The sequence below is a fragment of the Martes martes genome (assembly GCF_963455335.1).
Source record: "Martes martes genome assembly, chromosome: 7".
NCBI classification, from domain to species: domain Eukaryota; kingdom Metazoa; phylum Chordata; class Mammalia; order Carnivora; family Mustelidae; genus Martes; species Martes martes.
Window position 1 is genome coordinate 113,441,104 of NC_137894.1, and position 115,033 is coordinate 113,556,136.

Genomic DNA, 115,033 nt, shown 5'->3' on the forward strand with positions numbered 1-115,033 from the left:
TTGAAGTATTCCCTAATCAATTTTTAAAAATTCTTATTTCTTTAGCAGGGGCTTCTGCAACATACCTATCTGATTTAAGTTTTTTGTTTGTTTTAAAGTAATGCTGGAATCCCAATCTGCAAGTGAACTATAGCCAGATCTCTAGATAGTCTTGCCTTCATCCCACAGCCACCCAAATCAGACATTCAGAACTCCAACGTTACAGAAATGAACCAGCATGATTTTTCACCTTCACGGGCCATTCTTTTCTTTACACATAGGATTGACCTTAAATTTTTTTTTAAAGCTTTTATTTATTTATATGACAGAGATCACAAGTAGGCAGAGAGGCAGGCAGAGAGAGAGGGAAGCAGGCTCCCTGCTGAGCAGAGAGCCTGATGCAGGGCTCGATCCCAGGACCCTGGAACCATGACCCGAGTGGAAGGCAGAGGCTTAACCCACTGAGCCACCCAGGCGCCCCGGATTGACCTTAAATTTACTTTGAAAAGCCAACTTCTCTGGCAGGCAAAATTTGATTTGATTTATACACTAAGTTTTTCAAGAATATAAATGTCATACAGAGCGGAGGACTTATATTCAGCCAGGAACACAATTTATAAGCTCCAGAGCCAGGGAAGGAAGACCTCTCATTCCCAGCCCTCTCAGACAGAAACCAAGCGTGATGGATGGATGGCTCTTCTACGCCACTTTGAGCTCCCAGCCTTATTTCGTACTCCTTTGTGGCAGGCGGGTAAAGAGTCAGGTGTTCCCCAGATTAGAGTTTCCCAAAGATATACAGTCCAGGGAAAGGAGTGAGGCTGTTTGTGTTTTCCAGTTCAAGTCCCATCTGGTTTCCCTGGGGCCATTTTATCTGCGATGTTCTCTGGTGCTCTCTTCTTTGTCTTGCTGTTATCCGATCACCCAAGGCTTCTCCAGGCATCATCGCGAATATTCCCACTGGTCAGGGAGCTCCCTGTGAGCATCCCTTTAGTGCAGCTGTCACATTTGAACAGCATCTGCTTTCTGACAAGCTTGAAGACAGAATGAAGGAAGTCGTGGAGGCCTTCCCCGTGGAAGTGGATAACACTAGTGGCCTTTGGGGCTTGGATCAATACCTATGAGTTTAGTGGCCTGGAGGCTCATTCCCAGAGGGGGCAAGGATCTCTTGGTCTCTGCTCTGTCGTCCATGTGGGGTCCTAATGCTGGAATGGTTCCCTAAGCCTTTGGCTCTAGCCTTTTCTAGACAGAGAAACAGACCGAGGTAAAATGCTTGCTGTGTTTTAAGTAGATTCTGCTCGCTGCAGCCAGTAAGCCCCACAGCTCCGGAGGTGAATGATCCTTTCCGAGAGGGTTCCATTGCGCCATGCCTCCTGCCTCCCGCCCCTCCCATGCTGCTCGCCCCAGCCCTCCTGCTCCTTCCCTCTGACCTGACTCCACTGGTGTCAGGCGTCCGCTTGCTGCTCCCCAGATGGTTTCTCTTCAGGCCTTTCTGGTTTTAGTACTCATTACGCTTTTATTGGTTTTCGCTGTCTGCTTTTTCTTTCCCCGAAGCTGTTTTTCCTCATACTCTGTATCTTTCCATCTCTTGTGTCCACTCTATCAAGTGTGTGTCTCCATCTGCTGCTCCTTATCTGACTCTGCCATGGCTTCTCAGGTTGTTTTCTTGCCCGCACCTTCCTGTAGCCTGCTGGGGGACAAAGTTGACCCCGGAAAGAAGTCGGGTACAGGGACTTCGAACGGATGATGGAGGATCCTATCCCAGTTGTGGGGCAGGTGGCAGCACCAGTCTGGGTGGTGCTGGGCAGTGTGGCAGGGAAGTGGGTGAGTCAGAGGAGGGTGGAAGAAAGTAGGGGACACAAGTGATGGCCAGCACCCTTCGAAGGTGATAATCAGAAAAGGAGGTAGAAGAAGGCTGAGTGGCAGCTGGATGTCACAAGGAAAAGCTGAGCAGGAGCTACACTAGGGGAGAAAACCAGGCGAACGGGACCTGCTAGAGATGCTGCAGCCCAGCTCTGCCAAGCAGAGGCCAGCAGCGGGGGTGGGGGGTGGGGGGGTAGCAGGCGGGGAGAGAAAGGGGAGCCTTAAAGACCCTTTCTCTCCATGCATCTCTGGTCCTTTTCTTCTGTTTCCTTTCATGTTCCTGCCCTCCTGTTATATTAGCAACAGAAAACAAAACAAAAAGCAATCTGTCATTGAAAGGGAATGGTAAGATCTGGAGAATTTAAAGCTAGATGCATGTACTTCCCCGTTTGCTGGACTCTTGGGCCCCTTTGCCCACAGGCTGCTGGAGCTGGGAGAGTTAGCATCTTCCTGGAGTGCCTCGAATGGAGTCCCTATAGCATTTTGACTGCTCAGCCGGAGTGCCCGCGGCAAGGGCAGCCCGCAGTGGTGCCCACCCACGGAACCCCTCCACGCACATGGGGCAGCTATTGGCCATGCCAGCTGGCGGGATGGGACTGGTCTTGAGCAGGGCCCGGGCTGAGGAATGGCTTCTGGCCCATGACGCCAGCCCTGTCCTGGTCTCCTCTGCCCCCCAGCAAGTGAGCTGCAGAGAGGCTTGTGGTTGGAGAAGGAGAAAGGAAAACTCTTCCCTTGCTTAAAAAATGTTTAAAGAGGTAATAAACACATGTGGCAAAGAAATCAAAGGATACAAAAGAATGTATGATGAAGTCTCCCACTTCTCAAGTTCCCCTCCTCAGGCATCCTAGATGTACCAATTTCTTGTACATTCTTCTTACTTCTCCTTTTTAGGTCTGCTGTAATCCAGAAGTTTTTAGGTTCTTGACCCAATGGACTATTTTAAATTGTTTGGATGTATATGTATGTATGTAATGTGTGTGGAGGGACTAAATGATAATAAAGAAAACTGTGTCTCCGTTTATTGCCAATAATTCTTGCTGGGGCAGGAACGGTTTAAAATATTAAAATAACTAAATAAACTCTTAAAATGCTGGCACTAGAAAGGACCTTCTGAGTCCCTTGTACCAAAGCCTTCATTTCAAACACAAGAAAGAAGCCCAGAAAGTGACTTTTCCAGGGTCACCAAGTGAGGCAATGGCACTTTTAGAGTGGCCTTTAGAAAAATAGGGATCCCAAAATGAAAGACAAATGATTGGGCATGGGTTTAGAAATTTCCTCCATTGGATACAAAATAGGGAAAGAAATCAGTAATTTCCAGGAAAGCCTGAAGTCACATTCTAATTGAAAAACTGCACACATGCGTGCATGATGCTCGCACATACACACAGGCAGTGGCAGCGGACAGAAGATGAAAGTCGGCAAGGTCTCCTGTCTCTCCTGCTGAGCTGGGCAGAGGCTGTAAGAGGCAGCATGATGTCACTCCCCTCCTGAGGAACGTGCACCCCTTGGACCTGGGGTCACTGGGCCAGAGGCAGAGGCAGGCATTTTTTGTTGAGCAGGAGGGAGAAGTGCCCACCCAGACTCAAGTAAGAGGACAATCTGTGCATGGAGCCCAGATCAGAGATGCTGAGGGTGTGAGGAGGGTGTGCCTGGCCATGCCACCAGGGAGCTCTGCCACCACTGGATCCAGGAGCACTGGCAACCCCAACTGTTTACGCCGCCTCCCAGGAGACAACTCCCCCACCCCCATGATTTATATGCTGACAAAATGGCAGGATAATTTTTAAAAATTCTGCCTGCTTTGACATTCGCTCCAGACACTGAATGATTTCAGTGTCCAAACCCAGATTGATGGGCCTTTTGATGGCTTCAGTGAGAGGGGACATGTATGACTATAAACACTGGCAGTAAAAACCCTCAATTGCTTTGAAATGGTAAATTTCCAGGCAATGTGGATCTGATGTTACACGCCTCCTGCATTAACAGCTTTTTCTTCCTGTTCAATTATTTTGGCTGGTAAGGGAGTGGAAATTACACTTCAAAATATATCGATGGATATTTTCAGCCTTGCTGAGAGCTTCAAAAGATGTACCAATCCCAGGAACATTCCCTTAGTTTCCACCTCCAAGTTTCTCAGGGAAGATGGAGGTACCAGCTACAGGCCCAGTTAGACTAAAGGAGGCATAGGAGCATGGCTGGGGGTCTCTGCATTTCAGATTCTCTCTGGTCTTACCACATAATCTCTTTCTCAGCCAAATTTCACTCCAGCCCTAAGTCTAGGGGTCAGTTCTAATATGTACCAGGTAATGAGGTCCTTGATAAAGAAATGAGTATTCCCAAGAGCTTGGGTCCAGGGCCTTGAGACATGGCATCCGATGGAGGCGGAAAAAACCACCAATTCTCTATGGCTTCGTTTTCACTGGAGGGATCCAGAAGTCCTAATCTCTGATGCACATGGTTCTCTCCTATGCCTAGGTGCTGGGCGCATGGGCAGCCACCCAGCACATTTGCCCCAGTTTGTGCTTCTGGTTTTCTCATCTCTGCCTGACCTGGCTCCTTCCACTCCTCTTCCTCATCACCAGACCTGGATTTACAGCTGCTTTTGTGGACAGACCGCAGAGAGCTCCGGTTCGGTTGAACATGCCTCCCAAATCTGTTCCTCCACCTGCATTTCCTGTTTCAGTTAATAGTGGGTTACCTTAACACCAAAGCACTTGTCTGCTACATAAGAAATTGTGCATGCTATTCTTCATCCCTTTCTCTAACCTCACTTCCAACTGATCACCAAGTCCTTTGAGCCTGCCCTCTCTCTCTCCTCCAGAGTTTCTGCCCTAACCCAGGCCCACGGCACTGCTTGCTTGGACCATCACAGTATCATTGTGACCCCCTGCCACCACCTGTCTCCAGCCTCCTCACTAAAATTTGTAACTGGTCATGTCACTCCCTGGTTTAAAATCTTAGATGGTTCTCCATGGCTTACCAGAGTAAGTCCAAATGTCCTACAAAGTCAAAGAAGACATCTGTTAACTGGTCAATGCCTACACCTCTGCCCTTGTTACCATCACCACCCCCTACCCCATACCCCCAAACCCCTCGGCATTTCCTGCGATCCCATGCACTTCCACATCCTCATGTCCTGTTTGCCTCTTCCTCTTCCCAGAACACCCTTTCACTCTTGCCTACCTGCCTGCCCTTTAAGATTCAGCTCTCAGATGACTTCTTACTTGGAGAAGCCCCCTTTGTGCTTCTAGAGAGTTCCATTATATCTTCTTATGGATGTGTTTTTCCCCATGATCAGTTACTGGGCTTCTGGAAGTTGCGGTCAGGTTTTGTTCATTTTCATATCCCTAGAACGTAGAATTGCCTGGCATGGTAGGCACTCAAGAAGGAAAGGAAAGAAAGGGACTGGGCATACCACCCTATGTAAGCAGGCTCTGCCATCTGAGCAGGCTTGTGGGATTTTCATGGGACAGAATGGGGAGTAGCAGCAGCCCTTGGGTGGACCCTAGGTATTTACTCATTCACTCGTTGCACAAATATTCAGGGAGTGCAACCACGAAGCCCTAACACTGTGCTAGAAACTGGTGACAAAAGAAGGCTGCCAGGCCCTGCTCAGAGGAACTCCCATTCAAGGGTGAGAGATGGGCATGTGACAAACACTGCCCTGGCATTTTGGGCCATCTGTTTGGCTCTGAGGACCTTTGCCACTCATCTCCTTAGAGGCTGTGGAGAGGGGGAAGGGATGAAGGAGAGCACCCGAGAGATGGGGAGGTCAGGAAGGCCTTGGAAAGAGCTCTGCCTCCAGGACCAATTCTGCTGACCAGCTGGCTTTATACATTTCTCCTTTGTAGAAATTCCTTACTGTTAAGAAAAAGCATTTGACACATTTCTAATTAACCCTCAGCCTCTGCAATCTTATTATTCCCAAATGCAACAGCTGGCTCCTTTCATGATTAGTAATAATATTCCTGGAGTTATCCATCAGAACCAGGGTCACTCCTCCCAAATTCTGATTGACCTTTCTGCTTCCCATGTCCCACCCTGCCATCCTGCAGCCACAGCATTTGGCCCCTGGTCCTGGGGTTACAGGGACGGGGGCAGTGCTCCCCTCCCTGTAAGCACTGTTGGGGAACCTGAGTGAGTCCCCGCACTGGCCCACACTGACCCCAGAGGAGTCACTCCCTTTCTCAGCTCTACTCCTGCACACAGCTACCCGCTCCTCTTCCCTCCCTCCCTTCCAGCAACAACTACTTAATGAGCACGTACTATGTGTGGCTATATGCCGAGCTGTTCTAAGTGCTGGGGAGACCATGAGGAACAAACCACAAGTACTTCTGGCCTCATGGAGCTTACACCCCAACGGCAGACACTGATCTGAAAAGCCAAATAGGAGAACGATGACTGATAAGACTCTTGGAGTTCCTTTTTTTTTTTTTTTAAGTTTTTTTTTTCTTTTAATATACTTGACAGAGGACAAGCAGGCAGAGTGGCAGGCAGAGGCAGAGGGAGAAGCAGGCTCTCCGTCGAGCAGGGAGCCCGATGCGGGGCTTGATCCCAGGACCCTGGGACATGACCTGAGCCGAAGGCAGACGCTCAATGACCGAGCCACCCATGTGCCCCTTGGAGTTCCTTTCAAAGAGCCAGGTCCTCTCCTTGATGGTTTATAAGGAACTTAGCTTAGAAATAATGATCCCTTAGGTGGTGCCTTCAGTGCGGCCTGCTGGCTGTGGGGATTGTTTGTGCCAATGATCCCCCAGTGGGGCTGAGGGACTCCTGCAGGCACCAGCCCCTTTGTCTGTGCAAGAGAGGGGGTCTGGTTCCCCCTTCCTCACAGGGTCATTGTGAGTATTCTGAGATCTTGCTTTGGCACAGTGCCTGTTGCCTGGTAACATACGCTCTGTTCACCATGTCTGCCTTCTTTGCTGCTTAGAGCAGACACGGTGGTCTAACAAGTCCCCCTCACCCACTGTCCGGGTCCCTGCTGCAGCTGCAGACAGGGCAAGAGGCTTCCAAGCTGACCGAGTTGCAAGGGTAATGGGTATGCTGGCAAGAATGGACACCCAGCAGCAGCTGGGGGCCCGCATGCTGCCTCTCCCCAGCCCCCTCCAGGCTGCTCAACACAGGCTGTGGAGACACAAGTGGCCATGCCCTGATGTGGCAGGACAGTTATCCTTGTTGGGCCTGTCCAGGGTCTGTTCTCCTTTGCAGCCCTGGTGAGCAGTCCCCGCATGTGCCCTGGGCAGGCCTTTCGAGAGCCCCATCGCCAGGAGCCCGCAGCAGTGCCTGTGAGAGGCGCGGGGTGGGGTGGGGGTCTGGGATGGGGATGGTTACCAGAACTGGAATTTCCGTGCCTTATTTCCTACCTTTCCCAACAGTGCTGTCGGTTAAGGGCTGTCAATGCCCCTTACAGGTGAAGAAACTGAGGGTAAGAATTCACCCAAGCCACTCTCCTAATACGGGACAGAACCAGCATTTGAATGCTGGTTGTCCAAGTCCAGAGCCAGGGTCTCGCCTGAACTCCACAGCCTTTCTCCCCTCTGTGATCCACCCACACATCAAATGCACGGGGACAGAGAGCTCCCTGGGGCCTCTGGGAGCATGGGGAGCACTTAGCTTTGCCCAGCTGAGGCTCCTGAGTGCTGGCTTTGACAGTTTTGAAAGAGAAGAACCATGTGGGGAGCAGTGCCACATTTCGGAAGACAATACCCAAGGAACCAGCGGTCCTAAAGGGCACAGTCGGAGGGACCTTGGAGGTCGTCTCCCCGCATCCCTCATTTTCCAGAGAAGAAAATGGAGGCCCCTGTGGGGAGGGGAGGTCCCTGCGTGCAGAACTTCTGACCACCCTGCAGACTGCCCAGTGTGCTTGGAAGCCCTGTACTGGTGCCCAGACACCGGCAGGGGGAACAGACTCGAATCCAGCCCCGCCTCCTCCCTGCTGGGTGGCTCTCTGCCACCGCCACCGAGAGTATCCTCAAGTCCAGGTCTGCAGGTTGCAGGGCTTCGGAGATGGGTGTAGGGAGCCCGCTCAGCACCTGGCCCCTGCTGGGTACCCAGTGAACCTCAGCTACTATTACCACCCTGGTTCAGTGAGTGCTGGGCAGCACCAAGTCTCTTAGGTGTCGCTTTGCTTCTCTGGTTCCGCGGGACTCCATTCCTAGGATCAGAGAGGAAACAACGCCCCTTGTCATCTCTGAACACTGCGATCCATCTCGGGGAGGGCTGAGCTTCAGCCCTGTACCTATTTAGGATTCAAATCCCTTGGGCTGTAGCTGAGGTGGCAGCCCCAAGTTCCCAATGTGCCTGTGGCTCCAGGCCCATTGCTTAACCTCTGCCTAGGTCAGATTTCTGTCAGCCAAATGAGCATGGTAGTGACCTGCCTCCTTACCCCCTACCCCGCCACGGGAAGTTTACTGCGTCCATCTGAGGGAGGGATGGCTGTGAAGTCTAACGTCATTCAGAGAGGCTATGTCCCTGTGGGTTTTTCCTCGTGGTGGTGACATGGGGGGGTGTGGGGGTGGGGCAGACAGCCTTCTCTTCCAGACAGAGCTACCAGGGAGTGACAATTCATACAGAAGTATAGCACCCTCACCACCGAACCCTGGGGAGTAAGAGGTGAGACCTGTGGAAATCCTGCCAAATTCCACCTCTTCCTCCCCCTCCCTCACCTCATACAGCCCTCCTTCTAGAGCCACCAGAAACCCCATCAGCCCGGTTGCAGTTTCTAGCTTCATCCCCCATGCCTAGGTGTGAGTTTGGAGCTTCTCACTAAGGGTTGATGTATTGTCTTTGGATCCCACAGCCTCTCCCCTGGTTTTCTCAAGACCGAAGGCAATTAGGCACAGGACAGGCTGGGCTGAGGGAAGCAGCCAGTGGCAACAGAGGGCCATCCTTCAAGTCTTTCCACTCTGCTGACCCGAGAGCCCGTGTGGAAGCGGGGGCACGAGGAAGGCAGTTCCCTTACATTTTCTTATGGTTTGGAAAGGCCCGTGGGGCCTGACTCTTAGGCAGCAAGCTTTTCCTGGCTTCCCACAGAGGGCATGACTCCTGGATCAGCCTCATGATTCCTGGGGAAACCAAGAATGGCTTGGCTTGACAGTGTTTTTCTCTATGGAGATGAATCCTGGCCCCTCTGGTGGTCTAATTAAACTGCCCAGGCAAGAGACACCCAGGAGAGCAAGGCTGGCCCACGGCTCCAGGGCCAGTGGCGTCTCCACAGCATCTCCTGTTACTCCTGACTGCCACCTGCCTCAGGCCTCGGAGTCCCTGCTAGTCTTTGTGAGACCCTCTTTGTACACTCTTTCCAGGGTCCTATTCTCGGTGATGCTGTTTCTGGACTTGTTGACGTGTCCTCGCAGTCTTGTTTGGAGTGAGGAAGAGGGTACTGTAGTAGCGACCATGATCTTTCTGCAGCAAGAACTCATTGGGCTTTTCTTTCTTCATTTTCCTTCATTCCAACAGAAACGGAATGGGCCTCTCTTACACGCACGGTTCGGTCCTGCATGCTGGAGAAATGGGGAAAAATGAGTGCTGCTGATGGCGGTGGTTGGGGAAGACATGGGCTGTGATCTCACCTTTGCCTGAGTCCTGAGGCTGCTTCATTTAGAGTCCGGGACCTAATGTGGGCCAGGACCCTCTGTGAGAGCCAGTGTCCAGTAGCACCAGCAAGAAGCAAACTCTGTGCTAACTCTGCCCGCGTCCAGGGACCAGCCTGCCCAAAGTCAACTCCCAAGTCCCTTCCAGCATCCTGGGCCCCAGCAATACCAGGCAGCTCTTTTTTCTGGAGCACATCAAGCACTGCCATCCTCTGGACCTTTGCTCTCACTACTCAGGCATCCAATACCTTGCCCTGCCCTGCCTCTTAAGAATTTATTCAGGGCGCCTGGGTGGCTCAGTGGGTTAAATCCTCTCTGCCTTTGGCTCAGGTCATGATCCCAGGGTCCTGGGATTGAGCCCTGCATCGGGCTCTCTGCTCAGAGAGCAGAGAGCCCCGCTTCTCTCTGCCTGCCTCTCTGCCTACTTGTGATCTCTGTCAAATAAATAAATAAATAATCTTTAAGAATTTATTCAAAGGTTTATCCACCTTCTGTGAGAAGCCTCCTCTAAGACTACCTTGTAATTCATTATTCCTTCCTTTGTGATCCCTGCTCAGTTTATGGGACATTTACCCACTTCGAGTCTGCTCTGTGCCGGACACTGTGTGGAGCCCACCTTGCCTTTTGCTCTGAACACGAGCGGTTCACATCGGATTCTCAATGCCTCCGGGGCTGGGGCCAAATCTCTGTGATTTCTGTGCCTGTGTCTCACCACCGTGTTTTGCACTCTGTGGAAAGTGCAAACGGAGAGATGGCTTCTAGACTGGGCTCTGCCCACTAATTAGTCGTGTGGCCTCGGGCCAATCTTCCAGCCTCTCTGGTCTCCTTTCTCCTTGACAAATAGCGGTGATGATACCCACGGTTGTTCAGGGGACAGTGAAAGGTCTGGAGAGAAGACTCCTGAAAGCTGGGAGCCCCAGGCCAGCGAAAGATGTGGGGGTAGTTGTACCCCCATCCTTTCACCGGCGGCGAAGTCGAGTCTCATTCCCTCCGCTCTCTTCGAATGTCAAGTGCACCAGCTTCCAATCCCTCCTCGGGGCGGGCCTTTGGGCGGCTGGGAATCCTAGGCTGCGGAGGATTCCGGGGCAAACTCCAGACTCTCCTCCCGCCCAGCCGTCCCTTCCCAAGGCCTCGCAGAACACACCTTAAACCCGGCGCCAGAGCGCTGTTCCGAGCGCAGCCCAGAACCGCAGCTTCGCGGCGCGGGCCCGGGCCGGGGTCGCGCATCTCCAGCCGGTGACTCAGGGCCGCTCGGGCCGGGGGTGCGCGGAGGTAGGCGGGACCGACCAGGGCCGCGCGGGGGCAGGCGCCGGGCGCTCGGTCGCTGAGCTGTGGGAGCAGAGGCTGGCTCTGGCCCGTCGCCATTCCACCGCGGGCGTCTGGCTCGCGGGGCCTTGCTCCAGCGCCGCTTCGCACCCGCCGTGCTCCTCTCCCGTGCGCAGCGGCCGGGGCAGCCGACGGGGGCTGGAGCGCTGGGCGGGCTCTGCGCGCGAATGAATGGGCGCCCGGGGGACGCGCGCGCTCGGGGCTGAAGGGCATTAGGACCGTGAGGATCGCTCCGCGCTCCTGTCTCTCCCTATCACCCCCCACCCCCCACCTCTCTCCCTTTTCTGCTCTGCAGGACTGAGCAGCCAGGCGCGAGCGAAAACAAACAGCTGGGGCTGCGAGCGCCCCCACCCCGGCCCCGAGAGCAACCGGCCCGGGCCCCCTTTCGGGGCGCCCGCCCGCCCACCATGAGGAAGATCCGCGCCAATGCCATCGCCATCCTGACCGTAGCCTGGATCCTGGGCACTTTCTACTACTTATGGCAGGACAACCGAGCCCACGCAGCATCCTCCGGCGGCCGGGGCGCGCAGAGGGCCGGCGGGAGGCCAGAGCAGCTCCGCGAGGACCGCACCATCCCGCTCATTGTGAGTACGCCCTGCGCGCCGGGCGGCCGGCCGGGGAGCCGCGGCGCGCGTCCTTAGCCCCGCGCGGCTGCAGAGGGCGCGGGGCAGGGGGCTGCGTGCCCGCCGCGCCCTGCCGGCTTTGTATATGTTGGAGCATTCTTGTCCGTTGTTATGGCAACCTCTGTCGGGCCAGCCGGGCCAGGGCGCACGGATGGAGGGAGGGTGACAGCGGATGGGGGCTGGGAGAAAGTGCTGCAAGTTTGGTGGGCCCGGCGTACGCGCGCGACTGGGAACGTGGCTCTCTCAGCACTGCGCGGGCGGAGCCGGGGGCTGGGGGTCGGGGGCCGGGGACAGTCCGCACCTCGCCCGCCCCAGGAAGGCAGCTGGACCTTGCGCGTAGCGAGCCGGCATTGGTAACCTCGCGCGGCTGAGCGCGTAGGAGGCGGTGCGCACCCCCTCTCTAGTCTCCGGGGGGCAAAGGACGTGGGGTGGGGGCGCTGGGTAAGGCAGGGTCGCTAGGGGCTGCGCCGGGCTTTGCGCCCCCTTTTCGGCTCGGATCAACTTGAACTTGCTTCTCTCGCACGGAGGACTCGAGTCCCCACTGCACCCGCGGCGTTCTCTGGGTCCGGGAAAGGTCTCTTCCTGTATGCGCCCTTCACCCCAACACGAGGGTCCATCACGACTGGCGAGCTGGCAGTGTGTGCGCTAGGGCTGGGAGATTCCCTCTCTCGCCGTCAACTCCGCGATGCGCCAGTGGGGAAACAAAGGTGGCGGAGCACGGCGGGGGCCTCCGCGGCGTTGCTGGGGCCCTAGGCGCTCCGGGGACTTGGGCTGGGGCGTGCGGAGCCCCCGCCGCCCTGCAGGGGGCGTTGCTGTCGCCGCCTCCGCCGGGGCCCCGGGTGACAGCCATGTGTGGCAGGGGCACCTGTTGAGGCGGGAGGCTCCGGGACCCGCGGAGATGCGCGGTCGGGGGACCGCGTTCTTCCGACAGGGGCCGATGGCCGGCGAGAGCCTGGGGCGACCCTCGGAACAAGCTGCTGTGCTGGGGCAGCTCTGCCAGAAGAGGACCAAGAGGAGGGAGAGCAAAGTGTGGGGCCAAGGGGGGAGAGTAGAGCTGGGTGGCCATTCTGATGGAAAAGATCTGGGCCTGGGGAGGGAGGAGTGCGAAGGTCCTCTGGGAGGGGAGATGCAGGTTCAGGAGGTCGAAGGCTTGTGTGAAGTAGAATCTGGGATATTTCTGCAAAGGCAGCTGCGCCCCAGGAATATGGTGGAGGCGGGTGTCGGTGTGGAAATGTTCACATAATCCCAACCTGCCCCAGATGCCATGTCTTGTCAACCCCCCCCCCACCCTCCCCACCTCTGGAAGAGGTAAAAAAAAAAACCCTGCAGGGGAACCGTATTTCCTAGCTTTGCCTCCGGAGACCTTGGGGTTTGTGGGTTTTCCCCAGTCCCCCTCCCCCAACTCCCAGATCCCTCTCCAACTGAATTCTGTGGGTGAGCCTGATTAGGTGGCGTGTTCCCTTCTGAGCCCAGGGTCCCTGTCACTAGGAACTGTTTCCAGAGCACTTGAGGATGTTTGGACGGAAAAGCTGATGAGCATAAATCCTCCAGTGTAGACTCCAGGGTATTGGGATCTGGGCAGACTGACCGAGTGGAGTGGGAACTGGCCAAACCAGTAGTGGCCCCAGACCTGCAGGGAGCTTGTGCAGGACCCATCCGAGCAACCCTGTTCTTACACCCTGAGAGGGCCAGCCCGGGTTTCAGGGTAGGTGGGCTTGGATTGGCTGGGGAGAGGCGGGCTGGCCAGATGTTCTGTCCTTCGCTCTGGTGACGCTCTGGTGACATGTGGGGAAGAGGGTCTGAGCTGGAGCAGGAGGGGGAGGGGAGAATGGAGGGGAGAGAGGAAGGGGAAGGGAAGGAAGAGAGCCCAGGGAAACTGCCGGTGGGAGCGGAGCTGGAGTAGGGGTCTCCTCACAATCGTCTTCTCCTTCAGAATCCTGACCTTGCTCTTGGACGTCTCCTCACTCCTCCTTGCCCTTCGAGATCTGCTGGGAGATCTGCCAGGAGGGCCGCTCAAACCAAGAGCCCTGGAATGGTGGGGGGGCCGGGGAGTTGGGGGGGAGCGGGCTCTGCTGGAGGCCCGGGCCGAGTTTTGAGGGGAGGAAATTGGAGGTCGTGAGGGGGCGCCCATGAACAACCTCTGGCCCTCTCCTTGTTCCCATGGGGTTCGACTTGCTGCAGATTGGAGCAGGGCTGTGAACTGGAAGCTGAGTTTAAAGTGTGAAGGATTATCAAGAAGATCCCGGGAGCCAGGGAGTGGAGGTGCAGGAAGAGAGGGAGAGTGGGAGTTCCGAGGAGTGAGCCACAGCCTCTTCTCCGGCCACCGTGGGCCATGGCCACCTTCCTCTCTGTTCTTCAGTTTTAGCTCTGTTCTGCTGCGTAGACATTGGTCCCCCGTCACACACCTCCCTGGACACAGCCTTGCATTGTCTTCCTATCTTCTGAGGTATTTCACTTCAGGAGGGTTCTTAGTCATATAGGCTGTCACGCAGGGACTATGCTGGAAGCTTCTTACATCTCCATATTGATGCACACAGCCAGACTTAATAAGTACTTGTTAGGCGAATGAAGTAGGATTTCTGCCCATCTCTGGGAGCAGCCAAGTTTCACCCTCCACCCAGGTCCCCCACCCTAGTGTTTTGTTCCTGGCTCCAACCGGAGCATAACTAAGGAGGTAGGGGAATGCATGTTCATCTTCCCCGGGGCTTGAACCCTATGTCCTGCCTAAAAGAGGCAGGTGCCTCTGAGGGTTGCTTTCTCCCGGAACGCTGTGGTGAACCTCTCCCTGGTCTCCCTGCCCTTCTAAAACATGTCTCTGTCTAGTTGGGCCAGGACGCTGCATGTGGGTTTTCAAATTCTTAGGGAATGATGTGGCCAGCGCTGCTGACAGAGGCTGAGAAAATTCAGACAAGCGTCATCATCACTCCCCTGGGGAATTGGAGAGCAGAGCTGGGAAAGGGAGGGTCTGCCTAACAGCCTGGGCCAGGGGGGGCAGCTCTGCCTTCACAATGTCTGGGCTATTCGAAGCCAGCCAAGTTGCTTCTAGACCTTGGAGGCGCTGTTTGGCATTGTGGGGTGTCGGCATAGCAACCGTATGGCCCGGATTTCTCAGGGAGGTCCTGATTTTTAATATTCTGTCCTGCTGTCAGCCCATGTGTCACAAATTTTGATGTGAAAAATTGGTTACGGAATGTGTAAAACTACAGGGAGATACTGACTCCGTCCCTAAGTGGCTGCTGACGATGTGGCAGGACTCGTGATTTTTCCATGCCGTTTTTTCTGGGCAAGGCAGTGGATTTGGGGAAATCCACTTGAATCTACATTGATGCATGCTGGCCCTGGACAGCCGCTAAAACAGGCAGCTGAGCAGACACGGCCGGCCTTCGGTCCTCAGACCTCGCAGTCGGGAAGAACATTTGTGATTGGTTTGGCACCCAGGTTTTCCATATGCTAGTTCTCTAAGAGGCATGGGTGGGATGCTAAGGTGCTACACGGAATTTCACTTTGCAGGCATATTTTTAAAAGACTGTCCATTACGAATATTTTCAGGAAAGGGGTACTCATTTGCAACATTGCCTCTTTGGAACCGTGAAAGTCTTAGGCACGAGGTTTTTGTTTGTTTGTTTGTTTTGGGTTTTTTTGTTTTAAGATTTTATTTATTTATTTGACAGAGATAAAGAGCACAAGTAAGCAGAGCAGCAGGCAGAGGGAGAGGGAGAACAGACTTCTCTCGACAAGCAGGGAACCCGATGTGGGACTCGATCCCAGGACCCTGGGATCATGACCTGAGCTGAAGGCAGACACTTAGCCAGCTGAGCCACCCAGGTGCCCCAGGCACAAGTTTTCTTATTCTCAATTCAAATCCTGCTGATGATCATGGACAAAATATTTATATCCCTGGACCTTGGTTATCTTATGTCAAATGGGGGTTAAATGATTTCTAAGGTTTGTTGATCCTTAGACAAGCTCATGAGAGCTTCATTTCTAGAAGCAAATAAATTGGCTTCAAGGGAATTTTCCAGAAGGGCGTTGTGAGGTTTATTGCTTGTGGAGGGACAGGTCCCTGTCAGGAGGAGGTCCTGCAGTGACCCCCCAGGCCTCGAAGGGATCCCTGCTCACCGAGCAGGAGGCGACACGGGTGATGGATGGCTTTTCTGGTGCTGTGCCCTGAGAGTGGAAGCTTCAACAAGATCTTGATGGGTTCATATTTTATGTATCATGTGTGCATTTTGGAACTGTGAAATAGGGTTTGCCTAAATGACAGAAAATGATTTTATATTTCATTTGTCTAGGTGCCACACACAAGACAGAGGATGGGGAGGGAGATGCGAGATCACCCGTAGCTCCCCTTGCCAAAGTACTCAGATTGGGAAGCACCTGGTCTCCCGTCACTTGGGTCCCAGCCTGGGTCATGCTGAGACCTTCCTGTAGGACTTGGGGACAGCACAGAGGCACCAAGACTGGTAAGGGCCTGAAAGCCCAAGAGTCACCTCCCTGGGAGGCCTGAGGCCCGAGGTCCCAGGATTCTAAGGTGCTGCTCACTCTTCAGATGGGCGCCATATTTCTGTGCAGTAGCAGTAGTTCCCGCACTGGCCGCTCCAGGCCTTGGGCCTGGCTTTCTTCTCTGGTAGTCGAGTTTACCAGCTCTGGGAGCAGAGGAAGCCCTTGGGTCTGGAAGTGCCATTTCAGGAGATGTGGAGGGGCGCAGGCCAATCAGATAATTTCCTGGGTGCACTCGCAGACGGTGTGCAACGGCTCTGGAAATGGTCTGCCGGGCCTTGGTGTCTCTCCTCTAAACGACACTTGTGCTCTTTGATCTGTACCTGTCTGGCCTCTGTCAAGGCCATTACCTCTGTGTGATGTTTATGGAGGCTGTGTTCATTGGCTACTTCTGTGGTAGATGTCTCACAAACTTCAACCTCTCGGATTCCCCTCAACGACCTGACGAGGTAGGTGCCATTATAGGTCTGGCTGACCTATGGGTAAACCGAGGCTTACTTATCCACAATCAGGCGAGTAGGAAGTGCCTTTAGAACGAGGTGTTTCTGCCTCTGGGGCCCAAGCTACGTCTTCTTTCCCCTGAAGCATCTTTAGGGCAAGACCAAGGCTGATGCCCCAGCGCCTCTTTCCTGGAGTACTTAGATCAGCTTTTGTTTACTCCATAAACATTTGGTGGGGGAAGAAACACAAAAACCACTGAGAACAAGGTGTGAGCAATGGAAAAGTAGAATTATGGGTAATCCCCCCATCCGTCTTTTGGCTTTTTCAACATTTTTTTTTAAGTAGGCTCCGTGCCCAGGGTGGGACTTGAACTCATGACCAAGAGAGCTGAGCCGAGATCAAGAGTCAGATGCTTAACTGACTGAGCCATCCAGGAGCCCCTCAACATTTTTTTAAAAGATTTATTTATTTATTTGAGAGAGAGAGAGAGACAAAGAGAGAGAGCGTGGTAGGGGGCAAAGGAAGAGGAAGGGAGAAACCCAAGCAGACTGTGTGCTGAACGCAGACCCCGATGCAGGGCTTGATACTACGACCCTGAGATCAGACCTGAGCTGAAACCAAGAGTCGGGTGCTTTAACTGACTGCACTCCCCCCCAGGTGCTCCTTGACATTTTTTGTTGTTTTTTTTTTAAAGATTTTATTTGTTTATTTGACAGACAGAGATCACAAGTAGGCAGAGAAGCAGGCAGAGAGAGGAGGAAGCAGGCTCCCCGCTGAGCAGAGAGCCCCAAAGCGGGGCTCGATCCCAGGACCCTGGGGTCATGACCTGAGCCAAAGGGAGAGGCTTTAACCCACTGAGCCACCCAGGTGCCCCACCTTGATGTTTTTTATAATAAACATCTTTTAACATTATAATGACAAAGCCCTTTGGGATAATTATTATAAAAAGTATTCAGTGCTGAATAAAATCACTCTTGACTCCTCGATGGAAATAAACTTCTTAACCACATCTCACACTTCTAACTCTCCCATCAGTGCTCAGTATTGAGCCAACGGAAAAAGCAAGAGGTTTATGTGACTTACTCCGTAGGGCGTGAAGGAATAGAACTGGGGCGAGTGGGTAGAAGTTGCAGGGAGAGAGGACAACTGTCACTGAACCGTCCATCTCTGGGACAGTCCAAAGGATGACCAGGGTTTCTCTTCACACCCCCTGTCAACAGGTCAGCACTTTATTCCAGCAGCAGTTGCCAGGGGAATAGAAAAGGCTTGCTGTCGCCCATCTCCTAAGACGTCAGGCAACTCTGTGATGGGGTTTGAAACAGGGTCCAATTCTTATACCACAAGGGACCTGGCGCTGTGGGGAGCAGGGCTGGCTGAGAACACAGAGGCCAGGCCAGGGAGGAGGATGACTGAAAGACCCATAACGGTCGGCCACTGTGTTGTCCCCTCCCTGTTCCTTTGGAGCCACCAAGCAGGCAAGCAGTGGGGGGCAAGACTGGTTGGAGGCAAAGCCACGAAACAGCAAGCGTATTTAGTGTCTATCCTGCTCCTCAGAATGAGGCCCACAAAGCTTTCCTGCCCGACTGAAGCCAGGCCTGCCCACCTCCCCCACACCCTGAATTTCAGCTACACCTTAGAACAGTATCTGGCTGGAGACAGTGTGACCACCTGAAGGATTTTTGTGAACATGTCAGAATAGGTAGGAGTGGCAGCCTGGAATATTTTGGAACTCAGGGGGCAAATGGGAGAACGCTTTTCGAATATACTCCCTAGGCAAGATAAGGCTCAGGCCACACGTGGGGAGACATGGAAGCAAGTCTGTCCCAGGGAGAGCCTTTCGACTCTTCTGGACCCATGAGGAAGAGCTTCAGGTGTGGCTTAAGGGCCCCAGTGTCTCTTTCCTGCCATTCCATGAGGTGAGGTGTGGCTCGGTGTACATTAGGAACAGCATGTCCCAGGGCTCAGAGGTGGGTGACATCTCTTGACACGCTCAGAGTGTGACACCTGCCATTAGAGGCCCTTGCAGGGCCAAGACCTTGCAGAACAGAGTGGCCCGAGATGGAAACAGGTGTTGGCCACTGGGGTTGGAGGTGTGAGGGGATGGAGAGATGATGTGGAATGAAAACCAAGTGACCCACTTCTAGGGTCAGCCTTGCCCCCAGGGGGTGATGTTTTCTTAGGTGAGTCACCTCCCCTCTCTGAGCCTTAGTTCCCTCATCTGTCAGATGAGGGTTGAACTATGGGATCTCCGAGGCGCCTTCCAACTCAAACCATCTTTAGCTTTGTTGACCTGCTTCTGAAGAAGTGAGGTGTCCCCAAACCAGGGCTCAAGGTCTGCTAGCGCCTAGACGAAGGAGAAGGCCAGAGGGTGAGGTGTACAAAGAGCCAGACCGTTCATGTGCAGAAGAGCATGAAACCTTCAAGTTCTCATAAGGAATAAGCTGGACCTACTCCGCCCCTGTTCTCTTCCCTTCAAACGCTGTCTGATGGAGCTGTGCAGCTCCCTTTCTGCTACACTAGAAGCCTGCGGTATTTGTGTGTCTGGGGTTGCTCACAGACACACGCGTAGGGGTGTCTGTGGGTGGACTTCAGACATCTGGGCCATCTGGGGAGACCGAAAAGAAACCACAAAGACCCCCGAGCAGAGAATGGATAGTCCTGCGTCCTTGCACTTGACTCAGAAGACCGGTGTGGAATTGCCCTTAGGCCACAACCTGGAAATGAACATCGTAAAAATCAGTTGAAGGAGATCAGGAGGTTGACCATCTCCTGGCAGCCTTTAGCTTTTCCAGGGTTACAAATCCAGCAGATTAGAAGAAGTGAGATGAGAGAATTGCTAGGAGCTGCGGCTACACCGAGAAGGGACGACAGTTGACAACAAAAGACCAACCAGGAAGGGCCATAGGAGTTTGGAGGAGTCCCCCTCTTCCTGAACTAACACACACTGGTCAGAAGTGCTGATGGCGTCATTATTCCTTCTCTTGACAATTATTTGCTGAACACTTACTATGTGTCGGGACTGTTCCAGGCTCTTGGAGATAACAAACTGGGTAAAAGGCCCTGCTCTTGACAAGCTCGCCTCCTAGTCTGGGAGAGACAGACCATAAACAGATAAATATACAACGCATTAGGTGTGTGTGTGGGGGGGCAATACCATGAAATAAATACCATGAAAATAAAATAAAGTCACAAAAGGAGACAGAGAGACGAGAGAAGGATGGCCAGGAGAGGCCTCTCAGATAAGATGGTGTTTGAGCTGTGGCATGAATGGAAAGAGAGCCATACAGGCATCTAGTGGGAGAATGTTCCAGAGGGCCAAGGCCCAGGGCACAATCTCTGCAGGGTGTGCGCCCAGGGCACTTGGCTGGGGCAGGCTCAGCAAGGGTATAAGTGCCCCAAGGTGGAAGTCTGGGTCATTAGGCCTGTAGGCTGTGGGGAGGAGGCTCAGGAATATGTCCCTGAGTCATCAGGAAGTGATAAATTACACCCAGTGTAGAGGCTGGGTACGTCAGCGGACTGTCATTCCGTTCAGAAAATCTTCCAGAAATGTGATCAAATATAATGGGAAGTGTTGATTCTTAAAGAGGTAACTAAGTTCTTCGAAAAACAGTCTATGGCTGGAACACTTCATTTCCTTATAATGTGAGATCAGTGAGGTACTTGGTACTTGTGTGTGTTCTCTCTCTCTCTCTCTCTCTCTCTCTCTCTTGGTTGGTGAGGGGTGGGGGGGGGGAATGGAGGGAGCTGGTGCCTGAAGAGATTTAAAAGACAAAAGATAATGGGGCCCTTGTTGAAATACTGGAGTGACGCAAGGTGGGGGAGGGCTCTGTCTCAGGAGAGGGAGGGAGGGTTCTGTGTGGGAAGAATTCCTCCATATGATGGTACCTGGTTGAGTCCCTCTTTGTTTCCTCGTCTGCTTCACTGCGTTCTCCTCAGGTGCATTTGGGACCCCGGAAGGGATGTTTTCTGGCAATGCAGGAACTTGGAAGTCTTGTCTTTGTGTACAAACAGGTTCCCCCTCTGTACCGGCAGAACCCTGAGGGCAGAAGCATCCAGGGCCTTCCCTCAGACATGGTGTGGCCTCCGAGGCCTGGCAGGATCGAAGACCCCACACAGCTTTTTATCAGGCAGGCAGTGGAAGAAAGGGGCTGCTTTCAGGGACAAGACCGCTCTGCCTAGGCCTGTCTGAGACTGTGTCCACTGATGTCCAGGTGGCTTCCCCAGTGCCCTGGTGGCTGGTATGATAAGGCTTCATGTGTCCCCGGAAAGCCGCCAGCGCTCTCTGTGTGGTTCAGGTCACACACCCTCAATTCCAGACCGCTGTCAGTCATGCCCTTTCAGAGGCTGCTTTTCAGAGTTCATATTTTCATCCCTTTATCTTCTCCCAGCAGCGCTGGCTTTTAGCTTCTTTCAACCAACTGTTGGGGAGTACTTCTGACATTCCAAGGTCTTTCATCTCAAAGGGGTCTGGCCCAGGGAGGCCACAGCCAGAAGGGACCCATGTTGCCAAGTTGCCAAGTCTTCAGTCAGTTTTGAGGGGTGGGGGATAACTTCTGGAGCCTGGCACGTCTCTGACCAGATTCTTTACTTAGAAACGAGCTTTTCCCCTCCATGTGAAGTTCCTCCTTGCGGGGTTGTGAGGGGAAGAGGCTGAGGGGAGTAGGAGAGGTTGGGAGGGTTATCCAAGGGTTTGGGGTAGAGCCCTGCCTGAGGCTCAGGGAGAAAGAAGATGCAATCCATTAGTGATGTCTCGGCTGGTGTTGATGGCTTAAAGGAGTCAAGTGGTAGGATTGAGTCAGAGCCCCCAAATAGTTCACCAGACCTGAGGCCAGAGGGAGAAGGGGAACCCAGGGAGAGAGCACACACACTGCAGGGACCAGGGAAGATGATGGAGGACTTTTGGGAGCCATAAGCCAAAAGGGATGTGCCAAGTAGAGCCTGGTCACAGGGGATCTGGTAGAGGGTGGCCCCTGTCCCTGGGTAGCCAGAGCCCTGCATGGTCCAGATGTGCGCTGACCACTACGTGACCACAGCCACATGTGGCTACTGAGCGCTTGACGTGTGGCTGGTGCGACAGGGGGAACTGAGCTTTTAATTTCATTTAATTTTAATTGATTTAAATTGGAAAAGCAAACACTCATTTCAATTATTGGGCAACTTTTAGGAGTGTTTGGAAGAACTGAAGTTTGTGGAATCTACATTTTGAACTGTAAAGTTTATGAACTGTCAATATGGAGCAAGTATTTCTGGGGAAATTTAGTGTCTCAGTTGAAATGTGCTGTAAATGTGACATACGCTGAATTTCAAAGACTTAGTACAAGAAAAGGATTTTAAAATATTGACTACATTTTGAAATGATAATATTTGGATGTATTGGGCTAAATGATATATACTATTAAAATCATTTTTGTCTGTTTCTTTTTACCTTTTTAATGTGGTTACTAGAAATATGTAAATTCCATTCTGTTTCTTTGGACTGCGCTGGTCCTTACACGTGTTCACGAGCCCTCTCTAAAGTGCTAGGAGGTTGTCGGCAGAAGGTTTTATGTAAAGTGAAGAATGTAACTACATTCCCAGTTTACCTTGACTTCGGGGTAAGTCCTTTCTGGTCCTGCTGCTGCAGAGTCTGGTTCCTAACGCACCGTCATCTGTGGGCACAGGACACCTCCCAGCATGGACCTTCATCCTCATACCATCATTAAAACCAAGGCCAGTGTTTTCTTGCAGCCTCTTCTCTTTTCAAAATCCCTTCTAAGCTCTCGCTGTGATGAAAATGGGTTTTGGGTAGGAGGGGTCGGAGCAAGGGAAGCAGGGAGCCTTTCACTCCCTTGGAAAGTAGAGGGATTAGTTCCAGTCTGTTGCTTTCGGTGTTTCGTCTTTATCCTGTTAGAGCCAGAATGATAAATAGGTCTCGGCTCCACGGCCAGCCCAGAACCTGTGGAAGAGGCCGCCCGCAGCCCCGCGGGGAGAAGGCTGCTGAAGCCAAGTCGGGACTGAGTGGGAAAGAGGTGGCTGATTAGCCATGTCTGTAAATGGCACGGACTGGGACTGTAGGACACGTGCTTTGTGTATCTTGATCTTGTCCTGAAGAGGTTGTCTTCTTAGAATTTTCCTCCACTTTAAAGACCTGTGACATGTTTTAAGAAGTTGGCCACTTAGAAGAAGCAGGAATGAGGCTCGCGCTGAGTTAGATATGCAGAAGGGAAGTTGTCATCTCAGCTGATCGGAACCCTAACCGGGGAGATGTGACAAAAGCTTTAGAACACTGTGTGGACTTTTGGGGCGCCTGGGTGGCTCAGTGGGTTAAAGCCTCTGCCTTCGGCTCAGGTCACAATCCCAGGGTCCTGGGATCGAGCCCCGCATCGGGCTCTCTGCTCAGCAGGGAGCCTGCTTCCTCCCTTCTCTCTCTGCCTGCCTTTCTGCCTACTTGTGATCTGTCTATCAAATAAATAAATAAAATCTTTAAAAAAAAAAAAAAAGAACACTGTGTGGACTTTTAAAACACTTGTTCACTGACTCAGGAGAGGTGCGTTGGCTCTTGTCTGGGACCAGCCTACTGGCAGGATAAAGACAGATCTGTAAACCCAAGGAGAAGGGTAGACACCTGCAGGGGCCGGGAGAAGAGAAGAGGTTTGCTTCTTTTCCCTTTTTTCCATATCTTCCCTCCCTTAAAAGTGGGCTCTGAACTGGAGAGCATCTGCTTCTTGGTGCCACATTTCTGGTTATGGCTTTGAGATGCAGAATGAGAGTGGCCAGGAGCACAGCCCCTGGAGCCATGTTCCAGCTCTGCCACTTACTGCAACTTATTTAAACATGCCGTGCCTCAGTTTCCCTATACGTAAAGTGGAGATACCAGAAGTCCCCATTGCAGATGGTTCGCATGAAGATTAAACGAGTTAATCCCCATAAGGTGTTTGGAATCATGCCTCGAGTGTAATAAGTGCTACACTTGCATTGGCATACAAGTTAGTAATGATGATATAAATTATCATCATTTGTTAACTTGCGTATTACTTATTTAAAGCTGTGTAACAAATCACCCTAAAACTGAATGGCGGAAAGCTGCACGAATCACTTAGTCTCTGTCTTCTGTGGGGTCAGGTATCTGGAAGTGGCTTGGCTCCGGGTTTCTCAGTGAGGTTGTAGCCAGACGGGAGCTGGGGCTGCAGTCACCCAAGGGAGCGAGAGCGACTCTCTCACGTGGCTGGCCGGCTGGTGCTGGCTGTTGGCCGGGGGCCTCCGTCCTTCTCCACGTGTGTCTCTCCGCATGTCTGCTTGAGTGTTTTCATGGTGCGGGGCTGGCTCCTCCTGTAGCAAGCAATCCAGGAGACCAAGGCGGGTATTGCAAAGACTTCTTGACCTAACCTGGGAAGTCACATAAGCAAAGGAGTGATGTGATCAGAGTTACATTTGGAGAGACCTCTGTGGCTGTTGCTTGGAGAAGAGACGGGAAGGACAAGGGCAGAAGCACTTTCTGACTGCCTGGTAAGTGGCGGAAGCCTGCCAGCTGGGTTTCGTACACTTTCCCCTTTATCCATCATAGCAGGCCTATGGCCTAAGTATTACTATCCCCATTTTACAGACAGGGAGCCTGACTCAGATTGAGCAGGTTACCTGCCAACAGAGCCAAGAGTTACCCGGGGTTGCCTGGCACCAAAGCCTAGGGAGACACACGACCTCTCAGGATGACCCTTCACTTTGTGAAGGATCTTAATTCCTCTATTTCTCCAAGTCAGGATAAGGAAACTGAGAAAGCCAGACAGGGGAGGAACAGGGCCCTGGTGATCTCGGCACCTGCCAGAGCTGGGGGCGGATTTGGGGGGGGGTAGATCAAGGGGCTGGGGCAAGGTTTGGAGGATTGTATGGACCAAAAGGGGTGGGCTGGGGTGAGACCCCCACACTTGGCTAAGTCTCTCCAAATTAGCAGAACTTTTGAGGTCAGGGAAGCCTTAGTGTTACCTGAGCCCTAGAGATTTCCACGAAGAGGGATCAGGCCTACCCACCTGCCAGCCGGCAGCAGTAAAATAAATGAACTAGACCAATATATATCTGTGCAAATGGAGCTTAAAAACATGATGTTAGAGGCGCCTGGGTGCCTTAGTGGGTTAAGCGTCTGCCTTCGGCTCAGGTCATGGTCTCAGGGTCCTGGGATCGAGCCCCGAATCCGGCTCCTTGCTCAGCGGGGAGCCTGCTTCCCCCTCTCCCTCCGTCTGCCTCTCTGCCTACTTGTAATCTCTCTCTCTCTGTCAAACAAATAAATAAAATCTCTTAAAACAAAACAAAACAAAAAACAAACAAGAAAAACCCATGATGTTAAGGATGCCTGGGTGGCTCAGTTTGTTAAGTGTCCAACTCTTGATTTCGGCTCAGGTCATGATCTTGGGGTGGTGGGATCGAGCCCCATATCGGGCTCCACACTGGTCATGAAACCTGCTTATGATTCTCTCTCTCCCTTTCCCTCTGCCCTTCCCCTCCCAGGCATGCACTCTCTCTCCCTTTAAAAACAAAACAAAAAAACCCCACTTGATGGTAGAGGGGGGATTGCAGATGATTTTGTATACTTTTATGCAAATTAGAGTAATATAGTTGTGCTCTTGTTCCCGGATGTAGGGGTGTGTGTGTGCATATGTCTCTCAAAGTGTAACAATGGACTGAAGAGAAGTAGCACACTGAGAGCAGTGAGTGTTCCTGGAGAGAGACGGAGGAGGGGACCAACAGGGAGTTTGATTTTATTTGCAATGTTTTATTTCACTTGTTTTTGAAAAGAGAGGCTTGAAGCCAATCTGACAAAATGTTAATAAGTTGTTAATTCTGGTAGCTGTGCAGGTGATTCCTAGTCTTTGTACTTTTTAGAATTAAAAAACAAAAACAAAACCCCAAAACCTTAAGTCTAAAAACATTTTAGAAGGAAGAGAAAGGAAGAGCGGGTGCCCCAAGGTTGCTGGGTCTCAGCTGCATGAAGATGGAGAAGAAGGGTAGTGGAGGGAGGGTTGAAGGCAAGATTCCTGCCCCCTAGCCCCCCAGAAAGCCTGTCACCCACGCAACACTGTTTTCACTTGCCTGGCGAACTGCAAAACGATTCTAAATTCTCAGTTCTCAGGGCTTAGGCGTGTCTTCTGCACCTGAAGATCAGCCGAGGAGGGGCTGGCATTGGAGGTGGTGGAAGTGGAAGTGGTGCCACATTTCTGGTTATGGCTTTGTTTGAGATGCAGAATGAGAGTGGCCAGGAGCACAGCCCCTGGCCCCACATCGGGCTCTCTGCTCAGCAGGGAGCCTGCTTCCCCTTCTCTCGCTGCTGCCCGCCTCTCTGCCTACTTGTGATCTCTCTCTCTGTCAAATAAATAAATAAAGTGCTGGAGAGAGCACTCCCTCCAACAAAGTCCCAAGAGTTGGGGGTGCAGGGGTCGGGGGGAAGGAAGGGTCAGGGAGGAGCCCAGGCAAGCAAAACTGAGAGCCAGAGCCTCTGAGTTCCATCTGTGAAAGGACGTGAATAGTAAAAATGGGTTCTTCACTTCTTTTGGGGTTAGGGGATGACAAAGTCTTACGAGATAGATCAAAGGTATGAGGTTTCTGTCTATTGTTCTCTTTTCTCCCTTTAGACACTTACATGTTTAATATACAAAAGACGGGAATTCGAGAAGGAGACGAAAATCACTCCAAATCCCACGACTGGGCTTACTATTACTAACATTTTGGTGAATAATCAATTCAGATCCTTTTTGGTGGATTTTTTTTTTAAGATTTTATTTATTTATTTGACAGAGAGAGACACAGCAAGAGAGGCAAAACAAGCAGGGGGAGTGGGAGAAGAAGCAGCAGGCTTCCCGCCCCTGAACAGAGAGCCCGATGCGGGGCTCGATCCCAGGACACTGGGATCATGACCTGAACTGAAGGCAGACACTTAACAACTGAGCCACCCAGGCGCCCCGTTGGTGGATTTTTTTAAAAAGGAAATCGTACAGGGCACCTGGGTGGCTCAGTCAGTTAAGTGTCTGCCTTCCGCTCAGGTCATGGTGTCGGGGTCCTGGGACCGAGCCCCGTGTCTTGAGCCTGCTTCTCCCTCTTCACCTCTGCTTATGCTCTCTGTCGCTCTCTCTGCCTCTCTCTCTCTCTCTCAAATAAATAAATAAAATCTTAAAAAAAAAAGAGATCATATATTTTATGCTGTTTTGTAACTAGTTTTTTTCATTTAGCACTGTATCATGAACACTTTCTCTGTCATAGTCTTCTTCCAAATGTTTTTTTTATGGCTGTCTAGATTTTCGTTGGGTGAATATTTATAGATTATATAATCACAATTCATGGACACTGGAGATTAGGGTAGATTGGATAATATGAAATTGTTGATTTTAGGTAAAAAATGGCCAACTATTGGCAGTTTCAAATGATTCAACCAAATACGTTTTCCGGTTTTTCATTTTTATGAACAACACAGCAATGAACATCTTTATAGGTGTACCTTTACGCATTGTCTCAAATCCTTAGATAGAATCCCGGCAATGGAATTGTTGAACAAAATATCAAACATTCTACTAAAGACAGATCAGATAGGACTGGGATTAGGGAGAGGTGAGTGGGGTGAGTGATTTAAGTCAGGGCCAAATCTGTCCATATCTCAAATGTTAGTTTTTCCTTATTCTGGATATTTTGCAGTAATTTTGATTTTTAAAAATATTTCTTTAAAATATCTATCTTGGGGGGTGCCTGGGTGGCTCAGTGGGTTAAAGCCTCTGCCTTCAGCTCAGGTCATGATCTCAGGGTTCTGGGATTGAGCCTCACATCAGGCTCTCTGCTCAACAGGGAGCCTGCTTCCTCCTCTCTCTGCCTGCCTTTCTGCCTACTTGTGATCTCTGTCTGTCAAATAAATAAATAAAATCTTTAAAGAAAAAAAAAATAAAATATCTATCTTGGGGCACTTGGCTGGCTCAGTTGGTACCCCTACAATTTTTTTTTTTTAATGATAGGCTCCATGCCCAGTGTGGAGCCCAATCTGGGACTTGAACTCACAACCCTGAGATCAGGACCTGAGATCAAGAGTAGTATGTTTAACCAACTGAGCCACCCAAAATAAAATCTTAAAAAAAAAAAAGAAAGATAAAATATCTATCTTGAGGGGCCCCTGGGTGGCTCAGTGGGTTAAGCCTCTGCCTTCGGCTCAGGTCATGATCTCAGGGTCCTGGGATCCAGCCCCGCATCGGGCTCTCTGCTCAGCAGGGAGCCTGCTTCCCCGTCTCTCGCTGCCTGCCTCTCTGCTACTTGTGATCTCTCTCTGTCAAATAAATAAATAAGATCTTTTAAAAAAAATCTATCTTGATTCCTGAGTTTGTTTAGCATCCCCTTACATTTCACACCCCTCGTGAGTACCTCGCTGCCTCCCCTGCTCTGGCCCCGGATAGCAATAGTGTTTCCCCTGTGGCATCGTCATCATGAGTGAGGTTTGTAAACTTCTCAAAACAGTGTCGGTGTGCTCAATCAGCATGTTTATCTCCTTTCAGAAAACACGTGTCGTCGAGCATATGACAAGCGCTAAGCGAGAAGTTGGGTTGCCAGGGTGCGTTAGGTTCCTGCCCTCAAGCTGCTTGGGAGTGTAAGGAAGCCCACCGGGGTGGGGAGCGGGGTGGGTGCCATTGCAGGGCGTGAGCTGGATACAGCGAAATCTTTGCCTCGTACAGCGAGGGGTGATGATGTGGGCTGAGTCTTTCATCTGGGCACATTCTGGTTGCCCACGGAGTGCGAAAGGGACATGAGGCAGGAGGCGGGTCCTGAGCCACCATGCAGCGTGGGAAGCCTAGTTCCAAGTCATTCTGTTAGTAAGGTCGTAGTCTGCAACGGGAGGAAGACCAGGCGGAGAATGAGTCTCGGTGGCGGTGGAAAGACACTGGGTTACTGGGGTTCTGCCCTGAGCCCCGTATCCGTCTGTTCCGAAGTCACACTGACCATGGGAAGGCCAGACTCCTGCAGTCCGCTCACCCTCCGGGGGGGTACCTCCTTCCTTGGGTCATAGATAATGGTGACATGGATGCCAAAGGTTGATTTCTTCTTTTTCTTCTGATTTTCTTATTTTTAATCATGGCGTAATATACATAACATGAACTTTACATATTAACCATTTTTAAGGGTCCACAGTGGCATTAAGTAGCATGAACACTCACAGGTTGTGCATCTCCAGAACTTTTTCATCATCCCAAACTCAAACTCTGTCCCCATGAAACACAAACTCCCTGACCTCTCCTTCCCCACCATTCTACCGTCTTCTCTGTGAATGTGCCGATTTTAGGTGCCTCCTGTAAATGGAATCATGCGGTCCTTGTCTTTTTGTGACTGGCTTGTTTCACTGAGCATCATGACCTTGAGGTTCATCCGTGTTGTAGCCCGTGTCAGAATTTCCTGCCCTTTGGAGGCTGAATAATATTTCATCATACACATATACCACATTTCACTTCTCCATTCATTCATGAATAGATACTTGGGTTGTTTCTGCCTTTTGGCTGCTGTGAATAATGCAGTTGGGAACATGTGTATGTAAATATCTGTTTGAGACCCTGCTTTCAATTCCCGGGGGTATATTCCGTAAAATGGCATTACTGGATCATATGATAATTCCATTTTTAATATTTTGGGGAACTACCATCCTGTTTTCCTACTCTGATTATTTTTGCCAGATCGGTCAGCTGAGGCACCCAGCACAGTGCCTGACACACTTATAGTGCCTCGTGAGTGTGCAGTGGACACTGGTTGCCAGGATGAAGCTCCTAGAGATGGAGTAACTCACCAAGGCCCCACAGCTGGAGGTGGGGAAGAGGGGCCAGAACACACTGGAACACTGGGGCCAACCCCAGAGGCCAAAGGCTATCTCCAGGCTGCACCTGCTGTGTGAGAGGGCCTGGCTCTCCTTGGTTCTGGGAGAAGCCTCATCCTCCCTACTCCCCCCCTTCCCTCCCCTGGGGACAGAAGCTGAAGACACAGCCCTTAGGGAGCCCCCAAGCTTCAGAGCAATCAGTTGCAAAAGTTGCCAGTGACAGTCGTGACTCTCAGGAAAGAAAGGGGCAGACGGGTCCAGTTTCGGTCACCAGAGTTCAGGAGGAAATCTCAGCTTGGGCAGCTCAGGGCAAATGAAAACAGGGAGCATTCGCCACATGCCCACAGCATGCCCCAGGCACCAGGACTGCTGCTGCTGTGTCTCAGCCCAGTCATGCTGTAGACTGCTTTTCTTCAGCTGTCCCTCACACACCAGTGGACAGGGTCAGCAGTTGTACGTGACCTCTGCGGCGCCTGGTACACAGTGAGCACTCCCAGAGTCTGCCGGTGGTTGAGCCTGCAGGGCGCCTACGGTGCTCCAGGCCTGGAAGACCTTGACGCATGTTCTCAGATATAACTCTGCGAGCTAGGGACTGTCCCCATGTCCACCCTGTCCCCATCTCCACCAGCCGGAGGGAGAATCAGAGGGTCCGAGAGGGAGTGACTTGCTGTTCTTGCTGACTTGTTTGCCGCGTTCAGCTGATCAGTCACAGTGCTGGGCTCAGAAGCAGGCGTCTGCGCTCCTCACCACATGCTTGTCTAAGGAGAAGGGAACCTGTCTCAGCTCCAGACCTGGGCGGGTGGGATGCTGCAAGGGAAGCGCCTGCTTGGATCCCTGGCATGGGAGGGGTGGGGAAAGGGACTCGAGGAAAGGCAGTTCCCAAGCCGGTGGACCCCAGCACCCTGCTTGTCTGCCCTCCCGGCTCTTCAGTGTTCTGTGAGCTCGGGCGGTGGAAATCCCTTTCCTCTGACTGTGTGGTCATGACACCAGCCCAGCCCTCCAGCCTCCCAGGCTCCTTAAGCTCACGTGACCCGGGGGAGCCGGTGCTTGCTTAAAAATGATGACATCACTCTCTTTTCTCCAGGGACACTGGCTTGTGGTGTTTCTGAGACCTGATATTTCTCAGGCCTGGGGACCCCAATATAGTCCCCCTTCACTCCAGCCACAGCCCTCTCCCCAGGCATAGGGGTGCTGGGTAGGAGCCGGACCTGTCTACACCCCAAGCCACTATGGTCGTCATTAGAAAAAACAATATTCAGGGGCGCCTGGGTGGCTCAGTGGGTTAAGCCTCTGCCTTTGGCTTGGGTCATGATCTCAGGGTGTTGGGATTGAGCCCCGCATCCAGCTCTCTGCTCAGCAGGGAGCCTGCTTCCTCCTCTCTCTCTGCCTGCCTCTCTGCCTACTTGTGATCTCTGTCTGTCAAATAAATAAATAAAATCTTAAAAAAAAAAAAGAAAAACAATATTCATTCTGAAATGACTTTCTGCTGGTGAGAGCTTGTATACACAGAGCTCTTCAAGGACCAAGTGCTAGGACTCTTACTTTGCAAAAGTTACGTGTTGGGGTTTGCCCCAGAGGACCTTTGAGAGATGTTGGAATTGACATAGATTATGTCTACACGAACTGATTTTTTTTTCTTTACATGTAGATGGTTTAAGCTGCACAGTGAGGCTTTATATCCTTCAGAGGGGCTTGGAACCCAAGACCACCCTGGTCTTCCAGACATGAACTCTGTGTAGTTTCCTGCACAGTCGGCTGGACATAGCACTGTGCGCGGGAGCCAGGCCTGATTCGAGACCCCCACCTTACTGATCTCTCTCGTTCCCTCCGTCCACTGTGCCCCAGCCACACTGCCCTCCTGTCTTTCCATGAGCGCCTCAAGGTGTCCTGCCCCAGGCCTGCGAGTCGTCCCCTCGCCCAGCCCCCACTCCCAAGCTGACCATGGCTGCCTCCTCTCTCCAGCCCTCTGCAGCCCTTTACCTGTTTTACTGCCTTCCACACACTTATCTCTCCCTGATCATGCTCACGGGCTCTTTACTGCTCTCCATCTCACAGCTGCCCTGGAATGTGCTGCACGCGAGAGGGAAGATGGTGTGGCACGCATGTCTGTACCACTGAGCAGGGCCTGCCCTGTAGCTACCTATAAATATGTGTCCTTAACCACGGATGAGTGACTGACCTCTCAAACCTGTTGCATCATCTGCACGGTGCACAGGAGTCACGAGGATTACATGAAAAGAGCTCTACCACCCCCATGGGCTGCAGCCCCCAGTAGACACGTGAGCCGGGGACCGTCCGTCTGGTTCGCCCAGGCAGTGCCTGGCACCTAACGGGCTTGCCGGACGTGTGGCTAGAACTGGAGGGAGGCTGACGGTTCGGGGCATGGCTGCTGTTTCTTTGCTCACAACACAGCCCCTTGCAGGCTGTATCACCAGGTCTGGGTTGTCAGGACGTCGGCGTGTTGCCTCTTATAGGTCCCGATTCTTGGGCTCGTGCAGGTGAGGAGCTTGGTGTAATCTGCCAGGACAGTTTTCCAGGGTCGGGAAGATAGGGTGATGGGACTCACAGAAGCTAAGACCGTGGACTCTGCCAGGGTTCAAGTCGAGCTCCATGACTGACTAGCTGTGTGATGGCGGACAAGTTACTTAACCTGTCTGTGCCTCAGTACCTGAATCCCAGGGTTGTTATGAGGATTGGATTACGTACTCTAAGTAGTTTCTTCGAATGGTGCCTGGCACTTAGCAACGCCACCTTACCTGTGTTGTTGATATCCCTCTGCTTTCTAGGCTTCCCTGTGTCATGTCTTCATGTATTAAAGCTGTAGTCATTAAGCACCTACTATGTGTCACGGGCTGTGCCAGTTGCTCGGGGGTCAGAGATGAATGAGATGACCCAGCCCCTGTCCTGGAGGTGTGGGAAGAGATGGTGACGGGGTCATGGACAGATGCCGAGGGAGGACATACCTAAATAAGAGTGATTTGGCTCAGCCGGGCCCCTCCTGCTTTGCAAAAATGGATTCTAGGTGCTCACACCTGTCCTGCTGAACCATCTCTCTGGCCCTCTCCTGGGTCTAGCATTGTCTTAACAGGGCCATGGAGACCCTGCATCTCGTTCATATCTTCCAGCCAATCCCCCTGCTGCAGTTCCTCCAGGAAGGGCTGCCTGCTCTTCAGCCCCAGGAGCAGGGAGTAGTAGCTGACGTGCCACTATCCAGACTCAAGGGGCCCGGGGACATCAGCGAGGAGAGATACGCAGAGCTGTCCCGGGGATGGGGATGCGGGTGGAGCAGCAGTGTTGGCCGCCAACAGATGGGTATCAATGAGGGAAGCGCAGCCCGGGGTCCACCCTGGGCCACCACTTGAGGTTGTCGCCCTGCCCGGTGTGTTCCAAGAAAGGGGAGAGTCAGGAGCCAGAGCCAGGAGGCCCTATCCATGTGGCCTGCTTACTCGGGAACAATGTTCCGGAGCAGAAAAGTTGCCCCCCACCCTGCACCCAGCACCGGAGCCTCGACTGAGCACCCGCGCATATGCACGAGCTGCTCTTCCAGCAAAGCGTGGGCGCTGGCAATTCCTGGACGCAGTGAGCTCACTTCCACGGCTTACGGCGAGCTGGGGCAAATTATGTCTCCGTCCTGTGTCTGTTTCTTCACCTGCAAAACAGGGGCAATGAGAGAAAAGTGCCTCTGTCTGGATCAGCCGAGATTGTGCATTAAAACGTGTAGTATTGAACTTGGCTTTATTACCCTTTATTAGGCTGATGTCATTTATTTTGGCCGTCATTTTCCAGGGACATTCAGGTCATACCCAGAACTCATCCCACACGGAAACAGGATGGCTGTCATGTTAGAAAGATCCCTCTTTTCCAAAACAAACTGTCCTAGGTATCACATGTGTGTTTCTCTTTTAGGGGTGCTGTTGTCATTGCACAGAAATACCCAGCCAGGTTCCCTCAGACTCTGGACACCTGAAGGAAACTGAGGTTCTCTCTCCTGTCCCTCCCTTGGGGACCATGTCGTCCCTCACGCAGAGGCTCTGTCTCTCCTGGGTGCACACCCAACGTTCCTCACTAACTCTGACTTCTCTGTACTTCTGCTCGGTCCTGGCATGTGGCTCGGGACCACTGCGACTCTGTCCCCATATCTGCCTTTAGCTCAGTGTTTTGGCCCAACCAGGGCAGCCTCACTTTCCGGCTTCCTGAGAGAGACTCTCATTGGCACAGCTCATCCTGCTAAGCCAGGCTACAGAGGTTAAAGTTCACTAGTGAACACCTAGATGGGCTGCCTTTGGGTCAGGTGCCCACCTGGGCAAATGGCTGGATTAAAGTGTTCAGAGTCATAGACTAGGGCAGCAGGGGGTCTGGGGATGCTGGGTTGAAAGAAGGGCAGAGGCCTTTGGAAAGGGGTGGAAAAGGGAATTCTCTGGAGTGATACTGATGTTCGATTTCTTGTTGGAGATTTGGATCACACAGGTGTGTGCATTTAACAAAATTCCTCTGAAGATACTCTTAAGATCTGTGCATTATACATGTGCATTTTACACACACAACCTTAAACAGATGTTGATCTCTAGTTAATGACGTGCATGCTGGCAGGATTCAGGGGTGAAATACACTGAGGTCTACGGCTTCCTTTGAATACACCAGACCGTGCAGATGGACCAATTGGTAGATGAAAGACAGGATGGACGGAAGGACGGATCTATGAGGAAGTAAATACAGCGAAATGCTAATGGTAGAACCCAGGCGGTGGGTACAGGAGTGTTCACTCTATCATTCTTTCAACTTTCAATACATTCAAAAATGTTTATGAGACAATGTGAAAGCTTTAATAGGAAAAGAAAAAGTATGTGAGCGGGCAGGCTCTGTCATCCCAACGCTGTGCTCCTTCTCCAGGACACCTGTGCCCCAGGCCGGCTACCAAAGGCCCAGCATGGGCTGACCAGTATCTCACTCACATCAGAAGCTGAGAGGAGTTGATGAATAATTGAGAGGCTCTAGGATATGTGTGAGGCACCCACCACTCCTGGTTGTCCAGACCAGGCCCACGTCCAGCCAGGTCACTGGAGAGGGACATACCTGGAGGCCATTCAGGATCTTGCTCACCTTTGGACAGTCTTTGTAGAAGTGCAACTCTGTGCCACAACCTGACTTTTATAGTGAGTGTCTCTTGTGTCGTCGCTGTTAACATCATTGTTGTATGTCCACAGCGTGAGCGTCCCCAAGATAAAATCTCTGTCTCAGAGCCTCGACTCTGGTTGCTTTTGCAGCCCAGCATGGCGGGCCTCTCCCAGGTGCTCCGTCAGTGTTTACTGGCTACATGCAAGGATGAGTGCATTGTAGAATTCAGTGCAGGAAAGAAGCATCTCTCTCCCGACTGATGGCAAGCTTTCTTTTAGCAAACAGTGAGGACAAAGCAGCATGTAATGCTTCCCTTTTGGTGTGGGTAGAAATTCAGTATAGCGATTACAGCTGCTCTGGTGGCCTGGGGTTCCTCACTGGGAGTGGGAGGGCTCCCCACTCCTTCCCTTCAGTGACTCTGGGGTTTTTGCCTTCCTGTGTCTAATGCTACAGGGAATACATAATAAGTAAATGAATGAAATCAAGTCCAATTCTTTCATTTTGCTGTGAGGAAAATGATGCAGAGAGGTCTAGTGACTTACCTGAAGGCAAACAGCAGTCTGATGGGCAGCTGAGTCAACCCACATCCCGGCTCTCCCACCTCCACAGTCCTTTCTCCCGGACCATACCGCCTCCCATGCTCAGATCTGAGCCAAAGCCACAGTGTGGAAATGACGCAGCTGGCCCGGAGTGAGACGGGCTGACCAAAGTCCGGACTGTAGGGCCCAAATCCAGTAGAAAATTCTCCACTTGATCCTCATCTGGGTAGTGAGTGATGCATTCTGAGGACTCAGAGAGAGCCCTCCCTGATACCCTGAGCTCTGAATGGTCCCTGAGGTCTCCTGAGTCCCAAAAGACCATGGTGCTAAGAAACCACCTTGACATCGGTGACCTCACAGGTCCAAAGCAAACCAGCAAAAGTATCTGCCGCCACCTCTCTCAAGTCCTGGCGCCCTACTTTCCAGTGGGGACAGGAAGAAGGCCCAGGAGGGTCTGAGGAAATGACCCGGAGGGCCACCTAGTGGTCTGATTTACAGGAGGAGAGAAGGTCCCTTGCTGAAAGTCACTCGGCTTGTTCCGGCCAGCTGATGGGGAGCCGAGGGCTGGGATCCAGGCCTCCCGGCCTCCGGCCACAGCTCTTCCCACAACAACATGCTGCCTCTTTAGAAAGCCGCAGGACAGTTGTTCTGCATTGGGGCAAACCAGAAGGCAGCTGGAACGGGCCGCCCGTCAGCTGTGGAGAAACCTCTGATGCAATCGCTGGTGAATGAATTCAGCAGAGACGCTGCCGAACCTGACCCGCATGGACAGCTCAGGCCCGCGGGCCGCAGCACTCCTGCCAGAAACCCCAGCACCGGAGTGTCCCCAAAGCCCCACAGGGCTGGTGGCACTGCCTCCGTTTACCCCTTCCTTGCGGGAGCTCCGAGGCTGGCCCAGCATTTTGTAGCCCCGGACCTTATAGGACTCCCTCGGACATGATGCAATTCATGGGCCTCTCACAGGGTACATCCTCGAGGACCAGAAGTCTCCATTAGGTTTCCAGAATGCTATGGATTGGAAAATAGTCTCTAGGGCATCAGACACTTAAAAACTCAACCCAGGGTCTGTAAAAGTCAGCACCTGGAGAATGAGAGTGTGTGTGTGTGGCTCAGGCTCCTGTTTTCAGTCTGATGTTAATGCGGACTTTTTTTTCCTGGCCAGTGGACAGAGATCATTCGTTGCTTTCCTTTGGGGCCTCTGAGGGATGCTGAGGGCTAGAGGCCTTGGAAAGGTCGAAAAGGGCTGAGCCTATGTGTAAGTCATCGCTTTGATGAAAGTGCCATTTTGGAGTCTCTGAGGGTAAGTTAACATGAAAACGAGTCATGGGGCACGTATAGGATACCTGGAAGGCTGGGAACCAGCCACATCTGGTGGTCCAAACCCCCGAAGGCCTCACTTTGCTGGAAGGTTGACTACCGTTCTCCTGCCGCCCACCTTCTGTCCTGTGGTTACCGTTTGGCAGGAAGAAGGGGGATGCCTCCAAAGGAGCCCACAAGGATCACTTTGGCTTCCATGGTCATGTTGGAGGGGGTGGAGAAGACCCTTGGATTTACCCTCCCAGTGAGGTTGCCTCAGAGACAGGAGGCAATTCCTTTAAAGGAAACTAGGGTGCTCTTTAAGGGGTGGCTGGGTGGCTCAGTCAGTTAAGCATCTGCCTTCGGCTCAGGTCATGAACCTGGGGTCCTCGACTGAGTCCCATGTCGGGCTCCCTGCTCAGCGGAGAATCTGCTTCTCCCTCTCCCTCTGCCCCCTCCCCCTACCTCATGCTCTCGCTAGTTCTCTCTGTAACTTTCAAATGAATAAATTAAAAAAAAAAAAAACCTTAAAAAAATAAAAGGAAACCAGGGTGCTCTTCAAAAGGGGAAATGGATTCTGGCTTCCCAAAACAGACTGTCTTCCATGCCCAGTGCAGAAATTGTTCTGAGCTATTTTTGTTCATTAACTTAATATGACCATATGCTTTGTTGGTCAGTGCCAATGATCTAATATGTATGATTTTTTTTTCATTTTTCTTTTTTTTTTTAAAGATTTTGTTTATTTATATGAGAGAGAGAGAGAGCATGAGCAGGGAGAGGGGCAGAGGGAGAAGCAGACCCCCCACTGAGCAGGGAGCCCCCATGCAGGGCTTGATCCCAGGATCCTGGGATCATGACCTGAGCTGAAGGCAGACGCTTAACCAACTGAGCCACCAGGTGTCCCAATATGTACGATTCTTAAAAGCAAGGACAGAGCCACAGGACTAATTACTGTTGTGCACTGGTGCGTGCGTCCCTGTCGTCAGAACTCCTCTTTGTAGGTGTTCCCAAGTTTGCCCTTTGGCCCACACCGTCTTGCTCTGTCTTCCCAAGGTTCCTGGGACACAGCTGTGCTACACTCAGTCCTTCCAGGAAAAGGACACTTTGCCTCTGGAAACCGACATTTTGGATGGCCTTACAGACAAACAGGAAGGTGGGGGAAGAGAAAACTGTCCCAGGACATCAGCAAGGAACCCCCAGCTGCCTGAGCCGGGAACAGCTCTCCAGGCGCTGTCTTCACAATCATCTATCTTTAGTGCCTCCCCAGAGGCACTAAGACAAAAACATCAGCACGGGCTTTGCCCTTTGGTTCCACTGTTGATGATTTTAAACTGACGGAAGCAAATAAGAAAGTTATAAACATAACAAGGTTCTCATTGACCCCCAGATGCTATGGTGGAAAGTGATTGAAAGATTCGCATTAAGAATGTGACTCCCGAGAGCACCTTCTGGTGCTCAGAGCTGCGGAGGAAAATTCCCTGTACGCTGCACCTCTGGGCTGGGAGCAAAATCACAGCCCAAAAGGTAATGGTCTCAGAAAATCATCAGCCCTTGAAAATGAGGGTGGAGAATGAAAATGCGATTTCAGCTCTCTCTGGAAAGAATGAAATGCCCAAACCCTCCATCCCAGTTCCACTACCGATGACAGTTAAATGGTGTCAGAGGAAGCAAACGTCACCTGGGAAGGTTTCCCAGAGCTTTCAGGATGCATGGAGCTCCCTGGACGCCTGTGATTCTTAGAGGAGGTGGGGACGGTGGCCCATGGGGCAGGAGAGAGGATTGGAGGTCTTCCAGACCAACTGGGGCTCACTGATTCTCCTTTCATGTTTAAATTCTTAGCTTCAGTGGTCTTTACCTCAAGTTAAGGGATAAGAGAGATTCTTTTTTGGGTTATATTTAATATTTTCAAATTTTACATAGAGATGTTTGAGGTTTGTCCACAAAGTCTCTTGGGGGGACTCACGTCTGACCTTCTCACATCTCGACCCTGGGGGGTCTGGGTAGACCAGGTAGTGCAGACAGCTGGGTTGGGGCAGAGACAGCCTGGTGGGAGTAGGTCCTCTCCCACCTGTCCTGTTCTTTGTGGCCAGGGCAATGGGAGGGGCCGCTCCTTCCACAGACATATATCAGGTCCAGACCTTGGCCCTGGCCCACCGGCCTGTGTTTGCTGACTGCTGGGCCTAGGAGCTCAGGCAGGATAGCCACGTCAAAACTCCCCTCTGCCAGGAGGGCTGAGAATGACGTGGAACAAGAGCTTGATGTGCTGGCTTTCAGGCCCGATTCACCGGCTGTGGAACCCCTCTTGAATTTCTCCATTTTCTAATGTGTAAGGTGGTTATCATGGTAATACACAGAGGCTTATCAAATGAAATCGTGCACTTGATGTTTCTTTACAAACTGTCAAGTGTCTTAAAAGCGTAAGGAACCCGCTGTCCTTGCCGTAGTGGGTGCCCCAAGTCCCCTCATGGGTGTGATGCCACAGGCAAGGCTCTGTAGGGAAGGATGTGGGTGTCCCTCCTAGGCACAGACCGGAAGGCGTCTTGCTGGGTCTCTCTTTCAGACGGGAACCTGGGATGGGATAGGGGACATATGAATGGCTTGCTCTCAGCCTCAACACTAGCTTCTTTTTGTGGAACTTTACCTTGGTGCCGGGAACAATGCCGAGCCTTCTACACCCACCCATTGTCTTCTCCCAGCATCCCTGTGGGGTAGGGACTGGGGCACAGAGAGGTGAAGTAAATTGCCCAAGGCTGCACAGCTAGTGACAGAGCTGGGACCGCCCCCACCAGGTTGTCCCCTTCTTCAGTTAGTGCTCTTAGCCTGTATGCCTGATCACCTCTTTATTTTCCATGATTACCTCTGTGCTGGCCCGGATGAGAAACAGTGGATGGAACTCTCAGGGGCGTTGCCTGTGCTGGGCCCTGCGCCTCCGGGGAGAGAAGACGGAAGCCAAGGCAGGCAGGGTAGGGAGTGAGAGCACCATCCCAGGACCCTGGGGAGCATATCTGACTGCTCCTCCCCATTTATGCCCCAAAGACACCACGGCGGGACTCCCTCCATACACTTTGCTGGTCTCAGTGGTCTACCCCTGCCACCCTCCTACCCCCGCCTCGACCCGGCCACACTCTCTCTGCTCTCTGGGGAGGTGGAGAATTATCCCATCCTCCCATACATTTCTTTTCCCAACCTCACAGAGCTACTTCAATCCCTCATCCTTTGCTCTTTACTCTAGTGACGCTGGCTTCCCCTCCCCCGTTCGGTGGGCAGGCATCCTGAGGGGCAGCTGGCAGACGGCCCTGGGGAAGACAGGGTAGGCCTTCTGGGCAGCCTTGACCCAATGTGGAGAGGCGCTGGGAACAACGTTTCTTTGAGTGTTTGGTTCATCTTCCTCTACGAAGAGCAATGCTTTCTTAACGATTTGCGATGAGCGGTATATCTGTAGGTGACAAGAAATTTAGAGAGAAGATTTTGCCTCCATTTGTTAAGCCCTAAGTGCATGCTGGGCATCCGCAGGCTCACACTACACATATTGCAGTTCTCACAACCCCCAAACTGGCACTTTTCTTTTCTGACCCATTCTACAGATGAGGAAGCTGAGACTTAACTGAAGTAAAGTATCCTGTCACTGGTCGGATGGCCAAATTGGAAGAGGAGACAGGGTCGAACCACCCCATTCTGTCTTGCCCCAAAGTCTTGGTTCGAAACTTGCCAGCATACTGTCCCAGCGCCTTGCAAAGGAACACAGGCGCTGAAGTACACATATTAGGGGTCGTGCTGATTCCCCGCTCCTGTCTCCACCTCTGGATGTCTAAACCAGAGAGAGAAAGGAGCTCTTCATGGCTCATCTGTAGGGTTTAGCACTTTCCTTTCAGACAGATGACTTCTTTTTTTAAGGTGTTTTGGTTTTTTGTGGGTTTTTAATTTTTTTTTTTTTATATTTTGAGAGAAAAGAGAGAGAGAGCATGAGCGGGGAGAGAAGCAGAGAGAGGAAGAAGCTGTTTCCCCACTGAGCAGGACCCCGGGATCATGACCTGAGCCAAAGGCAGACGCTTAACTGACTGAGCCACCCAGACACCCCCGGACAGACTATTCCTTAAACAGGTTTGGCTGTTTACTCCGTAAATATTTCAGAATACAACTGGACAACCCCAAGCCATTTGAGTCAATTAGATAGTGGTTTCTTCCTTGGCTAGCGTTTATTGAGTACTTAACGTTTATCACGCATTTTATGTTATTTTTATTTTGTTCTCATACTAGCCTGAGATAGGTGGTGATATTTTGAGTGCAGTACATGGTTAAGCACTGGGCCCTTAAAATCAGGCTACCTTCTCTGCTGCTTGCTAGTCATCTGACCTGTGCAACCAAGAGCAAGTCACTTAACCTCTCTGTGCCCCATTTCCTCATTTGTAAATTGTCATCCACAGGAGAGTTGGGAGGTTTAAATGGATTAGCCATGTAAAATACTGGGACACTTGGGTGGCTCAGTGGGTTAAGCATCTGCCTTTGGCTCAGGTCATGCATGATCCCAGGCCCTGGGTTTGAGTTCTGCATCGGGCTCCTTGCTCAGCGTGGAGGCTGCTTCTCCCTCTGCCTGCTGCTTGTTCACTCTCTTTCTCTCTCTGTATGTGACAAATACATAAATAAAATCTTAAAACAACAAAAACAATGTAAAGTACTTGGAACTAGTGCCTGCCATTGTAGTAAGGCTTAGATCCTGCAGACCGCTTTACAGAAGAGGACAGAGGAAGGCAAGTAACTTGCCCAGCTACACTGGGAGAGCAGGCATTTTAATGCAATGAATCTAATGCCAGGACTCATGCTCTTAACCACGACCACTTACCTCTCAGTGGCCCCAGTTCCCTTCCTTTAAAAAAATATCACTTTACTGGGATGTTTGGCTGTCTGAGTCAGGGGAGCATGAGACTCTTGACCTTGGGCGTATGGGTTCGAGCCCCACAGTGGGTGTAGAGATTGCTTAAAAAATAAAATCTTCAAAAAAAAAAAAAAAAGAACAAACCCCAAAACCCATTTTACTGAGGTATAACTTACATACCATGAAATGCACTCGTTTTAAGTGTTTATTTCGATGACTTTTACTAAATTTATAAAGTTGTGCAGCCATTACCATAATCAAGTTTAGAACCTTTCTATGATCCCCCCCAAATCTCTCCTGCCTATTTGCAGTCACTTTGCAGTCCCACGGACCGACCAACCACTAATCTACTCTTTGTCTCTATGGATTTGCCTTTTTGGGGCATTGCATATAAATGGCATCGTTTGGTACGAGGTCACGTGTCTGATCTCTTTCACTTCCAGTGATTTTTTTGCAGTTTGTATCTGGTTTTTTCTTTTAATTGATGAGTAGTATTCCATTATATGGCTAGATCACATTTTATTCACTCATTCGCTAGTTGATGGGCATTTAGGATATTTCCACCTTTTAATTTGTATGAAAACCTTTTAAATTGTACTAATTTATTATGAAAAATTTCAAACATACCGTGAGCCCCGCAGACCCATCAGCCACCTTTGACAGGAGCACCAGCACCCGCACGGGTGGTTTACGTAGACCCCCACCCAGACATCATATCCTTTCACTCTTTAACTTCTTCCTCCAAGCATATGAATTTGCATTTACTTTTGAGTAGATAATATATTCATAAGATTCTAAGATCAAAGAGTATAAAAGACATACAGTGAAAAGTTTCACTGTGGAAACTTCTGTGCCTCATCTGCTCCATTTTCATTCAGTGCCTTCCAACGACTGTTATTTTCATGTATCCTTCCAAAATGCATATAGAAGAAAATAGGAATATACGGTCTTTGCCCACTTTTTACACGAAACGTAGCATATATCATTACACTGTTCTGCACCTTGATTTTTTTTCACTTAATAATATAGTTTAGAAATCTTTTCATATCGGAAGATAATTTCCTTATTCTTTCATTTTTATTTTTACAGCTTCGTATTGTTCCATTGTATGGAGGCACCTGAGCTTTATTCAGTCACTCACCTACTGATGGACCTCGGGGCTGCTTCCAGTCTGCTACAGGCAATGAATGCCATTGTTCAGAAACTGTACACACATCATTTCTCACTTATCCCAGAATATGTAGGATCAATTTCCTAAAAAGGAATTGCCGGGTCAGAGTATATGGATTCGTAGCGTTTGTGATTTTCACTGATTTGCCCTCATTGACAGTTGTACCCATTGACAGTGCCCCAGCAGTATATATATGCAAGTAATTGATTTTAACTTTTGCATAATAATTCGGTTCTTGCCTCATTATCTTTCTTGCTTTACTCTCTTTCTTTCACTTGGTATTTCGCTTTAGTTCACACATTTTTATGTTCAGAAGCTTTGAATGGGTTATTACCTGCACACCTTGAGTCATTTTTTTAAAACATTTTTGTTAACAGCTCTGTTGCGGTGTAATTCACATACCATGCAATTTACCTGCTTAAAGTACACCCTTGGATGGTTTTTAGTCTGTAGCCCATTTTTAATGCTCATCTCTAACCTTTGAAAAATGTGTTTTTTCTAATTATGGAAGTAATACCTGTTCAGTTCAGAAAACTTGGAAAAAACAAAAGCCACTAAGAAAAATAACATAGTGCCATCACTGTTGACATTTCTTTTTATTTTGGTTAACATCTTTTTATTTTTTTAAAGATTTTATTTATTTACCTGACAGAGAGAGAGGGAACACAAGCAGGGGGAGTGGGAGAGGGAGAAGCAGGCTTCCTGCTAAGCAGGGAGCCTGATGCTGGGCTGCATCTCAGGACCCCCGAATCATGATCTGAGCCAAAGGCAGACACTTAACGCCACCCAGGAGCCCCTGGGTAACATCTTTTTAAACAAAAATGGTACCTGATGTATATATTATGCTGAGGTTTGCTTTTGCCATTCTCAGTCCCTTTAAGTCTGTCACTCAGATCTTCAACCCCTAGGGCTGCTAATTGACTTCATCACCATCATTAGGACAACAGTGGCAATACCAATGCTAATATTCCCCACTCACACTGATCTGGCTGGGTGCCAGATGCTGGCCATTGCACGCTTTATGACATTGATACTATGCTCCTCCCATTTTACAGCTACAGAAACAGGCTCAGAGAGGTTAAGTAAGCTGCCCAGTGTTAATCAGGGAACAAGTTCACATCTTGAACTCTTCTCTGTGTGACTTCAAAAGTGCTGGTGACTAACCTATACTTCCAATGAAAGATGTTCAGGCACAGTTCAAAACAACCAGCTTCTCCCTCCGGAAGAGTCTCGGCAGAACCCGACTTCCGGGCCAGGTGGGGTGTGGACGCCTCTGCCCCTCTCTGCTCCTTTAGCTTCTGAAAAGAGAGTGGAGGGTTGGGGGATGGGTTGCTGGAGAAGGGATCCCGCCGTACCAGTCGGTTCATAGCTCTCCTAGCCCCTACCTGTTGGTACAGAATTATGGAACAATTCAGGAAGCACTGAACTCTGGGCTTCATGTTCCTTTCGTTTCCCACATCCTCCCACCATGTTCCAGCCTCTCAGCCACTTTGGGGGTATCTTGCCCTGAGTTTGCTAAGCCAAATAGCCAGCGGGAGGCTCCTGCCTGTTAACTAGAACCGCAGGTTGGCTGCTTGGTTGCCGTGGCAACAGCTGTTGTGAGTAAGTGGTCCTTGGAGCAGAAGACAATTTAATAAACCAAGTTCGGGGAAAAAAACCAAAAAACAAAAATAACAACAACAACATAAATTTGGGGGCCCAGTGGACATCTACTAGAAGCTTTATTGGGTGTCTTCTGGGGCACTGGGCTGTGCGCGGGATGTGACCTTGGAGGTGCCTGCCCGCTGCTGCGTCCTCTGTCCTCAGAGATCCCGAGACTCAGCCCAAGTCATCACCCAAGGCAGAAGCCTCGCCCTTCTGCTCCCAGCTACAGTGTGTGGGAGCAGCCCTCCCCCTCGGAACCGCCGGAAAATCTGGACGAAGCATTCAAAAGTCTGTGTGAGGTTGAGAATGAGGTGGCGAGCACAGATGTCCACCTCTAGGGACCCATTTTAGCGCGGGTGCAGTGGCCCCGGGGAAGCCGTGAGCCGTGTGCTGCTGTGAAAATGGCAAAACTCTAGCAAAAACTTGGTGCTTACTGCTCGGCTTCTCTCCTTCGGTTCCTTTTTGATCCACTCAAGCCAGAGTTTTGTCCCCACTGTTCCTCTAAAATGCTCTTGTCAAGGTCGCCAATGGCCTCCCAGTGACTAGATCCCCTCCCTAGTTCTTGGTCCTCCACTTTCTTTTCTATCAGCTGCCTTTGACAGTGTCAGGCCCTCTCTCTTCTCCTGCTTCAGGGAAACCACACTTATCAAACCACCCTTTCAGGGGCACCTGGGTGGCTCAGTGGGTTGAGGCCTCTGTCTTCGGCTCAGGTCATGATCCCAGGGTCCTGGGATCGAGCCCCGCATCAGGCTCTCTGCTCAGCGGGGAGCCTGCTTCCCCCTTTCTCTGCGTGCCTCTCTGCCTACTTGTGATCTCTCTCTGTGTGTCAAATAAATAAATAAAATCTTAAAACAAAACAAAACAAAACACCGTTTCTGGGTGCTAGGGCTTCCTCCTCCCTGGCCCTTGAACCTTGGAGGGCCCCAGGCTCAGGGTTTGGTCTCTGGCTTGTTCAGTCTTCACTTGCTTCCAGAGGGATCTCACCCAGACTCAGGTTCCCGGGAGACAGGCTCTGAGCCAGAGACTTGCCTGCAGGCTTCACTGGGAGTGCCTTGGGCTGAGTACCTGCAAGGGAGCAAGGGACTCCGGGTCGGAGGGACAAGTTGACCTGTGACAGCAAATGCTTCGGCACATAGCACTGGAATCTGGGGAGCGCTGGGCACTGGGATCTGCAGGAATTCGCTCACTGAATTTGCCTAAAGCCTCTGTGAAGGGGGTTCTGTCATGGTCTCCGTTTCGCAGGATGAAGGGTTGAGGCTGGGTGAGGTTATCCAGCCCGCCCACCGCCCACCGTGAGGAGCTGGGACTCAGACCCAGTCCATCCGCCTCCCAGAGCCCCAGCCTCCTGCTGCTCTCGAACGAGCATTCGGAGTCAATTCTTGGGCCAGGTCCCTCAGAGGCCCTGCATGCCCCTCACCATCAGCGCCCCAGAACGCACACCGCGGGGCTCCTCAGGCCTGCCCACGGAGCCCTTCACTGTGCCGAGGAGAGGACCCATGTCCCTCCTGAGGTCTGGGCCAGGGCCTCAGGCCCCACAAAACTGTGAGAATCTCTTACTTCCTTCAACGATGCATGAGAACTTTGTACCTGCTTCTTGGTTAATAGAAAAGTAATGTCCCATCTCCCGAATACTTGAACAAAAGGAAGAAGCACAGTGATTATCTCATGGCTTTGTGCTTCCCTGGATGGATTACCTCATACCCTTGACCCCTTTAGCTAGTAGATGTGGGGACTGAAATGAGGGCAGGTGAGCGGATTCTGCTTCCTCCCACCCCCCACCACCTTCCTTTCCTGCCTTTTCTCCAGGTGCTATGACTCACATCCCCCCTGGGCTGCCCTCAGGTTGGGGGTGGTGGAAGGTGCTGCTAGAGGGGCCTACCTCGGATTCTAGCCCGATCTGCTCCTAACACACGGAGGCTGCCGTGTTTCTGACAGAGCTCTTCTCTGCTGATTAAAGAATTCAAGCAGCCCCAGAGGCAAGATGAAGGGATGAGCTCCGGGAGAGCCCGACCCCCCTTTTCCCAAGTCCCCTAGTAGCTGCTTTCAGCACAGAGCATGCAGACTTCAGGGAGGGACGTTTCCTACCTTAAACTGCCATATATCACGAACGGTTCAGAAATTGGAGGATAAAGAAAGTTCAATGTCATACAAGCATGCAGACCCAGAACTGGAGACCCCAACCAGAGTCAGGACTGGGATGAAGCCGTTCTCGCCATTGCTGTTGGTGCTGCGGTTGCTGCCGGGTCCACCTCTAAGAGCTGTTCTTCCCCAGGGCCCTGGGGACGGTCTCTGATCCTTCTGGAAACCATTCTTGCTCTTGCCTACTCAGAGCTGAGGTGGGGTTTGAAGGGCGCAGGAGAGGCTTTGAGTGTACCTTGGGGGCATGCCCAAGGAAGCACCTGCAGAATTTTCACATCATGCACCCTGAGGCTGGAGGGAGAATGGGGTAGTCTGGCTTTAGGTGTGATGGCCTGGGTGTTTGACTTTTGAAGTGCTGGACATCAGTTTGGGGCCCCCAGGAGGAGGGCTGAAGACTAGGCTCTTAGTGGTGGTGGGAGTTGGAGGTGGAGGAGGGGTGCTGGTCCACTGCGGAGGCCCTGGAGTGGGGTCCTGCCCAGACCGGGAAGAAAAGGAATGACTGCCCAGTGGCAGAGGCCAAGGACATCGGTTGGCTGGTACCTTCTCAGGTAGCAGTGCTCGGTTTCAGGGCTGTACGCTGTGCCCCTAACCTTGGCCTCGCCAAACAACACAGGAAGGACTGGAGCTTGGCAGATCCCTCCAGCGGATCAACAGTCACACGGCAGGCATGGTCCCCATTTTACAGAGAGGACATCAGGTCAGACAGCTCGTAAGTGGCAGAACCAAAAATAAAAGCCCATGCTCTTTCTTTGAAAAAGATGATTAGATTTTTAAAAATCACAAAAGCGTGGGGTGACTTCGTGGTTCAGTCCACCGTTGACTCAGGTCATGATCTCAGGGTCCTGGGATCGAGCCCTGAGTCTGGTTGCCCTGCTCAGTAGGGAGTTTGCTTCTCCCTAACCCCCAACCCGTTCTCTTTAGTGTGCGCGCTCTCTCTCTAATAAATAAATAAAATAAAATCTTTTAAAAAAAATAGATAAACCACAAAAGCTACACATGCCTATTTTAACAAATGCAATAATACAGAGCTATCTCAAGGAGTTGTTAACTGTCCTCCTGTCCCTCCTGGCCACCCCACTCCAATACCTTCTACCTGAGCTTAACATTCGCAGCCTGCCATGTGATCTTCTTTTCCCTGTCATCACAGAAATGCACACACACAGACTAGCTAGCTCTCTCTACCCTGCGCTCTTAACACGGGAGATGGAATCTTGCCCTTACAAAAGATCCATCCAATGGGCTTTTCCCCTTAAAATACTGGGGACATCTCTCCAGGACAGGGTGCTTCAATCTGCCTCATTCTATAGAACAGCCTTATGACAGTTTGTATAATGGGTCCCCACTACTGGACACTCGGGGCGTTTCAAGCCCTTGCCAATATACACAACACTAGAAGAAACATGCATATGTGGGACTTTACACACTCGTGCTTTTCTTTCTGTTGTGTAAAGCTCCCAAACTGGGATTACCACTCAGAGCTCCATATGTTCTATTTTTTTAATTATTTTTTAAAAATATTTTTTTTATTTATTTGCCTGAGAGAGAGAGAGAGAGAGAGCGTGAGCGCATGGGTACGAGCAGGGGCAGAGGCAGAGGGAGAAGCAGGCTCCCAGCTGAGCAAGGAGCCCAATGCGGGACTCGACCCCAGGACCCCAAGATCATGGCCTGAGCCAAAGACAGATGCTTAACCGACTGAGCCACCCAGGCATCCTATGTTTTATCATTTTTTTAAAATTTAAGACAATTTTTTTAAGCTCTGTAGGTTTTATTTTATTTTATTTTTTTATTTTTTAAATTTTTTTATTTTTTTTAAAGATTTTATTTATTTATTTGACAGACAGAGATCACAAGTAGGCAGAGAGGCAGGCAGAGAGAGAGGGGGGGAAGCAGGCTCCCTGCTGAGCAGAGAGCCCGATGCGGGGCTCGATCCCAGGACCCTGAGATCATGACCTGACCTGAAGGCAGAGGCTTTAACCCACTGAGCCACCCAGGCCCCCTTATTTTATTTTTTTTAAAGATTTTATTTATTTATTTGACAGAGAGAGAGGTCACATGTAGGCAGAGGGGGGCGGGAAGCAGGCTCCCCGCTGAGCAGAGAGCCTGATGCGGGGCTCGATCCCAGGACCCTGAGATCATGACCTGAGCCGCAGGCTGTGGCTTAACCCACTGAGCCACCCAGGAGCCCCTAAGCTCTGTAGGTTTTAAATGTAAACACACCTTGCTAAATTATTTTCCCCGGAGTGGTAGAAAAGAATCCTTCTGCTAGCTGTGCTGTCTGCAGCCTCCCCAGCCGTGCTCGGTTCTCTTCCTTTTCGTGTCTGCCTATCTGACAGATGAAGATGGCATCCTCTTTCACTTTGATTTTCTACCTCTCAGTTGTCTCATATGTTCATTTGCATTTCTTCCTTGAGGAATTGTCTGCGTCTTTTGCCCATTTATCATTTGGGTTGTTTGTCTTTTTTTTTTTTTTCCCCTGAGTAAGCTCTTAGGCCCAGCATGGGGTTCAGACTTGACCCTGAGAACAAGAGTCCCACGTTCTACCGACTGAGCCAGCCAGGCGCCCATGTATGTCTTATTCGTATCAGTTTGGCAGAGCACTTAACATATTTCAGGCATTAATCTTTTATCTGTCAAGTGTATAAATATTGACTTATTAAATAATAGGATATTATTTGTCTTTTGAATTTGTTACTAGTGCTCCTGCCATGTGAAAATTCTTGATCTTTGTGTGACCCAGTCTAGCTACCCTTTTTTTTTTTTTTAAAGATTTTATTTATTTATTTGACAGACAGAGATCGTAAGTAGGCAGAGAGGCAGGCAAAGAAAGAGGAAGGGAAGCAGGCTCGCTGTTTCACAGAGAGCCCGATGCGGGGCTTGATCCCAGGACCCTGAGATCATGACCTGAGCTGAAGGCAGAGGCTTTAACCCACTGAGCCACCCAGGTGCCCCTACCCTTTTTTTTTCTTTTTAACCTGTTTATGGGCTTCCTGCCCTTCTTAAGGATCTTACTCACTGTTTGGCTATCTACTAAATTTTATTACAATATATATTCTTCCATGGGTATATTTTATTTTATTGTCTTTTTCTTCAAGTTTCTATTTAAATTCTAGTTAGTTAACATATACGGTGAAGTTGGTTTCAGGAGTAGAATTTAGTAAGTCATCACTTACATACAATACCCAGTGCTCATCACAAGTGCCCTCCTTTTTCTTTTTTAAGATTTTATTTATTAGAGAGAGAGAGAAAGAGAGGGCGCACCTGGGAGCACAAGCAGGGGGATGTGGCAGAGGGTGATGGAGAAGCCCCAGTCCTCTGGGATTTGTACCTGAGCCCATCCAGCCCCGCCCCCGGCCACCTCCCCTTCATCAGCCCTCAGTTTGTTCTCTCTACTTAAGAGTCTCTTATCATATGTATATTTTAAATTCATCTGGAATTTGTTTCAGTATCTGTTGTGACGTGAGGGTCTAATTCTGTTTTCTTCCATATGAATAGCCAGTTATGTCAACACTATTAATGCCAGACTATCTTTCCCTCACCGAATTAGAATGCTGATCTGTCATATACTGAGTTCTTGTATATATTATTTCTAGATTATATTCTGTTCCACTGACCTGTTTGTCTTTTCCTCAGCCAGCTCCATATCGTTTTGATTAGAGAGGCCTTGGATTAGGTTTAATAACTGGCAAGGCCAGTCTCTCCCATTGTTTTTGGCTTTCTTTTTTGGGGTGTAGAGGTTGGGATGGACAGATCAGGGCTCTTTTCAGATGTTTGTTCTTCCCAAGGAACTTTCAAATCTTTTTGTCAAGATGAAAGGAAAGAGAGAGAAGATGGTGGGTGTTCCCCCTGGAAGGGTATCCGGTGGGTGTTGGCGTGAGTTTGGGAGCCCAGGTTCCCGCCACCAGACCCCTGGACAGGGCTGTCGCAGGCCTTGGCTGGCCTTGTGACCCCTGGATCACGCAGGAGTGCTGTGAAAAAGATAAAGGTAGCTTTAGGCTGAGCTGGGAACTTCTTTGCAGAGGACTGTTGTATTTTCCCTCAGAAGAGAGACACAAATTCATATTATAGTCATTGGGTTTGGTGATTATTTCTGGTTGAAAACCAATCATGGGTCGGAGAGAACTTTGTGCTGCTTGACAAACTGAAGAAAAATGCCCTGTACCTGTCTTTTTGGGTATGTGGGTAAGTTCTGTTGGTGCATTTTTATAAAAGAAGTTGCTAGATGGGAGGGTGTGCAGAGTTAACATTTCAATAGCTCCAGCCAGATTGCCTGGCCCTGGGGTGGGGGTGGGGGCCCTCCTAGGCGCCCAGCATTCTCCCCACCTTGCCCAGGGCCCCTGCTTGGTTCTCGGGGTGGACTCCGGGTTGGTTCACTGAACAGCTGCTTGAGAGAGCTACTGCAGAGAGTGGGTGGCAGACTGGGGCTGACACAATACTCCTTTATCCACCCCCCCAACTCCCTGCCCCTTCACCCCTCCCAAAGGCACAGATCACACAAGTATGAGGCACCAATTTTGCATTTCCCTTCTGGTTCTTCTTCCTGTCTGTGGAACCGGGGCCAGCTTGAACATTTTCCAACAGTAATTCTCCTTCTGCCTCACAGCTTCCCCCCGCCCGCCCCAGTCCACCCCAGCCCCTCCTGCCCCATTGCTCTGGAAGCACTCGCTGTGTGACAGTGGCCTGGGAGTACTGGGCTAGATTCTATCCCTGGCTTTGTCTGTTTTTTTTTTTTCAAAATCTATATTTAACCAGTTTGGCCCTAAGGGGAATTAGCCAAGTCAGGGCTTGAGTGAGTGCCAAAGGCTTGGGATTGCACCAGGAGTTCCGAACCCGGAGTCCAAGAATGGACCTCTGGGACTTTGTGAACGTCTCAGGCTGCCCGCAGAAGCATGTGGGGCTGTGTGGGCTTCCCCCCCCCCCCCCCCCCGCCGAGGAGGGTCCTTAGCTTTTAACGGGGCCTCAGAACAGATGTGTGACCACAGCCCTTCTCCCCAAAAAGAATCCCTGCCATGAGGACAGGATAAGTAGCTTTATAACCAAGCAGAATAAATGAATGGCATTCTAGAAACCCAGGGAAAGGTCTTGACAAGAAGGGATGGGAGGGGGAACTGTATGCAAAATTTTGTGTGAATATTGCTTCTGAGAATAGAATAGAGAGCTTTCATTAGATCCCCAAAGTGTTCATAGCTTCCAAATTTAAGAATCACAGATACAGAAGCTCAACGACATTAAAGTATTAATGTCATCTGAGAGGATAGATATTTCTAATAGAAATTTTTTTCAAAATGTAAATATCCATAATTCATTGTAGAAAATCTGAAAAACTGTTCTGGAAATCTTCTAAAATTCACTTATAATCCCGACATCCACCTTTTTTTTTTTTAGGATTCCTCTAGAATGTCTGCTGTCTGTCTCTGATTCTCTCGCTCTCCCTCTCCATGTATGTCCATGTATATATGCAAACTTAGAATCATACTGTTGTTTTATTTTTAAGATTTTATTTATTTATTTATTTGACTGACAGAGATCACAAGTAGGCAGAGAGGCAGGCAGAGAGAGAGAGGGAAGCAGGCTCCCCACCCCGTCGCAGGACCCTAAGATCATGACCTGAGCCGAAGGCAGAGACTCAACCCACTGAGCCACCCAGGCGCCCCATACTGTTTTTTTAACAAGATTTTTTCCTACTTATTATTTTATGAGCACTGTCACCTGTTGTTAGTTTTCTAAAACAGTTATTTTTCAAACTTCTCTTAGGAGTGGAACCCTTATTTTCAATCCAAATCTTATGCAGAAAGCTAAAATATGAGCTAAAAGATGTGACGATCTAGCTAACACACAGGGAGAGAAGAAACAATTTGAAAGCCACTGTTCTAAAAAATGAGTTTTAATGGCTACATGGTATTCGATCATATAGATGTATAGTGTAGCCAGATTTAGCAAATAAAAAATAAGACATCTAGGTAAATTAGAATTTCAGATAAACATCAAATAATTTTTTAGTATAACCATGTTCCAATTTGAATCTCAGAGAAACAATGAGTTCTTTTTTGGAATAAGCAAATCCCATGCAATATTTGGGACATACTTATGCTAAAAAATTATTCATTGTTTATCTGAAATTCTCATTTAACAGGGCATCTTGTATTTTACAGGGCAACCTTATGATGTGGCATAGTTTATCTAACCAAGCTCCTATTGTTGGACATTTAGATTATTTCCAGTGTTTTACTAGTATAAAAAATACTGAGTGATATATCTCTGTACCCCCATCTTCATAGACATCTTATCTTATAACATCCTAGAATCAGAATTGCTAGACCAAAAGGTGGTAAGCACTTTAAAGATTTTTGGTACCCGTGCCATGTTGTTTTCCACCAAGGAAAAGGTACCCTCAAGAGCAGTGTCTAAAAGAGCCTGTTTCTGGGGCGCCTGGGTGGCTCAGTGGGTTAAAGCCTCTGCCTTCGGCTCAGGTCATGATCCCAGGGTCCTAGGATCGAGCCCTGCATCACATCGCATCGGGCTCTCTGCTCAGCAGGGAGCCTGCTTCCCACCCCCTTCTCTGCCTGCCTCTCTGCCTACTTGTAATCTGTCAAATAAATTAAAAAAATCTTTAAACAAAAATAAAAGAGCCTGTTTCTGGAGGAGTTAAATACGCACCAATCCATTATTCGTGATTCGTCTTTGGTGGGTGCTGTGCCCTGGCTAGACCCTGAGACAATCAGCTTCAAGGCTGGCAAGTTTGATCCTTGGGGTCCAGGATAGCTAGAAGGGTCTGGTTAGTCCAACAGCATCTGGCAGCTTGGGGTCAGGAGTCAGGGCTGATAAGCAATAGGGTAGAGAGGTGCCGGCCCCTGGGGAAGGGGTCACCAGGATAGACTTGACCCAGGAGAAATGAAAGCAAGCTGTACAGAACTAGGCCCATGGTAAGGCATTATTTTTAGTAAGCAGCCTCGCATTCCATAAAGACAACCATTCCAAGGAGGGAAGAGGCCACGGAAGAAAAAGTCTCAAAGGAGTTTTTTTCCACTTGAAAATAAACATTACATAAACATAGTAATAACCAAAAGGATAGAAAACCATCCATAATCTCCCGCTCCTAACAAACCAGTTTCTATTTTTCAGTACGCCTTTCTGGTCAAGCTCCGTCATTTTCAGAGAGCTGCAGTCGCCCAGCATCTGGGATTTATACGCTGCCCCTTTCCTCCCGTTACTGAGCCAGCATTTTTCTGGGCCGCTCCAGAGCTTTCAGAGCTAATATTATTAACGCTATTTTTTCTTGATTTCACAGGTAATAATTATTCATTAAGACAGATTAGAACATCCAGATAAACAAAATGCAGTTGCGATGCCCATATTCATTGGTAGCTCGCTTTTCTTCACTTCACGTTCTATGGCGAACAGCTTCCCATGTTAAAAATAAACACAACACATTTCTACATCTTTTTAAATGATGGCAATATATTCTATTGAAGGCCACACCATAACTTACTGAACCAATTCCCTATTACGGGAAATCTAGGATTTTTTTTTTCTTCTCCACAATCTTTTGCTATTATAAATGGAACCCATTTTAATAATTTCCTGAGGAGGGATTCCTAAAATTGAATCCTACATATACATCATTTTCAGACCCTTGATACATACTGATAAGTTTACCTCTAGAAGATTTATACGAGTTTTTACTCCCCCTAATAAAGCATGAGAGCGTACTTGTTTCCGCACAGCCTATAACAATTATTGTAAATGGCTGCTAAATATTCTTTTCAATTGATGGAACGTAATTTACTTACTCTTTGCCCCAGTGTTGACATTTAGACTGTTTTCAAGTGTTCATTCTTATAAATAAGACCATTGTGAACATCTTTGTGCCTTATATTTGTCTATGACTAATTGTGTGATTAAAACAGGAATCCTAGATGAGAGGGCACATTTACTCAAGTTACTCCCTCCTTCCAAAGGTTAAAATTTAAATCTTCTGGATATATGGGAGACTTGGGGCCCAACTGGCACCCTGCCATGACTAGGGGAAGATAATGGATAGAATAAAATAGAAAAGGCGGTGTGCCAAAGGCTATAGCACTAGAAATGTAGTGCCAGACTGTTTTCCAAAAGGGTACTAATTTAATAACCAATCTGGTGGCTTAAAAACAGTTTAATGTAATATTCAAAGATATTAGTCAAGGAAGAAAAGCACTGCCCACCATTAACCCACAACAATGTCATTTCCCACAAAGGACACTTCAACTGCAATAAAACACACATTTCTGTCCCTCCCGGACTCAAAGCTACCATACCCATCTGCCTGGCCCGTGCACTTGGCAGGAGCCACTGGTGGGGCTCCGGGGGGAACCCACTTCCTGCAGCTTCCCCACTCTAGAGACCCCGTGTATTCCTACCTCCTGCCCGAAGCTCAAGGAAGAAGCAGGTTCTCTTTCGGTGACACCTGACCAGAGCTGGGGACCACTCTCCCGGCTCCTGTGGAGCGGGGATCTCAGGGGCACCATGTACACGCCTTCTTGATGGGACAAACATCCGCTAAGCACCTGCTGTGTGTCAAGAACAGCAGCAGGTCCTAAACAAAGCAGCTCTTGGCTCTTCAGAGGGGTTCCAGGATCTGTAATAAATACAAATTGAAGAACGATGGGGTGAGTGGATGTTGTTCCAGATCATTTCAAGTTCAAGATGGGGAGAGACCTCAGAGAGCATCTTGCTCAAACCCCCTCCTTTTGTTCTTTGATTGTTGAATCTTTGTTTTTAAGTTTTTATTTAAATTCTAGGTAGTTAACATACAGGGTTATATTAGTTTCAGGTGTGCGACTAGTGAGTCAGTATTTCCATACAATACCGGGTGCTCATCACCACATGGGCACTCCTTAATCCCCACCCCCTGCTTAACCCCCCCAACCCCTCCCCGCTGGTAGCCACTGGTTCGTTCTCTGTAGTTAAGAATCTGTTTCTTGATTTGCCTTTCTCTCTTTTTTTTTCTCCTTTGCTCATCTGTTTCAAACCCCCTCCATTTATAAGTCATTGAGAGAGGGCCTCCCGTGGATGCGGACAGGGTGCAATGATTTTATTTAATGCGCTCAAACCCCCTGGGCGGTAAGCATCATTACCTCCTTCCTGCAGCTGTGGAAATGCTGTTCACAGAGGGTACCTCAGGCCTGCAGAACGGCTTGTGGGCTAGCCTGAGGGACTTGACTGACAGCCCTTTTCAGCTCCCCTTGGTCCTCCCGCCCCTTACAACCAAACTACTAAGCTAAGCACTCCATACAAGGAATTTTACAAGAGGTTTTTTTTAAAAAAAGCTAAAAACGGACAAATGGTGAAGGCAATGTCTGACTACCGTCCTCTTCAGAATGTTCTGTGGTCGGTGCTTAGAGCACAGGTGAAGTTACGGCCCTGCACCAGGGCTTGCCTTCTTAGCCCTTCCCCCAAGTCCCATTTTCAGTTGTTAGGCTTGAGCTTTGGGGAGAAAACAGGAGACATTAAGCTGGGCCTCCAAGCATTACCTGGATGTTGAATTCATCTGCTAGAACACCCACCCACACACTCGAGGCCTCAACCACCGTGTACTGCTTCCCTCCTGCCTCCACTTTGAAGGGTAGCAGAAAACACCACCCAAAAGATGCCACTTTGGTATGTTGGTTACTTTGAGCTGTAGGCATTTGAAAACCAACAAATGCAGGAAGATGCTTTCTCTGAACTCTCATCCTCTGCCTAAACACAGATCCTCCAACAGGAACTCACTGGTCATAAATCCCCTTCCTAAGAGTTTCAGGGACTAAGGAAGACTGACTCTTATGGGAGAGAAGACTAGAAGTCAATACCACACGCGGGCAAACTGTCACAAACCACCACACCTCCCACCTTGTCTTCTAAGAGCCCATTCATCTTCCTAAACACCATTTACTCTCCCCTAAGAGGTCTACATCCTCCTCCCCTTTCCCTCTCAAGATGTTGTGTAATCCTGAATTCCAAGTGCCTTAAGGAGTTACTCATTTTTCTCGGTATCGTCCATGTATACATGTTAATAGACTTCTGTTTGTTTTTTCTCTTGTGAATCTGTTGTGATTTATAGGAAATGTATCTTTGGTCTTGGCTCACAGCTCCCAAACCCTTGGAATGTCCAGGATAAGAGTGATGGGAGCATGCTTTATTATAATGTCGGGTCTCCTGTCCTCACTCATGTTAGTGAGGTGACCTTGGATGGGGGCTGGTTGCTATGGGAATGAACTCCTTGAACTGTGAATAGAGGAGTGGACCTTTCAGTCCCACCCCCTGATTTCTGGAGGGCAGTAGAGGTTGAAGGCTGAATCAATTGCCAATGGCCAATGATTTAATCAATCACACCTACGTCATATAAGGCCTCCATATAAGCCAAGAGGAGGAGATCTGGAGAGCTGCCCAGCTGGGGAATGAGAACTCTTTCATATGCCACCCAATCTCCCCCAGAACAGAAGCTCTTTTGTTCTGGATTTTGCCCTATGTATCTCTTCATCTGGTTGTTGATTCGTATCCTTCAGTAGCCGGTGATGTAGTAAGTAAGCTCTGAGAGGCTCTAGCAATGTAACTGAACCCCAGGAGGGGGTCGTGGGTTTGTAGTCAGGTCGTCAGAAGCACAAGTAACAACCCAGGCTTGTGACTGGCATGGGAAGTTTGGACTGTCCTTGGACCTAAGCCCTCCACCTGTGGGATCTGAGGCTGTCTCCCGATATACAGTGTCAGAATTGGGTTGATATCCTGTCATGTCTGAGAAATGCTTGTTAGTGGAGAAAACCCTGCCGTGTTGGAACTGGGTTCCAGAACACTTTGTGTGTCTTTTATTTAGGGAGTCTCAGCTAAGAACTCAGAAAGGTAGAGGGAAAAATTAACTTTTTTTCCCCTGCAGCTTCCCTTCCCCTCCTCTCCAACAGGAGTAACCTGTTCCTGGCTGGTACTTCTGCCCCCAAATATTTCAGGTGAGGAAAGTCTTACTTTTCATCTATTTATATCTGAGATTCATTCTGGAGATGATGATGTTGATGATGACAATAACTTAGCTCAATTCTTTTATCTTAGGTAGAGAGGAATTAAGGTTCATCCGATTTTTGTAAAGAATTTTATTGTAGGGGTGTGTGGGTGGTTTAGTCGTTAAGTGTCTGCCTTTGGTCAGGTCATAATCCCAGAGTCCTGGAATGGAGCCCCTTGTCAGGCTCCCTGCCCGGGGTGGGAGGGGGCATGGAGGGGAGCAGGTGTCTCCTTCTCCCTCTCCTTCTGCCCCTCGCCACCACTCGTGCCTGCACCCTGTCTCTCAAATAAAGAAAATCTTTAAAAAAAGAATTTTATTGTGAAAGAATACTTATTTATAAAAAAACCAGGCTTGTGTAAAGGAAAAGGTAAATAAAATTCTTCAGTCTTCCAGCCCACTCCTCTGCCCCTTTCTGGAGGTGACCACTGTATACCAGCTTGCCATGTATTTTTCCAGTTATACCTATACATTGACACACATGTATGTTTATGAAGTGTTTATTCAAAATGAATCACAATGTGCGTCCATAACTTATTCTAACATTTACTTAGAATCCTACTCAAAGGATAAACTATAATTTAAGGACCTTATAATCTATTACCTGAACTAAGACAAATTCTAATTCAGAGGGGCTCCTGAGAGCACAGGTGTATACTGGGACTGTCTCAGGAAAACGAGGTTTATGTTTACCTAAAAATGGAACTTCTACTGGGTCAAAAAGTAGCATTTAAAGTGATGTTGTCAAGAGTGTCTGGTTGGCTCAGTCGGTTGAGCATCTGATTCTTGGTTTTGGCTCAGGTGACGATCTCGGGGTTTTGAGATGGAGCCTGACCATGCTCCCACTTTGGGTTCCGTGCCCCCACTTAGGGCTCTGCATGGGGTCTGCTTGAGAGATTCTTTCTCTCTCCCCTTCTGTTCCTCCCCCCAACTCACACACTCTCTCTCTCATATAAATAAATAAATAAAATCTTAAAAAAAAGAATAAAGTGATGTTGTCAAATGATCTTGGTCATACCAATTTATAAACTATTAACATATAAGGGCTTCTATTTCTTCAAACTTTCAAAATCCTGAGCATTATATATAATTATTCTTGAATTTGCCAAATTAGTAAGAAATTATCTTATTCTAATTTGCATTTAATAATCAATGAAGTTGAATCTTTCATTTCTCCTTTTTAAAAAAATATTTTATTTATTTATTTGACACAGAGAAAGAGATCACAAGTAGGCAGAGAGGCAGGCAGAGAGAGAGAGAGAGGGGAAAGCAGGCTCCCCGCTGAGCAGGGAGCCCCATGCCAGACTCGATCCCAGGACCCTGAGATCACGACCTGAGCTGAAGGCAGATGCTTAACCCACTGAGCCATCCAGGCACCCCGTCATTTCTCCTTCTTTTTAAAAGACTCATTCACAGAGGGGCACCTGGGTGGCTCAGCGGGGTTAATCCTCTGCCTTCAGCTCTGGTCATGGTCTCAGGGTCCTGGAATCGAGCCCCGCATCAGGCTCCCTGCTCATCAGGGAGCCTGCTTTCCCCCTCTCTCTGCCTGCCTCTTTGCCTACTTGTGATCTCTCTCTCTGTCAAATAAATACATATTTTTTTAAAAAGACTCATTCACAGAAATTGAGAGAGAGAGAGAGAGAGAGAGTGAGCACGCACGTGAACACACACATGTGCTTGCAGTGGGGGAGTGGCACAGGGAGAGAATCCTTCAAGCAGACTCCCCAACAAGCCGGGAGCTCCACAGGGGCTCCATCCCACAACCCATGAGATCATGACCCAAGCTGAAACCAAGAGACCATGCCCAACCTACTGAGCCACCCAGGTACCCCTCTTTCATTTCTTATTGGTCATTTTATTTCACATTTCTATGAACTACTTGTTCATATCCTTTTTGTCTACCTTTCTTTTGAATTATTGGTTCTTTTTTATTGATTTATAAAAGCTCTTTGCATATTGAAGGAGTTAGTTCTTTGGCCTATATTTGGTTAATATTTTTATCCCAGCATGATGTATGTATCTTGACTTTGTGGTATTTTTAGCCTTATAACATTTTTAAATCTTTATGTACATTTTTGGGGTAACATTTGGATTTTTTTTTTAAAAGATTTTATTTATTCACTTGACACAGAGAGAGAGATCACAAATAGGCAGAGAGGCAGGCAGAGAGAGAGAGGGAAGCAGGCTCCCCGCTGAGCAGAGAGCCCGATGCGGGGCTCGATCCCAGGACCCTGAGATCATGACCTGAGCCGAAGGCAGAGGCCCAACCCACTGAGCCACCCAGGCGCCCCACATTTGGATTTTATATCTGAGATTGCAAAAAACAAAAACAAAAAGTAATTTTTTCTTCATACATTTTAGTTTCTTTTTTATTTTATTTTACTTTACTTTTTTAAAGATTTTTTAATTTTTAAGGAATCTCTACCCGCAACGTGGGCCTCAAACTCACAACCTCCCGATCAGTAATCACATGCTCCACCGACTGAGCCAGCCAGGCACCCCTAGTTTCTTTTTTAATTTGGAGCCACCTAGAATTTATTTTGGCTTAAAAAATAAATTCAGCTTTATTTGTTTCTCTATTGTCTGGTTACTTTTCCTAACATCAGTCAACTGAACAGTACATCTCTCCCTTCCCCCTGCCATTCGAAATGCAACTGTACCTTGTGCCAACCCTCCATATGTACTTGGTTCTATTTCTAACCTCTCTGTTTTCTTTTATTGATTTGTTTGGCTTTATACCAGTAGTATCTTGCTATATAAAGTCTGCAATCTTTCATATGTCTTAATATCTGGTAGGTCTATTTCCCTATCTTCAATTTTTTTCAGATTTTCCTGATTGTTCACTGCTGTTTAAATTCTTCTGACTGAATCCCCCTCTCTCCCCACCACCGCCAATACAGTTGTTATTTGATCAGGATTGCATTAAATTTGTAAATGAAGTCAGGGAGGATATACATCTTTGTAACACTGAGACTTTTTCAAGAATGAGCTACACTTGCCGTTAAGGCTCCGTTTAAACTACAAGGTGGTCATCAAGAACATGGACAAACATATAGATTAAGCGGTTCATTTAGGTTACATTGCAATGCATGGCATAGTCATTGTGTTACAGCTTATTAGAATGAGATGCATAACACTTTGTTTCCATTGATCCCAGCCATGATCAGATGATTTGTGCCTCTGATTTCTGCTTGAATAAAACAGCATCCTGGGACACCTGGGTGGCTTAGTCAGTTAAGCGTCTGCCTTTCAGGTCATGATCCCAGGTTTCTGGGATCGAGTCCTGCATCAGGCTCCCTGTTCAATGGGGGTTCTGCTTCTCCCTCTGCCTGACACTCCCCCTGCTTGTGCTCTCTCTCTCTAACAAATAATCAATAAAATCTTTAAAAAAAATTCTTTTTTAAACTCTGCATCTTTAGCATATCCTAGAAGAATTCATCGAAAGGGCTCTGTTCATTAAAAAGAAAATCTTAGCATTAGCCCTGTTTCCAGATTTTATGGCCGTTTTGTATATTGCACCTAAGTAAAATGCTGGGCTGTAGGGGGAGGTGCCAATCTAGGGACACAAGTTGTACTCGCCCCCGCACTGCCCCTGGAAGAAAGTCACATGAGCCAGGCTGCTTTTTTCCTGTGCCCCTTCCCCTCATTTTGCTTTTTGCTTAATTTGATTTTGAAAGTCTGCCTTTGTAATGAATGCTCTCTCTCTCAGAGGGTACAACCTAATTGCTTAATTATAATAATTATGTTAATTATATACAAAGTACAGGTAGTATACTTCGAAACTTGACCTACCATGCCAATAACGTACAGTGCCAGCTCACTACACTAATTTGGCTCTTTGTTCTAAAAAGTGATATAAACTGAGGCACCAGGTCACAATCAGCCCCTGCTGAGTACTGACTGGTGGGATTTGATCCTGACCCAGCTGGGATCCTCAGTGGGTGGGGCAAGAGGCTGCTGACGCTCTTGAAATCGTCATTTTGAATGTGTTCTGTGTAGTACATGGCCTGCGCTTGCTTGTATTTTTCCAGTTAATATCTAATAGGTTCAAGTTCAGTAGACTGAATATGAAACACAGAAATTCACCAACAACCTACAGACACGGACATGTGACACCTGTGTGATCTGCGCCGTGTTTTTGCTGGAAGGTGTTTGTGGGGGTCTGGGGAGCCCCGAGGTGGCCCTGTCTCAGCTGTTCCTTCTGCTCATTTCCTTTCTCTTGGCCGCAGACCCTGGCACTGTTTTGGGGGTGGGGGGGTTGGTACCTTCAAGCAGACAAGAAGCGGAAGAGGATTTGGCTTTGTCCCCTTTTTCTGCGGCTGCAGCTGCAGGTTCTCAGGACCCTGAGGACGTGCCTGGCTGGGAAGACCAAGGAGGGCCCCCGCTGACCCAAGGAAATTGGGTTATGTGCTGTTTGGGTCTGACTAATACAAACTCTCATACTTTTCACTTTTTCCGTGTCCTTTCTAGCCAAAGCAGAGAAGTGTTTCCATGCCCATGGCAAGCCAAGAGATGACTGCACTGGGCAAGTCCGCCTCTGAGCCATGAGCGGATGCTCAGAACCCTGGGCGCAGTGGGGAGGCAGCCTCCAGCCTGCACTTGTCAGGGCCTGGTTGTGTTCTGGGCACCAGAGGCCAGCTTGTTTTGGAGCCGAGGCACTCAGAACTGGAAGGGGCTGCTGAGCCCATCTGTGCCTAGGAGTAGTCTCAAGACAGACAGAGAAAGCTTTGTGCTTAGGCCCTGCAGCCAGACAGGCTTGATTCCAGGCCCAGCCCGGCCACTCGGCAGCGGTGTGACCTTGGCATGTTGTTTTATCTCCCTGGGCCTCAGTTTCCACTACTGTACCAGCAGGCTCAAGGGAGCACCTATTTGGCAGGACTACTTGAAGCTGGAAATAAGCACCTAACATAGCACCCAGCTCACAGTAGGCCCCCAGGGAGCAGTCAGCTTCGACTTATTACAGCAAAAGAGCCCTCCTAATTCCTTACACTCAGCAGCAGCTGTGACGGGGGTGGGGGTGAGGGGTGGCAGGGTTCCGTACTTCTCAGGCTGGGTAAACTGATACGCGGCTGGAAACTGAGCTATCCCACCACACGTCCCTAGCATGGCCCGCCTTCAGAATCCCTCCATCCCTGGATGACCCCTGAGCCAAGCGAAGTGTGGAAAATGGGACCTGAGGATCTTGATTAGACCAGGAATCTAACTGAACAGAGACCATCTGGGGAATGCATTCTCCCTCTTTCTTGATGAGACCACTGGCGTCATAAGGCTGGGAGGCCATCAGCGCACCCCAAGAAATTGGGCTGTGGTGGCAGATCTAAGTGGAAGCCCAAGGTGGGCTTCCCAGGAGGCCCTTACCCTGTGCTCCACTCCTTGGTGTGGAATTTGATCTAGAGCCTTCAGGGCATGTGGGCCTGTGTTGCAAGGTGGTGGTTTCTATAGTAACAACGAAGGCTCCAGCTGAGTCCAGTTGGCTCTGCTGATGGAGAAGCAATACAGAGGCCAAATCCCAGACTCGCCATGAGGCTCCTTGGGAACGGGGTCAGGGGAGATGGCCTCCGAGATCCCGTCTGGTGCTTGGTCCCGTGATTTCACCAGCTCACCATTGTGCATCTCTATAAAGCAGTGGCTCAGCCTTGCTAGGCTGAACACCAGGAGAGCTTTAAGAACTCCTGACCCTAGTCTCCCACCTGTAGAGAGTCTGATTGAATTGGTCTTGCGTAGGGCCTGGACATTGGGATTTTTAAAATCTTCGGATTCTTCAGATTCTAACGTGCAGCCAAGGTGAAGAACGACTAGTAAAAAGGCAGGAGAGCAAAAAAAAATTAATAATTATAATTTATGTGCCAGATAGTGTGCTAAGCACGTTATTTACATCGTCTCCTTTAATCCTCACAATAATCCCCATTTTCCAGATGGAGAAGCACACTCAGAATGGGTAAGTGTCTTCCCAAGGCCAGAGAGCAGTAAACACCAGCCTTCTACCCCAGAGCCCTCAGATTTCAAAGGCCTGGCTGGTAACCCTTACGTAACTGCTTTGGAGACTATGAAAAAGGGGACATGGGGACATGTCTGGGGCAGGCCCCTGAGGGACCCTTGATGCCCAGGCGAGGTTTCCTGTATCCAAGATGAGATCCCCAGCCCCGTGCCAGCCCTAGCATCTTGTCTGGTTGGATAGGAGGGCAGGCAGGCCAGAGGGAGTTGGCTGCCTCCCCGGAACCCAGCGGCTTGCTTGTGGGGAGGCCCAGTGGGACCCGCCTTTTCATTTGGGAGAGGTGGAACCTGACACTTTGCCCTCAGAGCTGGTGAATCATGTGCTCCGTTTCCCAGCCTTCCTGATGAATGGCAGTCTTTCAACTTGGGACTGCAGCATCAGATGAGGCTTTGTTCCCAGGGGAGAGGGGAGTGGTTGGAAATCACATTTTGTTCGCCAGGTGTTTGGGGTTTAGAGCAGACTCAGGAAAAAAGTCAGGAGCCGTCCATAAAATAGGACCAGGGCCTTTTTATTTGCAGTTGCATTGAACTTGAGTGAAAGGCCAGCCCAGCAGGTACCTGTTTTACTGGCAGTAAAAGGAAATTAGGCAGGAGTTATTTAAAAGGAGTGTGAGTTGTTTAAATCTACAATTTAGAGGTGCATGGATGCTTTAAAAGAAAGTTTACAGGGCTTGGGGATTTGGGTTGAACTGTTTTTGATAAAAAACGATGTGGAAAATATTTTCCTTTCTTATTTTAAACCTTCCCCTTTGCTGTTTGTTTCCTAAATTAGCAGTCAAGAAGAAGTAAGCAAATCTAGCTGGAAAAAAACTGAAGCCAGTCAGGCAAGATTCAAAGTTTAACGGAAGTGACGGACTGAAAATAAAATTCTCCAAGATGAGACATAATCCTTCCCATTTTATAGAGCAGAGTCATTATTTCAGCTTATACAATTTCAGATGTAATTGACCTTGTTGGATATGGAAGTGCTTCCCAAAAGGAAAGACCGGGGAGGAGGCCGTCATCTAAACATCTAAGCCTTGGCCGAGAGCTCTTGGAGGAGGCTGGAGGGCTGTGGGAGGCCCAGCAGGCTGTCACTCCCCATCTCCCTACCCTCCTTCCTTGCCAGGGCAACTCAAGAGACCCTTAAATTGTGGTCCAGCTGGAACCCCCCAATCTGAAACCCTGACCACAGCCCTGCCTGCTGGGGAAGGCAGGGGATGCCTCACCTGACTGGAGGTTCAAGTTGCTGGGCCGGATGCTAGGGATCATCCTGGTATCTTGGAATGGATGGCTGCCACCAAACTCTTGTCATTGCCATTGGTGGCTCATTTTTTGGTTTTGTTTTTTGATTTTTTAAAAAAGTTTTTTTTATTTGACAGAGAGAGAGAGGTCGCAAGTAGACAGATAGGCAGGCAGAGAGAGAGGGGGAAGCAGGCTCCCCACTGAGCAGAGAGCCTGATGTGGGGCTCAACCCCAGGACCCTGGGATCATGACCTGAGCGGAAGGCAGATTCTTAATCGACTGAGCCACCCAGGTGACCTTGTTTCTCACTTTTGGAGAATGGTTTTCTATTCATTGCAACGACTGAAGGACTGACATCTCTGTATTTTTGGTTATTAGAGAAGATAGTCAACTCAAACCAGTTTAAGCAAAAAAAAAAAAAAAAAAGATGGAACAGAGAGGTAGCAGGTAGACAGGTAGGTAGGTAGGAAGGTAGATAGGCAGGAAGATATAAACAGATACAAAAAACCCCCACAAAACCCAAGATGAACTGGGATCAGATATGATAGCCCCAGGGAACCCTAAGTAATATCACTCTAGCTCTTTCTTTCTGTCTTTTGGCTCTGATTGTTTCTTCTTGGCTTCATTCTCCAGACAAAATTTCTCTGTGTAATAGGTAAGAGGACTCGCCTTCCATGTTTAGCAGTGATGACAAAATGAGCTCATCTTATAGCTCAGTCTCAGCGTGGATTCCAATTGGCCCAGGTTGAGTCAAATGACAATGGCTTCACCAGACTCTGTAAGAGATCAGCCTAGCCTGGGCCTTGTGCCCACCCTGGTGGTGGTGGTCCAGATGGGACAGGAGGACAGTGACTAACAGTCCTGCCAGGAGACATGAGTGGGAAGGAGATCCCCAAGGCAAGCAGAAACTACACTGCCACCAACTTGGTCCACATCCATTCCAAGGAATGTGTTAGTGAAGTACGCATGCACGGGAGGGGAAGGGAACAAGTAGGGTCACGACCGTTCATTGCTCACGGATTCATTAGCCATGGATTTTGAATCCTACCAACAGGCACTGTTCCCGGGTTTGGGATCCAGCATTAAATAAAACAGACGATCCCTGCCCTGGTGATTCTCTTATTCTTGTGGGGAGAAGCAGTCAGAAAGATAAAATAAGCAAAATATACCTAGAACATCAGATGACAGTAAGTGCTAGAAGGAAATTGAGGACAAGGCAGGAGGATAGGGAATGTGGGGCTAGGGTCATAGTGTTACAGGTAGGGGGGCGGTTAGGGAAGGCTCACAAGAGAAATGAGGTTTGAGCAGAGCCTTGCAGTGGGGTGAAGGAGGGAGCCGTGCAGACATCTGAAAGAGCCTTCCAGAAAGGAGAAGGAACGAAGGGTTGAGGGGAAGGGGTCCAGCAGGCTCAAGGAGCATAAGGAGGCTGGTGTGTCCAGACCAGAGCCAGGGAGGGAGCAACACCAGAACCTGAGCCCCTGAGGGAACTGGGCCCCCGCTCATAGTGTCCTTGGCCACCATGAGCTCTGCCGGGGCCTGTGCGGAGGGAGAGGGAGAGGGGAAGCCCCTGAAGATCATGTGACCTGTCAGAGGATTCCTTTTTGTTCACTGTGGTTTTCTCCCCTGTTGATTATAGGTAAGTTGAGAGCAGGGACATTATTTAGGTATTCATTCATTCTCTCTCGTTCATTCCTTTATTCTGCAAACATCCATTCAGTACATACTATATGCTGGGTGCTAGGAGCTCTTTTTTACCATCTAGTAAATAAGAAAGAGCAGAAAAGCACAGATGTCTGTGAATTCCACAAGCAGCTCCAAGCGCCCTCATCCCCTCCAGAAAGGGCAGCAGGACAAATCCCGTAGAGTAACTCCACCTGGCTCCAAGCCCAGGATCTGGGGTCTCCCAGGCTGATCCCGATATAGCTCCTCACGGTCCCGCAGCTTAGAGCCAAAAGATGCATTGACCCCTCGCCAGCGTGCTTAGTAAGCAGTATGAGTGGGAAAACTGGGGAGAAGGGGAATAGCATTCCCTGGTCCCCAGTCTGTGGCACGTGCCCCATCTCTGGACTCCTGTTCCAGCTAGAGTTCGGGTGGGACCGGCTTCCATGGCCACTTCTCCAGCTACCCATGATCTGAGGTTGAGGGTGAGGGTTTCTTCCTGATCTTGCGTGGCCATGTCCAGCATGGGACGGGGGAGCTGTGAGGGGTGATCTAGGTTCCCAGATTTCTGGGATCTATAGTGCTTTTATTTCCATCTTCCCAGCCTCTTGCACGGTGTCTGCACACACTAGACTTGGAGGAAATATTTGTTGATTCAGCACCAGTGGTGAGCCCATAGGACACCGCTGTGGATACGCAAGGCAGTGGTCTCGGTCCGGCTATGGGAGCATCAGGGAGGACGTCACGGGCGACCCCTGCATGTGTTCCTGGGAGGACCAGGAGGCTGGGACTGCCCACCTCTGCAACAGGCAATGCAGGAGAAGCAGCAGCCTTGGTCTTCAGTGCCGAATTTGTTTTGAGATGTTGAGTTTGCAGAACCCAGGGGAGAATCAAAGTCCTGAAAGTCTCAAGATCAAAGAACAGGGCCAAAGGGGAAGGACCGTTCAAGAGCTGGGAGGAAATGAGCTGCAGTGTGGGCATGTGAACAGGTAGAAGAGCTCTGTGTCCGTTCAGGGAGAGGCCAGGGAGTCGCCAGGGAGACAGGAAGTTACAGTCCTTCCTCCGTGTCCCCTCCACTTGGCTGACTCAGGGCCGGCTGGGCTTTTAGCTGTGGGCCCCAGAGATGTGGGTCAATGTGAAAGCAAGGCTAAGACCTCTGGGAGGGGGAAGGGAATGTGTCTCCCCAGCACCCGTCTTCACACATGAAGAAGGTGGTTCATAGGGGAAGGGTCTGACCTTGGAGGACCGTTGGAACGTCACCCAGGCTATGGGTCTGCAGAAGGGAGCAGATGCTTTTGAACAGCGTCTTTGAGGATGTCTAGTGCAGTCTGGAGGCCCTGGAGGGGACTTCTCTGGTGCACCTTGGCCCAGCCCTCTGTCTTCCACAATGTTCTCTACAGCCCTGAGAAAGCTTCGCCTGGGGCCTTGAGGCTCAGGAAGGCAGCAGGCTGGGGTGGGAATGAATTCAAGCATTCTTTTTTTTTTTTTTTTTTAAGATTTTATTTATTTATCTGACAGACAGAGATCACAAGTAGGCAGAGAGGCAGGTGGAGAGAGAGGGAGAAGCAGGCTCCCTGCTGAGCAGAGAGCCTGATGCGGGGCTCGATCCCAGGACCCCGAGATCATGACCTGAGCCGAAGGCAGACGCTTAACCCACTGAGCCACCCAGGCGCCCCGAATTCGAGCATTCTTAAACAAATGAATGAATGATCAGATAGGCCTTGGAACTTGCCGAGGGGTGTCCCAAGTCCTGGTAGATGCACAGCTCTCAATCCATGTTTCCTGGGTGATGGGTGAGTGTAGGATGAGGACTCAGAGGTTTCCTGAGCCCACAGTGTGGCCAGAAGTCCTAAATAAGTAAACAGTTATTTCCCACAGTTGCCTCGCAGGATAATAATTCAGTGGCATATTCTCTGTTTGGGAGCTTCTGCAGTTTTTCTTTTATTTTACCTCAGACATCAACTGGAGGCTGCCTTCCATTTCTCTGACCTGGGCTGGGAGGAATTGCGGAGGTGGAGTTAGCATCCATCCTTCTCCCAGGTGGGAAGGACCCAGAGGACCTCTCATGCTCACTCTCATAGTTGGACAGCTTAGGTCCTTCTAGCAATCCAGGGTTCAGGTCAAAACAGACTTCCTCTCCTTCTCCCTCCCTCCTTCCTTCCTTCCCTCCTTCTGTCCTTCCTGAAATGGATTTCGAGCCCATGGGGGCTGTGCCTGGTAGACACAAGGAAAGCTCTCTCACCAGCTCCGACCTGAGGAGCTCAGGGGCTGGCTCCTAGCACAGGATGCCCCTGGAGGCTGGAACTCGACAGATGGGCATCCTTGAAGGAGCTACTTGCCCCCTGGAGCCTTCTGCATTCTGGTCTGGTGAGGTCCGGGGCTAGGCTTTCGTGGAGGCCCTGAGCTGCTGTGGATGTCGCCCAGCATCACCCAGCACGTCGGTCTCCTTTCCCCAGGTCTGGCTGCCTTCCAGGGACCATCACTCTGGGGCAAGGCCTGTGATGGGGTCCTCATGCAGAGTTCTGGGTCTGAACAGTCCTTGCCCACCTTCCCGCTGTCTCTGGGGGCCCACAGGTCCGCCTGGGCTGCTGGGCAGGTGGAAGGGTTGCAGTCGGGATACGCTCACCGTTGATGCTATTTCGAGGCACTCTGGGGGAACATCCGACCAGCAGTTCGGTTCAAATAATGAGATGTCAAGATCCATCTGTCTCTCCATTCATCTCAGATGTGTCCTTCCCCAGGGTCTTTCATGGGGGGGCTTTGGGAGCACAGAGTGGGGTGTGGCTAAGAGGAGAGGGGCTGGGCCATGGGCAGTGTCATCCCTCACTCCCTGGCACTTAGCAGCAGTGAGCCAGCCGCTCTGACATGGGGCGAGGTCAGCAGCAAGCACCATCCCCGAGAGAGGCATCACTGACCACATTCATGTTCTGACAGCTCTAACACGAGCCACGAGGGGCCTGCGTGTCCTCACAGGTGGCTCTCTAAACTCTAAACTCTAAACACAGCAGCTCGTCTAAACTCTTGGTGTCGCACTGCATGCCCAGTGTGGTGTCAGGCCCAAGTTCATCCCTAGGATGCTCTATGTTGCTTGGCGACCAACAGCTTGGCTGGTGGTCCCCTCAGGACACTTCATATTGGGGGTCACCTTCTCCAAATCCAACAAAGACCACTGACCTTCAGGAAACCTTCAGTTTCCCTATCTGTACAAGGGGGGGGGCGGGGAATAACAGTCTCCTGCTCACAGAGTTGGGATAAGGTACAAATGAGGTAACACTGCTGGCCCCACACAGTGGCTGCTTTATCCTCCTGCCTGTCACCCCTCTGATGCTGACCTTTGTCTCAGGTGACAGGAACACCTTCCAGAGGCTTCGATGAGAAGGCATACCTGGCAGCCAAGCAGCTGAAGCCCGGTGAGGACCCTTACAGGCAACATGCCTTCAACCAGCTGGAGAGTGACAAGCTGAGCCCCGACCGAGCCATCCGGGACACCCGCCATTACAGGTACAGCCTCCCTTGTGCCCTGGAGGGAAGGGCCGGCACCTGTCAGCTCACTTCTGTTCCTCACATGGACTGAGGAAATGAGAAAGATTTCCTCAGGCTCTGTCTGGTTGTTGAGACCTCAAACCCTCACCCTCAGTTGTTCTCTTGTCTCCTCTGTTTCATTGACCTCCGAAGGGCCTGAGATGGCCAAGGAGACTCGGTGGGCGCCGGTGTGGCCCCTCAGCACCTCTTTCTGGAGTCCCAGCGAGAGTGAGCTGCCAGGGGACCACAGGGAGGTCGGAGCGGGTGGGTGGGCCTGCCGATGATGCCTGAGGTGAAGAGGGGCCACTGACCCTGCCCACACTGTGCAAGGGATTCTGGGCATCAGAATCCCTGTCCTTCTCCTCTTCCTGCCCTGTGGCCCCCATTTCCTCAGCAGTTCCCAGAAACACTTCCCAGCCTTGCTCTTGGTTCCCCCAGGGTGGTAGGTGGGAGGGGCCCCAAAGCAGGACCAAGGACACCTTCCACGATGATCCCCACTCTGACTCTACTTGGTGTGAGTGACTGATTTTGGGCAAGCCATCCATGCCCCCTCCTTGGTTCAGGCCCGTGATGTGTCCTGTCTAGATTATAGTTACCATCTCCAGTGCCCTCTTCCTACCCTCACCCCTGGGAACAGTCTGAGGTCCTTACCCTGAAGCGCAAGCCACCTCTCCCGGCCCTGAGCCACTGCTCCTTTTCACCTAGGACTCGATGCTCCCACAGTCCTCTACCCTCCTGTCTCCCCTCGTCTACGCACACAGTATCCCCCACCCAAACCCTCACCCCCCACCTGCATTTTCACAATTCCCCTCAGTGACCTCTCGTCTGGGGAAGGTTCCTTGCCAACCCAGACTGGTTTGGAGGCTTCCTCTGTGCTCTGTGCACACAGGGTTGTTGAAGCAGACTCAGCCACGTTCCTGCAGTATTGAGTGACCAACGAGGGCTGTGTTGGACCCAGCTGTGTACCTAGCACCAGGCTGGTCCTGGTCTAAGGGTAGGTGGGGATGATGCAGGTCAAGATTGCTTTTCCTTCTGAAGCGGCGACTCCGCAGCACAAAAGGGGTGTGAGAGATAAGGGTGCAGAAGGGGACATGCTTCTAGCACCTTGGAAGGGAGCTTGAAATCCAGTGGACTTGGCAGCCTTCCGGGTGAGATGGACATGGAGTTGGGGGAGCCCCAGACTGTCCTAACTGTCCTGACACTCAGCACTGCCAGCCTCCAGAAACTCATGCTACCAAGTATGACAATAATCCTACCACTCAGAAAGCACCCCCCGCCCCAGGTCCAATGGCCCGCTCAGATCTCAGAAGTTCTTTCTCGGTCAGTCCTGGTGCAGAGTCCACCTGCACTGTGGAGCCTACAAGACTATGTCCACACAGCCCTACTTGAGGACTTTTCCTGGCAACCCTGGCCATGGCCAACCTTGACCCCAAGGCCTGGAGATCCTACGGACCCAAATCTGAACAGATACAGGGTTAGCCTGGATCACCTCTGCCCTCCCTCCCACCAAGCCCCCCTCATACCTTCTCAGGTGTTCACTGAAGAACTTAAAGGAAGAATTCCTCTTGGGCTGACACAGGCGTTAAAATGAGACTCCGGATCCAAAGCAGGGGTGTTGAGGCCAGCCTCCCTTCCTGCTCCCGTGTGGCTGCCAGCCCTCCCAGAAGCCTGAGGTGGATGGGGTGGGGTGGGGGTACGCGCGCCCGCGCATGCGTGTGGAGGTGGAGCAACGGACGGAGGTGCGGGCTCTCACTTGCTGGGGTGAGCCTTGCTCTTCTCCTTGGCCCTCCAGACTGCAGCTTCTGCTGGTCTCTAAATCGTCAGGCTAGTTCCTAGTCCAGCCCTCAGTCTAGGGGGCCCCCCTCAAGGGGAACAGAGAGACCAGGCAAGACAGACCTTCTAGCATCACAAAGAAAAAACCCCACCAGCCCCAAACTTGAAAAACAGGCCTGGGGCAAACCTCTTCGGAGGCTCTTGGCTCCTGGGACCAGGATAAATTCCCATCATCACAGTTGTAAATCCCAGAGAAATGCAGAGCGGAGAGAGTTGGAGGAGGCCGGTAGGGAGGACGTCAACTCTCCGGATGGGGGATGGGGGATGGGGTACAGGTAGGTTGGCCCCTTTCAGGTGAAGAATGGGCATCACTATCCAGATTCTCTCCTTCCTGGGCACCAGATGGTTGGGGTAATAGTCACTGTCCCTAGAGGTCAGTGTTGGGGGGCCTGGAAGGCAGGAGGTGGCTGCTTCTCCCCGCACTCCCCATCTCAGCAGGCGCCGCCCCCCTCCCCAGTCTACACGCCTCTGGGAGGATGCACTTGGGAAGCCTGTTTTCTTAGGGGGCAGAGGTGAATTTCCCTACCCCTCCACCCACCCCTACTCCCTACACCTCCTCTCAGGGAGAGCGTTTTCTAAAGCCTCTCAGGATTCCTCCCATGGGGGTCCCCGGATGGTGGGACTCCTGCCTTACTGACCCAGTCTGCTCTGCCGGGCAGGAAATGGGCCTGGGAATTCAGCTGTAAGCTGCTGTCGGGGCGTGAATGCCGGAATGAAAAAACTGTCCCTGCTGGAAGAGTCGGAGAGCAATTGTAATAAAGAAGATTGTCATGAAAACCAGCTGCCTTCCCGCCGGCCCCAGGAACACGCATAAAAGCATCCGCGGAAGCGACAGGGATGGAGGCTGGCAGGAATGGATTGTTTTAATTCCCTTTCCTGAGGAGGGGGAAGCCAATGGCTAAAAATGTGGTGTGAGACGGAGAAGAGGAGCACAGAGCCGCTGGGGGAGGCAGCGGGTTGGCAGGCACTGTTCAGGGTCTTCTCGAGGCTTCTGTGTGCTCCAGGAGTCTGCGGCCCCGGAGCGGTGAGGCTGCGCCCCTGGCCCGGGTCACCAGCCAGCTGTCCCTGCTGGGCAGCGAGAGGGAGGGAGTCACGGGAGGATAGGAGAGGGGCGATTCCTCTCCAGATCCTCCAAATGTCGTGAGCCAGGAGAAGAGAAAGAAGCTACAGGATGCCAGACACAAAGCAGAGGCTGTCCCCCCCCCCCACACACACACCCCGTCTCCCCCATTTTGTCTCTCTCTGGCAGGCGGGGAGATCCGGCTGCCGGCCCAGGGCTGTGTCCCCAGGCCTGGAGTGGTGCCCACACAGTCATAATGGTCAGGGCCCTTCTAAACAGTTCATTGACAGGGGCTGCGAGGTCTTTGGTAAAGATGACCAGGCCTGGGAAGCTGCCTCGGCCTGTGGCTTCCCTCCAAGGACTCCAGGCTGGATGGGCTGAGTGGGGGGAACGTGGGCGGGGAAGGGCAGCCTCACAGCCTGGCTTCAGGCTTGCCTTCTCTGTCCCACAGAGGTATTCCTGGGGGCAGCAGGCTGGACAAAGAGAAGCCTCAAGCCTGCCCTGAGGAGGCCCTCACGGTGCCCTCTGACCCCTGTGCTCCATTCTCAGTTGCCCGTCTGTAACCTACTCTGCAGACCTGCCGGCCACCAGCGTCATCATCACATTCCACAATGAGGCCCGCTCCACCCTCCTGCGCACCGTGAAGAGGTAAGCCCCATCTCGGGGACACTCATTTCGTGAGGCCTCAGGAAGATCTGCCAAGCCCCTGGGGGGAGGGGGGCGGGGGGATGGGGACATGGAGACAGGGTGCAGGGCCAGAGGGTGTGAAGCGCTCAGCCACTGGGAGGGGGAGTCCTGTCCTTCTGAGAAGCTGGAGCTGGTGAATCAGGGTCAGGGAGGCCCCAGAAATCCAGCTGGGATTATTGGAATGCGCAAGGACAAGGTCAGGTCTGCAGGACAAAGGCAGATATTCAAGGGTCAGGAGCCAAGGGAGTCAGGGATGGGCGGAAGGCCTCAGGAGGACGGATGTCAGCCCGGGAGGTGCCAGTCAACGGATTCAGAGGAAGGTCTGTGTCCTCCTTAACTTGGCCCTGCGGTCAAGTTTAACTCCTGCTCCCCCCATGTCTTTAATGAGAATAGGATTTGGATTGTTCCAGGGATTGAAGAAGTTTAGGTTCCCTTTCCCAGCGAGTAGAGGAAGAGGAAGAGGAAGGATGGTGGGAAGGAAAGCAGGCGGGCAGTCCCCGGCCCAGCTAGGGGCTGCCAACCCCTCCCCCTCCCCACCCTAGCCGGGGCTTATTAAGCAGCTACAGGTCCTGTCCTGACAATTCAACTGGGGCCGTTCCCACAAACCATCTGGCCCATCCCAGGGTCAGCAGGAAGAGCCCAAGGGGTGCACCCCTCCTCAGCCTCTCACCAGGGCCCGGGGGTTTGGCTCGTGGCTAGTATGCGGGTCCCTGAGCTGGGTGATGGGGAAGCCCTGGGGAAAGGAGAGGTAAGTGGAATGTGAACCCTAAATCCAGGCTCCTCTGTCCCCATCACTCCAGCGTCCTGAACCGAACTCCAGCCAGCCTGATCCAGGAGATCATCTTAGTGGATGACTTCAGTTCAGATCGTAAGCTTCTACCTCCTGTTATTTGCAGCCCTCCGCGCTCATTTCCCCAGAGTATGGAGCCCAGCCCTCTCAGGGCCGGGCTGGATATCATGGGCTGACCATCACGGGCTGACCTCTGCCCCCTACCCGGGATCTTTAGTCTTTTCTAGGTGCCTTCCCTGACTCTGTTCCCAGGTGCCAAGGAAGAGGAAAGAGTGGGGTTGTTTTGCCACTAATGAAAAGACTTTTTTTTTAAAGACAGAAGCAACATCAGCAGCATCCTTCGTTATTACAAATGCCCTATGCTGAGGCTTGTCACTTCAGTGTGGCTGTGGGGTGGGGGTGGGAGTGTTGGCTGGGCTCCCTACTGACCTGTTGGTGCTCTCTGCTGCCCCCTGGGGGCAATGCCATAAGGAGTCCTCAGTCTGGCCTGGGAGTGGGGCACAGCGCAATCCTTTGGCCATAGAGATGACCCTGCCCCTGCGTACCTCCCCATCTTCAGCCCTTTCCCTGGACCTACTGTGAGACACCTTCTGGGCAGTTCCAAGGGCACCAAACCTCTTGTGGTCTGACGTCCATATCTGAATGAGCTTGCTTCCTTCTCTTCACCTTCAGCTGAAGACTGTCTGCTCCTGACCAGGATCCCCAAGGTCAAGTGCCTGCGCAATGATCGGCGGGAAGGTGAGTTCTTGGACCCTGGGTGCCACTGAAGACTCATTTCGGTCTACACCTCTGCACCTCCCCATTCCCTTTTGGCACCATGTCCCACTAAGCCAGCATGCTCCTTCTGCATTCCTTGTGGCCAGGACCAAGGACTGTGGAAAGACCCTTCTGCTAGCCCGGGTCAGCCCCGGCCACGGCATGACTGTGGGCAAGTCGCTGTACTTCTGGCTGCCTGGGTTGTCTCTTCTGAGAAATGGAGTTAATAATAGACCCTTTCTGCCTTGCGTGGCTGTTGTAAGGATTAAATGAGGTAAACTATATGGAAATGCTTTGAGAAAACCAAAGAGCATCATTTTTTTTTAAGATCTTATATTTATTTATTTGACAGAGAGAGTGAGAGAGTGCGCAAGCAGGGGGAGGGGTGGAGGGAGAAGCAGATTTCCTGCTGAGCAGGGAGCCCGATGTGCAGCTCAATCCCAGGACCCTGGGATCATGACCTGAGCAGAGGGCAGACGCTGAGGCCCCCAGGTGTCCCCAGAGGGCATTATAAAGCAGATGTAGCCTCACTTCCCATCTAGGGGTGTTTTGGGGCATCAGCCACACAGCCTAGTGTTGTATGTGGCACTCTAGGAGACACAAGAGAACTACAAAACATGGCCCCTGCCCTTGGAGAACCCATCATAAGGCCAAGGAGTCAGGACCCACCTCAGGGACAGGTTGGTCATGATTATGTGCAGTAGATCAGAGACTCTAGGAGGGGGGCGTGATAGGGGAGAGGGCCTCGACTGGGTGAGGGCATGGTAGAACAGGTGAAGGGAGCAAGGTAGGGCAGTCCAGGCTTGAGGGCTCTGCAGGCACGAGCACTGGTCAGGCCCAGGTGCCCCTGTAATACTAACAGCCCTCCTCCCGAGTGCTCGCCCATAGCAGGCATCCACTCTGCCTAAGTTCTCACAGTCCCTCCTCCTAACAGTCCATTGTTCCCTTTTGCACAGAAGGGAAGTGAGACCTCAGGAGGTTCTGCCCAGGATGATCTGCCCAGGGTGAAGAGTAGAGGAGCCAGAATTCCAACCTGGAGGCGGGAGGCTACACTTAACCTCCCTCTCTTCCTCCTTGCCTGGGAGAATCTGGGTCTGGTCAGCAGGGGAAATGGTGAGGTGAGGGTAGATGGCAGAAGACCTTGGAAGCCAGAGACGGGCATTTAGACTTGATAAGGCAGGTAGTAGGGAGCCACTGCAGGTTTGAGAGAGAGAAAGAGAGAGGGAGAGAGAGAATGAGAGAGTGATGCAAGGGGCATAATTGAGAAAGACCAGTCAGACCAAGGAGACCTTCTCAGTGGCATGGAAGAAGCCAGAGAGTAATTTCTCCCAAGCACTGCGTTGTAGGTACCTTTAGGCCCAGAAATATAGTGTTTCCAGGGGTTTGCCCAACACAGGTGCAAACCTTAAGTACTTGCTAGCCTGATGGAGTGCAAGGATGGGACAGATGGATTTTTGCACAGACGGATGGATAGTCAGATGGATGGAGGCCGAATACAGGGCAGAGGCATGGCCAGGGACCTCTCGCCAGGAAGCAACTGTATTCTGAGCTCTTAGAGTGAGTCCCCTCCATTTCCACAGCTCATGGGGCACCAGCGGCTGCTCTCTTAGCACCAGCTGGGCCTTCTCTCTCCCTGGCAGTCGAGTCCCCAGCCCTGACCGGGGAGCTGCCAGAAGCGAGGCCATTCTTTGACAGTCGGTGAGCCATCAGCAAGATTGTTTGGGGTGGGGGCCGAAACAGAGCGGAATCTAGCCCGTGGAGGCCTCCTAGACACGGGGCACTCTCCCCGGCAGGTGGGGGTTATTTTTTCTCTGAGTCTTTTAGCTAAGAAAAGCCAAGCTCAGAGAGGTTAAAGAACATGATTAAGGTGCGTGAAGGGGCTGACACACTGACTCCAGTCTGCCTTAGTCTAGAAGATTCTCACCAGGTCACACGTGATGATGCAGCTGAGGGGACGGCCTGGAGATCCCCCGGTGGGGGGTGGGGCAAGGAGGAAAGGGTTTTGGTTTCTGGTTTTCTTTGGGTACCAAAATACCCTCCATTGCACTTTCCATTCACTAATGCCTGACTGTTTACCAGTGTGTCCCCAGAGCCCAGAACAGGGCCTGGTACATGAAGGGCACTCAGAGAATGAGCCTGGAGTAATGCCGGTTGATGAGTGGATGTGAGAAAAGAGAGGGATGGAGGAAATAGTCAAATACAAAGTAAAGCTCAATCATAGTAACTCAGAGGAAGCCTTGGCCCCTGACGGGTGCAGAGCCCCGAGCCTTTTGAGGGATGGTGGGGAGACAAATTGGCCCTGTCCCCACACCAATCCCTGTTCATTCCCATGGCAGGGCTGATCCGGTCCCGCGTTCGTGGGGCAGATGTGGCCACAGCTGCCGTGCTCACCTTTCTGGACAGCCACTGCGAAGTGAACACCGAGTGGCTGCAGCCCATGCTGCAGCGGGTCAAGGAGGTAAGTCTCTCAGTCCCTCGGGGAGCTCTGTCCCTTGGGACGTGCCCACCATGTTCTTGGCATGAGGGCACGTGAACAGTCATTGATGTGATAGATAGGCAGAGTAGAAGCCTTAATGTTCTGCTTCCTCCAGAGTATTGTCATGTTAGTGAGCTTTCTCCTCCGAAAATGGGGATAATTGTAATATTTGTCTCACAAGGTTGTTGGAAGTATTCATGTGGACATGAGCTTGGGTGAGCTGTCAAGCTCCAACTAGGAATGGTGGGGTGGCTTTCCTCCTGGAGGAGACGGGTCCTGTGCTGGGGCAAGGGACAGCTTAGGGTCAAGGCTGGGAAGTTTGAGAAGGAGGAAAATGGGGGGACGGTGTTGTCAAGAAGAGATGAGGGCAGGGGCCCCCTAGCACGTGCCAATAGTTCACTAGAAGGGGAAGGAGGGTAAGAGAGATGGAGGGAAGGATGAGGTGATCATGGATCAACCATAAAAAGACAACTAAACTCAAAAATGGACAAAGGATTTGAAGGACATTTCTTCAAGGCAAATACACAAATGGCCAACAAGCACAGGAGAAGAGGCTCAACATTGTTAAGCCGTGAGGGAAACACAAGTCAAAACCACAGTCAGATACCCCTTGAGACCTACAGGATGGCTGTGTCCAAAGGATGGACAGTAACGAGGACTGGCGAGGATGTGAAGAAGTGGGAGCCCTTTCACTCATTGCTGGTGAGAACGTAATTGGAGGCAGCCGCTCTAGAAAACAGCCCAGCAGTTCATCAAAAGTTTAAAGATCTTTTTTTAATTTATTTATTTGACAGGCAGAGAGGCAGGCAGAGAGAGAGGGGGAAGCAGGCTCTCTGCTGAGCAGAGAGCCTGATGCGGGGCTCGATCCCAGGACCCTGAAATCATGACCTGAGCCACCCAGGTGCCCCTCATCAAAAGTTTAAACACCGAGTTACCTGATGCCCCTTCCACTGCGGGGTATGCCCCCAGGAGAAACGGAAATATACCCTCCACACGCAAAAACTTACCCTGGAGTGTTCGGGGCACTATCACTCAGAAGAGCCAAAAATGTGGAAATAGCCTAAATGTGTGCGGATATAACCACACGACTACTACTCAGCTATAAAAAGGAATGAAATAGTGATACGTGCTACGATGTGGATGAAAACCCTTCCCTAAGTGAAAGAAGACGGTCACAAAAGGCCATGTGTTCTATGATTCCACTGAGGGGAGATGTCCAGAATGAAACAAAGCCATAGAAATAGAAAGGTGATGAGTGGTTGTCAGGGGCTGGAGGGAGAGAGGATGGGGGAGGTGACCGCTAACAGGTACAGGGTTTCTTGTTGGGGTGATGAAAATGTTCTGGAATTAAGTGTGTTGGGTGCACAATCTTGTGACTATATTGTAAGCCACCGAATTTGTACACGTGAGATTGGTGAATTTCATCACGTGTCAGTTACAAGTAGTGAAATTGCTATAAAAATGTGAATTACACCTTGGAACAAAAAAGTCTATGAAAAGGCAGAGGCAAGGCCCCCACAGAGCTCTATGGGAAACCATGGGTGGTCTCCCCTGCTCCGCCTCCTCCCAGCCTTTTGTGGTCCTGAGACAGGGTGTGAACTGAGGGGCAGAGCTGGGTGGCCTCCAGGTTGCAGAAAAGAGGATTTTGAAGGTCAGCACAGAGTTTGGGTAGAGATGGGCCTCTAGGCTGAGTCCCTCTGTGGAGGGAGAGGGAAGAGAGGGCTGATGGCGGTTAATAGTTTTGCATAGGGTATATGACATAAGCCCCCAACACCATTACCCCACGTCCCAAATCTTTAGTAAAATTGACATTACCCCCCAATGCTTTGGAGGTGGATTTGTGTCTAGGAGGATGAAGGGAGTGGTGAATCTGACCTTGAAGCAGGTGTGGCTTGAGAGAATGACAGCCAGGTTGCACAGGGACCACAGAGTCCCTGCCGTCAAGCTGCTGGTGGTCCAGTTGGGAAGACTCAACTGAAACATGTACAAACGATGAATAAAACAGCAGTTCAGACCAGCACCAGAAAAGCCACCTCAGGCAGCATAGGATTCAGTGCCTCAGGAATTGTCTGGTCTGTAATTGTAAGAGCAGCTTAAAAGAGGAAGAAATCCTCAGCCTGCAGCAATCCAGCAGAGCTTCCCTGAGGAGGTGAGATCCCAGCAGGGCTCAGCATGGTGTGAGAGGAAGAGGCTAGGAGAGCCCATGGGACCCCAGTGGGTCCTTCCAGGAACCTGGCTGTGGGACTGCAGGACAGCTCCCAAGATCCTGCCCAGTCCTGTGGGAAGGGCTAAGTGCCCCACGGTGGGAGAGAACTTCTCAGAGCAGGCAGCTGAGCCTTTCTTCACAGAGTCCCTGGCCTCACACCATCTCTCATTCCTCCCCTAGGACCACACCCGTGTGGTGAGCCCCATCATCGATGTCATCAGTCTGGATAACTTTGCCTACCTTGCTGCATCTGCGGATCTTCGTGGAGGTGGGTCCCTCTCCCAAAGGAGGGGCTGTAGGCTTGAAAGGGGCAGGTGGGGGTGATCTAAAGCCTTGGTTTGGTGCTCTTCTACCCAGCTGTGCCAGAACGTCTCACAACACCCCCTCACCTCCAGAAAATGGAAAGGAATGGCAGAAAGCTCTGGGATTGGGGACAAAGCCCTCTGGAACCATAAGTGACAAAACCAGGCTAGTCTTGTGTCTTCCCATCTGAACAAACACTGACACATCCTTTCCAAATGCTGCCAGCCCAGGGACCATGCTTACAGTCCTGGCAGAAGGACATGCTAGGACAGTGTCTTGTGTGAATTCCTAATACACACACCTGGAGGTGGTCTGGACCCAGGCTGTCGAATAGAAGAGCTATTAGCTACATTTGGCTATTGAGCTCTTAAAATGTGACTGGTCTGCATTGAGATGTGCTGTAAGTGTAAATACACACCAGGTTTCAAAGTCTTATTACAAAAGAATGTAAAAAATCTCATCAGTAGTTTTTTATATTGATTGCATGTTGGAATGATAACATTTTTAGATATATTACATTAAAATATATTATTCAAATTAATTTCATACATTCTTTCTTTTTAATATGGCTGCTAGGAAAGAATTTTTTAAGATTTTATTTATTAAAAAAAAAGATTTTATTTATTTATTTGACAGAGAGAGAGAGAGAGAGACAAGCAGGGGGAGTGGCAGGCAGAGGGAGGGAGAAGCAGGCTTCCTACTGAGCAGGGAGCCCAGTGTGGGACTTGATCCCAGGACCCTGGGATCATGACCTGAGCTGAAGGCAACCTGAGCCACCCAGGTGTCCTAAAAAAATTTCAATTACGTATGTAGTTTGTATTTCTGGCTTACATCATTTGCATTCTTTTGGACAGCTCTGGTCTAGACTTTATAGCCGTGCTGCTATAAGAGCCATGTTTGGCTATTTAAATTTAAATTAATTACAATTAAATAAAATTCAAATTCACTTCCCGAGTTGCACTAGCCACATTTCAAGTGCTCAATAACCCCATGTGGCTAGTGCCTACCATATTGGACAGTCAGTGCAGATATAGAACATTTCCATCATTGCAGAAAGTTCTATTGGACAGGCTGCACTAGACAATCTGTTGCTAGGAGCTAGTGGGCAGAGTGGTTTTCCTATTTGGGGCCCAGACTTCCAAAAAATGGAAACAGCTGTTACTTAGATCTTAGAGTTGAGTGGGGTTCTGAAGTGAGCCAGGCGTTTCTCCTTTGGGAAATCACCTCAGGGCCTTTGCACTTGCTGTTCCCCTGCCTGGAATTCCATTTCCCCAGATACCTTCATGGATCAGACTTTCAGGTCAAAAGTGATCTCTTTAGAGAGCGTTTCCTGACTACCCTTACTAAAATAGCATGGGAACCTCTATTTTCTTTTCAGCACTTTTCACCTGGCAGATTATTCCTTTATTGATTTCTTTTTGTAGCCTCTGTCCTACCCAGTAAATCAATGAGGTCAGGGACCTGTCTCCTTCTGAGTGAAGGAATGATTGTGTGAATTGCCCAGGGTCCTCTGTGAGCTGGGCTCTGATCAGGGGAGACCAAGGTCTGGTGGAATGAAGGGGCAGCAGCTCTGCCCTGAGCTCTGTCCTCACCCCTCTCTGCCCATTAGGATTTGACTGGAGCCTGCATTTCAAGTGGGAGCAGATCCCTCTTGAGCAGAAGATTGCCCGGACCGACCCCACCAAGCCCATAAGGTCAGTGCTGCTGTGGGCTCTGCAGAGACCCCTTCCTTCCCTGGGCCAAGGGGCATGGGAATCTGCGGGGGGGAGGGGTGCATTTCAGTTGCTGGTGCTCCTGAGGGCACACTATCTAAGTGCTGACTCAGTTCTGGGCCCAGGGACAGAGAGGACAGAGGCCAGGGAGCTGCTGGATGTCCTGCCCCTGTGACTCTGCAAGTGGGGGATTTGGGGGCAAATGACCTGGTGTTCTGGGGCCATCTAGAAGGGCTCCCAGCCTCTCCAGTTCATGTGTTGCCTCTTTCCTCTCCTTGCTCCCAGGACTCCTGTTATAGCTGGAGGAATCTTTGTGATCGACAAGTCCTGGTTTAACCACTTGGGAAAGTATGATGCCCAGATGGACATCTGGGGGGGAGAGAATTTTGGTAAGTTGGAAATAACACTAACAGTGACAACAATAATAGATAACCATGCTCGAACACATTCTATGCATAAGGCCCTGTTCTACACATGTATTAATTTGTTTAATCTCACAGCTCCTATAGGTATGTATTATACCTCCATTTTACTGATAAAGAAACTGAGGCACAGAGAGGTTAAGTAATCGGTCCAGAGCCACACAGCTAGTAAATATTGAGATGGTCAGGGAGAGCCTGTGGTCCCACAGCTAGACATGTGTGGAAGAACAGACAGACTGTAACTGGGGTTGCAGCTTAAACCCACAGCTGATTTTTCTTCCAGAAAAGCCAGGGGTGGGGAGTGCAGCCGAGTTTGGTGGTTAAATGTAAGAATGGGGCCAGATGGCCTGGGTGCAAATCCTGGCCCTCCCACCTGCAAGCCGTCTGGCCCTGGGCAAGTTAAACCCTCCTGAAGCCTCGGTTTCCTCAAGAGGCTGGTATGAGTGCCAGCTAGGAGATAGGTTAAAACACAAGGCACGCTGCTGGCGGCCATAATCATTACTTCCGGGGCCAGGGGAGCCCTCTAGCTCCAGCAGGAAAGGGAAGAGCCCAGAGAGCTCCCAGTGTCACCAGCAATGTTCTGTTAGATAAAGGCCTGATACAAATGGATCAGCCAACTTGGGTACTATAAGGGACTGTCCACACAGTGTGGGTGAGACATAGGGAAACTCTGGGACAGTGTGGCCCTGGGCTGGGCTGGTGACTGCTGTGAGGTGTGGCCATCCCTCGGTCTGGAAGATGGGGAGGGAGCGCCCCCTGACAGGAGCTGTGGTCTTGGGGAACCCGCAGTCAGTCCCATAGCCCAGGCAGAGGGTGTTGGGGGAGATAAATACCCACCCTCCCTCTCCCCTGTCCCCGCTCTGACTGACCCTGCCAGCCCATAGGAAGGAAGCCGGTGGTGCAGCCCACTCAGCAAGGAGTGGGGTGAAGGATGGGGAATGACCCGGGGGTCTCCTGTTCTTTGCAGAGCCCTCTGTTTCCTTGTTCATCCTCACCAGGTTTCTTGCGAAGTAAATATGGCCGGTGGTATCTCACCCGTTTGACAGGTGGGAAAACTGAGGTGAATGCTGCCTTCCAGATTTCAGTCAGGAAGCTCCACATCTGACGGGTGTGCGTAGTGCCCCCAACCAGCGCCGCTTCAGTGTTGTGAGGGGTGATCAGAGCAAATTCTGTGTTTCTGAGAGGTGAGGAGCAGCTCCTTCTACTCTCTCCTGGATCAGGACACAGATGAGCAGTGGGGCTTTTTTTGTTGTTGTTGTTGTTTTAATTAAGATTTTATTTATTTATTTGAGAGAGACAGGGATAGTGACAGATAGTGAGAGAGCACAAGTGGGGAGCAGAGGGAGAAGCATGCTCTCCACTGAGCAGGAAGCCCAACACAGAGCTCAATCCCAGGACCCTGGGATCATGACTCAAGCCGAAGGCAGATGCTTAACCCCTTTACCGGCTGAGCCACCCAGGCTCCCCAGCAGTGGGGTTTATCATAGGTCTGATCTTAACTCAAAACCAACTGGAATGGAAAGAGGCATGGAATGTTCTCCCCTTTGTAACTTATTCTCGGAAACCATTTGTATACAGGCATTTGGAGAAGTAAATTCTGGGAACCGGGGTGCACTGACCCTTCCCTTCTGACCTCCTTTCTCATGTTCTGGGCCCAAGTGACCTCCCGTGTGCCCTCAGTTTCAGCCTGAAGGGAGCTTCGGCAAAGCGAATTTCCTGTACAGACACCGAGGACTGGGAAACTAATGGTCTCTCCTGCATCCAGGAGCTTTTTTCCTTTGTCTTTTCTCTTTCTTTCTTTATTTTTATTTATTTATTTTTTTTTACAGCTGGTGATTGACAGAGGAACAAGTAACTGATCAAATGGCTAACTTCAGATTCTGCCTGAGGCGAGGGCTCAGTGGTTGGGGAACTTGAAAGGTGAACCACAGAGTGGTTCTGGGAAGGTTTTTGTTTCTTAGAAGAAATTCAAAGAAATTTTTAGGCTAGCCCTGGTGCTCACGCGTTCAGCTGCTGGGAGCAGTTTTGAGTCAGAAGGGCTCTGCTGCTGGTGGGTTTGGGCCTTTCATTTCATCCTTTTGTTGAAGGAAGGAAGATGCCCAAACTGAGACTCCTTCCTGTGTCCCCTCAGAGAGCCCCAGAGGCCACTGCAAGTGGAGGTGGCAAACGTGAAAACCTTGGGATTCCCATTAGAGGGCCTTTTATTTTTTATTTTTATTTTTTTTTAAGATTTTATTTATTTATTTGACAGAAAGAGATCACAAATTGGCAGAGAGGCAGGCAGAGAGAGAGGAAGGGAAGCAGGCTTCCCGCTGAGCAGAGAGCCCGATGCGGGGCTCGACCCCAGGACCCTGAGACCATGACCCGAGCCAAAGGCAGAGGCTTAACCCACTGAGCCACCCAGGCACCCTTCGAGGGCCTTTTATAAGGTAGTCTGATCATGTCGGTCCTCAGCTCAAGACCCTGCAGGGACTCCGTGCCATCGCTGAGAGCAAAGCCCACAGTCTTCACGCCACCTGCCCTTCCCCCACAGCACTCCACCAGCTCTGCCCACAGCTCCTGCCTCTCCCACCTGACCTTACTCCACCCCGAGCTGCCTCCGCCAGACCTCCTCGCGGCCCTGGAACTTGCCGCCCACTCCAGCCTCCACACCTTTGCCCTTGCTGGTCCTTCTGCCTGAAATGCTTCTCCCATAAAAGCCACATGACTTGCTTCCTCGCCTCCTTCAGGTCTTAGCTCAGATGTCCCCTTCGGATGGAGAACTTGCCAATCAGATTAAAACTGTAGCCCACCCCAGCCCCAGGGGCTCTCTTCAGCCCTTCCTGCTTCATCCATCTCCATTGTTCTTAGTATCCTCGGATAGACTGCATTTCACTCGTTTTCTTGTCTCCTTGCATTTTTGTCCCTTATTTTAGGGACAAAAATCTTGTCACCTACCCACAAGTGTGTAAGGATTCTAGAACAGTGTATGACACATAATTAACAGGTGCCCAGTAAAATTTTGCTGAATGAACTAAGGGATCTGATTCAAACAGTGCAGCTTGCTGGACAAAATGTGAACTTAACATTGTAATTCTGCAACAGGGTATTTGGGTGGTCTTGGAGAGGTTAACATGTTTGAGCTTCCCAGTCCTGATTAAAAAACATGGGGACAGGAGCACCTGTTTGGCTCAGTTCATAGAGCATGGGACTCTCAATTTCAGGGTCATGAGTTCGAGCCCCATGCTAGACGTGGAGCCTACTTAAAAAGAATAAGTAAATTTTTAAAAAATTAAAACAAACAAAACATCAGGGTGATAATACCAGCTTCACTTGCTTGCTGTGAGAATGAGACCTGGGTTCTAGAGCATGGTACATAGTAAGGGCTCAGTAAATGGGTGATGGTGACGTGTTGTGGGTGGTGACAATAACAGTATGGACAGTGGGGGCTGGCAGGATGAAGTGACTTATTAGCATAACCAAGTTAGTCTGGTAGGAATGGAACCAGAATGCAGCTCTTCTGTCCCCCAGGTCACCCCTAGTTCTAAATTTCACTTGGTGACCCAGCTGCAGAGCTCTTCCCAGGAGAAGGAACACAAGCCTGGCAGTCTGCAGGCTGCCCTAGGAAAGCCCATCAACATCGCCACCCTTGCTATGCCACGTGTCCAGCCCTGGCCCCTGGCCCACGTCTGGAAGCTTCTGCTGCCCACAGGCTGGACAGAGGGGGGCGTTAGTCACTGAGGGGTGGGCGGTGGGCCCTGACAAGCTGCACCAGGTGAGAACCCCCTGACCTGTCCAGGGACAATAAGTGTCCGTACTGCCAGCTGGGGAGAGGGAAGAGGGACCAAGGGTGGAAGTCATGAGAATCTGGTCTTTCTTTCTTTCTTTCTTTCTTAATGAAAAACAAAACAAAAAAACAAACAAAAAACAAAGGTTGTGTATTTACTGGGATAGGAATGAGTGTTTTAATGTCAGAGGTGTCTGTCCAATAGTAGAGTTCATATGAAGGGGTAATTGGAAGAGATTATGGGAGGTGCAGCCCGCTGCCTGGGTGGGTCCTTGCCAGAAGTGACAGCAGGGCGGGCAGTTTGTGACAGCCTCCTCTAGGAGGCAGAATGGCCGCTCGCATCTCCCAGCCCTAAGGGGGAACCACAGTCCCTCGCGGTCCTGCACAAGCTCATTCAGCATCCCCACCACTAGCACAAGGAAACGTGTCTCAAGGGGGCCAGTGGGAGCCTGTAAATGGAGACCCCTTGGGCCAAGAGGGAGGTCTGGAGCCAGGAAGACACCAGCCGGAGCGGCCTGTGGACTGGTTGGTGGCTGGTGTTCCAGCCTTGTGAATGCCCAGAGCAGACTGACGAGCAAATGCGTTCTTCCTTAGCAATGTCTGGATGGGTCTTTCCAGGCAGAGGCTGGAAATGATGCTGCCATTGATTCAGTTTTTCTTTTCCTCGTGGTCTTGGTGCTGCTGCAGGGCTCTCCCTGCTGCTCTTCCAGGGCTCAGATGTGGGCAGGGTATATGGCGGTCAGCAGTGGAGGGTGTGTGTGTAGAGGGGGGTAGGCTATGTGTGGTGTGTGTGGGGCAGGATGTGTACGTGTGTGTGTGTGTGTGTGTGGTGTCTGGGGTGGGATGTGTGGAGAGGGTGTGTGTGCAGGGGGTTGTGGGGTGGGTTGTATATGAAGGGAGTGTGGATGTGGTGTATATGGAGAAGGTGTGTGTGGGATGAGATATGGGGGGTGGGGTGTGTGGAAGGGGATGTGTGTGGTGGGGGGCGGGGGTGTGCACATGGAGTGAGCAGTCAGGAACGTGTGCAAGGGTGGGCACATCCCATGTAGATGGGTCCAGAAACCCCGAGACCCACCTGTGCCTCCAAGCAGACACCCGGGAGGCTAGCTCCTTCCTACTTTTGCTCCATGGGGACTTGCCAGGGGCTCTTCCCTCCTGACGACTGCCATCTCCTGCAGAGCTCTCCTTCAGGGTGTGGATGTGCGGCGGGAGCTTGGAAATCGTGCCCTGCAGCCGGGTGGGCCACGTCTTCAGGAAACGGCACCCCTACAACTTCCCTGAGGGCAATGCCCTCACCTACATCAGGTAGGTGGCATTGCGAAGAGTGCCAGGCTAGGAGCCAGGACACCTCGGGTCCGAGACCCCACCAGCCCTGTTGGTCGTTCCTGCAGCTTTGGGCAGCTGCCCCTCCCCCTTTCTGGGCCTCAGTTTCCCCATTTGTTCCTTCCAATTCTGGGATTCCAGGTACCCTGAGGGGTGGAAGGATGAAACTGAGAGTGTTGCCACCAGGACTCTCTTGTCTTGACTCTCTTTGTCCATGAGCTTCTTGGAGAACTGGCCCAACCTCTGACGGGGGGCCGCCCTCCACTCACCGGGCCCCAGGTTCGGGTCATGGGTGTCATGTCCTGAGCCTGACCTGGTCAGCGTCTACCCATCCACATCCCCAGCCACAGGGTGCGCTTGGCCCTGGAGTCCAGCCATCCCCTGCGCTCCTGGTGGGGACGGAAGGGGAAGAGGGTCCCGAGGACCCCCTGGGAGGACAGTTCTTTTGCTTGTCAGGCCCGCGCTTCCTCATTTGCTGCAGTGGCTCCCCAGTCTAGCTAACTGGATGCTTTATTATTTTGGTTTGCTTCCCCCAACTCCATTTTTTGTTTCTATAATTATAAAAGTAATCCATGTTCACTACAAAATGCAAGCTGTATCAGAATATACGACACATACATATCTGCATATATATGTGTCCTTACTCTTTCTATCATATAGAGAGGAAAAAGCAAAAGTTCCTTTTACCCGATCTGACTCCTCTCCCACTTGTCTCTCCAAAAGTAACTTCTGTGACTAGGTTTCTGATCTATCATTTCAGGCCTTTTAACTCCTTTTCATATATGCAGTTCACGTAGAGAGAAGCACACACACCATAACTTTGTGTTTTTCTATAAACGGGGTCACGCTGTCTGTCCTGTCGGCAGCCTGCTTTTCTGCCACTCCACCCTAAATGACAGGCGTCCCTCTGTGTCCATACCTGCTAACTGGGGCGTGCCTTCCATCCTGTAGCAGCATCATATAAAAACTGTTATTCTCCTACGGGTGGGCATTCAGGTCGTCACCCATGTTTTATCAAACAAATATTTGGTACATGTTCCTTGCGCCCACAGGCAGGCATTTCGGCAGAACAGAGTCCTCTGGGGGACTGTAAAGGGTACATGGACATGAGCTGATGGAGGTTCACAGACCCGACTCCTCTCTCCCACCCCAATCACTATTACTTTGCGTCACCCCGCACCGCACAGAGCGGGTCGCGGTCCTCACTCTGTCACCTCCCTGGTGACTTTGTTTTGTTCCTTCCTCCCCTTTTAGGAACACCAAGCGCACCGCAGAGGTGTGGATGGACGAGTACAAGCAGTATTACTACGAGGCCCGGCCCTCAGCCATCGGGAAGGCCTTTGGCAGGTGGGCCCCTCCACCAGCCCCGTTTGCCTCCCCCCACCCACGTTAGCACAACCAGAACAAAACACAAAATGGTGTGGACGCCAGGGAAGTGCTCACAGTCTCCTTGGTAACTGAGCCCCTCCCCGCTGGGCTCTTGGGAGTGGGGGGCTCTGGTAGGAAGAGGCAATGTGAGGCAGGACTGGGCCCTTGAGGACCACGCAGCCGCATGGGGAGAAACAACAGCCAGAGGAGGCTCGCTGCGGAAGAAGAGCTCCCATTCGCCAGCTGCCTGCAGGAGAAAGGACATCTGTGGGAGTAGTCAGGGCCGGGCCGTCTGCAGAAAACACTTGGGGTCTGGCCGCCATTCAAAACACGCCTGTGATCTTGTTAGCCTGTTTTCCTGTCCTGGGCTCGTATGACGACAGTCTAGTTAAGCATTTTCAAAATGTAGATTGGTTATGAAATCAATTTCATGGGTCGTGACTGACATAAAAAAAAAAAAAATCGTAGAGAACATGATAGATTGGACCAGAGCAGAATAGAAAAGAACAGTTGATTGCAATTAAGGCTAAGTATTGTTTGGTGAAATGTCTTTCAGTTAGATGTGTGTGTGTGTGTGTATAGCTATATACGCATAGGGGAATACTCGATCACAGCGTGAGATACGTTTATTTCTAAAGGTTGTGATCAGAACATTAGTGATCGTCTCCGAATCTTCTGCACTCAGTTTATTCTTAGCTATATCCCTTTAAAAAATTACGTCATTATTTCTTTCCGGGGTAAACTAACCTTTACTGAAGATCTACCCTGTGCTAGGCTCTTATGCCCTCTTAATTCATTTGATTCTCTAAAAACCTTCTGGGAGAGGTGGTCGCATTTACGGTGGAGAAACTGAGGCTCGGAGAGGCGGTGAGGGTCATCTGTCTGTGGCCATTCCCATCAGCATAGCTGAGGACACTGGGGAGATGAAACTGTGGCATCCAGGGGCACCTCAGAGGGATCTCATTTGCCAAAATTCCTGAAAGACCTCTGAAGCGTGCTTTTCTCGTTGGGCCCTTTCTGCTGAAATTGGAATGCAGGAAGGGAAAACTTGGAATTCCTTAAGGCTTTGCTTAAGGACCAGCTAGGGGTGTGCTGAGGTCTCAAGGTGTGAGAAGCCGGAGTCAAGCAGGGCCCCCGGGGGGCTGCTCTGATCCTTGAAAGTGTGCAGGAATTTGGGGAAAGAAATGAGGAATGGCGAGGAGACCTGGAGGGACCTTGCAGGTCAGAGAAGGATTTGCGGCAATTGGCCACGGCTGGAGGGCAGGCTGGGACAGCTCCTGGCCCTGCCCCACCTGGGGTAGGCAGAAGGAGGGGGCCAGCCTCCTGGGGCTTCCTCCCTGCACCCGCCTGCCAGAGCCTGAGCCTTCCCTTCTCTTCCAGCGTAGCCACACGGATCGAACAGAGGAAGAAGATGAACTGCAAGTCGTTCCGCTGGTACTTGGATAATGTCTACCCAGAGCTCACGTGAGTGCGGCCCTCAGCTTACGCATCTGGCCTGGCTGGGGGGCCAGCAGTTTGGGGGACCCCCACCCTGAGATCTCCCCTTCTTGGGCAGCCTGGCTCTTTCTAGCTGTCAGTGTTTCATCGTCATGTGAAGGCTCTGGGGGGGAAGGGGAAGGAGTTACAAGTAAGATGGGGCAGGAAGCAATTTTTAATAGACTGGGTCACAGAGCTGGAAATGGGCCTTGTCCCCACAGGGAAACAACGCTGCATTACGTAGCAAAAGCTGCAGAAATAAAGACTCATCCCTTTTGACTCTGTTCTCTCCCTTCTGGGAGTTTATCCTCAGGAAGTAAAGCAACCGAAGCAAAAAACTATTGACAAGAGCTGTTCATTCAGCGTAGGCTTCTCAGCTGCTGTGAAAAATCTAGAGATAACTAATGAATAAGGGGTGGGTTTAGTGAGTCCCAATGGTGGATCCGAGCAAACAGTAGGCGTCCATTAAGATCACAATCAGAGAGACTGCAAAGCCCCAGAGAAATGTTTGCTCTGACAAACTGGAAGTAGACACAGATGGGGGGCGCTGGACCCGCGGCTGCTTCTGAGCGTGTGTGCAAGCTCCCCAGCTAGGGGTGAAGTGTAAGGCTGCTGTATGGCCATGAGGCTTCCTTTTTTCTCATTTCAAAAGCCTTCTCAACCACCTGGCTCATGGCCTCATCTCCTTCAGGCCTCGACTCAAATGTCCTCTTCTGAGCAGAGTTGTGGGGGCTCCCTGAACAGTCTGTGTTTGCAGAGCACCCCCTTCCCCAGCATCCCCAGCATCCCCTGTTTAGTCCATGCTCACCACCCTCTAGCACCTATGTGGCCAACTCATTTCCTTGTCGTCACCCCCCCCACGTAACAGTAGCTCCTTGAGGGTAGGGGTGTGATCTGCTTTGTTTGCTGTTGGTCTCCAGCCCCTACGACAGGACCTGTCACAAAACGGGCACTCGATATGTATCTTTAACCGAACAAATTGCATAGTCAATAAGCCTCAATAGTAATAACTCAGGAATTAGCGTTCTCCTTTCTAGAGCTGTCACCTTAGGGAACGGCTAATTCCATCAATGTCAGTCGCAGCAGCTTTCCAGAACACTCGACCCCTCAGAGCCTGCAGGTCCTCGAAAAAGGCGACTCCCTGTTCTTTAAAGGCAGCTTTGTTTTTTGGAAAAGAGCCATAGTTAGGTTGTCACCAAGCCCAGTGAAGAAGGCGATTACCCCCCGATAAGGTGATCCTGGCTCCGTGATAGAGCATGACGAGGACTGAAACAAGTACCAAGAATAAACTGACACTGGGAGCGAGTTTCAAGGATTTCAAAACAGTTCAAGCAAGAGCAGCATCTTTTTTTTTTTTTTTTAAGATTTTATTTGGGAGAGAGAGAGAGAGTGTGTGTGTGTGTGTGTGTGTGCACAAGTGGGGTGAGGGTCAGAGGGAGCCCAATGCGGGACTGGATCCTGGGACTCCAGGATCACAACCGAGCCGAATGCAGACACTTAATGCCTGAGCCACCCAGGCGCCCAAGAGTGGCATCTTTGAGAAGAGTTGGCGGCCTGGATGAGCCAGCCCCTAGATGAAGGCTGTGAAGGGAAAGAACATTATACTTTTTATAAAAGTATAATAAATGGACCACTTTCTCCAGTGGCCACTTTTAAGGGAGGTAGTTTCATTCAGACATGTCATTTCTGAGGCAAAAAAACAATCGTTTCTTTACATCCTGTCAGAGTTCAGACAACACTGGGATGGAGCCCTGGGCTCTAGGCCTCCGGCAGGAGCTGGGAGGCCCATGGGAGACATGGGGAGGACTGGGAACATGCCTTTCCTCTCCATACCCAATCCCCATGGACAGTGTCCCATGCCATCCCCTGAGGACTGAGAGGAAAAAGTGTTTTATGACTACCAGAAACCTGGATCCATGACAAGACAGGACAGTGGATGAAACCAGCTACGTGAAGTGAGGAGTATGAGTCTTCTGTTTCTTCTGTCACTGTGGGGAGGTTTTATAAAACGATCCTGTGTTGGTAATGTAGAAGCCATGCACCTCATTCCTGTCCAGGTTACCATCCCCCGTCCACTCTCCAAGTTCTGCCCAGGGTGAGGGGCCAGCAGTGGCTCAGGTCATTGTCGAGGAAGGACTTCTGTATGCCAAGTGTTACAAGCTTTCCTCCAAACAGGGGAGCCTAATGGTTGGCCCCACTTGCAGACGGTCAGTGGGGAAAATGAGGTGGCGAAGGGAGAGGCCTCTGTTTTGCTAGGCCTGCCTCAGTCCCGGCACAGCTCTGCCCCCTGCAGACCGGAGTTCTGCAGGCCTCAACAACAGCAATGTAGTCCTTTTGTTAGGATGGTCAGGAACGGTAGGGCAAGATGTGCACACCACATTTGCCAGGGCGCTAAGCACACCGTGGATATCGTACATTTATTCTAACACTCCCTGGCAGATGGCAATAAAAGTCTTCTAACAAGACCAGTAGATTATGATAGTTTTCTAATAGATGGAAGTAAAAAGTCTCAAGGCAGGGACACTTTTGCTCTTTCTACAAAGGCATTCTAAGGGCTGATGGCTGCCCCGCTGGGAGGAGGCCCACAAAGAGGGAAGCAGGTGCAGACGTAGTTGGGTTTGGCCAGGAAGCCGAGGGAGGATGATAGAGACGACCGTGCCAGCAGCTCCAGGGCTGGGACCACGGGGACACCTCACAAGCCTCTGAGGGTTTGGAGATTGTTGCCCAAGCCCCGCGTATCCTCCCCTCCCCACCACGTATCAGTGGCCCAGCTTTCCTGCCAGTGGCTGTTGCCACATATAGACAGTGCCCACCTCAGCTCTGCAAGCCGACCACCGGGGAGTCTTTGCATCCTAACACCCTCGCCCTCGGGAGGGGTTACGATTTCAAATCCTACAGTGATCGGTTGAGTGATGCAAACCAATCAGGTGGGCAGCAGTGAGAGGCTAGGGAGTTGTGGAGACTATGGCCAACTGGCATGCAAAAGCCCGTCCCCCAGGGGGCAGCACGACCTTGTGTTAGTGCCTTGAGTGAGTGCCTTGTGGGAATCCAAGGTTCTGTGTGGCCTCATCTTCCTTTTTCTCAAGAGAAGCTGGATTCAGATTTCTTTGTGTAACCTTCAGATTTTTAATATTGCCAATTAGCTAAAGGCCACAACAACCACGCTATGTAGGACAGACAAAATGTGTTTGAGGCCAGAGCTTCCCCCCAGCCCCTGAATCAGAGGCCTCCCCTTGACACCCTCTGGCATGCGCCCACCCGGATCCCAGGACCGAGAGACAGGAGGGAGCAAAGAGCTTGAGGAATGCCATACTCCGGCTGGCCTGGGGTTGTGTGGAAATTTGGACTTGGGGGGTCTGGGTTGGAGAGTGACTCAGAGGCTGGTCTGGGTACCCAGGACCTGAGGGTCCTGACTCCTAGCCCTTATCCTGTCTTTCTCTTCTGCTCCCAGCCCCTAACTGTGCTAGCTACGGGGAATAGAGCCGCCCTGGGGCCCATCTGCCCTGGAGTCCAAGGAGAATATGCCAGAGCTCTCCTCTCCAGTGCCAAGCCTTAGAAAGCCTGCAAGCAAGAGTCGGGGTGAGGGGTAGAGAAGGACTGGATCGCTGGGAGCAATCTGGGGTCTTGACTATGGACTGTCCAGCCTCTAGGTGGGTCCAAGTCTCTGCTCAGGGTCAAGGTAGGAAAGACAGACTCTGATCCAAAGGAAAGGAGCATGAGGCGCCTGGCTCAAGTCATAGAGCGTTCGACTCTTGATCTCGGGGTTGTGAGTTCAAGCCCATGTTGGTGTAGAGATTACTTAAAAAATAAAAAATATATTTTTTTTCAAAGGAAAGGAAGATAGACAAGGAGCAGGGAGAATATAGGTGAAAGAGGACGTAGGTGAAGGAAGTGGGAGAGGGAAGGGAGGAGAGGAAGTGGAAGAGGCAGTGTTAATGGTTGGCAGGAGGGGAAGGCATCCAGAGGAGAAGGACAGGGATAAAGGAGGGGCAGTGAAGAGTTGCAGAGAGTTGAGGGGGCTGGGCCGGGGGGGTTGGGGGGCAGAACACTACTGATAGGAGCCTTTCTCGCTGGGGAGGAGCTTGGCGGACTTGGGAACAGAGAGGGGCCTTGTGAACCAACTGACATTGCATCTAATCTACCCCTGGGGGGCTGAGGTCATTGCTAGACCGGGACAGGATGGGGAGGGTGTTTATAAAGGCTGCTTGGTGGGAGATGGCACCTGATGGGGGGTGCGGGAGGGTCTCCAGGCATTTCTGACCCCTCCCAGAAAGGAGGGGGTGGTCCTTTTATTCAAAGCTTCAAGCACCTTTGTATTAGGGGATCATAGGGGGCATTTTATTATGGGTCATATTCATTATTATCTTTTTTATATTACTACTTTTATTAAACTTCCCTCTACTGACAAATTGGGAGCAAAATAAGTATTTATCTCTTTAAATGCCATATTCCCAGGAGGGATTGACCCTGATGCTCTGTGAGGCAGTAAAAAACCAATAAAGACGACTTTTTAAGCTGAGAAAAAAAACATGAAAATGTGTTCGGGACCATATTCAGCTTGGGAGCCAGTAGTTTTCAACCTGTGGTCTAGAATTATGCAAATTTTCAAGAGGGGCCTGGCAGGAGGGTGCGAGAGAAAGTGAAGGTGTCTTCCTGAGGCTCTGTGAGGGTGGGTCGTGGTGTGGGGTTTCTGGGGCCTTCCAACCAGCCCTGGGGAAGGAGGAGCTGGTTTGGTTGAGATCAAAGAATGCCAAAAGTGTTATGATGCCCCCTCCCCAGCCCACTTAGGTTCTGTTTGGATAGAGGTAACAAGAGGGGGTTAAGATTAAGTGCATGGCCACACTCTAAGCCCCATCACTCGCTGGGGCCATAACCCAAGAGTGTGTGTGACCTTCCAAACCCAGGAATACAAGCCTGCATCAGTGGGGCCCAGTAGCCTCCTTGGGTTTATTAACCACAGAGTAAGACAATGTGTCATGTAGGGTGTGTGTGTGTATGTGTGTGTGTGTGTGAGAGAGAGAGAGAGGGAGAGAGAGAAAGAGAGAGAGAGGTGTGTGTTTAAGCATATTTTCCTGTGCGTTTTTACCAAGAAACAATTTTTTTTTAAAGATTTTTATTATTTAGTCACTTGATAGACATAGATCATGAGTAGGCAGAGAGGCAGGCAGAGAGAGAGAGAGGAGGAAGCAGGCTCCCCGCAGAGCAGAGAGCCCGATGTGGGGCTCGATCCCAGGACCCCGAGATCACGACCTGAGCCGAAGGCAGAGGCTTAACCCACTGAGCCACCCAGGTGCCCCTTTCCTGTGCGTTTTTAAAATTTAAAATAATATTTTGAAACACGCCTGTTTTATTTAACAGTATGTTCTAAACATCTTTCTATGATATCAGATACTCATTTGAAGTCATTTTCAATGACTACAGTGCTTTCCATCCTACAGATGAATCGGTATTTAATTAGCCTGTCCCCTATCGTTGGATACCTATGTTTTCAGTATAACCAATCACCCTGCCAACAGCCCCAAGATTATTGCCTCAGGATAACAAAGTTCCAGAAGTAGGATTAGGATTGTTAGGTCAAAGATATGTCCATTATTTTTTGTGTGTTTTTTATTATTGAACTACAACTGTCATACCGTGTTGTATTCATTTCTGGTGCGAACGTGGTGAGTCAGCAATCTCTGCATTACGCTGTGCTCCCACGATAAGTGTAGTTGCCACCTGTCCCCATGGGACGTCATTAGGGTAAATTTGACCATATCCCCTAGTTGGACTTTTCATCTCTGTGACTTATTTTATAACTGGGGGTTGGCCCCACGTAACCCTTTTTATCTATGTGTGCCCATTTTTGAGGCTTTGGATACACAATGCCACATTGCCCTCCAGAACCTCTGGGCCAGTTTATGCCTCTCCCGCAGGGAACGAGAAGGTTCGATCCCATAGCTATTGCCAAACTGGAAACTGAGATCATCCATTGGTGGTGTTACAATAGAATACATATGAGGTATTTTATATAAATAAATATCTAGAAATAATGCATATTATTATATATTATATTTTATGCATATAGTTACGGTAAACACACAGTGGTGACTCTCGAATATGTATTTCCTCAATCATTAGTGAGATCGAACGTATTTTCCTATTTGTGGGTTTTCAATTTGCCTCTCCAAAATGACCTCTTTCCTGTCATACTGAGATGTCATATTCAGTCCATATTTAGGCCTCAGTCTCTTGCCCAGGTTTTCTTCTTTCTGGTCTGGGGAGCCCTGGGTTTCTGGTCTGAGCTCTTTCCCCAGGATTCTCTCAGGCTTGGCCTCCAGGGCTGCCCCTGGGGCTCCCGCAGCTGCTCAGACCCCGTGGGGTGAGGCTCAGTCTTCCCAGAGGCATCCCTGTTCCTTCTGCCATCCCCTGCCCTCCTGCCCCTGCTGGCTAGGGCTGCTCCCCAGGGCCCCTTCCCATGAGACTGAGACCAAGAGCATCATTCCCCGGGGAGCTGACCAAGCACTGCCCTTACTCACCCCTCTGGCTGGGGGCAGAAGACAAGCCTGATTGCTCCCTTTTCTCTCAGAGTCCCCGTGAAGGAAGTACTCCCTGGCATCATTAAGCAAGGAGTTAATTGCTTAGAGTCCCAGGGCCAGGACTCAGCTGGGAACTTCCTGCTTGGAATGGGGATCTGCAGAGGGTCTGCCAAGAACCCCCCAGCACCCCAGGTAAGCTGCTGAAGGCCTTGAGGTTAAAACCGGGAGAGGGGAAGGGAGCCTGGGTCATTGTCCAGGAGTTGGGGTGGCGGGAGAGGGGGTTTCCCTTGGCTCATTCTCATTTTATCTCTTCTTACACCCTTCACAAGCCCACTTTCCCTGGGACCACGCATACTGTCCCACACTGCTCCTTGGGTCTGCTTTTGCCACATTTCCCTTTCCCACAGTTTTCCTCTGGGTACCACCCACGTTCTCCTTGGAGGGAGAAATGCTACCCAGAGGGCACCTGGTTCTCTCCTGGGATGTGGCTGTGGTTAGCATGAAGCGTGGCTGGACATTCAAGACTCCTGTGTGTACGTGTGTGTGCGACACAGGAGGGTCGTGGAATCCCCTGGCTGCCCTGGTCCTGTGTCCTGTCTCTCCCTGTCCCCCCTACCCCACATAGCAGCCCTTGGTACATTCTGGATTGCCCTCCAGCCAGCTCCAGCCAATCCTTTTATTACGGAAACTTTCAAACATACAGAAAAGTTGAAAGAATGGTACAGTGAATACCCATATACTCAATATATTATTTAGAGAAAATTGTCCCAACAGAGTATTTGTCTTATCGTTTACCCACTCCCCTTCCCTCACCGCATCCTTGAACTTGGCCCTTCCTGTCCCCATCTTCTAGGCGTGGCTGTTCAGCGACCATCTCATCCAGCAGCAGGGGAAGTGCCTGACTGCCACCTCCACCTCCGTCACCCCAGGCTCCCTGGTCCTGCTGCAGGGGTGCAACCCGAGAGAGGGCAGGCAGGTGAGTCTCCTTACCCGCTGGGGTGCGCAGGCTGGGGGGCAGCTCCTGGCAGGGGAGCCCTGGGCTAAAACAGATGGACTCAAGCCCTTCCAGAGGGAGGGTCACTCCAAGTCAGCGGCCAGGTCCAGTCCGTTGTACTCATGAGGAAACACTTCTTCGAGTAAATATTGTTAAGTGTCCGTCCTGCCAGCCTGTGAGCTCCACAAGGGCAGGGACCGTCTGGCTTGGGTCCCTGGCCCCTGGCAACCACCGCAGCCCAACTCAAGCTGGCTTTGACCAAGAGCTGGAGATAGGAGTTTTACACAGATGGTCTCACCTTACCCTTGTGCCACCCCGTGGGTTTGGGCCCTTCTACCGTCCCCGTCTTACTGGTGAGTCAACTGAGGCTTGCTGAATTTAAGAAACGGGTGTCAGATGAAACTCAGCTGGGAAGGGATGGAGCTGAGATTCAAGGTCAGTATGACCCCTCAGCCCACGGTCTTAACCCAGGACATAGTAGATGCTCAGTAAGTATTTCGCTTGTGGCTGCCAGGAAAGGGAGACCCGGATACCCCGATCTCCAAGCTGGCACGACAGCCTCACATGAGCACTGCCTTTTCCATTTGTCAAACCCTCAGTCTCCCTGTCTCCATGAATCCTGGGAGACAGGCCAGGCCCACTGGTCTGGGGAGAAACTGGTATTCCCAGAGAGGACATCACTTGCTCAGGATATGCAGTGGCCAGTGGCAGAGTCAGCCCCCTTCCTGGCTGGGGGGTGGGGGGCAGGACCCCTCTGCCAAAGGAATGGGACACAAAGGCCAGAGGTCTGCTCCAGCCCTTCCACTGCCCATACCACAGCCCTCCCCGTGCCTGACCCTGGCCAGCCGGCAGGACAGTGCAGGGCTGAGGAGAGTGTCTGGCTGCAGGGTTTCCTCTCACCCTTTTCCTGTTTGCCTGGGTCAGCTCTCTTTAGGGATGACTGGCAACTGGCCATGCCATTCTGGAAAAGCAGCCAGATACTCTCCCTCCAGCCTCTGAGTGTGTGTGTGTGTGTGTGTGTGTGAGAGAGAGAGAGAGAGAGAGAGAGCTGCTGGCTGGGCCTGCTGGACCCTTCTGACGTGTTTCTGACTGGCAGATGACGTTTGTCCTGCTCCCTTGGGCTGCCTGCCCTCCGCCCCTGCCCTGCAGTGAGGGATGTCCTCAGGTTCTTCTTCACTGGGGGCAGCAGACCTCTCCAAGGGTCAGGCTTTGAGCCCACTCGCACCCCTCCTTGCCGAGGACAAGCGAGGAAGTAGCTCCTGGGACGGCCCCCACTTCCATAATTCTCTGGAGCTCCATCTACTCTGCTCCTGCAAGGCCTGCCAGGCCCCCAGCTGCATCTGGGCCCCCCGGGCCCTCTCCTCCCAGAGGATAGGATGAGCGGGTCTCCCATGGCTGGGGCCTTCCAAAGCTAGGCCTCCCTTCTTGGTCCACCTCCAGCTTCCACGGCCCCTGGGCGTCATGGATCCGAGCGGCTCTGTGTCCCGGAGCCAAGGGAATGGAGTCGGCAGGCCCCAGCCCCCCAACCTCTCTGAGCCTCGGTCTCCTCCCTGCCCACCTTACAAGATGCCTGCAAGAACAGAGGCTGAGGAGAGAGGAGAGGGCCGTGAGGGGCACTGTTTCTCTGACCAGGCCCAGGCCTGAGTGGCTGGGAGAGTGCTCGGTGGCACGGGTAGGAAGTGAGAATCCCGTGGTTTGGGGGGGTACCTCTGGGGATCAGGTGATCCCTTCACTCATCTGCGCATTCCCACTTTATAAGTAACACTGCACTGGGTCCCTGCCCGTGCTTGGGAATGGACGGCTCCTGTTGGCCACGGGCAGAAAGGAGGACAGGGTCCAGTGAAGCCCAGCAGGGCGGGGAGCATGGCCAGCCCCTCCCGGGAGGTCGGAGACTAGAAGAGCACAGAGCAATAGGATGCTGTAAGTTCCAAGGGGGACCAAGGCCCTGTCCTACGCACTGCCCAACTTTTAGGCCGGGGAACCCTCTCCCCTAGGTCTGCATGGGCACCCCACAAGCCCACATTCCCAAGGGGAGTCTGCACCCCTCACCTTCCCTCCCAAGTCAGTTAGCTTCTCTGTGCACCCCAACCCCTGCAGCCCTAGGCCTGGCCCCACCCCCTCAGAGCGGGGAGTTGGGGGGGGTTGGGGGGGGCTCAGCCCATGGCTGAGCACTCCCCACTTCCTATGCCAAACAGGCGGGATACAGGGAGAGGAGAGTTGGACAGACAGATCTCTCTCACTATTTATATTTCCCTGAGCCTTGAAGCCTGGGCCAGCCTCTCATCCCCTCCCCTGAGTCTTCCAAAGGACACTCCGTCCTCCACCCAGGCACCCCAAGATGTTCCACAGGAACACTTCTTTCCCCTTCATCAGGTCTGGAGAAGGGGAGGCCCAGGAGAATACCGTAACGAGGACCCCAGGCCTCCCACCATCCCGCAGACCCTACTCCTCATCACTGCAGACATGGTGGCCGGGTCCCCCATACTGCTCTTGGCCACGTGCCACACGGTTACAGGCCAGGCCGGAAGCTCCGAGCTGCGGGGAGAGGAAGTCTTGTGGGAAGAAGCCATAGACTCACGACTCCTGTGCCCGCAGGGAGGAGTGGGGTGTGCTGCAGGGGTGGGGTGAGCAGGGCCTGGGGAAACGGAGAGCAAGAGCCCCACCTCTTGGAGGGAGCAGCAGTTCGGCCCAGAGCTGCCCTAGGCCGCACTCACACCCTGGGCCCATGTCTAAAAGGAAGATAGAAACGCAGATTTTCATGGGACAAAGAAGGCCAATTTCAAACAGACACTCTGCAGGCCCAACGAAATACAGATTCATTCGGCCCACGGACCTCTGATGTAGACTTCTGCTGAGCTACGGAAGCAAGCATGCATCAGAAGGGAAGGGGTTTAAGGCTGCGTGGGGGGTCGGGGAGCCCTTGTGTCAGGGACACAGCGCGGGGGAGTTGTCCTGGGGATAGGCCCCTTACATCCATGCAAAATGAAGTTCTGGACATTATTGTTAATCGCTGTGTTTTTCTCCCCCCGTTCTTCCCCCCAGAGATGGAGGAGAAAAGCCTCTTTCATCCAGCACTCGGTCAGCGGCCTCTGCCTGGAGGCCAAGCCCGCCCAGCTGGTGACCAGCAAGTGCCAGGCTGATGCCCCGGCCCAGCAGTGGCAGCTGCTGCCACACACATGACGGTAGCCCCGGGCCTCCTGGACCTTTTGCATGAGACTTCGGGACCAGAAGCGGGTTAGGGTGGGGGAGTGTAAAGCCGTTCCCATCTCCTCACATTTCTGCCGGACTCATCAGCAAACACCCCTGCCACAACACACGTCTCTCCAGAGCTTGTTTGGGGCGGGCGCAGGGAAGCAGGCCCCGATGCGCTGGCTGCCAGCCTGGCCTTGCCCCAGAAGAGAAGGTCAGGATGTTGGACTGCTGCTGGACAGAGACTGGGAAGACTGGGAAGACCCCCCACCCCCCCCCCGCCCTTAGTCCCCTTCCCTTCACCCCCCCCGGGGTCCTGGACAGTGTTGGGGGGGTCATCCCCCATTGGCTGGGGAGAGCAAGGACAGAAGCCCGCACGGGGCCCCTCCTGGGTCACAGGGCCTACCTGTGGGATCGGCACGAGAGGAGACTGTGGACAACATGGATGGGGAGGCTGAGGGCTGGACAAAGGGGCAGCCTGAAGGCAGGTGGAGAACAGGAAGCCGGTGAGGAGCTCGGTGGCCTGTCCCAGGCAGGTGCTGGGTTGAGTGTGGGAGGGATGGGATCTGGAGCAAAGGACGGATGATTTGCAGAAGGACATGGATGGAAAAGCAGCAAAGCACCAAAAGAGTTAGTCTCTTCCCAACAGCCTATAGTTCCTCCCAGGCTGTGTCAATCCCTGGGTATTGTGCCCTCCCTGTGCTCTGGTCTCCACATTCCTACCAGAAGCTGCAAGAGCCTTCATGGGCAGCCTTGGGACCCGGTTTATGAAACAGATCCCACTTCTGTTTGGCCGTGTGTCAGGCCAAGACCTCTTTCTTTCTTTTCTTTTCTTTTTCTTTCTTTCTTTCTCTTTCTTGGGCCTTCAGACCAGCTGGGGCCGTGTCCCCTCTGCCTGGGCCCATGGTGATGACCCGGTGAGGGCAGGCAGCCACCGCACGCCACAGGAACAGCCCCCTCCTTGTTCAGGCCTTTTGACTCCTGCCTTCTCAAAAGCCTTTACCTCTGTAAAGACAGCATTGAGATGCTGAAGTGGCTGGTAAGAACAGGACCTCCCTTCTGGAGCTAAACACTCCCCAAGATATTAGGGAGTAAGTCATGGAGGCTAAGCCTCATCCCCACCCCTCCCCACTGCAGGACGAAGGCCTGAGAAAGGGTGGGTTCCCACAGTGAGAGGGGAGGCTGGCAGGTGGCTCCTGTCTGTGTGCAGAGTCCCTAGTTCCTTCTCACCGCCACTGGGCCCGCGGCCTGGTCTGGGAAACGTCCCTGCTATTTCCTATTTCCTCTTCCCCAACCCTGCTGGCTCAGGCAGTGTGAGCTTTGGCAAAAGACCAGGAGTATGTGGACCCCTGGGTGTCCCCCTCCCAAAGCAAATCAGCCTGGGACTTCTAGGGAGTTCATGAATTCCAGAGGGACTGGGACTCTCCTGAAATTGTCCCCCAAATCGTGCATGTGTGTGTATATGTGCATTTCCTGGGGAGAGGGTCCACGGATCATCCCAGCTTCTTGCAGAGGTCCGTGATCCCCAAAGGGACTGAGCCTCTGCTCTGGACTGAAGCGACACCACCGCTGCCCCCCCACCCCGGCTGAGCCGCCCTTCTCCATCCCTGGCGTTCCTAGACTGCTAGTTCCTGCTCCCCGACGCGGCCCTCAGGCCAGCAGCCCCACCATGGGGGCCTCAGTGGCTTCCTCTCGCCACCCCCCCCCTGGCTCTCACCAGGCCCCCTCAAACAGTGCTTCTGGGCCCCAGCATGGGGCCACCATCTCCCGTCCTCTGTCACTGTGTTTCCTCCACCCCCATCTCTGTTGTGCGTGCCCCCCGCCACAGACAGCATGGATCCTTGGGGACGGGCAGGGGGGCATGTCTTCCCTCGCTGAATGTAAGGGGGCTGCTGCTAGGAGAAGCCCCTGAGAGCCCCCTCCTTCCCTGGGGTCAGAGTGCACCTGTCAGCCATCCTTTGTGGGACTCAGCCCTGTTCTGTTCTTGCTTTTCCTCTTCTTGACCAAAGCATGTGCCACTCGCTGTCCCTGAGGGCCTCGTCTTTATAAAACACACACCTGGAATAAAACCACTTCTCACACGTACACGTGCACCAGCGCCTTTCTCTCTTACTCCGAAGCCTCCCTCTCCCGCCTCATGGGCAAGTTGGGGCCTTGATGGTGTGAAACTGAAACTGAAGGTTCTCGGGGCTCACCCCCTCCCATACCTGACAGCCTGCTCCTCTGCACCCCAGGGCGTCCTGGATGCAGCTCCGGGAAGGGGACCAGCAGGTGTCCCTGCTGCTGCAGCAGCCTGGGAGCAGAGCCCCACTCCAGCTCCATGGCCTCATCACGGGACCCAACTTGGGGCTTTGAAGTGGAAACCACAGGGCTTTTCCTGAATGCCTGCTTTTTGCTAACCCTCTCTCCTTCCCTGGGTGACAGCTCTGACCCCACAGAACTGCCCTCCTCCGCCTCTACCACGCAAGAAGGCAGTGGGGAAATGCAGGTAGGAATCTTCCTGGGTAGAATCAGCAAAATAATTCCAGAAAGAGTCCTATCAGCCCAGCCTTGTTGACTGGGTAGCAGATGCTCTGCCTAATGTTTCCATGGAAACCAGCGGAAAGCCCCCCAGCGCTCCTGTGAGCAGAAGCTGAGCCTTCCCAGGTAAAAATAAACGCTGCTTCGGCGCACATGTGCACTGTGCCAGGCAGGCTCCCTGCCCTTCCCTGTGCGCAGCCGTTTCTGTCCCCCGCCCCCACTTCAGCTCAGGGCCGCTCTTTCGGGGTTCCCAGAACTTCTGACCACCGTGCTCCGGGCTGATGACCGTTCCAAGCACACAGTGTGGCCGCAGAGCCCAGCTTGGGCTGACTGGGCATAGGTAACAACTCACTAAAGACTCTGGCTGTAGTCTCTGTCTGTCTGTCCAACCTCTCAAGGAGCACATTCCACTGCCCACCTTCTCAGGCCTCTGTCCTGGCCAAGCTGGGCCAACTCCCCACATTCCTTCTGTTTTCCTTCCCAGCCTCCAAGGGCTCTGGTGCTGCTTCTCCTGAGTCCTGCTCTCTTGCCTCCTCCAAACCTACTTCTCTGAAGTCCCATTTTTGTCTCCACCCCAGCAGGTGGGGAGGGCAGGAGGGACACGGGCATGAGGCCAGCCTTCCTTTTATCCAGGAGGGAGGGGTGTCTCTGTCCTTGGGCCTCTGTGACTTGCCTTCAGTTTTCCCCAGAGGTTTACCCCGCGCCCCTCAGGAGAGGGCTTCCATCTGCAATTCGGAGAGATAACATGGGCGACACCTGTCTTCCAAGGGGTCCGGCACCCCAGGCCTGCGGAGAATCTTCCATCACTGAGCAGGGTATTTTCTTCCCCCACCAAGAGAACAGGAGAGGAGACGCGGAAAGAAGCTACAGTTCGCGACACCCACAGCTTCATTCCCGACAGTGCTCCCACCGTCCCTGGTGTGTCCCTGCCATGGTTGGGTCTGTTTCCCCCAGGGGGAGGGAGGGGTCCAGGCAGCTTCTCAGCTGAAAAGGTCTTCACTGCTGGGCAAAGAGCTCAGGTGAGGCAGGTGGGGGCCCTCTCCTGGGCCCAGAGCAGGGCTGTGTGTGCCGCCAGGACGGTGAAGGCTCTGGAGCCATCTGAGGACAGCCTCGGCTGTGGGACTTGGCCCCATGAAGTATGAGGAAGTGTGTAGACGGAGTGTGGACCCCAAGGCCCTCGTCAGCCAGTCTGTCCCCACTCTGCCCCGTGGCCATGTGGTCTTGAGTCCCTCCCGTCATCTCTCAGCCTTGGGTTCCTCACCTGGAGGAAGGGGTTACTCCTAGCCCTGGAGGGGTTTTGTGGGGAATGATTAATTCCATGAGGGCAAAGCATCTCTCTAAAAGCCTAGTAAACATGGATTCGTGCCGCTATTAATAAACATTTTTGGGGGTGCCTGGGTGGCTCAGTGGGATAAAGCCTCTGCCTTAGGCTCAGGTCATGATCCCAGGGTCCTGGGATCGAGCCCCACATCGGGATCTCTGCTCAGCGGGGAGCCTGCTTCCCTTCCTCTCTCTCTGCCTACTTGGGATCTCTGTCTGTCAGATAAATAAATAAAAAATCTTGAAAAAAAAATAAACATTTTTGTAGTGCCTTCTACGTACTGCGTACTTTACCGGGGTGGTGACACAAACATAAACAAACCAGAAATTATCTCTGCCCTTAAGAACATTCTAGAAGGGGACATGGACAAAGAAACAGGCTCCTGGGATACCACATGATAAAAGCCACAGGGAAGGCAGGAACTATGGGGGCAACAAGGAGAGGCCTCTCTCTGGGGACTGGGGGCCAGGAGTCCTGGTGCTCCCTGGACAGCTGCATAGGACCTTCTGGGCAACGCCTTCTTGGTCTGGGCAGAGGGTGGGCTGGATGTGGCATGGCGGGAGCTAGTCATGCTAGCCGGGCTGGTGGCTCGGCAGGTATTGTGGAATTGCCTCGGCTCGTCACCTCAGTGCACACAGCATCGTGGGGATGTAGACCAGCCTATAATCATAGAAGGATTCTAGAAGGAAGCTGTGGCAGCCGTTTACACCCAAAGAGATAAACCCTTTGCTTCTCGAGCTAATGACCATTCCTCCAGGGCTTAGTTCTCTTTGGTGAGGCCAGAGGAAAGGACGGGGAAATAGGCGGCCTGGAGACCTGGGAGGTTCTTACCTGGAGAGAGTGAATGCGGAGAACCAGGCGGTGTTGCGGAGACACTTGTTTTCTCCTTCCTCCTCGGCTAGCTCATCTCTGGTGCACTCAAGCCATCTGAAAACCGAGCCTGTCTCTCAATAATTTGTCTTTCAAATAAATGTCTCTCAAGATTCAGCCCCCAGATAAGCTGTGGCAATCATACGAGGTGCTTGTAGGCATGTTTGTCTCTGGCCTCCCCGCCCTCCACCTGCTGACTCCGAATTTCCTTTTGTGCCCTGCAGCCTCGGTGATACAGATGCCCCTGGGCTCTGCAACCCTCTGAAGCAGGAGGGAGACCTGGAGACTCAGGGAGGAGGAGCCACGCAGGGGATAGTCAAGATGAGCCCAGGCTCTGGGGCGCCTGGGTGGCCAAGTGGGTTAAAGCCTCTGCTGTCGGCTCAGGCCGTGATCTTAGGGTCCTGGGATTGAGCCCCACATCAGGCTCTCTGCTCAGCAGGGAGCCTACTTCCCTTCCTTTCTCTGCCTGCTTCTCTGCCTGCTTCTCTGCCTAATTGTGATCTCTGTCTGATAATCTTTGAAAAAAAAAAAAAAAGATGAGCCCTGGCTTTGGACTGACTACTCCAGTACTCGACCTCGCCGCGAGCAGGGGAAGCCAAGAGGAAAGGAGGCCACTGCCATGCTCCTTACCAGCAGAAGGCTGTAGGAGCCGGATATCTGAGCCAGAACAGGCCCCTAGAGGAGAGCAGGGACGGAGGGATGCCCCCAGCTAGGACACCTCATCTGAACAAGAAACCAGGGCTCGCAGGAGAGTCTGGGGTTCTGGGTCCAGGACAGGACCAGGAGGGAAATGTCTCCAGATGTGGTGGCTTGGGCCTCCCCTGGGGCCTCTCCCCACCAGCCCCCCGCTGAAGTCCCCAGCTGAGTTAGAGGCGGCTTGCTGAAGTGTGGGTGGCCTTTAGGCCCCACAGTAGTCTCAGACACCGCCACTCACCTTGGCAAGGGCGGCCCTCACCCAGGGATGACCGCTCCCCAGAGCCTCATTCTCTGTGGCCGTAGGAGAGCAGGGAAGGGTAAGGTTAGATCGGGTCTCAGTGAGCAGTGGGGGCAGCAGGTGGAGCAGCGGGGCGGCCCCAACGGGCTTTCTCCTGGGTATACAGTGCCACCTTAGCCCCATGCTCACATCCTGCAGCCGTCAGGTGGAGACGGATGGCCTCTTGCGTTACAGGGGACAGCCGGCAGGTGAGCGGGCTCTGGGCAGAGGTCTGAAGTCCTCAGGGATGCCTCTCGTGGATGGTGCAGTCTCTTACCCCTGTGGCGTCTTCACCATGAACGTCACTGAGCCCACGATGATGTGCTGAGCGCCAACCCCAGAGGATATACAATGGGCTCAGAGAGTCTTGCAAACCCCCAACAGTCAACGCTGTCCACTACTAGACACCGGACAGCCAGGCCAACCTCAGCTCCCGCCCTGTGTCCTTCACCCTGTGATCCAGCCACACTCACCTGTGACATTTCTGGAAGCTGCTTTCTGCCTTCTCTTGCCTGTGCTTGCTGCTCCTTCCACTTTCCATCTTGTCGTCTCCACGGGTCGATGCTACCCGTTTTTCCAGACACGTGGCTGCTTCCACAAGGAAGCATTCCCAGGTCTCCCCCTTGTCTGAGGGCATCCCTCCGACGTGTTTCTTCAACGTCTTGAATGTTCCGTCCAGCCGCAGTGCTCACCATCCTCCGTTTGCTGTGATGAGGACTTGTCCTCTCGGGTCCTTATTTGCCCTCTCTTTGCGGTCGCGCTGTAGCTCTTGGATAACAGGACCCGTGTCTGTTCCCCACAGCCTCAGCTCCGAACCTGGCTCTCAGAATCACAGTAAATGCTGGCTTGCCAAATGAATGAACTCACGGATTCTCCCTGGGCTGTGTTTTTGTTTTGTTTTGTTCTGTTTTGTTTCAGTGACAAGGCATTTTTACATTTAGGAGTTAGGACAATGCATACAGAAAGTCCCCAGTCCATATTTGTTCATTTCCCCCCTCCGGATAAGCTTGAGATCTTCCCGGCTCTACCCTACCTAGTTAGTTGTCTCCAAGCCCTCAACAGCGAGGCGCTGGTGATGCCGTGGGCTGCCACGGATGAAGCATTTCCTGGGTACCCCAAACTTGATACTGCTACAGGTGTTGGTCCCCGACGCCCCCTGTGAGGGAGGTCCTGGTGCGTCCACTTCCTGGATGAGGGAGTGGGGGTTCGGTCAGGAGAAGAAACTTGCCCAAGGACAACAGCGAGGTTTGAACTTTGTCCCAGAGAAGTGAGCGTTGTGTGGGCCCACAGACCAGCAGCATCAGCAGCATCCGGGAACCTACTAGCAACGCAAACTCTTGGGCCCCACTCAGACCTACTAAATTAGAAACCCGACCCCAGAGGTTTCTGAGGTTCCCTGGAGTCTGAGAGTCACTGGCTTGGTGACTAGGATGGGTCCTGGTCCCCTGACTGGAGGGCATGGGGCACCACCCGGCACAGAGTGCTGGGCTGTGATGGATCTCTCTGGGTGGGGGGGAGTCAGAGACGAGGGCCAAGGCTCACTGCTGAGCCCCATGCCAACCTTGCTTTGCGTGACTTATGAGTTTCTGCCCCAACAGCAGCCACAGACGGCTGACGTGTTTGTAGAAGAGCTCTCCCATCCCAGAAGTTTCACTAATCAAGGCCTCAGTAGGCCCCCAGCCTGCAGGACGGGCAGACATTCTATTGTGAGTGAAGTGGCTCAGTCCTTTCTAGGGACCACCTGAGCGGTGACGTTCACGGCCAGTCCTATCATGTACTCACCTGTCGCTGAGCCTCCCACATGTTCACTTCCTTCCTCCTCACAGCAGCTCTGCTGGCTGAGGATTCTCATTACTCCCCCACTTATGAGCTGGGAAATTGAAGCCCAGAGAGGCCAGCACACCTGCCCACAATTACCCAAGCCAGAAGGGGTAGAGCCGGGATTTGAGATGACGAAGTCCACCGCAGGCTCCTGCCCTGCACTGTGCTTTAACTGCCTTTCACGCCTGAGCTCACAGCCTCGTACCAGCACCGACACTCGTGTATTGTTCTGTCCCCGCCTTGCACTGCGGAAACGGAGGCCCCTTGCAAAGCTCTCAGTCTCAGCCCAGAGCCCAAGGCGTGGGTCCCGCCGCCCGACAGCCTTTCACAGCTGATCGTGGACGCCGGAGGGCAGGCGTGGCCGGGGCTGGCTCATCACCTACAGCTGCAGGAAAGGCTGCGAGGCCCATGAGCCCCAGGTCACAGGCAGGGAATCAGGAGCGCCAGATGCCGTTGACCAGAGAACATGATGGTCCCTTTCACAGCGACAGAAGCAATGGCTCCTGGGTCTGCCCGGCGCCAGGTGTCTTCTCCAGAGCTCAGGGAGGTGAGGCCCTCCGCAGGACCTGGCCCCACGGGCTCAGGGCTGCTTTGCCGCACTGTCTGCTTTCTCTCTGCGCGCCGGCCGGGGCTCTTGTTTTCCAAACGCATTCGTTCTCCTTGGACACTAGCCTTATGCTTGTGCGGGTCGCTTCTCCTTCTGCAAGTCCGCCACTTTGGCTCTATCCCCCTATGGCAGGGAGCGGAGGGTGCCTCGTGAAGCCCAGGGGCTCACCCACACTTTGTAACGGGAGCCTGGGTCTCTGTGTGCTCATCCGGCAGCTGGGCTGATTTTAAATTTACTCTACGCAAACGTGTCCATTCCAGTTACTTTTGGCCGATTGACTGGGTGCCGGCAGAGGTCGAAGGGAGAGTTGTAGCCTTGCAGTAGGAGAACATTCACTCCAGCTCTGGCCCAGCCATCCATGAGCTGGGTGACCTCTGCCAAGCCACCCAGACTTCCTGAACCACAGCATCCTCAGCTGAAAAATGGGGCTGATGTGGGGGAAGATGAGATGAGAATATGTGTGTGCTCAGGCCTTGGAAACTGGAAAGTGTGGGCTGCGGTCTGGGAGCCACGAGGGAGCGTTCCTCTGACCCTGGGGCAGGCTGTGGATTTTCCAGATGCTGAGGACATGCACCGGGCATCAGAGCTCAGTCATGGGGGCCTGCAGGGGTGGGAAGCTAACTAGGAAAGAGGACTTCAGACTAGTGGGGTAAGAACAGGCTGGGAGCCAGAAGGGAGACTGAGGCAGGACGAGTGGCTCTCTCTGGGGTCTTCAGAGCAGAGCTGCCCCTCTCTCACCCGCATCCCCCACCCAACATGGAGTAGATCTCATGGGGCCTGCCCCACCGAGCAGAGGAGCTGGGGACCGGGCTTACTGTCCTCACCCAGGGCCTCTGTTTGTGGAGGACACACAGGATGAGGCCTGGCCACTCTCAGAAGGCCTCAGGGAGGATGACCAAGCCACACTATTGAGAAGGCCCCACAGATGCTTATCAACAACACGGAGAACGCCATGGTTGGGAGTCTCCTTCCCGGCCCAGGGTTCAATCCACAAGCAGGACAGAAAGAGCCCGGGCTATGGAGTCAAACCTAGAGCTGAAGCCTGGCTGTTTCTGCTAGTAGCTGGGCCACACGTGGCAAGTTACCTTCCCTTTCAACCTCGGTCCTCTCATTGGGGAAACAGGGAGACTACCACCCACTTCTTAGGGGTGTTGTGAAATTTGACGAGCTGACAGTTGTGGAGGGGTTGGAATAAAGAAAGAAAGGGGGACACGTGGCCAGAGGAGTGTCCACCCTCTTTGAGGGGATATTTGTCTTTTCACAGCTGGACCACCAGAACCTCACACACAGAATAGGGTCAGTAAGTATGAATGAATGAATGAGGCAGCGAATGAATGAATGAATGAATGAAGCTCTGTGTGAGGCAAATGCATCTCCCTGGGAAGGCCTTGACTCCAGGCTTAGCCCCAGCCCTTGCCCAGGGTCCCCAGGACTTCAAAGGGAGCATGTATTCAAGATAGATCCATGTTAGCCTAGTTAACTTTTTTTAAATTTTTATTTATTTATTTGACTGAGAGAGAGCACGAGCAGGCAGAGAGGCAGGCAGAGAGAGAGGGGGAAGCAGGCTGCCTGCTGAGCAGAGAGCCCTGATGTGAGGCTTAATCCCAGGACCCCAAGATCATGACCTGAGCCGAAGGCAGAGGCTTAACCCACTGACCCACACAGGTGCTCCTAGCCTAGTTAACTTTGTGGACTGACAAGTCCTGGCAGGCGAGGAACTGAGAGCTGGGCAAATGGGTGTCCTTTACGGGCAAGCATGCCGGAGACCATCCCTCAGATTCTCCACCCCCATCCCTACCCCCTGAGTCAGGGGCCTCCCTAGAGGTTCTTTGAGCATCTGCGCTGCCGCCTTTGACCGTTGAGTCACGGTTGTGTTGGAGGGGCTCGTGTTCTCCTATACTCCCACTAGCCTGCAAACTGCATAAAAAGACGTGTCCACAGCGCCTGGTACAGGCCGAGCACCTGCCAGCTGCTCCGTAACTGTGTGTTGAGTGAATAAAGGAGTCTAATAAAACTTGCTATTCTCCTTGAGGGCCCAGACGCTCAGGTCTTGGAACACGAGGTCTGGGACGCATAGCAGTTTGCTCTCAGCTTTCTCTTCTAATCTGGCTGTTGATTCGGGTTTTTAAAGAATCGGGTGAGGTCTGACCAGTGAAAATTCCTTTTCATCAGGCACAGGAGACCCACTATTTGCAAGTTAATGCGAGATCGGTGCCTAATTAAACAATGCATGTGAGGACAAGGGGAAACAGCAGAGATGATGTGGCAAATTCAGATGGGGATGCCCAGACCTGGGGAGAAAAGTGCCTTACATACTAATGAACGTGTCAAAGGCTAAGGCAGTGAAAACTGCAGCTTTGGGATTATCAAAGGTTTTAGTTTAACCTGACAGCAGAGAGAAAGGATGAAGGCTTCTCTGCGTACCAAGCTGTGGTCTTCCTGAAGCTTTTTGGGCCAGGGCCAGGTCTCAGCTCAGAATATGGAGTCTTTAGTTTATTTGCATACAAATTGCTAACATCAACAAAGTCTTTGCTCAAGCAATTTTTAAGTACAATGTTATTGCTTCCCTGAAGGCTATAACTCCTTGGTTTTTCTCCTCAACATTCTTCTCACTTAGCAGCCCTTCGCTTTGAGCCAGATCTTTCCAGCCCTGGAGTGTCCGGGAGAGTGGAAGGAGCCAAAGGAGGGGAGCACACAGAAGGGAGGAGGTGGTTGAGAGCAATCGAACCTGCTTTTCAGGATGCCCACAACTGGACCTAAGGGTTTTAAGTCTTATTTTGTTTAATTCTCAAGCCAGCTCCGGGTGGGGTGGGGGGTTGCACACTATTACCATCTCCATTTGTAACAAGGAAACCAAAGTCAGGAAATGTTCTATGAGTCGTTCAAGGTCACACAGCTGGGAAATGGCAGGGCCTGGATTCCAAGGATGTCTGACTCTGAGAATTACGTTCTTAGACTAAAGATCCCTATAAATCACTTACCTTTTGTAACTCTTTAAATATATAAGACAGTCCAGGTACGATTTTTTGATAGTGTGCAGGGGCTACTGGCTTGTCCCTGAACTGTATTCAACTCTGAGTGTGCTGGGGAACTTTCTAGAGTTATCACCGGGGTAGGGCTGGCTACATCATTTGTGGGGTTCAGTGTTAAGTGAAAATGTGAGTCATCTCATTCACAAATTATGAAGAATTTCCAAAATGATGACAGCTGCATAGGTCCCTCAAAGCCCCGGGCCCTATACAACTTTTAAGTGCATAGGTTGTATGCCTGTGAGGCTGGCCCTGAGTCAGGGTTCTGGGTGGAACCTGGCATTAGGTCTGGCACATGATAAACATTAAACATGTTGGCTAACTGAATGAACCAATTCAATAAGTATTCACCTACTGTTATGAACCGTGCCATGTTCTAGGCACAGCGGATACAGCAGCAAGCAATACATGTCTGATCCCGCAGCCCGTGGAGCATATATTCGAGAGACAGAAAAACAAGTGAACCGAAAAACATACAAGAGCATTCCAATATACTAACAGGTGCAATGCAGAAAAATAAACAGGGCCAGTGTGATTGTGTTACTAGGAAGGTAAGAGCTAACATTAGACGGGGCAAGAGTTGACATTTGACGCAAGACCTGAGCGACGGGAGTCGACGACGGGAGGATTCTCTGGGGAAGAGCATTCAGGCAGAGGGAGCAGGGAGTTCAAGGCTTTGCCGGGCGGGCCCTTGGCCCTAATCAATGGATGAGTGGGTGGAGTGGCTGCATCCCCATCCGAGTCCCTGTGTGGTAAGCTAGGGTCCTGAGCCATGCCCCTCCATCTGTGACAGTCCCCCCCCCCCACCTGTCCCTCCTCATATGCTCCTCACCCTCTCAGTGTCTGTGTCAGTCTCCTTGGAATTCCGCAGAAGCACCAACCTCTTTACTGCTTAGAGCCTTTGCACCGCAGATCCTCTGCCTACGACACCTGACACCCCCCCACCCGGAGCCTGCCCCCCTCTGTGTGGATCTTTCTCATCTTTCAGATCTCAGCTTAGTGCCAAGCCTTAGAGGGGCCTCTGTCCATCCAAGCTCAAGGAACTCAAAATACCATTCTCTCTTGGGAAACCCTGATGATCTCCTTCACAATGGTAGCCACGTTAGGGTCTAGTCTGGCCTATAAGCACCATGAGGGTATCACAGACCAGGGTCATGACGATTTCATTCACTATGAACCTGAACTGAGGTAGTAAAGACAAGTTGACCCCCAAGCCCTTCGTTCCTTTTTACTGGAACCAGTGTTGATAGGCAAGTGCAGGTGAGAGTAGCTCCTTGCTGCCATTTCTCAATTGATTAGCTAAACAGTTTGCCAGTTAGTTGACAAACATAAACTGAGAACCAATTATTTGGAAGGTACTAAAGATTCCAATATGACAGATTAAATTCCTCCTTCAAAGAGCAGAGATAATTGAAGGTGGTGGATAACTCACACCGGCAATTTCACACAGTATGAAAACAGCCATGATGGAGGACAGTACCAGCGCTCAGAAGCTACATAAGTAGAGGATTTGGTGATCACGGAGGGCTTCCTGGAGGTGGTGGTGCCTGAGTTGCCCCTTAACCTATGATTAGGGGTTAGAGTGTGTGGGCCTTGAGGAGGCAGACATGCCCGTTAAAGGCAGAGAGTGTGCAAAGGCATGCAAGAGATGGTGTGCATAGACATGGAGCTGTACAAAGTGTGGCCGGAGCAGGAGGGAGGGCGACTGGTCGGAGCCAAGTTTGACAAGTAGGCAGGTGCTAATCATGAGGGACTTGGGGTATCAAGCTACAAATTTGGATTTTAAGAGTGATAGAGAGCTGTCGGAATTTTAAGCAGGAAAGTGACATGATCAGATTTTTCATTATAGAAAAATCTCTCTTCTGTAACAGGGTAGAGGACAGACTGGGAGAGAATAGCGGGGGAGGGGGGCAGCTACACTTGTCAGCAGGCCCACCCTTCCTTTCCTGGAACATGTGCCTTCCCTCATGCTGTGGACCAGAAGCTTCTGTTTTGTTAGAGACTGTCTCAGTTATCCATCGCTGTGTAACAAAGACCTCCTCACTTAGGGACTGACAACAACTGGCATTTATTTTCTCAGAGGTTCTGTGGGGCGGGGATCTGGAAACGACTTAGCTGGATGGTTCTGGCTCAGGGACGCTTGTGAGGTGGGAGTCAGGGAGTCAGCCAGGGCTGCCTTCGTCTCCAGACTCAACCACGGCTGGACAGTCTGCTTCCAAGCCCACTCATGAGGCCTCTCTGCACAACACGGCAAGCTGGCTGCCCACAGGGAGCGGTCCACGAGAGTGAGGGAACACGAAGATGGACGTCACAGTCCTTTTATGACTGAACACTGGAAGTGAGGCGCCATTGCTGTGGCAGACTTCTGTTCCTCAGAAGAGAGTTGTTCCTAAGTGCAGCCCTCACTGAAGAGTAGGGGTCCACACAAGGGCACGACTGCCTGGAGGTGCAGATCCCTGGGGGTCATTCAGAGGCTGCCTACCACACGGATCCCACCTCTTCCTTCGGTCAGGTGACCCACACTGGGTCAACCAGAACACTTCCTTGGGATTCGTGAACTCAACCAGAAAGATGAATGTGAAGCGAAGCTCGGAGACTCCGTGGACAGCCATGTTGCCCACTAAGTGGGAGAAGCTGGTCTTTGGGACAATGGAGCTGACCTCGAAAGGGGTCAGAGATCCAAAATGGTAGGCATTCCCGACTGTCCATGTTTCTGGTTTTATTTGACCCTGAGATTCATGTGTGTTCTGGCCGTTTCTGTAGTGTGGACTCTGACCCAGTGAACCACACCCCCCTCTATTGCTGCCTCTGACATGGGTGGCCGGCAGCCCTATGCGAGACAGAAGCACTGTTTTGGATCGGGTCAGCGAAGAGGGCTGATGAGTTCCATCTTGAGCTGGCATGTGTTTTCAAGATGAGTGCCTGCTCTTAGGGAACAGAAAAGTTAACCTACCTACCTGAGGAACATTCATGTTGTTGCCTCCTTAACTCTGATCTTGTGACCAGCTGAATGCTACAAATACCCACACTCAAACCACATTGGCTCAGTAGAGAAAGACCCAATTGTGCAAATAGGCAATGCTCACAATCCTCTTGGAGGACTGGTTGGTCTTTGATTAGGAAGGGACTGAAGTTAGCACGAAAAAATCAGCTGTCAAGTGTCAGCCTAATGAGTCCATCTGACTCCTAGCACAGTTCCTTTGGTCCCCTGTAGGATGGCTCACTTCCCAACCAAACTGAGGACGATTATGGAGAAGGGTCGAGATGCTCGAAACTGGGTATGTAGAAAACACGTTTGCTGTTCTCTAACAGGGACGACGTGTCAAATGCAATTACCCACACTGAGGCTGAGCAGAGTTGACAGCTTTTTAAAAACTGGAGATGTACAGCTGTCGGAGGTGGGAATGCCCCCTTTTATACTGGCCATCCGTGTCCAGTCAGAAGCAGACCGGGCAGATGGCTAAGCAAAGGTGGTTAAATTCCCCCAGAATTTAGTCTGAAGTGCTGGCTCTGTTTACATCCTTGAAGGAAGTTCATTAGCATGTGTCAGAAATGCAACTTCGGGTGCCCACCGCACCCTCCCAGGCTGGCAGATTGCCAACCTGACGCAGCACAACCAGCTCAGCTCCCTGAGCTTCTCCTGCCTGAGTGGCCAAATTGTAGAGCAAAGGCTTCATTTGTGACCCAAATATGTCCTGCTTGGAGAATGGGGCAT

At 51.4% G+C, this 115,033-nt stretch overlaps 1 protein-coding gene across 1 annotated transcript; it reads left to right on the forward strand.

The window, feature by feature from the left end:
• Positions 1-12,065: 12,065 nt before the first annotated feature.
• On the forward strand, positions 12,066-100,168 carry GALNT16 (polypeptide N-acetylgalactosaminyltransferase 16; the record flags this gene model as incomplete). Its single annotated transcript, XM_080809751.1, has 15 exons — positions 12,066-12,407; positions 69,120-69,277; positions 72,741-72,839; positions 73,679-73,746; positions 74,341-74,406; positions 76,761-76,882; positions 79,287-79,374; positions 81,019-81,103; positions 81,407-81,510; positions 86,488-86,614; positions 87,887-87,979; positions 89,381-89,464; positions 96,045-96,186; positions 96,848-96,970; positions 100,031-100,168. The coding sequence occupies 15 exons, from the start codon at positions 12,066-12,068 to the stop codon at positions 100,166-100,168; spliced, it is 1,839 nt and encodes a 612-aa protein (XP_080665877.1).
• Between the last annotated feature and the right edge of the window lie 14,865 nt (positions 100,169-115,033).